The sequence below is a fragment of the Anabrus simplex genome, chromosome 10 (genome assembly GCF_040414725.1).
Source record: "Anabrus simplex isolate iqAnaSimp1 chromosome 10, ASM4041472v1, whole genome shotgun sequence".
In the NCBI taxonomy this organism is placed as follows: Eukaryota; Metazoa; Arthropoda; class Insecta; order Orthoptera; family Tettigoniidae; genus Anabrus; species Anabrus simplex.
Window position 1 is genome coordinate 80,726,691 of NC_090274.1, and position 144,179 is coordinate 80,870,869.

Genomic DNA, 144,179 nt, shown 5'->3' on the forward strand with positions numbered 1-144,179 from the left:
TTCCGGCTCGTCATCTGCTTCCTCTCGTTCATCCTCTGCTCCTAGTCACATCATTTTGTTTCCTTGTCCCGAATCGAACGTCGGTGCATTCGGGTTCAAGGCGCTGCCCCCTTTTCTTGCTCTTTGGAATTCCAAGCTCTCCGCTCCCGTCGCTTCCTCATCACGGCCTCGATCATGAATCGCCTCCTTCCATTTTCTCTTGTTCAGCTCTTCTATGTACCGCCTAGACTCTTGATATCTGTCATCCTTCTCCTGACGAGATCCTCCCTGGTAATATCTCGGGTTCCCTTGATTTCTAGATGGATACGGCCTATAATTATTTCTCTGGAATCCACGGTATCCCCTGTCAGCTCGAAAGTTCCCTTGGTTGGTTTGCCGGTTGCCTTCCGCAAAATTCCTTGGTCTCGTCCATTGTCGCGGCTTCCACTCCGTATTATATGCTTGACGAGGTTCCGGATCAGTACTAGTTCCCTGGTTCTTCGTACTAGTGGTCTTCGGTTCGATTGTCCGTTCGACATTGTTCACCTGTTGGTCCCTGCTCCTAATTTGTCTCGGGTTCGAATGATGCGTTGTGAGGTCTAATTGACGTAATAAAGCCTCCGCTTCGACAGCCGTCTGGACATTTGACGCTATCATCATTCGTTGGACCTCGAATGGCAATTGATTTCCAATGGCGCTAATCAATAGTGTTTCGCTCATTGGATTATCAAGCTCCCGTAGCTTGTGAAATTGTGCCACAAAGTAATCTGAGAATTTCGTGGGTGAAGATGTTGAATATCGTCTGGAGTATACTTCCAGCCTTAACTCCTGCTGTTCCTGAATACTCCAGAACTTTTGGAGAAAAGCCCGCCGAAATCCTTCAAAATCTTCAAAGGTATACAAGAAAGCCCTGAACCATACAGCTGGTGCTCCGTCTAGGAATTTCTCGACCGTTCGCAGTTGTCGCTCTACTGGTATTTTATTCTCATTTATATAACCGGCGATTTCCCGGATGAAACCTTTCGGGGTGATATGCCCACGGGCATCGAACCTTGGTGGCTTGTCATCAGACATCTTAATGACGTGTACCACCGATGTCGGGATAGCATTCGATGACGTAGACGACCCATCTCTGTTCTCAAACTTGAAACCGTTTGTGTCAGCTTGGGATAGGCCCCCTTTCTTATGAATCCCCTGGTTATCATGGGGTTCGTATTCGCGATACTGGAGGTTAAAATCTTGGCTAGACGCTGATGGTTCCAACCTACCCTTCAACATCTCTAAGTCTTTTCGGATGTCATTCATTCCGTCGGGATTACAACTTGACATTTCTTTTGTGCCGGAATTTTGCCCATTATACGCCTTGCATTGTTCTAACAAGCGAACTTCCGTGTCGGCGAATGATTGGCCCTGTTCGATTAGATCTTCCGTCCGCTGGAATAACGCTAAGTTTGCGTCTTCGCACTTAGTTATTCTCTGGCTACGGTCTTCTAAATTTATAGTTAGTTCTTCGACTTTGTTTTTCAGTCCTGCTACGATCACAAGTGTACGTGCGGCTTCCCCACGTAACTCGTTCATGCCCTTGTCATGCTTGTCCAAGGTGCCAGCTATCTGCGCGCATTTTTCTTCGACTTGTCCCCGGACGATGTCATTCTCCTTCCGACATTCATCCCGAATTTCCTCTATGTGTGATTCTATGTCTTTTCTGTCAGTTAATCGTAGAGCGGCGAGTTCCTTGACACTAGCGTTCAATTTTTCCTTAATTTCTGCGCGTTCCATTTGAGCCTCATCTCTAACGCGGTCAACCTTTTCATTAACGATGGTAATGTACGCATCCATGTGCACTTTTAATTCATCTTTCGCGAAGTGACATGCTTCCTGGACTTGAGTTAATTTGTCCCTAAGTTCCTGTCCCATCGCTACGCTCGCGGCCTGAACTGCATCTATTTGTGCCTTGAGTTCTGTTTTATTAACTTCACACGCAGCCTGTACTCGGTCTATCTTGTCAACAAGTTCGTGTTTATTTGTATCAATTTTATGTTCTATTGAAACACTATTAGCCTTCATTTGCTCAATAATTTCTTGTTTATCTGAAATCCTATCAGCCCGCATTTGTTCTGCGAGTTCTTGTTTAATCGAACCATTATTAACTTTCAAAGCTCGCATTAATACCTCTAATGTGATCGCTTTCACTTCTCCCTGTCCTTCTACCACTATGTCCTGGGATTGCTCCCCACCGTCGTCAGACATTATAACTTTTCTTGAGAAAGCAAAAGGGCCGATCGGCCTCTCACCTTGCTGCACACGAAGGAATACGCTATTGGGTCTAGGCCCTATCCTATGATATTATACCCCTACACTAACTTTCATTTAACAGAAAAAAAATTTGACTATAAAACTTGTTTACATTTGCAGGTCATTCAACTTGAATGCTGGCTTGCGCCTAAGATTTCAGAATAAACTGCTCCAATATAACAACAACAACAATATTTAAAAACAACCATGAAGTTGGAAATCTCCTGCCCTGAAATACGTTAATTTTAATTTATACCATCTCAACCTCTTTTTAAATAATAACTTGAACTGGTGCTCAGTAATATTTTTACCATTTCAAGCCTTCCTAAACAACTGTTTATACTATTCATCTCATGTCCAATGACAATTAAATGGAGTCCTGAATTACCAAAATAATATTAAATTTCCTATGTGAAAAAAGAGAAACATCAAATCTTCGAGCTTATTGAATTTTGAATCATTGTCAAACTTGAAGAGATTAGCAATGGATTATATTAATAACTAGTCAAATCTAGCTCCGTTCGAAACTAACCTTACTCTAGCATGATATTACGTTACAAGTGAACACACACTTGACCGTGATGCGGTCATCAATTAATAACAATCAAAAATTTAGAAATATACAATTTGAAAAAAAAAGTATAAAAATTTTACAATTGATTAGCAATAATATTGGCCTCTCTGCCGTTCTTAAAGCAACACGTTGGGCAAGCAATTTTGCTTCTGGCCCAACTGTAACATGTCCTACAATTGGTCATCATTTTACTGATGTCAACCAACATGACTCGTAGTTCTTCCCTTGTTTTGTTAGGCCCTCTCTGCCGTTCATAAAGCCCCACGTTGGGCGCCATTTTGCACCCGTCCACCTCCCGAGTCCCAGACTAGCATTTATCTCAGGGGTGTCGGTTCATTATTTAAGTCATCAAATATAAATATAACGGCATAATAGAACACGGGAATGAACGGAGCAATTAAAATTAAAATGGGGAAGGCTCGATTGTAAACTTGAATTTAAGGACTCCATGATAGGACTAGGAAGTGACTGTTAACTTTAAAAAGGGCATCATCTAACTACAATAAAAAGATTATGAGAGTGGTTTCATTTGAAATAATTTGCCAGAAGGGGCGGTTTATTACGCCATCTGACGTATGAAACTTTGATACATTTGGCAACGACATTTAAATTTCCACACATGTTACATACACAAATCACTTGCCATACCGCAAGTGGTATCAATATCTTGCTGGGTTGCTTCTGAAATAAAATGACATTTTGGAGGTATAATTTACGGATCGATTCCATTTGAATCGAACCGTTGTTCAAAGATATAGCTTCCTTCTATCGGGAGCCCGAGCATAACCCATGTTACGGTCGGCTTCCCGATTTAACTAAGATGACGTACTCCGGCTATATACATTTTTCCGAGACCGGTGCTCGGACTGGGTAATGTTTCTCGTGAAATGCGAAAACTGGATTCCACGGACAGTTCCTATCTTACGATATCCAGCTGATGCCATACCACTGAATCAGCATTTATATTTTATTTACATGTGATTTGAAATGTGCAAAGTAGCCTCAGCAGACTACTGCCACAGATGAGATAACGAGAAGCGGTTGGGAAATACCGTGGCAATGGCCCCCCTCGCATCGCGAGCGAAGTAAACAAACACGCCAAGTATGACTGTAACATCGTCCCATACGGAAACCGTACAATAACGAGGTAAACAAAATGATTCTAATATTATCATTCTCATTATTCCACATACGAATAGAGGGATGTTGTCACCAAACAATTTACTCCACCATCGTCACAATATTCATGAAATTATCATCCTTGAAATTATTATTATTATTATTATTATTATTATCAACGGTTCCTGGCACTGTGACGTTTGATTAATATCGTCATTATTATGCGGGATGCAAACACAAATGGTTATTACTGTTATTATTAGTATATCCCTCTCGTGGTTATTATTATTATTAATGAATAGGTGACTCAAGATTTTATTATTATTATTCACGTCACTTAAGAGGTTATTATTATTAATGGACCGGTCACTTCCGCCAAAATATATACAGATATCGGTCGCAATTACAAATATTTCACTGATCAACCAACGGCATCATACTGTTACTATTATGACAGTTATTATTAATCTGACCGCGATGATTTAACATCGTCCTTACATTATTATTATTATTATCGGTTGCATATTATCATTTAGATTCCCGTTTAACATCTTTATCAACGCTCATTTAATTAAGGCGGTCCAATCCTTTATCTGCAATATTTATTATTATTATTATCACGACATCATGATTGTCCTCGCTCGTCATTACAATGAATACAATATACGACCATTTATGTGGGATCTGAACTCTCATTATCCTTAGATCCGTTGTATCTCAACGAATAGCTGTGCAGTCTATTTATTTCGTACATGCTGTCACGGGTTCGAATGCTACCCGCTGCGTAACTCAGTATTTCTCTGTGACACTGCCCGTACATTTTACACTCTTATCAATATCCTAAGTGTCTCTCGTACGGAATTTATTTTCCTTCCTATCTCAATATTCCTTGATTCGTTTATTTCTCACAGAATTATCAACTGACTTATTTATTCATTTCTGACATCGTACGACTTTTTATTATCTGACTGCAGATTCTCTCACATTTTCTATCTCATTTTGATCTACGCCTTAGTTCATTCTCCACAAATAATCGTAACATCTTCAAATTATATTTACCAAAATTTGACAATCATGGTTTCGTAATATTAGTCCTACGTGTTCCGGCTAATGAATCGCAACTTTAAGACACGACATTTATACGTAAAACAAATATTGGACCGTAATTTAAACCACACGTTCATTAACATGTACGGATTATTAGCACCGATCTACATTTCAATATTATTAATTTATCAAGTTAAATTACCACGCACTTTAATTCCAAATTAAAAACGACATCCCGTCATTAAATGATTCCCAATAAACTCAACACCTGATCACATAAATTTATTATTACGCACTGCTCACTAAATATTCCAATATCACATGAATTATTATTATATCCAAATTATATAAAAAAATATCTTCTTCAAAAAAAGTAGTTATATTATTTATTTATTATTATTATTAATTAAAAAAATAATAATTTTCGCCTGTTACACGGTAGTCCACTCTTAATATGTTTAACGCATAACCCCTTTCACAAACTCGATTTATTCTGGCACTAAACACTCCAGATATGATTTACTTTGAAGATTATATTAATCGCATCTCACAAATTTAACAACTTCACTATGAAATATGACCATATTAATTACAACAAAACACAACTGGTATGGCGAAGCTGGATTTTCCTTCCATGTCATTACATAGCTCGTTAAAATGATAAAACAGAAAACACATATCGGGTCTTATTTAACTACCATAACCAAAATCAAACGTAAAGAAAATTATTGACTACAAAGAAATATGAATGCATGCATGACTTAACGTACTACACTATATATACAAATTTACATCTCCAACAAACTGAATACATAAAAGACCCGATTATTTACATTATTATTATTTACTACTGTCCGTGCTACAAATTTAGGATGGGGTCGTTAAGCGACCCATCTTGTTACAGAAGGTAACCAAGTATAATCAAATTATTCCCATTTTTCCCATCACGATAACATTTCCCAAATATTATTTACAATTTAGTACTCATCTTAGTTATCGGTATTCCATTACAGCTTTGCAGATGAGAGGCTCCTCCGGCCCCTCTCTGCGTTTTACTCCTCCATTCTTGATGGCGTAGTTCCACAAAAGATTTCCTGGCACATTACCATTTTACACTCGTATCTTAATTTCCACAAACCTTCACCATTTACAACGTTAACACTGAATACTTTAACTTTGATACAACAAATTACTGTCCTAGACCCAAGAATTTAATATTTACACTCTTTAATCTTCGTCCAACTACCGCACAATGGACCTGGACACGTACGACGAGGTGTCAACTTTTACGCCCGTCGCGATACGCCTGATTCGTACGGCACTCTTGACGTGTTCATGACACCGGTTCGATATAGCAAAGTACAGGCTACCACGTCCTTAAAGTACTGTTCGTCACACAGTCTATTATGTACGTACTTATTTGATATAATTTATACTACTCCCTTGCAGTGCAATTACTTTACATCACTGATATTTATAAATGACAAACACTGTCCTACGTTAACTATTTCTAGTTCATGTTGCTTGAGCGCGATCACATTTTACGAACACTGGCGGATGCTCGCGCCACTAAATGACTGTACGTCCGTAGAATTCTAAGTTATCGGCGACCAACAGTTCAGCTCCCGATATTCAATTCAAGTGTACCGCGACCGTCAATTCAGCTCCCGAGATTCACTTCAAGTGTGTTGGCGAGGATCCCTTGCCCCGTATATATGGATGAAGCCTTTTTCCCGCGGATTCGTTGACGTCATACCCCTGAGGGAGGGGGTGGATTTTTAATATAGGTACTTGCACTCCGAATTGGAAGTTAAAATTTACATCAAATTAATCCACTCCGCTAGCATATCTGCTGGATTAAATATGAACTCCTGGTGATCACAGATTTAGGAGATACGGGTGGATTTAGCTCCTCACATTTCGCGCCTTCGTAAGCGTCCCTTACAACGTGGTCTTCTTTCAGCCAATGACATTCAAGCTGTCTGGTTTCCACGAAATCCAGCCTTCAATTTATTTAATTTGCCAATAATTATTGATTATTTTTCCATGCGTGACATCTAATAAATTCATTACATCCATCCGTGTACTCACAATAATTTATTACTGAATACTTTTGTAGTTACGAAAATATCTCATCCATCATTCCTTAAGATGGTATCCCTGAGCCTTCCATTAAATTTTTACGATTGGCCGGCAAGCGGTCACGTGATTTAACTCTCCACCTGCTCGAACTTAGGCCAGCGAACGTACACGCAGCCGCTGTAATTTTCCACGAGCTCCCGGAATTTCCGTCCTGCCAAAAATATCCCAAGGTATTACTCATGTGGTGAGTTTCCTTTGTATGACTCTCCCCCTTCCTCTTTCTGACCAAGACTTATTTGTGGACTCTGTATTTCCTTGTTCACCAACTAATGATATTCCCTGCTGTGAAGTAGCTAAAAGTTGTCGTGTCGAGCTAATCCGTCAGGCTCCAGTCTGTCGTCCTTCCTTCGCTCTGATTTCGACATTACATAAACGAAATATTTTCAACTACACTTCTGTATTTCAATAAATGTACCATATATTATATTATCAATCAAATCATGACTGACTATGGGCCTAAGTCACTCGGGTTCATCATGTGTCATTAAAAATTCTTCAAATTTATGATTGTTTCTTACATTATCCAAAGAAAGGGAATGTTCTTCTGACAAGCTCAGACGTTTTGGTTCCATCATTGTTTACCTAATTTCTCTATTTTTAATAAAAAACATTAATAACAGTTATGGACATCCGCATGAATCCACCATTGCGGAAGGAATGTACAACGCTACTAGAACAAGGAATTAGTTTAAAATCACACTCGTTCTCAAGACATCATAACAAATGCTAATAATATACCTTACTGTACATATCAATAAACACTACTGCATTTGACATAATTTCTTTATGTTGAATATTTTGTTAAGAATGAAGCCATGTTTTCCAGTGTTGACTTAGTTAAATGTAACAAAGGCTTTTCAGTCTGTCAAACACACAGCAAATACAATGTAAATTATAACAGTATAAACATACCTATAAAATACACACTAACATACAAAGAATGACTTGTTTCGTTCTACAAGAAAATCCTCAGATTTTATCAAATCACTTAAAAACAAGCTTATATATGTACAGCATTGTTTACGTAGCGTAGACTTGTCAATGATAGAGAGTTTAGTGATAACATGAAACAGTAATGACAAAAATAAAATACATACAATTATTAATATAATGAAAACTTACGTATTTATCTAGACTGCCGATGTCACCAAATACTATTTCAGGACTGTGGTCATGGAAAGTTTTTGGTGAGGCACGCTGCGCGTGGCGAGGGGAGGGCAAGAAAGGGATGGGCCTTGTAGAGCGATATTTCTAATTGACCCCGCAAACATACGCGTCTTGTAACTAGTTTATGGTAATGTCCAAGCCATACAACATTTTTCTACTCTTACAGTTACTTTGCTTAAACAATTGTTTTGTATACAGTTCTGTAGACTGTCAACTGTTTCTTCCATTCTAGCGTAATGTAAATTGTCTCCTCATATAAGTCACCTCTTTAGTATGGGACTAGCCCTTGCATTAACGGCCTAGTGCCAAGTAGGTTTTAAACAAAATGTATTAGGAGTGCTGCTTCGCCTCCTCTCAAATTGATATTGTCGAGGCCATGTAATGGATGATTAAATCGAGTACACTATACAGTGGAGAGGGGAGGGAGAAGTAGGGTGGAGCGGCTGGAGCGCTGTGGAACCTTCCATCAACATTGGAGTGGGGAGAGCTTTTATTGACCTATTTCATGTTAAATGTACCTTTATGTAATATGTATGAATGCAAATTTTTTAAAGTAAGGAACGGTATTATTATTATTATTATTATTATTATTATTATTATTATTATTATTGTTGTACCGGCTGGTACACCTCCACGCCGTTAATTCAAACTTTGCGCCAGTTGGAACTCCTCTACTGGAGGAAACCTGAACTTTGACTACTGTGTTAATTTTCAAATTTCTCAGAAGATGCCCCTACTCGTAAATTTTGAAGTTTCTGAACTATGTCGTTTTCGATGTATTTTTGTTTTGCCTGTAGTAAAAAGTGTGAACATTCTCTTCTAGAGGACACTACTGAAGAATTACAATGGTGCACCCTAGTGCGAAGTGAAAGAACTGTTTTTTGGAGAAATTTTGAGTTCAAAAGTTTGTTCCTTGTTAAATTTCTTTCTTTCATTGTTTAAGTTGGCAATATTAACCCTTTCTTTCCCCTTGTTTTGAATTTACCAATCCCGAATTTCTCTAATTAATTTTCCACCAATAATGTGTTTCTTCTTCATCTAGTGTAGGGGTTTTCGTTATTAACCAACAAAATGATTGTGGGCGGGTGTTCTCATTCCTGAAACGCCTCGAACTTTCCACGAGGGTATATAAACTGCTGATTTTCGGGTCTCCGCGCCACTTCAGTAACAGCTATCAGTGTGTAAAGTACGTAGCAGGGGGCGGGAAGCGCCTCTTTCTTCGGGCAGCAGTTCAACCACCAGGTAATGGACTTTTACAGTAATAACTTCTTTTCTTGCTAGCTCAGCAGTTTAACTCTCGGGGCAGGTCCGAAGCCTTTTACCATGTAACTTTCCCTTAAAATGTAAAGACACTCGGTATCAATTCTATCTGTTTAAACTACAAATTGGGATAGAGAGTGCTTAACCCTCTCGAGCTCCCACTCATATTGCTTTGAGGTGAACTTATTTTCTCAACCGTTTCTTCCATTCTAGCGTAATGTAAATCGTCTCCTCATATAAGTCACCTCTTTAGTATGGGATTAGCCCTTGCATTAACGGCCTAGTGCCAAGTAGGTTTTAAACAAAATGTATTAGGAGTGCTGCTTCGCCTCCTCTCAAATTGGTATTGTCGAGGCCATGTAATATTTCTGTTTCTTCACTTAATAGGCCTCAGTAGGTTGGGTATCTTTATACCCCTGTGTCTATGTCCTTGGAGGACAGCTTGAAAGTCGAGTTTGGTGTGGCCTTTGATAGGCTTAAACTTTGAGAGCGGATTGCTCTTTTGAAATTGATTTTGGGTGCCTCGAGGAGGCTTTATTTTGTAATTGGGAGCAAGTGCTCCTGAACATGATTGGAGTCTTCTGCCCCTTTGTCGAATCTTGTTTTTGGGTAAAGTTGGGCTAATTGCTCAAGAATTGTGAGTCCGGGGCTCGAAGCCCAAATCCTGTGAATACTGTAATTGTACATTTGTTGCCTTGCTACTCTGTACCTGCCATTCTTGTTATTTCTTGATTTTGCTAAGAAAATATAACCTTGTTAAATTTTATCTTAACTTTAATTTCGTATTTTGAGACCTGTTCACCCCCGCACCTTCTTTCACCTCTGCAAATCCACAAAACACGGTAACAATTATTATTATTATAAAAGCAATTTAATGATTAGGTGTTGTCAGATATTATGTAAGTAGAGCGAATAGGGGTGAATTATTTAAATGCGTATGCTCATTCAGGTTATTTGCATTAGAATGTTTTGCGACGTAAATTTCTATTGCTTCTTTTATATTCAAAAATTTACTTTTATTTTCCAAGTGTAAAATTTTTAGATCAGTGTTGATGTCTGCGAAATGGTGTGAACAGTCGTATATGTGCTCCCCGAAGGCTGAATGCCGATTGTATCTGATCGCGTTTTTTGTGTTCTTTGTATCGTGTATGGAAATTACGTTTTGTTTGACCTGTATGTGTGGCGTTGCAGTTAGGTTCTTGGCACTTAAATTCATATACTCCTGACTTTGAGAAAGGGTCCTTTTTGTTTAGGTTGCACCTGCTGATGTGTCTCTGTAGTGTGTTATTCGTTCGAAAGGCTACTTTTAAACATTGTTTCATTAAATTGCTTTTATCATAATAATAATAATAATAATAATACCGTTCCTTACTTCAAAAAATTATTAATTTGCACTCATCCATATTACATAAAGGTACATTTAGCATGAAATTGGTCAATAAAATCTCTCCCCTCTCCAATGTTGATGGAAGGTTCCACAGCGCTCCAGCAGCTCCACTCTACTTCTCCCTCCCCTCTCCACTGTATAGTGTACTCGATTTAATCATCCAATAGGAAGGATCCACATCGCTCTACAAGGCCCCTCCCTTTCTTGCCCTCCCCTCTCCACGCGCAGCGTGCCTCACCAAAAACTTTCCATGACCACAGTCCTGAAATAGTGTTTGGTGACAACGGACTTAACATCGGCAGTCTAGATAAGTATGTAATTTTTCATTATGTTAATAATTGTATATATTTTATTTTTGTCATTACTGTTTCATGTTATCACTAAACTCTCTATCATTGACAAGTTTACGTCACGTTAACAATACTGTACGTATATAAGCTTGTTTCTAAGTGATTTGTTAGAATCTGAGGATGTTCTTTTACAACGAAACATGTACTCTTTGTATGTTAGTGTGTATTTTACAGGTATGTTTATAGTGTTATAATTTACATTGTATTTGCTATGTGTTTGACAGGCTGAGAAGCCTTTGTTAGATTTACTTTGAATAGACAATAATAACAGTTTCTGTACGCAGTATGTACATCCGTATTTTATTTCAATAATTGTTTTTGAATCCACCAATACGGGAATGTATAACGTCAAATGAACAATGAATTAGTTCGAAATCACACTCATCTTGATGACTGCATAACAAATGCTGTTGATATATCTTACTGTACATTTGATTCAAACCTTACAGTTTTGTAGTTATAACCAGAAATGATTAAAAAATGAGCATTTCACCCAACCCTGGAGTCTGTTATATCACACGTAATACACACTCATGAACATTTTCCCTATGCTCTTGATAGTATTCTTTCGAATAATCTGATGTGTGTACAGTAAACGTTAAGGGTGTAATACTGTTTAACCAACAGTATTCTTCTTCTTCTTCTGCTTTAAAACCCTCAAGACATGAAGAAACTATAACTAACTGTTCGATTCCTTCTCTCTCTCTCTCTTATACTTATATGTTATATTTCATATTTTAGGCCCATATATAAACAAAAACAGTTTAGACATAAACACAGCTAAAACTATGGTAGATAAAAAATAGGTAGGGGAGGTTCTAGCGCCTTCTCCTCCTCAGCAGGCTACCCTTCCCTATACATGCATGAACAATGCTAAAATATTAAAACAGATTTTTCAAACTTTCTATTTAATAAAATGTACCTCGTTACGTGAATTGATTTTGCATTTAAATATGAGCTTCAATCCCCTTTGATTTAATTCCTCTACGTCGACTACGTCTTGGTACTGAGCTGGTAAAAATACTGATGTTGCCACCTCTTAATCACCAGATTTTTCTAGAATGTCAGCAAAATTACGCCTCCCATACCGAGATTTAACAGCTCGGTACGAGAGTACATTGTAAACTTCATTGACCGTTAATTGATCTAGCAGTTTATACTCTCTTCCTCTTCATTTGGGTAAAGTAGAAAGTTTCTTCAACAAGTCCATTACTTGAAAACAAACAGTTAAATCACACTCTGAAACCAAAAAGAAATCCTAATATTATCCTCTCTATTCAATCAAGTTGTAACTTATCACATTGCTTTACAAAGAAACATACAGAAGAAAAAATCTTACCAAAAGTCAGGTGTGAATCAAATCTCTTGTCAATCTCGAACAGTGAGAGCAGCAATCAATGAAATATGTAATAGGTCACTGATGTACACAACCAACGTCGCAGAACAAGCGAATACGTTTCCACAAACGAATGCTATATACTAAACTCATCGCAGCGGGAGAGCGCACGTGCAAACCAACTCAGCGGGAGAGCGCACCTGCATGCACGTTTAAAAGTAAGAGATAAACGATGCTGACTTAGCCGTAGAGCGCACCTGCCACACAAAATACAAAGGAGGGGAAGGGGGAAACGAGGCTCACTCAGCGGGAGGGGAGCCCACCTGCGAAGGGAGGAACGATGCTGACTCAGCGAGAGGGGAGCGCACCTGCACGCCTTGCTGACTCAGCGAGAGGCCGCACCTGCCACACACACTGCTGCACAAAGGGAAACGTGGATGACTCAGCAGGAGAGAGCACCTGCATGCACCCGCGAAGGTGGTGGAGGCCACACCCCCACCACCCTGCACGCGCGCGCGCACGTTCACCTCCCCTCCTCCCCCCAGATCACAGACCACACACCCACCCTCCCCCAGCACCTCCCGCCCTACCAATCAGAGCAAAGACCCGCCCCCGCCCATCCACCAATCGGAGCACAAACCACGCCCCCACCCCATCCACCAATCAGGGCACAGACTACTCACCCGCCCACCCCCACCCCACCCTTACTCCAAAAGTGGATTTGAACCGGCGCCCTACCACTACTTCTATCTATTATATGAAAACGTACGGCTGACTGACTGACCGACATTAGGCTGACCACTTCCAGGTGAGGTTGAAAGTTTGTAATTTAGCCAAGTGTTAGCCCTGAGCCCACAAAAAAATTCCTAATAATTAAAATGTTTACCCCCCTCCCAAAAACAAAATGGTAGACGCAACATTTCTGTGCGTTAGCAAATTAAAATTAGGGACAGTTATAGCTCACAGACAGTAACCGACAGAGACATTCAAAAATTGCCAAATATTGCGCATTTTACTCCCGAAAAATGTAGAAATTCTGAGGAAAATTTAACAATGGTGCAGACCTCAGTTTCGAATTATTTGTGCCCAAACAGTACATCCTATCGAAATCAGACAGCAGTTTCGGTCCCTTGAATGAAGTGATGTACAACTTTTGTCATATGACATTTTGTCCTACCTCGTCTCCTTCTACTTTAGATTGAGCTTCAGTTTCCGATTTGGGTTTAATTTTGTTCATTTTCCATAGATTATTACAGTGCTTGAATCACTTATAAGATAGAATCACGAAATTCAGCATGTCGCTTGCCACGTCCATTGGTCATACGTACATCAACTATCATTGTTCTGGCTGCCTTGAATGTATGTGAAAGTGGAAGAAATATGTGGAAATACTACTCAACTTCCAGCCTAATCAATGTTTCTAAAACAACCTAGGGTGTAGCCAATCGTCAAAGAACCAAAATCTCAGATCATTTCGTGGTCGATACGCCTGCCGAGATTCAAGACTGTAACTTTCTCCTATGTTGGCTAAATAAATACTCAACTAGTGAAGAACGTACGAAATTCGACCTAATTCGAAAATGTTACGTTTATGTATGGTGCAAATCTCAAATATACGAGAAAATGTTTTAGGACCCAACACGTAGACCACAATCCCTTTGTGGATACGACGCTCCGTTTCACCAAGTAATTTTCCTAATGACCCCCTAATGATGAAGTGCAAATGGGGTTTTGGGGGCGGAGCAAATGCGAGTCTATATATTCAGATGGATGTGTTTGTGTTTAAATGGCACATATCCTCCTAAACCACTGAAGATATTTCAACCAAACTTGGTACACTCATGACTGACTATCTGCAGACGTGCACTGTGTGGGTAAGCTGTATCTGGCACCATGAGGGGTGGGGTTTTAGTGGGAGTTGTTAAAAGAACTATCGGAAATCCATAGCTCTCTGGGTCGCTGAGATTAATAGAAACATTCCGGATTTCTTTAAATCCATGTTAAGCCCCTTTTGGTACAGGGGGTGGGGAAGGGTGAAGAAATAAACTGACGAGAATGTTTTTCAGCATAGCCATCAACTTAATGTGGTACAAATATTTCTTACTATCCGTTGGGGCAGGACACCCTTAGAACGCCCAGGGGAGTTGGAGAAATATAAATAAAACGACCGACATTGACGACTTACTGCCGGGGTGGGGGGTCAAAGTGTGACATATAAAAATAATAGAAATGGTTTCGAATCCACAGTTTTCGGTTTAGCTGACATGAAAAGTGCCAATTCTAAATGTTTTAAATTCTAAGTTCAGCCTCCTTCTGACTTGTGGCGTGGGGAGCGTTAAGGGTTACCAAAATGACTCAGAATATGAACGTATGTGTTTATTTTCCACATTAGTTGTCAACTAAACTTGGTAAAAATATTACTTACTATCTGTGAAAAATGCTGCGGTGGAAAGATACACCTAAAACTTCTAGGGGAAGGGGCTGAAATATAACTAAAAACAATCAATAATAGCGTCGAATCCACAGTAGTAGTATAATTGGAGAGTTCGGCGGCCTCTTCCCGCGGGAAATTTGAATTCTGGCGGGAAATTTGAATTTTGGCGGGAGATTTGAATTTTGGCGCGAGATTTGAATTTGTAAACAAAGCCACGTACTTTTTGACAGCTGTCATCGACAACAACGCATCGCTAACCTCACTGCTGCCATCTTGACGGGCCTAAACCTCAGTAGTGCCAACTTAACCTAACTAGCGCGAGGTAAACAAAGGCACGTGTTTTTTGACAGCCACGTGCTTTTTGACAGACAACAACGCATCGCTAACCTCAGTACTGCCATCTTGACGGGCCTAAACCTCAGTAGTGCCAACTTAACCTAACTAGCGCGAGGTAAACAAAGCCACGTGTTTTTTGACAGCCACGTGCTTTTTGACAGACAACAACGCATCGCTAACCTCAGTACTGCTATCTTGACGGGCCTAAACCTCAGTAGTACCAACTTTACCTAACTAGCGTGTGGTAAACGAAGCCACGTGCTTTTTGACAGCCACGGGCTTTTTTGACAGCTGTCATCCGCCATCTTTAAACCCAAGAGCACTGTGCTGCCCTCTTTATCGTAGTAGATGTAAATTCATTACTTATCATCCGCAGTGCTGCCATCTTGACGGGTCTCAACCTTAGTGCTACCAACTTAACCTAACTAGCGCGAGGTAAACAAAGCCACGTGCAGCTGTCATCCGCCATCTTTAATCTATAGAGCACAGTGCTGCCCTCTTTGTGGTGGCGGATAATTTGAAAAATGCTTTTTGATAGCAGCCATCTTTGAGCACCGTGCTGCCCTCTTTAGCTACTTACCTTTGAAATGTGGTGGCGGTAAATTCCACGTGCTTTACAAACCTATATGCTTTTCTGACAGCTGTCATCCGGCATCTTTAATCCAGAGAGAACAGTGCTGCAATCTTTTGTTGAAATGTGCTGGCGGCAAATTCCACGCGCTCTTGTTTGGAAACAAATCAACATGCTTTTTGATAGCAGCCATCTTTAATCACCGTGCTACCCTCTTAAGCTACTTACCTTTGAAATGTGGTGGCGGTAAATTCCACGTGCTTTACAAACCTATATGCTTTTCTGACAGCTGTCATCCGCCATCTTTAATCCATAGAGAACATTGCTGCAATCTTTAGTTGAAATGCGGTGGCGGCAAATTCTACGTGCTCTTCTTTGGAAACAAATCAACATGCTTTTTGATAGCAGCCATCTTTAATCACCGTGCTGCCCTCTTTAGCTACTTACCTTTGAAATGTGGTGGCGGTAAATTCCACGTGCTTTACAAACCTATATGCTTTTCTGACAGCTTTCATCCGCCATATTTAATCCAGAGAGAACAGTGCTGCAATCTTTAGTTGAAATGCGGTGGCGGCAAATTCCACGTGCTCTTGTTTGGAAACAAATCAACATGCTTTTTCGACAGCTGTCATACGCCATATTTAATCACCGTGCCGCACTCTTGCGTCAGCTGTCATCCGCCCAGCAATTCTCTTTCTATATAATAATTTCGTGTGGCTATTTCTAGCCAAGTGCAGTCTAAAAAAACCCTAGTCTTGTTGTATCAGGAAGGGTAACTGGCTAAATCCCGGTTTTTCAGCGTCAGGAAGGGCAACCAGCCATACCGTGAAACAATAGTGTATGATGTAAGAGGCTAGATACTGCTTTGAGCATCTAGCTGTAAAACCCCGATTCTCGTGTTTAAAAGAGCATCTAGTTGTAAAACAGATTCTTAATCCCAGTTCTTTGACGTCAGGAAGGGCAACCGGTCGAAAACAATACTGTATGATGTAAGAGGCTAGATACTGCCAGTTTTGTGTCAGGAAGGGCAACTAGTCTTAAAACAAATTCTTGCGATTTAAAATCTTAGCTTTGCGTCAGGAAGGGCATCCAGCTGTAAAACAATAGTTCATGATTCAGCGATTTAAAATCTAAGAAGTGTATCTAGCTGTAAAACCCCGATTCTCGTGTTAAAAAGAGCATCTAGTTGTAAAACAGATTCTTAATACGAGTTCTTTGACGTCAGGAAGGGCAACCGGTCGAAAACAATAGTGTATGATGTAAGAGGTTAGATACTGTCAGTTTTGCGTCAGGAAGGGCAACTAGTCTTAAAACAAATTCTTGCGATTTAAAATCTTAGTTTGCGTCAGGAAGGGCATCCGGCAGTAAAACAATAGTTCGTGATACAGCGATTTAAAATCTAAGAAGAGCATCTAGCTGTAAAACCCCGATTCTCGTGTTAAAAAGAGTATCTAGTTGTAAAACAGATTCTTAATCCCAGTTCTTTGACGTCAGGAAGCGCAACTGGTCGAAAACAATAGTGTATGATGTAAGAGGCTAGATACTGCTATTTAAAATCCTAGGAGGGTATCCAGTTGTAAGACGGATTCTTGTGATTTAAAATCTCGCGTCAGGAAGGGCAATCGGTGGAAAACAATAGTGTATGATGTAAGAGGCTAGATACTGCTTTTTAAAATCCTAGAAGGGCATCCTGTTGTAAAACGGATACTTGTGATTTAAAATCTCGCGTCAGGAAGGGCTACCGGTCGTAAAACAAATTCTTGCGTTTTAAACTCCTGCGTCAGGAGGAGGCACTCGGCTTTAAAACATATTTTTAATCCCGGCCCTGCTACGTTAGGAACCACATCTAGCTGTAAAAACAGGAGCTTCAAACATTTACAGTTTTAAGCTTTAGGAACGGGTTATGGGTTACATTTTCTGTTCTACTACATAGAACACTATCTTTGAAGTTGTATCGGCGCAGTCATTCAGAGCGACGTGCGGAATGTATGTGTTGGCTGAAATTTTACACTCGGCTTCCGGCTGCAGTAACCTTGAACGAAGACACGGTGTGCTGATAAGCAACTTGTAACTCATAGAACGTCTTATTGCTAGATTATAAGCGTATTAAGGTTGTAAAATATTCTGTTCTGTAAAACTGAAATAGTCCTCCTCTTTGGTGTAGTAGTTAGTGTGATTAGCTGCTACCCCCGGAGGCCCGAGTTCGATTCCCGGCTCTGCCACGGAATGTGTAGCATTTAGCCCATGTAAGTTCCTAACATAAAATATCATGATTGTACGGAGTGGTTAAAACACAGTGCCGGCATATAGCCTACTCCTATCGAAAGAGCCTGCACGGCGCCGGCATGTAGGCTTCTCCTGTTGAAGGAGCCTGTACAAGGTTTAACACCTGTCATCAACAGCCCTTACTTAATACTGGCTTTTTTTGGCACGCCCTCGAAACTACCTAAAAATGTAATATACTGCCGTAGGGAGAGGGTAAAACCCAGTGCTGGTACATAGCCTACTCCTACCGAAGAAGCCTGCACACAACTTAACGCCTTCATCCGACAAATGAATCACCCTCAACACTCTTGTACTCACAATCATTTTCGAAGGAGTCTGCATAAGGTTTAACGTCCCATCAACAACCCTTACTTAATGCTAGCTTTTTTGCACACCTCGCCTCTTAAATCATACACCATAGTTTTACGACCGGTTGCCATTCCTGACTAGGATTTTAAATCGCAGTATACACGATAAATTTGTTGTAGCGGGTTTTATAACTAGATATCCCGGTACCGGCATATAGCCTACTCCTACCGAAGAAGCCTGCACACAGCTTAACGCCTCCATCCGACAGATGTAGGCTACTCCTGTTGAAGGAGCCTGTACAAGTTTTAACACCCGCCATCTACAGCCCTTACTTAATACTGGCTTTTTGGACACCCTCGAAACTGCCTATGAATGTAATATACTACCGTAGGGAGAGGGTAAAACCCAGTGCTGGTACATAGCCTACTCCTACCGAAGAAGCCTGCACACAGCTTAACGCCTCCATCCGACAAATGAATCACCCTCAACACTCTTGTACTCACAATCATTTTCGAAGGAGTCTGCCTAAGGTTTAACGCCCCCATCAACAACCCTTACGTAATGCAGGCTTTTTTGCACACCCCGCCTCTTAGATCATACACCATAGTTTTACGACCGGTTACCCTTCCTGACTAGGATTTTAAATCGCAGTATACGCGATAAATTTATTGTAGCGGGTTTTATAACTAGATGTCCCGGTACCGGCACATAGCCTACTCCTACCGAAGAAGCCTGCACACAGCTTAACGCCTCCATCCGACAAATGAATCACCCTCAACACTCTTCAATCATTCTCGCTACTTCGGAAGATAGCGGGTTCGAACTCCTACTGTTGGAAGCCGTAAAAAATAGCAAATGCTAGGCGAGGGGCCTGCGCGATCGTCATAACGTGTAATTACAAGATCTAGCTAAATGTAGTTTTAGCTCAATACCTTTAAGTGCCTACAGATAAGGAATACCGCGGATGTAGCTTAGTACCCTCCCGTTTAAGTCCAGAAGTCGAGGATCGCGCGCTAACTTTCCAAGGCTCGATCCGCTGCAGAACTCTTAAATTCTGACACCTCGGCATCAACAGGAGGTTCGATTCCGGCTTAAATACGTCAGCCTGCAGAACTCAGTGTAAGACCCTCAGGAGAGCTCTTGTTGCATAAACACTTCGTTCCGACTGTACTGCAGTTGTCAGCGATTTTCACATCCGCTTGGTAACAAGCAGCATATTTACTCGCTGCAGTCTGCGTGAAGCGCTCACAGTTTTCTGTATGCGTTTATTACGTACACATTTCCCGTCTAAGTACTGTCTGCTGTGAATATTATTCTTCAGCCTTTATCTTAAGGTAAGCTAGAACTGTTAGTTACTGTTTGCAAAGCAACTTCTACGCTAGGTAATAGACATCTACATTCATATATGTTTGTTCTTTTCTTTGTTAGGTACCCTTTGAGTTACAGGCTTGAAAGTACGCATTTTATTCATCCGAGTAACAGTCTGCAGCACATGCATTTTTAAGGTATGTTTTCGAACTTTGAGTTGTAAAGATAGCTAGGTTAACTGATGTACCCTACACTACATTCATATATGTTTGTTCTTTTCCTTTTAGATTCGACCAGAATATTATCATTCGAGTTTCAGGCTTGAACGTACGCATTTTATTTATCCGAGTAATAGTCTGCAGCACGCGCATTTTTAAGGTATGTTTTCGAACTTTGAGTTGTAAAGATAGCTAGGCTAACTGATGAACCCTACACTACATTCATATATGTTTGTTCTTTTCTTTTAGGTACGACCAGAATATTATTATTCGAGTTACAGGCTTGAAAGTACGCATTTTATTCATCCGAGTAACAGTCTGCAGTGCGAAGATTTTAAGGTATGTCTGACCTCTATTCGTTGAAACTTGGTTTCTTCCGAACATCGTAACTTTAAGCTAATCATAAATAGTTGTTCTCTTCAATCCTCATGCTATAGACGAGGTTAATCTTATAATTTCAAACAAGCACACATAGCTATGTCTGTCCTCAACAGGCTGAAACTTGGTTTCTTCTAAAACATCGTAACTTTAAGCTAATCATAAATAGTTGTCCTCTTCAATCCTCATGCTATGGACGAGGTTAATCTTATAATTTCAAACACGCACACATAGCTATGTCTGTCCTCAACAGGCTGAAACTTGGTTTCTTCTAAAACATCGTAACTTTAGTCTATTGATAAATAGTCGTTCTCTTCAATCCTCATGCTATAGACGAGGTTAATCTTATAATTTCAAACACGCACACATAGCTATGTCTGTCCTCAACAGGCTGAAACTTGGTTTCTTCTAAAACATCGTAACTTTAGTCTATTGATAAATAGTCGTTCTCTTCAATCCTCATGCTATAGACGAGGTTAATTTTATAATTTCAAACACACACACACATAGCTATGTCTGGCCTCAACAGGCTGAAACTTGGTTTCTTCTAGAACGTAACTTTAGACTATTGATAAATAGTCGTTCTCTTCAATCCTCATACTATAGACGAGGTTAATTTTATAATTTCAAACACACACACATAGCTATGTCTGTCCTCAACAGGCCGAAACTTGGTTTCTTCCGAACATCGTAACTTTAAGCTAATCATAAATAGATGGGTTTCTTCTAAAACATCGTAACTTTAAGCTAATCATAAATAGTTGTTCTCTTCAATCCTCATGCTATAGACGAGGTTAATCTTATAATTTCAAACACGCACACATAGCTATGTCTGTCCTCAACAGGCTGAAACTTGGTTTCTTCTAAAACATCGTAACTTTAGACTATTGATAAATAGTCGTTCTCTTCAATCCTCATACTATAGACGACGTTAATTTTATAATTTCAAACACACACATAGCTATGTCTGTCCTCAACAGGCCGAAACTTGGTTTCTTCCGAACATCGTAACTTTAAGGTAATCATAAATAGTTGTTCTCTTCAATCCTCATGCTATAGACGAGGTTAATTTTATAATTTCAAACACACACATAGCTATGTCTGACCTCAACAGGCTGAAACTTGGTTTCTTCCGAACATCGTAACTTTAGTCTATTGATAAATAGTTATTTTCTTTAATCTGCATGTCATAGAAGAGATTAATCTTATAATTTCAAACTCACAGCAATGTCCGACCTCTATACGTTGAAACTTGGTTTCTCCGAACATCTTAACTTTAAGCTAATCATAAATAGTTGTTCTCTTCAATCCTCATGCTATAGACGAGGTTAATCTTATAATTTCAAACTCACAGCAATGTCCGATCTCTATACATTGAAACTTGGTTTCTTCCGAACATCGTAACTTTAGTCTATTGATAAATAGTCGTTCTCTTCAATCCTCATGCTATAGAAGAGGTTAATCTTATAATTTCAAACTCACAGCCATGTCCGACCTCTATACGTTGAAACTTGGTTTCTTCCGAACATCGTAACTTTCGCCTAATCTCTATCGGTCGTTCTCTTTTCAGATGTTCCCCTGCTGCGAGGAATGTAATGTAACGTTTACAAGGCGAGATAACTTCATGCGCCATATGAAATCAAAACACCCTAGCATAACATCTGCTTTATGTAAAGTTTGTAGTGTGTATTTCGCTAACGTAGAGCGATACGAGGCTCACTTAGTAGAGGTACATCAAATATCTACTTGCCCTCAGGTAGTAGTAGGGAAAAAGCGTGCAGCTACTGATGTAGCTGTAGAAAATACTAGTAGTAAAAAACCTAGAAAAAATCATGAACTTCAAACTATTCACTGCGAGCACTGTAACACTGATGTACCATCTCCGCATTTTCAGGGACACTTACGGAGTAATGCACATAAAAATAATGCATGTAGACGTGGTAGTAACGCAAACATCGAGGAAATTAATACAGCATTTAAAAGTAGGATTGCTAGTTACAGAATTCGCACTAGTCAAAAGTTTCAGAGCACTTCAAACTTTTTAAATTGCGTTCAACTGGATGTACAACAGCTTCTTGCTAAATCTTTGTCCAATCATAATTTATTTAAAGTTAATTTTGAACTTTTCGCCTCGTACATTAAAAGCACGGATGAATCCGAAATAACGGACATTAAATCATTTAATACGAAGAATTTTGTCATAAGTCAGTCGACTAATTTTGGTGATGTACTTAGGGATGTCTCTAACATTATTTCAACTAAGAGCGAGGAATTTCAGTAAAAGGAATCAGGGTGGGCTTTAGTTGAAATAATGTATCTAGAAGTTAACATCAATAAGTACAATCCTATGCGAGGATCTTCACACATCGAGCTGCCGACATGGATTCAGCGAAAAGAAGCTGTTGTAAACATCCAAAACAATGACGAAGCATGTTTTGCATGGGCGGTGATGTCGGCTTTAAATCCTGCGAAATCAGACGTAGCTAAGAGAACATCATCGTATCCACACTATTCAACGCAGCTAAATTTCGATAGTATAGAATTTCCTGTGCAGATAAAGGATATTAAGCTCTTTGAGGAACTAAATAACATTAGTATTAATGTGTATGGTGTAGAGAAAAAGTCTGTAGTAGGTCCTCTGTATTATACATGTCATAAGAAGAGTACTCATGTTAACTTACTCTATATTGAAAACAGTGAAAATAGCCACTTTTGCTGGATTAAAAATCTGAGTAGACTTGTTAGTAGTCAGTTGTCAAAACGTAATGGTAAAATGTGGCTATGTGATGAATGCTTGCAGTATTTTAGAACTGAAGATCAGTTAACGAAGCATTCCAAGAATGACTGCAATCATGTACGTACAGAGATACCTACTACAGGCAATAATGTTTTAAAATTTACAAATTTTCACAAGCAGATGTGGGTACCGTTCGTGATTCATGCAGACTTTGAAGCCATCCTCACGCCATGCAACACATGCTTACCTAATCCTGACAACTCTTTCACTAATACTACGCACATGCATGTCCCGTATAGCTTCGCGTATTACATCAAGTGTAGTTACGATAGTACGCTTAACAAGTTAGAGCTGTATCGAGGACATGATGCTGCTAAAGTATTTTTAGAAAGACTTGAAAGTGATGCAGTTCGTCTTGGTCGTATTCTAAATAGTAATATTCCTATGAAGCCACTCACCGAAATTCAGTTAAATGATCATGAACGTGCTACAAAGTGTAGCATTTGTGATGGGGAATTTTCCGAAAATGACCCTAAAGTTTTTGATCATGATCACTTAACTGTTTTCTACAGATGTGCCGCTCATTATAGCTGTAATCTTAAGTATAGAGTTCCAAAATTTATCCCTGTAATTTTTCATAACTTATCTGGTTACGACTCTCATTTCATCATTTCATAATTTGGAGCTTCAGATGAAAAAGTAGATATAATCCCTCAGAATAAAGAGCGGTACATTGCGTTTGCAAAGTCTGTAAAAGTAGATGCTGAGCATTCTATAAAACTGAGATTCCTTGACTCGTTTCGCTTTATGGCGAGTAGCCTCTATAAACTTTCTAGTCATTTACAGCCTGAACAATTTACGGAAATTCGACGCGTTTTTCCCGAAGAAGCGCAGTTTAATTTACTTCGGCGTAAGGGTGTTTTTTGTTATGAATATCTTGACTGCTTAGAACGCCTCGAAGAACGTGCCTTACCATCGAAACAATCCTTTTACAGCTCGCTGAATTCAGCAGACATTAGTGATGATGACTATTTACATGCACAACATATCTGGGAGCAGTTCCACATTCAAACGCTGGGTGAATACTCCGATTTATATTTAAAGACGTATGCACGTTTGTTAGCTGATGTTTTTGAAAATTTTCGCTGTGTTTGCAAGAAAACCTACAGCCTTGACCCATGTCAGTATTTTACTGTGCCTGGGTTAAGTTGGGACGCGATGTTAAAGTACACGCAGGTGAATTTGGAACTGCTAACTGATATTGATATGGTGCACTTTATAAAATCATATATTCGAGGCGGTCTAAGTCAGTGCATCGGGCGGTATTCCAAGGCAAATAATAAGTACATGCCGAGTTTCGATTCTAGTCAGGAATCTCAGTATATCGTTTATCTCGATGCTAATAATCAGTATGGGTGGGCGATGAGTCAGCATCTACCGGTGAGTGGTTTCCGCTGGCTAACGCAGTGCGAAATTGATGCTTTACAGCTGCACGCCCTAGGCGATTAAGCTGATAAAGGCTATTTCCTCGAAGTTGACTTACAGTATCCTAAAGAGTTACGCACTTCTCATAATGACCTACCGTTCTGCCCTGAAAATATGAAGCCCCCATACATCGCATCAACGACGAAAATGCTCATTGCTAATTTGTGCGATAAATCTAAGTATATCATTCATTACCGAAATTTAAAACAGTGTTTGCAGCATGGTTTGAAGTTATCCAAAATTCATCGCGTACTAGAATTTAATCAGTCACCGTGGCTAAAGCCATATATCGATCTGAACAATAATTTAAGAAGGAATGCGGTTAACGAGTTTGAAAATGATTTCTACAAGCTCATGAATAACAGTGTGTTTGGTAAGACTATGGAAAATGTTGACAAACGCGTTGATGTAAAATTGATTACAAACTGGGGGAATATTAAGAAAAGGTATGGTGCTAACTATTTAATAAGTAAACCAAATTTCCACAGCTGCACCATCATACATCAGAATTTAGTTGTTATACAGATGAATCGTGTTAAGGTTAAGTATGACAAACCTACCTACGTCGGCTTTGCAGTACTTGAATTGGCTAAAACACTCATGTATGAATTCCATTACGATTATATGATGAAGAAGTACGCGCATAATGCGCAATTGCTCTACACAGATACCGACTCGTTTATTTATCAAATCAAAACTGATGACTATTACAATGATATAAAGCCAGACTTGGGTAGGTTTGATACTAGTAACTATCCTGCAAATAATCAATATCATCTACCGCTAGTGAACAAAAAGGTTCTAGGTAAAATGAAAGATGAATGTGCTGGGAATATTATCGATTCATTTGTAGGTACTAAATCCAAGTCATATTGCATAAAACTCTTAAATGAATTACAAATAAAGAGATTGAAGGGGGTTAAAAAGAATGTCGTTCAGAATCAGCTAAGTTTTGAAAACTATAACAATTGCATTAAAAGTAATCCACCTGTTTTGCATAAGCAAATGTCTGTCATTAGAAGCAAGAAGCACCAGTTGTAGACTCATTTAATTAGTAAGGTAGCCCTTAATAGCGATGATTGCAAACGGTTTGTCATTCCAAATTCTACCAACACTCTAGCCTGGGGGCATAGTAGTATTGATAGGTACTACTTTACATAAAGCAGATGTGTGTGTAAACATTATGCTAGAGGTGTGTACTTACGTTACGCTGTCTTACATCACAATTCACTGTACATATTGTAGGGAGAGGTACGCTGAGAGCGTAGTACGGCAAGTTTAAACTTGTACATACAAGAATTGCATCGAGAAGTACGCAAACATCACTAGGGTAAAATGATTCGAGATAAAACTTGTACATACAAGATGTAAATAAATAATGTAGAATTGGCATATTCTTTTATTTTAGGTTACGTATTACCTTCCTCCCGCTCCTTATTTTCAAGATAGAGTTTTTGTTTATTACTCAAAGAAGAAAAGCAAGAAAGAAGGTGTTGAGCAGATTCGTAAGTATGTTATTGTCTAGCTCATGTTGAGAAGAGATTTTTTCCTAAACAGTATTTGATTGCAATGCAGTGTTCAACAACATCGAACTATAAACTGTAGTATGTGTTCAAGTCTAAACTTGCTTTTGCAATGCACGTTCGATAGAGATGTAGCTTGATAGAGGAATAAGAGCCGTTAGTGAGTATGTTGAAAAGATATTTTGTGTTTCTTTCTAAACAGTGCTCGATTCTAGTTATACAATGCAGTGTTCATCAACATCGAACACTAGTATGCAGTTCAAGGTGTAATAAGTTTTGAACAGTAGTATGTGTGTGTTCAAGTCTAAACATGCATCACTGCGGGTATGCGAGCGGATGACGAAATTGCCCCGCATGAGGGCAGCACGGTGCTCTGTTCATTAAAGATGGCGGATGACAGCTAACGAAATTGCCGGTTTGTTTCCAAACAAGAGCGCGTACAATTTACCACCACCACATTTCAAAGGTAAGTAGCTAAAGAGGGCAGCACGGTGATTAAAGATGGCGGTTGACAGCTGTCAAAAAAGCATGTTGATTTGTTTCCAAACAAGAGCACGTGGAATTTGCCGCCACCACATAGAGGGCAGCACTGTTCTCTCTGGATTAAAGATGGCGGATGACAGCTGTCAGAAAAGCATATAGGTTTGTAAAGCACGTGGAATTTACCGCCACCACATTTCAAAGGTAAGTAGCTAAAGAGGGCAGCACGGTGCTCAAAGATGGCTGCTATCAAAAAAGCATTTTTCAAATTATCCGCCACCACAAAGAGGGCAGCACTGTGCTCTATGGATTAAAGATGGCGGATGACAGCTGCACGTGGATTTGTTTATCTCACGCTAGTGAGGTTAAGTTGGTAGCACTAAGGTTTAGGCCCGCCAAGATGGCAGCACTGCCGATGACAGGTGACGAATTTTACATCTACTACGATAAAGAGGGCAGCACAGTGCTCTGTGGTTTAAAGATGGCGGATGACAGCTGTCAAAAAGCACGTGGCTTTGTTTACCACACGCTAGTTAGGTTAAGTTGGTACCACTAAGGTTTAGGCCCGTCAAGATGGCAGTACTGAGGTTAGCGATGCGTTGTTGTCTGTCCAAAAGCACGTGGCTGTCAAAAAACACGTGCCTTTGTTTACCTCGCGCTAGTTAGGTTAAGTTGGCACTACTGAGGTTTAGGCCAGTCAAGATGGCAGCAGTGAGTTTAGCGATGCGTTGTTGTCGATGACAGCTGTCAAAAAGCACGTGGCTTTGTTTACAAATTCAAATCTCGCGCCAAAATTCAAATCTCCCGCCAAAATTCAAATTTCCCGCCAGAATTCAATTTCCCGCGGGAGGAGGCCGCCGAACTCTCCAATTATACTACTTACAGTATTCGGGACAACTGGAACGACATTATCCAAACTTGGTACCCTTATGACTTACTAGCAGGTGACTGACTGCGTGGGGGTGAGAAACACGTAGCACTCTTAGGGGCGATCGTAAGGGGGTGTGGAATATAAAAGTAGTGTCGAATACACAGCTTGCGGTGTCGCTGAAGTGAGTAGCGACACGCCGGAGGTCGTTTAAGTCCAAGCTGAGCCCCAATAGGCAGTGGGGGATGGGAGGATTGAAGAAAGGAAAATGTATAAAGTGACCGAGATTATGGAGGTTTGTGTACATGTTCCAACGTAACTGTCAACTGTATCACCTACTGTCCGGAAAAATGCTGTGGACGACAAGGCACCCAAGGAAGCCCTACGGTACGGGGCGAAATATAATGTGTATAAATAAAATCGTAACGACCGTGTGTCTGTGCATTGAATATTTAGGTGAAATTTTCGTACAACTATATTTTAAAGGGGCAATAATGAACATCTATTTATTTTTTTAGTTTCCTGAAAGTCTAACTTTTAACCCTCCCCAAAAATCAAGATTGCGGCGCAATCTGCCAGACAAGCTAGAAATTTGAAATTTGTCAAATTTATGTGTTTTTGAATGAAACCGACGATAAACTTCCATGATAATTATTACATTTTGTCCCCGAAGAATACTGAAATATATAGGCTATTTTAAGTGCGGTGTAAAATATTCCTTTCGCGGTATTTCGTGGCTAAACTGTAAGTCTTATCAAAAAACGGATCGCACAATCTCGGTTCGATTCAGAGTGATCTGCAACTTTGGTGCTATTACTTTTGGCCGTATCTTTATCCCTTATACGGCACATTTGTTTCTACAATATTTCCCGACTGTAAGTGAATTTTACACCTTTCCCACGCATAATTCATTCTTTGAATCACTTATCGGTATTAAAGGGAGGTAGAACATTTTATGTTTGGGGACCTTGTTGTTTTTAAAGGAAGGCAGAACATTATATGTGTGAGGACATTGTTGTTTTAAGGAAATGCAGAACATTATATGTGTGAGGACCTTGTTAGTTTTAAGGCAAGGTAGAACATTATATGTGTGAGGACCTTGTTGTTTTTAAAGGAAGGCAGAACATTATATGTGTGAGGACCTTGTTGTTTTTAAAGGAAGGCAGAACATTATTTGTGTGGGGACCTTGTTGTTTTTAAAGGAAGGCAGAACAATATATGTGTGAGGACCTTGTTGGTTTTAAGGGAAAGTAGAATATTATATGTGTGAGGACCTTGTTAGTTTTAAAGGAAGGTAGACATTAGATGTCTGATGACTTTGTTGTTTTTGAGGGAAAGTGGAACATTATATGTGTGAGGACATTGTTGTTTTTAAGGGAAGGTAGAACATTATATTTGTGAGGACCTTGTTGTTTTTAAGGGAAGGTAGATCATTATATGTGTGAGCACATTGTTGTTTTTAAAGGAAAGCAGAACATTATATGTGTGTGGACCTTGTTGTTTTTAAAGGAAGGTAGACATTAGATGTCTGATGACTTTGTTGTTTTTGGGTGAAGGTGGAACATTATATTTGTGAGGCCCTTGTTGTTTTTAAGGGAAGGTAGAACATTACATGTCTGGTGACCTTGTTATTTTGTAAAGATTCCCTGTAGTTAGTTTTGAAACAGGAGAAAGAACGTCACGACTTATTTACAAGTATCTTTATTAAATGTCAACACTGTACATGAGATCTGTTCACAGCGGGATCTCGCAGATGAAGGGCCGGAGAGCTGCACAATCAAAGCTCCACAGCAGACCTGTGTTTTCAGGAACAGCGCACTTTCCATCAGCAATGTAATCCAGTGCAGCAGGCTCCCACCAACTGCTGAGAGCTGGCTCACCTGGAAACACAGGACATAAGTGTCGTACAGTAGATCCATAACACTTTATCTTTCTCCAGATTATCCTAGTTATTTCCGAGGTCACTGCAGCCACCAACTGCTGAGAACGGGCTCACCTGGAAACACAAGACGTAAGTGTCGTACAGCAGATCCATAACACTTTATCTTTCTCCAGATTATCCCAGTTATTTCCGAGGTCACTGCAGCCACCAACTGCTGAGAGAAGGCTCACCTGGAAACACAGGACATAAGTGTCGTACAGTAGATCCATAACACTTTATCTTTCTCCAGATTATCCTAGTTATTTCCGAGGTCACTGCAGCCACCAACTGCTGAGAACGGGCTCACCTGGAAACACAAGACGTAAGTGTCGTACAGCAGATCCATAACACTTTATCTTTCTCCAGATTATCCCAGTTATTTCCGAGGTCACTGCAGCCACCAACTGCTGAGAGAAGGCTCACCTGGAAACAAAGGACATAAGTGTCGTACAGGAGATCCATAACACTTTATCCTTCTTCAGATTATCCCAGTTATTTCCGAGGTCACTGCAGCCACCAACTGCTGAGAACGGGCTCACCTGGAAACACAGGACATAAGTGTCGTACAATAGATCCATAACAGTTCATCTTTCTTCAAATTATCCCAGGCATTTCTGAGGTCACTGGAACACCCTGGCTTATTTTGGTTTTCGTCTCAGATTTACGGCTAGATGGACTTCCTGACATCACGCGCATTTCTGGATGAAAATATCATCCCAGTATAGATCGGGATTCGAACCTCAGCCTTCAGGAGACCCAGTGGATTTGGGAGTTAGAAGAGCATCCACGGTATCCCCTGTTTGTCGTAAGAGGAGACTAAAATGTCAACCACTGGCTCTCACCTGAGACGGTGGGTTGACGACCGAGGGTCATCTAGCTGAGCCTGGCCTTTTTCTCACTAAATTTTTGTCAGGCTCCTCTCTCTTATCTTTCTTGTGCAACCTCTCTTCGTCAAAACTTGTTCTAGTCCGACCCCGACGGCCTTGAGAGGCTTTCGTAAACATGGCCGTCGTGGGACTTCTCTATCTTTCCGGTTCCTTCAATTTTTAGAAGTGCCGGGACACTTCCGATTGGTGTTATCCGATAACTTTGATGTTATGAAGCTGGTACTTCTGCTAGCAGAAAGGCATTGAGTGTTCCCGCGGCTGCCCTCTCTGGTGCTCCAATTATCAATCCGAAAACTTTGATGTTACGAAGCTGGTACTTCTGGTAGCAGAAAGGCATTGAGGGTTCCCCCGGCTGCCCTGTCTGGTGCTCCAGTTATCAATCCGATAACTCTGATGTTACGAAGCTGTTACTTCTGGTAGCAGAAAGGCATTGAGGGTTGTCCCGGCTGCCCTGTCTGGTGCTCAAATCGCACAGTGAGAGCGGTAATGAGTCATGTTGATACGCCGTAGGCTGCCAGTCAACTTCTTCCTGCACCTGCAATCTATTAGATGCATTTCCACTTTCTGTTCCGCTCTTCTATATTGAATTGTATTCCCAATCATTACGCACCGCGGTATTTCTATTCTGATTTGTTATACTTATTCCTACAAGTCTATTCCTTTTATTATAGTAATATTCATAAATAGTTTGTCCCTTATATGACACAGTCATCGCCTTCGGTATATTTTCAAGTTTCGTAATTCTTATCCGTATATTTTGAGTTTGCGACAACGGTTTTGTTTTATTTTCCCGATAAGTACGACACCGTGGGTAGGGACCATACAATACATCCATGGTATTCCCTGTCAATCGTAAGAGGATAACAAAGTGCGTCCCAGGAGCTCTTAATTTTGGAGCGTGAGTTAATGACCATGGGGAAGTTAGCTGAGTCCTGGCATTACTTCCACATGCTGTTTGCAGGCTCCTCACTTTTATCTATCCTTTGTTAACTCTCGTTCATTTCCGACCACGGCGATGTTATATATTCGATACCTGAGGAGACTTGTATTCCCTGTCTTCCCTTTGTTTAGCCGATACCTTCAACTCTCGAAGTGTCGGCCCTTTTCATTTTTGCTCCATTAGTGGACGGCTACCCAATTACAGTTGTTCATAAAATACAAATACCACCATACCACCCCCCAATAATCGAAAATAGTAATAAGTAACAAATGCCGACATGAAATATTGACCCAGCTACCACAGAGGCGATGAAGTCTTGTTACTATAACATTCCACAGTGGTTCGAGTGACTGAATAGGCCAGAGTAGAAGTTAGAGTTCATCCTGATGCTCCTCAAACCAAGATCAAAACCACTATATCTGGAGCACTTCCATTTGGAGAACTTGTGGCCGTATCTTGTTATACGTCTGTTCACGCAAAATGTCCACTTAGTAAGAAGCGTGCCCTTCTGTCAGAAACTTACAACATTATAAACGACTAATACTGTATGACAAGTAATTGGAAATAAGAACCGAACATGTTTATGCATTTATGAGCACAAGACAGGTAGTCGTAACCACTAAGAAGTATTTTGAAAATTGAAATGGACTGTTAATAGTCTTAAGAATATAAGTTACACTTTCAATGTTAAATATGCCCCATTGAATGGAATCAGAACAAGTATTATAAACCATATCGTGTGTAGATATGATCTCTTGAGAAAGCTACATACATGACTAAACACCGGAGTGGAGGGATTTATCTCTGTATGAACGATACTTTCGCCTAGCTTAAATGCAGTCAATCTTGTTCCGTTGCACAAACCAGTTTTATTAACTAAAATGCCATCATCATTCTCTAAGTAACCAATCCTAATGCACATTATTCGACCATCTATCAAACTATTCAGATATTAACTTGTTCGCTTCGTGAGCACAAGATCGCTACTTGTGAAATCTGACTGACATGAAAAGAAGAACTAAATGAATCCCGTACAATATTTGAAAGCCTGGGCCCTTTCCCACTCCTACGCTTTCCTACCGCATCGCCACCATAAGACCTATCTGTATCGGTTTGACGTAACGCAAATTGTATATTTAATACATACTATGGAAATAACATGGTTGCATACATCAGAATAGTGCAAATGATCCATTCACTGAGAGTTAGTATTTAACACTTAACAGTTCGAGTTCTTGTAATATGTAACTAGTGCCACTGTTTGCCCTTTGTGTCAGCGCGAGCTTCCACTCGTGTCGTACGAAGTGCGAACTTTGATGGGTTTGTGCATGACTGCGGGATTTCTCTGATCCCACAACCGAATTCATTTGACCTGTGCGCGCAACTTCTGGTATAAATGGGACCTCGTTTGTGGCCTTAGAGTCATATTGTATGAATTTGAGTTCGTCATTTAACTGACGCTACTGCTTGCATTGCTTGCCGATCCCGGCTGTGTCTGAATGAGTGCTCCCCAGGGTCTCTGAACTATGGAGCGTCCACGCGGCCCTTAGCTGAATCTTGGCAGTGCTTCCACTTACTTGTGCCAGGCTCCTCACTTTCATCTATGCTATCCGACCTCTCATGGTCAATTCTTGTTCTTTTCCGACCCCGACGGTAATACATATGGAGGGCTAGGGAGTCTTTCATTTTCACGCCCATCGTGGCCCTTATCTTCCTTTGGCCGATACCTTCATTTTCCGAAGTGTCCGACCTCTTCCATTTTTCTCTCTGATTAGTGTTATATAGAGGATGGTTGCCCAGTTGTACTTCATCTTAAAACAATAATCACCACCATCACCACCTCTGAGTGTGTGCACAAGTGTTAGTATAAGAGGGGTATAACAAAGGCGTATCAATCAGTTGAATTTGTATTTTGATCTTGTTTCTGTATTTTATTCATGCATTTTCGTATGGTGCTATTTCTTTTGCCTTCACACCTGTCTTGGCCTCCATGTTTTACGTTTCGTTCATTTAGTCTATGCGCATGCGTGGGATTTTCCCCTTTTGTTATATATTATCTCCTTGGTTCAGAGTCATTTCTCTGTAATCCCATACTGAAATCCTACGTATTTTATTTCTTTCAACTCGGAGTTTTCTCCTTGATGCGTGAAGGTTGAAAAATCTGAACGTTGTTGAGTGGAAATGATATGAAATATACTCGAGGAAAGAACGATCTCTTTTTATCTGTTACACCAATATTAATACTGGCACATTTTGAATGGTATTTTACTTAACTGAGTGAGCTCGCCGAATGTTTTAATATTTTTGTGTGACTTCATGTTCACAGAGTAATGTCGTGCCTAGAACTCGGCCTGGACTGCTTATGTATGTAGCAGATCATTATCCTTTTTATTTTGATTAATTCCTATCTGTCTACCTTCATTTCATGATTTGAATAAACCCTTATTTTATGTATTCTGAATTTTATTACATATAGATTTAGTCTCTTACTATTATTTGTCAAGAGGCTCGTTTCCAGTTCAAGGCCTTTCCTAGTCGCGATCTACGCCTCAACCTTCGTTTTGTATTTATTGGTACTGGGATTGTTTCCGCGATGCAAGGGCGTGTGGCTCAATCCTTCTAGCTAATTCACGGCGATATATATCCTGAAACATAGACAGAATTTACGTACGGTCGACATCATTCAAAACCGTTCGTTATATACAAAAATATTATTTTCGAGACCATCTGAGCGAATACCGAAAAGCACATTTAAGTCGTGCAAATTGAAATATGGATATTCTAAGCATGATTCTGGGCCCTGCCTCTCCAATTACTTCAAGTGATTCGCAGACAATAAGGAAATGTTTAGTAATAAATCGGTAAAACTCGACGTCAGCTATAAACAGAGACCAGAGTAGTTGACACCTGCTGATGATTGGTAGTGTGTGTGTGAAAAGAATGGTTATAAAGAGAATAATAAAATATTACGTCAGGCAGTACATTTCAACAGGAAGCGACACATTTCCATTCACTCGGGCTGTTTGTCTACAAGCTTTACCTGTAATACTTATTGTCGCTCATGTGGGTCCTCTTCTCGCCATGAGTGTGTTGGTGATCAAGAAACACCCTGCACGCTGCTAGTTGGTAGTAACATTTCTCACAACGAGAACTCCATGACGAGGATTTTTTTTATTAAATAGGATGTGCATCATTAAATGCAATTCCCTTATTCACTTCCCCTACGCGATGCAGAAGCATTCACACCCGTTTCCCAGGTGATCGACCGTCTCTTGGTGATAAATATTTCTAAAGCGCTTTTGACGGCTGCTTCGTTGTTGAACCTCTTTCGTGTCCAACCATAACCCCAGCGTACTGTTGTCATGTGAGTGACTGCAGTCACGTCCTAGTACTTGAACTATGGGGAACGACTGAGGGGACGAGTAAGTGGTACTGAGAGTCGGGTGTAGTATTGGGCATCTCGGACATATTCTGAATCATGGCCCTCCTTGAGTCGGGGGTAGTATTGGGCACCTCGGACATATTCTGAGTCATGGTCCTCCTTGAGTCGTGAGTAGTATTAGACACCTCGGATATATTCTGAGTCATGGCCCTCCTTGAGTCGGGAGTAGTATTGGGCACCTCGGACATATTCTGAGTCATGGCCCTCCTTGAGTCGGGAGTAGTATTGAGCATCTCGGACATATTCTGAGTCATGGTCCTCCTTGAGTCGGGAGTAGTATTGGGCACCTCGGACATATTCTGAGTCATGGTCCTCCTTGAGTCGGGAGTAGTATTGGGCACCTCGGACATATTCTGAGTCATGGTCCTCCTTGAGTCGGAAGTATATTGAGCATCTCGGATATATTCTGAGTCATGGCCCTCCTTGAGTCGGGAGTAGTATTGAGCATCTCGGACATATTCTGAGTCATAGCCCTCCTTGAGTCGGGAGTAGTATTGGCACCTCGGACATATTCTGAGTCATGGCCCTCCTTGAGTCGGGAGTAGTATTGGGCACCTCGGACATATTCTGAGTCATGGCCCTCCTTGAGTTGTAAGTAGTATTGGGCACCTCGGAAATATTCTGAGTCTTGGCCCTCCTTGTGCTCAGGAGACCAGCACTATACAATCAGCCGTAGGTCGCTAACATGTCAGAGAAGAGACTCTCACTTGGACTATGTGTAAGAAGGGTAGCAGCCTGTTTCACGTAGCCTATGGGAGTAATTGATTTCCACTTCGAATTTGACAGTGCAGGACTCGTTTGAAACAAAGAGGTGAACGAAATGGTATTCGATATACATCTATCGATCCATAGTAATGGGGAAAATACAACAAATAAAGTAGAAATGGGCGAGTTAGGAAAAGTTAGGGAATAATGATATTTAGGTAAGCGGTGATAATGAGAAAGGGATAGGTGAAAATAAAATACTTTTAACAAGTGTTAAAAAGGGATGGGCAGTGTGTGGGGTACGGTGGGAAAACGGAAATAAATAATTTTGGGGTTAATCTCGTGAACTCATAGTACTTCCGAGCAAATCATCGTACACGTAGAAGGAATGTTAGAGGAAATATTTACCTTGACGTCGCGAACAACCAAGCTCGCAGAGTAATAAGATGAGCCTGGAAAGATTGTAAAGATCCTTCTGATTTGACGAAAGCAGTAACTACGCCTACCTGTAAGCTAGGAAAGGACTGCTAGAACCATAAAAGTACTTCCACAACACTGATGACGGTGATTTTTTGTGCACCGGGCAAGGTATTCACTAGTATTTTTGGAGGGAGAAACCAATAAATGTTTTATTCTAAGTTGAATGAGACCAGGGTGGTTCAGACCTCAGAGGGGTTTTCATGCTCAGACCTTCAGTATTCGTCAGATAATTAAAAAGTGCTATGATATTAATAGCAATTTGTGTTTATGTTTCGTAGATCTAGAGAAGGCATATGACAGAGTACTTCAGGGAAGGATGTTAGCCACACTGGGAGAATATCGGATTAAGCGGAGATTATTAGAGGCAATTAAACTCATTTATGTTGACAGTGAAAGATGATGTTAGAATGAGTTCTTGGTTCAAGGTAGTTACAGGGGAGCAATCTTCAATGTTGTTGTTCATAGTTTACAAGGATCATCTACTGGAAGGTATAAAGCGCCAGGGATGGGAAAATGTCGTAAGCATTTTGGTCTGCGCCGAATACTTGGTGTTAACGGCAGTCAGAGCTGAAAGCCTGCAGTCTAATTTCCTGGAAGTTAAAATAGATGCAGTGAGTACGACATTAATATTGGCATTACCAAGAATGAAGTCATGTCAGAAGGGAAGAAAGTTCCTAGAAATGAATATCAGGTGGGAGATACAAAAGTGGAACAGGTAGATCACTTCTCCCAGGAAGCAAGGTGCAGCAAAGCTAAGTGAATTCTGGGATGAAACGGTCTGTTTTCAGGACAACTTCACTGTGTGGGAGTGCAAACTGGGTGGACTCTGTATATCTCGTCCATACGTTAGTTGTAATATACATTGAAATAACGAGAATGATGTCTGAAAATATCAGGTGGGAACAATGACAGCAAGGTATTCAGAATTGAGAAGATAAATGCTAAGTTAGGCATATGCTCCATGGACGAAGCGCTACTCCGGTGTTGGGGTCGCGTGAGGTGAATGGAGGATGACGGTTACCTGCGAGAATAATGGAGTCGGTCGTCGAGGGTAAGAGCGGTAGAGTGATACCAGGACTCAGTTTCTAATGATTTAAAGACAAGAGGTGTGGAAACAAACGAGGGTACAACAGTCTATAGTGATGATGTCCCTACCACGACCCCAGTGTGTCCTACTCTCTAGTTGACGCCCGTGAGAAACCTGCACATCTTGGTGCGGCACATAACCTACTTCTGTGAAACAACACCAAGAGGTCTGCTCAAGGATTAATGTCTCCATCCGACACATGAATGTCCTCAGACCGTCACTTTACTGCTCTTTCCCTTCATTTAGACATAATTAATATTATTCATTTTATGTTCCACTAAATACATTCGTATGGTTTGGGGAGACGCCGACGTGCGGGAATTTTATCCACCAGGATATATTTTATGTGCCAGTAAATCTACCGACACGAGACTGACATACCACCGGACTGAGCGAGAATCGAACCTGCAACTTGGGCTCTGAACGCCAGCGCTCTACCGCCTGAGCTACTAAGGGTAAACAATATATAAAAAGAAAGGGAATAGAAATTTACCTAATAACTACCGAGGTATAACTCTTTTAGATACATTGAGCAAAATTTACACAGGAGTCTTAGCTAATAGATTAAGGGACTGGGCCGAAAATAACGGTATAATCTCAAAATACCAGGGAGGATTTAGAAGGGGAAGACAAACAATAGATAATATCATGATTGTGAAAATGTTAACCGAGAAATACACGGTGCGGGGAAGTAGCAGCATATTTTTGGCAGCAGTCGATTTTGAGAAAGCGTTTGATACAGTAAGCAGAAAGGCGTTAATAGAAAAATTAGGGAAGCTGGGTGTTTCCAGGAAAATGATACGTGCGATAGAGGCGCTATACCATAGAGTATATAATAGCGTTAAACTAGAAGACAATGTAATAAGTAATCCGATAGAGTGTAAGCTGGGGCTCAAACAAGGATGCAAACTATCACCCATATTATTCATTTTGTTTATTAATGACATACTAGACGAACACGGTGAGGCAAAGTGGGCTGTACCAACGGTAGGTAATATGGAGATCCCAGGCCTGATTTTCGCGGACGATATCTTGCTAATGACGCTGACTAGGGGAGGATTGAAGAAAAGCCTGGATAAACTAGCAGATTATGCAAATAAATGGTCACTGAAAATTAACTATACTAAAACGAAGGTGATGATTGTAAGTAAGAGAAGGAGGGCAAGAAAAGGAAAGGAATGGTTGGTACAGGGAGCAAGAATAGAGGAAGTAGACAGATTAGAATATCTAGGGATGATACTGAATAAGAAAGGAGGGTGGGAAGACCACATCAAGAGATGCAAACTTAGAGGGATAGCAGCCCTAGCAGCAATAAAAATTCTAGTAGCTAAGTATCCAGGAGTAAGCTATAAAATACTTAGGCTAATACTGAAATCTCTAGTCCTGAGCAGAGCTTTATATGGGGTCGAACTGTGGGGATTAGAAAAGAAAAGGGTAAGCCTGAATCAAATAACATATAATTTCAGTAAGGCTGTTATGAGGCTACCGCAATGCACAGCTAATGTGTGGGCATTAATCTTATGCGGAGAGTTTATCGAGTTAAACTGCGTCAAAAGAGTATTAAATTATTGGTCCAGACTAAGACGGGGAGGTGGCGGTTTTCTGATGCAGGGAATATATAGATATGAACTGGAAGGAATGTATGATGAGAGTTGGTTAGCAAAAATCAAAAGTTATGTTGAGGGATTGGGTATGGGATATATCTGGCGAGAGGGATGGAAGGGGAATAATAGCAGAATGCAGAGGGCCCTGACATTGAGAATTAAAGACATTCAGATGCAGAAATGCTTGGAAGAATGTAGAGAAAGGCCGTCGCTCAGCTTATTCTATAAGGTCTACCAGATCTCCAACTTAAGCATAAGATTTGGAGATGGAAGAGTTAAGAGTGGGTTATTATGGTGGTTGTTGGGGCTGCATAGAAACAAAGGATGGATCAGAAGTAAAGAGAGCTCTCAGTGTATACTATGTAAAGCTAAGAATGAAGATTTACATTTACTTTGTGGCTGTATAGGAACAGAGGAACTAAGAGAAAAACTCCTAAATACCAAGCAACTGGAAATGTGTAGACAAAAAGATGAACAGAAAATTATTATATGGGTAGCGAATCAGTGGAGAAACGGCAACGGCCTGAATAAGTTCTTATGTGCAGTGAAAAAGCAATGTATGAAAGAAATACGAGGTTGTATATGATGCAAGATCTTGGAATGTAAATAGTGAGGTAGATAGCATAAATAGGTCAGTAGGAGATTGGCACTTAGCATTTTAAATGTTAGAAACGTCAGCTTGTAGTAATGATTTCATTAGACATGCTGACAGGGTAGGATGCAGATGTAGGTGTACATTTAGGCAAGTGCGTTTCTCTCACTATTCACGCATAGCAGGGAATGGTAAGGAATGAGGAGCAAGAGGGACCAGGATACAACCGTAAAGGGGATGGTAAGGAATGAGGGGCAAGGGAGAACAGGATATAACCGTAAAAGAATGGGTGGGACGGGCCCACCCGAAAAATGTAAAAGGGAGAAATTTGAGAAGTGGGATGTGTTTATAGATCTGTGTATAATTGTTCAGTTTCGTTTGCTTCAATGATTATTCTGTTTTGCAGGGTTGGCCCTTACATGTGGACTGGTCATCCGCCCATGTAGGGGACCGTTCAGTAGATTAGTGGTAGGGAAGAGAGCGGCTCCAGCTTTATGTGGCCGGCCGCAATGGAATGGTGAGAGAAACACACGATCATCTGGTAAGTTGTGGGGGTCCTTCTTAGGGCTCCACGGATAGGGCCGGTCGTGTCATCATCGGGAGGGCGGCTTCTTCTCACCAGGGGTGATGACACGGCCGAGCAGCAGCGGTAGATGTTCTTAAGTTTAGTTCTTGTCTTTACTTTAGGATTAGATTATAGTGTTACAGGGTTGGTCCTTACATGTGGACTGGTCATCCGCCCATGTAAGAGACCGCTTAGTTGATTTATTTGGAGTGTTTATAGATCTGTTTATAATTGTTTAGTTTCGTTTGTTTTAATGGTTCATTCTGTCTCATGTAGTGGCAACTTAATAGAATTATTATAGGGTTGCAGGGTTGGCCCTTACATGTGGACTGGACATCCGCCCATGTAAGAGACCGCTTAGTTGATTTATTTGGAGTGTTTATGGATCTGTCTATAATTGTTTAGTTTAGTTTATTCTAATGGTTCTTTTTTTCTGTTTCTTGTAATCTGGCAATGTGAACATGTATCTTGGGCGAACAGCCTGTAATGTTCAATAAATTACTACTACTACTACTACTACTACTAAGGGTAAGACTTCTTCGTTCCAGTGACATCGCTAACTACAGCTAAATGTCTTCCGCCCAATATGCGGTATTGAGCTAGAGAGAAGAACTCACCTTTTACAGACACCCAACGATCTTCACCTTCGGGCTTGTAAATTCCCAACCAAGGGGCTAGTCCGTAGTACACACTCCGGTACATTGTAGGGAACACTTCGTCCTCTCTCGTCGACTCTCCGCCACCATGAGATCCCCTCCGTCTCTCTTGCACTGCTCCCTGGCGTCACTCCAGCCCTTTAATTCAACGTATGCCTTATAACAGTTGAAACCTCGAAACAGCTGGTAACCTGTGGGCAGTTAGAGCATCACATTTAACAATTAGTTCACACGTTTATATTTTAGACTATCCTACGAGTGAAAATGAGGATCCTTCATTATTTTCGTACTCTCTGATGCATGACATGGTCAGGAGACACCGTAGCGTACAGAAGAGGAGTTAATGAGCTGAAGTGAAGGACGTGAGGTACGATAGCGGAGAAGGAGAGGGTGAAACGCGGTGCCGACATGCAGCCTACTTCGGTCATAAAGCAGCAAGCGATTTGCTCATGGCTTAACTTCGCCATCCGTCATAAATGCGGCATATGCCCTCTCCCTAAATGAGCAATGTGGTGAGGTTTGGAATGAATCCAGGGTTTTGTACGCAATCTAGTGATTACCAGCACCCATCCCACCCAGCTGGCCAACATTGTGATGGTGAAAATTGTTTCGACCAACGGGACGCCTTAACCATCTTGCCTAGCAGGCGGACTGTACTACCAGTGCTTCTATCTACGTGATAAACTGATGTGTGGAGCTCATTTCAGGAGCTGGTACGTTTGGAGTATTTTCGATATGATATAACTCTCTTGGAAATAGCCAGCTTTCTTCGTATTTGGAGATGTGTAAAATGAATAATCAACAAGATCAACATCGTATTTCCTGTACTTGGTCATGGACACTTAAATATGTGTGGCGCATCTGAAAATGCCCAGTTTTCTGCTGAGTAGCTTGGATTGGAAATTGGACATAATAGATTCTTTATGTTGCCGAATGTTCCTAAGGACTTCCATAACTTTTTATTCTACTGGCTACCATGTGACTGAATCCATTGATTCCTACACCCGCCTGCTCTAATTGTATGATATTATGAATTAGAATATTTGCAATTATATCACCAGGGTAACGTTCAGTCTAGCATGCATTGCTTTGGGCTGGATCCAGCTGTACAGACAAGGAACAAACGTGGAACTTAATAAAACCTTCACTTGTAATGATTGAGAGGTAAACATACTTCCTTCTGTAAACTTTAGCTCGTGTAATATCATCGTTCATGCTCCTTCTTCCACTAAAAAATTGCACTGTGTTAGCAGTAGGACGATCATTTACGCATTACCATCATTTAAGGCCCTTCACAAGTTTTCTCAAATGAGCTTCGGAAGGCAAAGTGGCGGTTAGTCGTGACGATTAAGCGGTGCCGAAAACCATTGGGAGATTTTGTTTTAAAAGGAAAGAATCCAAGACGATGCATTCCTTTCTTTACTTTCAGTTGATATTTCTTTAACTTTGTATAGAATATAATTTTCTATTCTTGTTGATTTATGTTCAGATTCGGGATTTTTATAGACACACCTGTCCGCGTTGATTGTCCCTTCTCTGGATAGTTACGTTTCCTAACTGTCCTCGGGAGAAATTTCATCGATCTCCGTAAATTGCTTTACTTTTATTAAGAAGTATGCTGAAAATCAATATAACACATGAAAACAAATTATGAGTCGGATTTGTGTCCTTCCCTTTCCTTGGACAGCCTCCTCCCACGGCTCCCTGAAGATGAACGGTGATGTATACGAAACACGTGGACATGTTGCGGCACTGTCTTCATGCGCAGTAAGACATAACACAAGTCGCACTATGTATTAATGACTTCTTCTTGGATTTAGTTGCATTTCTCCTGTTTTGTTGCCATCTCCATCTCACTATTAATAACTCTGGAGCCACCTAAATCTACATTAATCATTAATTAGAGGGGTATTTTCTCCAATGAACAATGTTTAGTCAAAGCTAGATCATCCTACGACTGTAACTGCAAAGTTTCTACTATATATTTCCAATAGTTGCAAGCAATAGAACCACTAGAATGTGATCCACATTGGATTTCTTAAGAGTGAACCACATATTACTTACTTCATCATTTGTACAACTTTTGATTAAAGTACGCGAGACATTATTTTGCAATATTTTAAAAGTTAACTCTCATCTGTTGGCAACACTGCAATTATGAAGATTTCTACGTCATTTCTCCTTGGTTGGTCACAAAATGCAGCTTTTTAGTGTTGGCCTGCGAGGCCCATGTTATACATTAGTGTGGAATAAACGAGCACTTACACAAAACAGGAGCACACATGACAGCCAGTAAAACTGAGAACATCAGCACTGATCAATGGCATTCACGCTCGGAAAGAACCGCCGTTCTCAGGCCGAATTATGTGAATGTGTACTGTGAAAGAAAAGGAAGGCCAAGTCATATCATCTTAGAATGCCCTGAACCCACACATTTCCCACTCATCGGAATGGCATCCTCAGTTGTACCAAGTAATAACTGTTCTGCTTGACCACTGTCTACCTCAAGGTCTATAAAGGGCTTCCACATGTTCTTAACATGCCCAAGGAACCGCGAGGGAAGAATGGAATGACTGACAGAGAGATGACCTGTAATTCAATCCTCAGCAAGTTCACAAGATTCACGTGTCTCTTGATTTATTATTTCAGAAAAATATCTTGATATCTTTTCATGCCTAATATTGATCATCTTTATGTTTGTGTCCTTCAAATTGGAACATGACGGGACATACGTCACTGGTGTGTAATCATTCAGGGTTCTGTGATAGGGTGCATGTGACTTTAGGGTCTTCACAAAGAATAATTCTCTTTAGGGAGATATAAACAGTTATCCGCGTTAACGTTATGTTCACTGAAAAATGTGATGTAAGAGAAGTTGTAGCAATTACAAGTTTCGATCGATTCGTTCACACAAGTCTTAAGTCAGAAAATGAAGTTCTGAGAAAAACACGATCAATGGTTTAGAACCTCTGCCAAACGAACATGCATATATATCGGCTATTATTTTGAAGTTATATTGAACCCTTGAACTTACCATTCCATCGTTGGTCGGCCACGGCTGCTACAGTAGAACAATTTAGAACTCTTAAATCCTGGGTCGTTGCGGGAATAAATTCGGTCACGATCTTAACCAAACGATGGGGTTCAGAAGAGAGCCTAACTACTTGAAATGAGGAGCAAAAATGTGCTTACTAACTTTTATTAAATTGAAAGAGCACGATAACATCATTAATTTAATATGCATTCTTGAAAAATTAAATTTTTTTTAATGAATTATTGATTTTTGAATGTTCCAAACACAGTCACATTACATAACGTCAATTTGTTTCTTACAAAGTCGAAGAGTTGCTTCAGAGAAGCTAATATGTTAGTGGACAGCGAAACTGAAAAACTGAAAAAGGGAAGACCTGAAAACCGGGCACCTATTATTCCAAACGAGAACTGAGAGTTAATCCACACGATCCGTGGAAAATCTGACTTTCAACAAGTAGAACGCCTGATTTTCTCTCAATTAAGGTTATCCACCAGTCGAATACCCTTCACGGATACGGAACACCCGCCGAATGGACCCTTAATCGAACCAAACTGACTATCAGTTGCTTTGGATAGGTTGCGAAATATTATGGGAAAGCATGGTGTTCACTACAAGTTAACAGCATCATTCACAATTGAAATAAAATCCCACCATGTATTTGTCATTCATGACACCCTTAAGTGATAAGGTAATCCCGATGCTAAATGTGCATCACCCAAAACAGCTGTTCGGAAGGAACCAACAACAACAGGATCCGAGAGGATCTTACGTTATGTCGTTCTAAAGGAACAAACTGCGAAATGCAGGAAACAATTACTAATCATGCATTTAGAAGAAATGCCAAACACTGAAGATAATTAAAAAGTGGAAAGTCACTTGAAAAATATTATTATCGAACCGATTTTCAGGTTAGAAATGGGTTTGTTATGCTTAATAAAATTACCAGTCCACGCTAAAATTTACTACAACTTTAAGGAATTCTTTCCCTTGAAAAACAATGCTACCAGTACAGATCTCTCTATTTACTGTCTGTCCCAACACACTACTTGTAAAGTGATTACTTACTTACTTTAACTATGAATAAAATGAAAGTACGACAAGACTGAAAATAAAATAAAATACTGGCTGACGAATCGAAACCGCATTCGCAACTCAAGTCTCACACTAATACACTGATGTCAATGTGCACACTATCAAACGAGAACGGACGTCAAAACGAGAAAACAATAAAGTCCGTAAGAATAAATTAACATCTCGAAGTCATTAAAGCTTAACACGCACGGAGAATCAAGTAAAAATATTAAATCTATATCGAGCCGATATCCAACACTTGGACAACCCTCACTCGTCACCAGCTGTCCCGTTATCTCAATGGAGAGCTACGCATTGACCCTCTTCATAAAATCAAATCGTACTGTAACTGCTACCTTCATCCAGGCCACTTCAACAAAAAAAAAACGAAACATCTAAACTGAGACTTGAGTGTGTACAGCTACCATCCCAGACCTATCGTCGGGCTCACTTGAAATCTGTACATCCTAACACTAATCATTATGTACATGATGCCTTCCAAATTCTATCGTCGGGCGTGACCTAGGACGTCTCATCATCAGTGACTCCAAGAATAACATGTGACGTCCTAAATCTATCGTCGGGCGTCAAAATGGGTCGTACTACGCCTCCCTTAACAAATCAGGCGAACTAGCAATTTCAAACACCTCCGACATTTAATACTAAATCTGGTCAGACAAAATACGCACGACGGAACCACGTCTCTTACTATCAAATGAATGCAAATCGAAAAAATACAGTAAGTCTCTACCATTACAATACGTGAACTCAAAATTAAATATACGTGACGAACGATTCTCCACCTCGAACACAATCTCAGCCTGTGCACTGAAGTGTTAGGGAAGCAAATGAAAATTCCCAACACACGTTTACCATGTAGTGGATGCCTTCAAAATAATAATCATCACTACCGCATTCGAAATTCTCAAATCGCCTATCATCAATTCCAACTATTTTTATCAATGACCTATCCAGTGAACAAATTCAATACAACCCAACTATGGGTCCAAAGTGCTCTTTGATCCTTGAGGTCGCTCATTATCTTATTATCCATACGGGCTTTACGTAACAAAAATTACTGGATGTTTACTACCAAGACTTTAACATTTTACTAGAGTCGTTTTCACTTGAAATCTTTCTATAAATTTACGATGCTTCACACCATAGTCGTCTCAAATTCGGATTGATTGCGGAAAACAATACAGCCTGCCTCAACACAGCCTGTTTCCTAAATACTTCCTCTTTAAATTTATAGCTTGTCTCAAACTCCTTCTCCTCGCTTTATTCCAGCGGTATCACTTCATCTCCACATACATATAAATTCGTCGCTCTCAATCCCTTTTCCTTCAAGACCCTTTTTCATACTTCGATCCCCTGGTGAAAACGACAACCATTATTACACATCTCTTACTTTACAATTATTACGACTTTCGAACCTCGAGAGTCCAAGAGCACCCAGCGACTTTTCGTATCATTGATATACACGGTGTCTCGAAAATTTCCTTCCCATTAATGACTGTGACTCTAACAAATTTCACCGAAATCATCTAAATATGCCTGCGATCCTTGTAAAAATATACTGGTTAAATGCACTTTAACATAGAAAAATTGCCTTATCCCGCGGTAGACATTATTATTATTATTATTATTATTATTATTATTATTATTATTATTATTATTATTATTATTATTATTATTATTATTATCGACCAACATTTCTGAATTCAACTGACATCTGAGATTAAGATATCCGCCACGACTAATTTACACTTATAACGTTCCAAAAATCCACGCTTTGGATGATATCTCATCGAACATTCAACACAAAATTTTAAGCGTCGCATTTTACCGTTCTTGACATGAAAGTTACACACTGAAATTTTCACACGCTGACCAAAAATTACAACACCTTTCGCCTGATAATTACGAATAGCAACCCGACAATCATCTTGAAAAATTTGTTGGGACAGAACAATAACTAACTAACTACAACATAATATAAAATAGACAGACCTGCACAATGGTGACATTCCCAGCATTCTGGTTACATCTTCACCAGCTGACCTCGGGCTTAGCCGCTCATTTTCACAGATAACATTTTCATTTCCAAAATCTCACTCATACAAACACTACCCTTCACACACACGATATTAAAATTCTCACATGAATCAGGCACTTTCTCTGTAATTTGCACCACGAACTTCCCTCGTTCTGCAGTCGACTACAACTGTCTGATTCGTTCCCAGAGTGGTTTCTCTCCGTTACTTCAATAACGCAGGTGTTCAGCAGATAAAGGGAGCAGAACTACTCTGAATAGCTTCCCCCAGACCCTCTTCACTTTCAAGTGGACATGAGATGATATAAATAAAACCTGCTGTGTATATTTCAACCAGCCTACACCTTCCTAGTTCGTCGGCAAACGTTCAGAACTTTTCCAATCACTTTCTCTTCTTAACCAAGTATATGGACCTTAGCCACGGACATGTATTTAATTATTTGTCGGTCAATCTGGCACGAATTTCCAATGACGACGGGCACAAGCTCCCGCGGCTTCAAGTTCCAGATCGACACTGAAAAATCTACGGTGGGGGGTTTCTTTTATAATCTCAGGAGGGACGCTATCCCCTCTATGAGGCTTGATTGTGTAATCTGCCAATTTTGCGTCTAATAGACCGATTTTGATGAGGCTTGTCCCAGAACTCCGGACAGACTTGCACTTATGTTAGATGTTAATTTTATAATTTTTCTACACTCACAACAGGGGAAATAAATTATTTCTGCCCGTGCGTTTCGCGCGTTTTCTTCCTCCCCTGACCTTGGCACGTGTAGCTGGTTCGCTGATCTCACGCTAACATGTACTTAGGCTTAACTGCATTTAAGTTTTTCCCTGGTGTCTCTATCTTCACGTAGGGTGTACGAATAATTTTGCTTATTTATTTCTTTATTTACTATATTGCCAAAATCCCTCGTCGTATAGAATTCCATGAATTTAAAGAATTGTCGGGCACTCGAGTTCCACCGAGGTGTCCCGGCAATTCACGAGCTTGCCGTGAGTGAGAACCTTCCCACGCGACGTCGGGGCTCTTAGGAGCGCAACATGGCTGCCTTCAAACATAAAAGTACTTTCTTAATACCAAATAAATATTGGAAGAAAAAAATATTTTTCTCACCGTAGAATTATGGGTTCATAATCCACCTACAACGACGAAATGTTTACCCAGAAAGGGGAAATATTTAAACAGATATATTCCTTCAAAATTCTGAATTTGTACATGGGAATTTTGATACAAATGAACCATGATTCTACGTAAAATTTCCCAGTCCTTGTCACTCTTGACTTAGGGCTCTGTTACTTTCACGTATTTCCCTGTTCTCTTCTTCCAACAATAGAATTGCGTTACAGATGTCATCAATAAAGTCTTCTCTTAAGAATGAACATTGTAAACATTCAGCGTCTTCCTCTTCTTTACTCCCGCTGCTTGCCTGTCCTTGGAGTGGTGCCTCGACATGTCTTCCTCTCGACGTGACGATCATATTTACGGGTTGCACTTCTTCTTCTTCTTCTCCTTCGGTTACCATTTCCCCAACTGGTAAGGCTGCGTCATCCTGTACTGGGATTCTTTCTTCTGCTCTATGATAAACCTTTAAATTGGCTGCATTGAATATAGCTTCGCTGCTGCCATCCAGACTCTGAATTCTATAGGAATTATTCCTGAAACTTTTGACCACCTTGAAAGGCCCAACATATAAGGGAACAAATTTAGCATATATGTTTTCCTGCGGTTTTGACATCATGGGTCTCCTAACAAGCACCAATTCGCCTTCCTCTAAGGGACGGTGGAATCTCCGGTTCCTCACCCTGCGTAACCGGCGGTCTGCCTGCCGACGTAGATGTTCTGCCGTACTTTGAATACATAATTCCTGTGACGGGCGGGGATCGATGGGACACTGGATGACACCATGCCAGGATCTCACAGGATACCTATTGAAGTGCACGATAGAGGGAATCCTCCCAATAGATTCGTGTATGGTGTTATTTACACAAGTTACTATTAGGGGTAACACATCAACCCACTTGAAATGCTCTCGGGCGCAATAAATTCTACAGAATTTTGCAATTACTTGCATTACCCTTTCGCTAGGATTTCCCTCAGGATGTCTCACGCTGCTCAGGATGTGATGAATTTCCATATTCTGAAGGGCAGTTTTGAACTGTGCAGAGGTGAACTGGGGACCATGATCTGTCAGAAGGAATTTCGGCGTGCCCATTTCCGGAATGATATTTCGAGAAATACACCTCAAGACTAGCTTAGTGTTAGCTTTTTGCATGGGAAACAGAGTCGTATAATTGGAGAAAACATCAATGGTTACCAGCACGAACTTGTTCCCACGCTTTCCTTTCACGAGCGGCCCATAGATACCCATCGCGAACAGCTCTTTAGGTTGCGAAGGTAAGAGAGGAATAGGCGCCTGCCTGATCAGATAAGGGTTTGCCTTAACCCGTTGGCATGTATCACATGTGATGATGATGTCTCTGACATTTTCCCTCAAATTCTCCCAGGTAAACGTTTCTTGGATGGTTGACACAACCTTATCAATCCCTCCATGACCAATAACCCTGTGTACGTGCCATATTAATCCCTTCCGAAGCTGCGGCGGTACCAAAATTCGGGATTTCACGTGATCGCTGTCCACGAATTTTACCAACATGTTATTCACGTACAAGTAGTTGTTTGACAGTTTTTGGATGGCAAAGTACCGTGGATCGTCAGCCGGAAGTGTCCCTCGGAGGAAAGAAATCATTTTTCCGCAGAAAGGATCTCTCAATTGCAAGTCTCCCAGTTGTCTCAACTCTGATAGGAAATCGTGGTCTTCCTGGACTAAGTCCAAATGATTAACGGCGTGTTCTTCCTCATTAGGATTTCGGCTTAACAGGTCTGCCAAGATGTTCGATTTTCCGGAACAGTGCTCAATTTCGAAGCCAAATTGTTGTATGAACAGGGCCCACCTAGCCACTCGTTCACTAGTGACAGCTGTTTTCATTATAAAGGTCAGTGCCTTGTGGTCGGTTTTAATGATTATGTGAAAACCATAAATCATTTTCCTCCAATGTTGCAATGCCTGAACAATAGCCAACATTTCCAATTCGGTCACGCTGTATTTGACTTCGTGTGATCTCAACTTTCGGCTGTAGAAAGATAAATAATTCCTATTATGAGGCTGGTCCGAACATTCCTGGTATAGGAGTGCCCCGATTCCTACGGTCGATGCATCAGTCTGTACGATAAAGGGTTTCTCGAAATCCGGATACCCTAGCTTAACGCTGTTTAGCAAGAGCTCTTTGGTCTTTCTGAATGCCTCCTCGTGCTCGGGACTCCATTTCCATCTGTTGTTCTTGTGAAGCAAGCTCTGAAGTGGGGCTACAACCTCCGTGTAATTCATGCAATGGTCCGAAAAAAGTTGCACATTCCAAGGAATTGCCTGACGTTCTTAATTTTGAGCGGTCTTGGGAACTTGTCTATGGCTTGGAGCTTCACCGGGTTCGGGCGAACTCCTTCACCATCAATGACATGGCCGAGAAATAGGACCTCTTTTTGACAAAAATGCGATTTCTTCAAGTTGATTTTGAAACCTGATGCCCTTAAATTCTCCAGTAGTTTCCTGAAATCCCTGATATTTTCCTCAAAACTTGATGAAGCTAGCAAGATGTCATCGACGTACCGAGTTGTAGCGGCTTTTAACTTCATCAGTTAGACATCGATCTAGGGCGCGTATGAGAGCTGCACCGGCGTTTTTCAACCCGAATGGGAGTCGGTTGAAAACATACGTCTGTTGGTCAAAAATGAAGCCAGTAAATAATTTAGACTTGAGTTCCAAACCGATGTGATGATACGAGGATGTCAAATCTACGCTAATAAAACGTGATTTTCCTCTAAAACGTTTGATAACCTCTTTAATGGGAGGGGCATGGTCATGTTCGGGGACTGAGCGCTCGTTGAGAGCACGTGAGTCCAAACACACGCGCAGAGACCCGTCCGGTTTTTGAACCCCGACCAACGGATTCAAATATGGAGTGGGCTGCTTGGAAATTAGCCCGTTCTCCTCCATTTCCTTAATAATCTTTGCAGCTTGAGCATAATACTTGTCCGGTATAGGGTACGGTCTCCTCTTAAACGGTGTCCAATCCGTAACAGCTAGCGCATATGTGAAATTAGGGATTAGACCCGGTTTGGAATCGAACACAGATATAAATTCCATTAAGAGAGCTCTAAGTTTTTCCTTCTCTTCTGCAGTACCAGGGCATTCCGCGACCTTTAACCCAATTAAGGCCTCGTAATCGGTGTCAACCTCAGCCTCCAAGACGTCATGTAACTCCTCATGATGAATCCCTTCGTCATCTACACTGTCAATTTCACCAGCGACTCCCTCTAATAAATTTACGAAGTCTACACATTGGGCCTCCTCTTCGCCATATTCTAATGTTCTATCTTCTCCCAATTCCTCGTTTAGTGTAACGACTTCTGCTCCCTCTTCTTTCCTGAACTTTATCTGGTTCCTGCTCAAATCAATGACTGCGTTGGTCTCACGGATAAAATCAGCCCCTAAAATTACATTGTAGTGCATTTTGGACATGACTACGAATACATGAGCGAAAGTGGAATTTCCAATTTGTACGTCCAAATAAGTTTGTACCTTACAAACAGCAATTTTGTCAGGAATGACCCCTCGAATTTTTACATTTGACACCGGAATAATTGGCAATTTATTTCGTTGTCTCAAATCGTCAGAAAGAGCTTGGGAGATGATGCTGATACTGGCCCCGGTATCTACCAAACTTTTGACATGAAAATTACAGATGCGGACATTTATTAAAGGCAGTTTCTTTACTTGAGTGCTCTCCTGTTTTAAGTGGTCTTCCACCAAGTCATCAGAGGTAATGATCCACGAATCTATCTGTGCGACCACCCACTCATCTGACGTCTCTTCTTCAGAATCTGGGATGAAAGACTCTGAAATTTTTCCTACTGCGAATTTGAAGTTTATTTTCTATCAAGAGTCGACATTGACTCTTGCTCAAAATTCGGCGCAAACGGGTTCAGACCGGAGTTTCGCTGGTCTTGCCTATGTGCCTTCTGGAATTCCGGACTTTCAGCCCCGAAACAATCGGTGTTGACTTCCTGGCGCTGTATAGCCCCTTCCATTTTTCCCTTTCATGGTCCTTCCTTAACCCGTCGGCGTACTGAACACGTTCGCGGTACCTTTCATCATCATCACGGCGGAAGCTCTGGGTTCGATTATTTCCCCAGTCCCTGCGGTTATTATATCCATTTCGGAAATTCCTCTGGGTTTCTCCGCCCCCATCGTATCGCCTCCAGTAAGGGTTCCTCCTTTGCGGATAATTCCAATTACCCCTACGCCTTTTCCAATCCTCATTTCGTGGATGCGAGGGTTCCCAGTTATTGCGAAACTCACGCCTCCGCTCAGTCGGCTGTGGTTTCCCCTGCTCAGGTGCCTCTTGACTTCCCTCTGGAACCTGGCTAACAGTGTTTACATGTTGCTCGTGCGATCGTCCCCCTCTGGGTGCTACTTGATTATGGGTATGATCCAGTTGCCTAAGGATCATTTCTGCTTGCATGGGGGTCTCTACCTTTGATGCAATGAGCATCCTTTGTACTTCGGGAGGTAGCTGCTTTTGGATGGCCTGGACCAATTCCTGCTCCGAGGGCGGCGCCTCAAGTTCTCTGAACTTTACCATTTGTGCAATAAAGTACTCGCTGAATTTAGTAGGGCCTATTGCAGTATAACGACGTGAGTATAGTTCTAATCTGAGACTCTGCTGAATTTCCGTACTCCAAAATTTATTTAGAAACGCCCTCTGGAATTCATCAAAGGTGTCAAAGTGGTATCGGAAGCCTTTGAAACATAAAAGTGGTGCCCCCTCTAAATATCTTTCAGCTACCCTTAACTGACGTTCCTCAGGAATCTTGGCGTCCCGGATGTACTCCCTGAGATCCTTAAGAAATCCCTTCGGCGTGGTATGTGGACCTCCATTAAATTTCTTAGGCTGGTCCTCATGTAACTTAATCATGTTAATAACGTTGGTGACCCCTGAGCCTTGAGATCGACTGGTATCTACATTCGAGCTCTGACCGTTATTATTCACATGACTGATATTTGGCACTTGACCACTGAGGTCGGAGTTAACAGCTGTCGAGGTTTGACTCAATACTTTGTCCACCTTGGACTGCATATCTACCACGCTGCTAATCCAACTGCTCACCTCGCTCTTAATGAACCCAACTTTCTTGTCCGTTTCTTCCTGGGCTGACGTGATTTCCCTTAAGTCCTGTTCTATACTGTTTTGTCTGTCGTTGAATTCCCGGGTATGTTCATTTTTCATTTCAACTAACTCCTCTTGAATTTCTTTAATTAAAATTTTGGAGTCCTCATTAGCCACTTGGAGTTTACTAATTGCTTCCTCATTAATTTGCAACAGTTTCTTCTCCATGGTTTCGGTTTTTGACAATACTTGACTATCCAATTCCACACTAATTTTATCTACCTTGTTGTTCAGTGACTTAATGTCCGCAGATAATAATTGACGTTGTTCTTCTATTATGGTTAGCGTTTTCCCCTTTTCCTTATCAATGGAATTCCGCATCTCTACGACCTGTTGTGTAATGTCGTCCTTAAATTCGACCTGACTGTCGATCAGCTGTTTGTGCGCTGCCTGGCTTTCCAGTAAATGCTTGTCAAGTTCCTTCCTCATCTCCTCCTGACTATCGCATAACCTACTGTACATGTCGTGGCTTTCGTCAAAACGCTTGTCCATATCGGTTTTTAAACTGTCATGGATTTTGGAAAAATGTTCATCAAAATCGTTCTTTAAATTGACCTGCACTTCCGCAAATTGTTTATCAATTTCATTCCTAATCTCCACTTGGCTATTATCAAAACGCTGGTTGAGTTTACCTATCTCGCCCCTAACTTCCTCTTTAAGTTCGGTGCACATAGTATGTGTCTCATGAACTACGTTCTTCAATCCAGCCTTCAACTCATCACTAGACTCTTTACACCTAGCCTGGGTATCCTCAATACTACTCTTTAACTCGTCACTAGTGTCTTTCAAACTAGACTGTAACTCCTCAATCTTACCATCCAAACTTTCATTATGAGCCTTCATGTCCTCTCTCAAATTCTCACTCTGGACTTTCGTGTCCTCCCTCAAACTGTTCAAACTATCACTCTGACCTCTCACATCCTCCCTCAAATTCTCATTCTGGTTTTTCGCGTCTTCCATTTTACTATCAAAACTGTCTATCTTACTATCCAACCTCTCATCACGAACTTTCTAGTCCTCCCTTAAATTCTCATTCTGGACTTCCATGTCCTCTATCATCTGCATTAACTTCTCCAAGGTCGCCTGACCTTCCATCTCACAATACCACAAAGAATACAATAATGAGTACGCTGGCTGTTGATGCAACCAGAATACTCCAAACTACCAAGGAAAGAATTCACTATCTACTGCGTTTTCACATACAAACGCTATTATAATTTAATACCGAAACTGACAACATTCCAACAGTTGTCTTATAAAATTTTGTTTGTATGGCTGGTATCACAAAATTATTTAATAAAAAGAAAATTCTGAAGTTAATAAGTTACTCTGGATAAATATCCCAAATAGTTTCGCTTCCGTAAATTAATTAAACAAAGAACATGTTAACGCATAAACTTTGAATGTAATTCAGCGTTACCACTTCCAAAATTTATATTGGCAACATGACATAAGCTTCAATAACGCTTTAAGTACTGGTTTCCTAAAATGCATTGTGACTGTTATTATTATTATTATCTGCCAAGTAGTTACGCTCCTCATATCTAGCACTCTCATTGGGCATAATTCGTTTAACTGTGGCTCAGCCATAGTTCTTACCCGCTTGTATTATTCATAATGTGGCTTAGGCCTCAACATTATTTTATATTTTCCTAATATTTATTTTCAATATATAATTTCATTATCGTTATCGTGGCATCGTATCGTTATCGTGACTTTGGGCTCCTCATCGTTATCGTGACATAAGCCCTAACGTTGATGGCGCCACTTCTTACTGAGGCCCAACGTGTACTATTATTCTACAATTGGTCATCATTTTACTGATGTCAACCAACATGACTCGTAGTTCTTCCTTTAATGCACTCAAGCGCTCTCTGTTAAGTGACTTAAGCCACCACGTCGGTGTTATTTCTTACTGTCCTCCAACGTGGAATATTATCATCCTCCTTATCGTGACTTAAGCCCCACAGTTGGTGCGACACTTATTACTGAACCCTTGAACTTACCATTCCATCGTTGGTCGGCCACGGCTGCTACAGTAGAACAATTTAGAACTCTTAAATCCTGGGTCGTTGCGGGAATAAATTCGGTCACGATCTTAACCAAACGATGGGGTTCAGAAGAGAGCCTAACTACTTGAAATGAGGAGCAAAAATGTGCTTACTAACTTTTATTAAATTGAAAGAGCACAATAACATCATTAATTTAATATGCATTCTTGAAAAATTAAATTTTTTTATGAATTATTGATTTTTGAATGTTCCAAACACAGTCACATTACATAACGTCAATTTGTTTCTTACAAAGTCGAAGAGTTGCTTCAGAGAAGCTAATATGTTAGTGGACAGCGAAACTGAAAAACTGAAAAGGGAAGACCTGAAAACCGGGCACCTATTATTCCAAACGAGAACTGAGAGTTAATCCACACGATCCGTGGAAAATCTGACTTTCAACAAGTAGAACGCCTGATTTTCTCTCAATTAAGGTTATCCACCAGTCGAATACCCTTCACGGATACGGAACACCCGCCGAATGGACCCTTAATCGAACCAAACTGACTATCAGTTGCTTTGGATAGGTTGCGAAATATTATGGGAAAGCATGGTGTTCACTACAAGTTAACAGCATCATTCACAATTGAAATAAAATCCCACCATGTATTTGTCATTCATGACACCCTTAAGTGATAAGGTAATCCCGATGCTAAATGTGCATCACCCAAAACAGCTGTTCGGAAGGAACCAACAACAACAGGATCCGAGAGGATCTTACGTTATGTCGTTCTAAAGGAACAAACTGCGAAATGCAGGAAACAATTACTAATCATGCATTTAGAAGAAATGCCAAACACTGAAGATAATTAAAAAGTGGAAAGTCACTTGAAAAATATTATTATCGAACCGATTTTCAGGTTAGAAATGGGTTTGTTATGCTTAATAAAATTACCAGTCCACGCTAAAATTTACTACAACTTTAAGGAATTCTTTCCCTTGAAAAACAATGCTACCAGTACAGATCTCTCTATTTACTGTCTGTCCCAACACACTACTTGTAAAGTGATTACTTACTTACTTTAACTATGAATAAAATGAAAGTACGACAAGACTGAAAATAAAATAAAATACTGGCTGACGAATCGAAACCGCATTCGCAACTCAAGTCTCACACTAATACACTGATGTCAATGTGCACACTATCAAACGAGAACGGACGTCAAAACGAGAAAACAATAAAGTCCGTAAGAATAAATTAACATCTCGAAGTCATTAAAGCTTAACACGCACGGAGAATCAAGTAAAAATATTAAATCTATATCGAGCCGATATCCAACACTTGGACAACCCTCACTCGTCACCAGCTGTCCCGTTATCTCAATGGAGAGCTACGCATTGACCCTCTTCATAAAATCAAATCGTACTGTAACTGCTACCTTCATCCAGGCCACTTCAACAAAAAAAAAACGAAACATCTAAACTGAGACTTGAGTGTGTACAGCTACCATCCCAGACCTATCGTCGGGCTCACTTGAAATCTATACATCCTAACACTAATCATTATGTACATGATGCCTTCCAAATTCTATCGTCGGGCGTGACCTAGGACGTCTCATCATCAGTGACTCCAAGAATAACATGTGACGTCCTAAATCTATCGTCGGGCGTCAAAATGGGTCGTACTACGCCTCCCTTAACAAATCAGGCGAACTAGCAAATTCAAACACCTCCGACATTTAATACTAAATCTGGTCAGACAAAATACGCACGACGGAACCACGTCTCTTACTATCAAATGAATGCAAATCGAAAAAAATACAGTAAGTCTCTACCATTACAATACGTGAACTCAAAATTAAATATACGTGACGAACGATTCTCCACCTCGAACACAATCTCAGCCTGTGCACTGAAGTGTTAGGGAAGCAAATGAAAATTCCCAACACACGTTTACCATGTAGTGGATGCCTTCAAAATAATAATCATCACTACCGCATTCGAAATTCTCAAATCGCCTATCATCAATTCCAACTATTTTTATCAATGACCTATCCAGTGAACAAATTCAATACAACCCAACCATGGGTCAAAAGTGCTCTTTGATCCTTGAGGTCGCTCATTATCTTATTATCCATACGGGCTTTACGTAACAAAAATTACTGGATGTTTACTACCAAGACTTTAACATTTTACTAGAGTCGTTTTCACTTGAAATCTTTCTATAAATTTACGATGCTTCACACCATAGTCGTCTCAAATTCGGATTGATTGCGGAAAACAATACAGCCTGCCTCAACACAGCCTGTTTCCTAAATACTTCCTCTTTAAAAATATAGCTTGTCTCAAACTCCTTCTCCTCGCTTTATTCCAGCGGTATCACTTCATCTCCACATACATATAAATTCGTCGCTCTCAATCCCTTTTCCTTCAAGACCCTTTTTCATACTTCGATCCCCTGGTGAAAACGACAACCATTATTACACAGCTCTTACTTTACAATTATTACGACTTTCGAACCTCGAGAGTCCAAGAGCACCCAGCAACTTTTCGTATCATTGATATACACGGTGTCTCGAAAATTTCCTTCCCATTAATGACTGTGACTCTAACAAATTTCACCGAAATCATCTAAATATGCCTGCGATCCTTGTAAAAATATACTGGTTAAATGCACTTTAACATAGAAAAATTTCCTTATCCCGCGGTAGACATTATTATTATTATTATTATTATTATTATTATTATTATCGACCAACATTTCTGAATTCAACTGACATCTGAGATTAAGATATTCGCCACGACTAATTTACACTTATAACGTTCCAAAAATCCACGCTTTGGATGATATCTCATCGAACATTCAACACAAAATTTTAAGCGTCGCATTTTACCGTTCTTGACATGAAAGTTACACACTGAAATTTTCACACGCTGACCAAAAATTACAACACCTTTCGCCTGATAATTACGAATAGCAACCCGACAATCATCTTGAAAAATTTGTTGGGACAGAACAATAACTAACAAACTACAACCTAATATAAAATAGACAGACCTGCACAATGGTGACATTCCCAGCATTCTGGTTACATCCTCACCAGCTGACCTCGGGCTTAGCCGCTCATTTTCACAGATAACATTTTCATTTCCAAAATCTCACTCATACAAACACTACCCTTCACACACACGATATTAAAATTCCCACATGAATCAGGCACTTTCTCTGTAATTTGCACCACGAACTTCCCTCGTTCTGCAGTCGACTACAACTGTCTGATTCGTTCCCAGAGTGGTTTCTCTCCGTTACTTCAATAACACAGGTGTTCAGCAGATAAAGGGAGCAGAACTACTCTGAATAGCTTCCCCCAGACCCTCTTCACTTTCAAGTGGACATGAGATGATATAAATAAAACCTGCTGTGTATATTTCAACCAGCCTACACCTTCCTAGTTCGTCGGCAAACGTTCAGAACTTTTCCAATCACTTTCTCTTCTTAACCAAGTATATGGACCTTAGCCATGGACATGTATTTAATTATTTGTCGGTCAATCTGGCACGAATTTCCAATGACGACGGGCACAAGCTCCCGCGGCTTCAAGTTCCAGATCGACACTGAAAAATCTACGGTGGGGGGTTTCTTTTATAATCTCAGGAGGGACGCTATCCCCTCTATGAGGCTTGATTGTGTAATCTGCCAATTTTGCGTCTAATAGACCGATTTTGATGAGGCTTGTCCCAGAACTCCGGACAGACTTGCACTTATGTTAGATGTTAATTTTATAATTTTTCTACACTCACAACAGGGGAAATAAATTATTTCTGCCCGTGCGTTTCGCGCGTTTTCTTCCTCCCCTGACCTTGGCACGTGTAGCTGGTTCGCTGATCTCACGCTAACATGTACTTAGGCTTAACTGCATTTAAGTTTTTCCCTGGTGTCTCTATCTTCACGTAGGGTGTACGAATAATTTTGCTTATTTATTTCTTTATTTACTATATTGCCAAAATCCCTCGTCGTATAGAATTCCATGAATTTAAAGAATTGTCGGGCACTCGAGTTCCACCGAGGTGTCCCGGCAATTCACGAGCTTGCCGTGAGTGAGAACCTTCCCACGCGACATCGGGGCTCTTAGGAGCGCAACATGGCTGCCTTCAAACATAAAAGTACTTTCTTAATACCAAATAAATATTGGAAGAAAAAAATATTTTTCTCACCGTAGAATTATGGGTTCAATATTACTAGTATAATTCTTTCCTAGGGTTAGTACGTATTTATTTTAACTCGAAATACTGTTTATTTAGTACATATGATCAATCACAAAAGACACGCTTTAAGTCGTTAGTCCATGAACGTATTTTAAACCTATGTTCCAAGTTAATGAGGGTTTGCTGTAATTCTTAACTGCATATTTTATCTAAAAGGAGTTTAAATCATAACAAAATACACTTCTGCAGTAGGACGTTCACGAAAAATCTACATTTACTTCCATTTTAGTGCATGAAGAAACGAATCAGTAAAATTAATTTTAAAATATTATACAGAAAATGGTTGGTAAATAATAGATCATACAGATTCAGTGTTCACTACAAATTTGACTCATTTTCTCCACTGTCACTTACATATTCCTCTAAGTCATTAAAGTCATCGGAAGGCACACCATCTACAACTTTCCTCAACCACTCTAATTTTTCTGGAGTCATAAACTTGAGCGGGGACAAAATGTCATTTTTTACCAACTTCAGTCCAGGAGGCAGAAGTTTAAATTCCCTTACGTTCAATAAGATTTCTTTTCTTTGAGAAAACGTTAGACGGCTGTGATTATAAGCCACTGTAAGTTTCACATGATTAACAGCTGAATGTCACCTGCAAAGAACATCATGGTTGGCCATGACAAAGGGCTTTGATACCACACGCCATGTTCTCTAGAGTAACAACTTAAACACCATATTGAAATACTTGCCTCTAATTCCATCTAGGATCGTCTGAGGTAATCTACATTTATGGATATTAAAGCAGACGTCGGAGATTCAGAATTCATAATGGGTGCACTAACAAATTAAGCCGGCTTAAGTCGTTAGTCCACCCATGTCCTCAATTCATCTTACAACGGATAATAGCGGAGGTGATTGTTAGTTGCAGTCCTGTGAGATGCTGTGTCCATATCACATTGCGAAGACGTTACAGAAGGAACAAAACAGTCATTTTACTTTTTTGACAGCGCAAGAAAGAGGGAGAGATAAATAACAAGGGTTTCGTGATTTTTCACTCACACTGTGTTACTGTACCGTAGTTTACATTCTCTCAGGGTTAAGCTCCGTACCGTAGCGGTTAACGCAGTTACTTGCAATTCAGGTGTGCCCATGATTTGAGAAATTTAATGTTGGCAGGACTGTCGATATCTAGTTAAATATGCTCACCTCCATTGGGAGTACTGCTGGAACGAACTGCAAGGACACGAGTTCCCATTACTTACCATAAGCATAAGCATTCTGTCGCATTCTTCCGGAGAAATTATCATTTCAACACCGTAATAATTATGTGAACTGAGCCCTAAATTCTTGCAGAAGAATTTTATTCCATTGCTGTTCGAAGAACGGATACAGTGCTAGTAAATAAATACGTGGAGTTAGCAGCTCCCTTACATCATCTAGGAGCTACGGAGAAAGACGAGTCTACATCCAGAGTTCAGCACATCACGAGGGCTGTTTTTTAGGTTGTGGTTGTATTGCATTTCACTTGGAAACTGAAAGTAAGGAAGTATGGATGCCTGTTGGTTCCAATGGAGTAGTTTCTTGATTGCTTTCCTCCCATACAACATGGCACAAACTCAGATAACGTCACCGTAGGAAAGTGCCATAAACGTGTAAAAGGTACTAAATGTACACACCCAGATATTTGTCTCGCGCAAAACCGAGGAGCTACGGAATTACCGCGAGGGATGTCGAACTCACGATCTCTCTAAAAGACTACAGTTGTTTCCAAGTGATAGTATCGCCGGTTCGCGTGTGGGGTTACGATACGTCGCTCAGCTATGGAACACTCGCCTTTACTCTCGTTTCTCTTCCTACAACAAGTTTATCATATTCTCTTTACTCGTGCACTCGCTCTGCAGACTGCTGCACCAAACAAACACCTACAGTAACTACAAGGACAGCGTTGCTCCCTCTTACACCATTCACGGATAATCTGCTCAACTCACCTGGATGAAGGCATGTTGTACTTGTAGTGGGTGTAGTAGTAGCTGGTGTAGTATTCGTAGAGGTACCTGGAACAAAAAACGCACGAAATAATAAATTTCTAGTAGACAATAATCCTGAAAATCTATCAGAGTCTGTATAAATAAAATCCGTGCAGAATTATTTCACGGTTACAGCAATGTCTGCTTCAAAATACAGTTATGTATAAAAACAGGTCTGTACCGAGTTTTGGTAAGAGTATGTGCTTCACTCGTGGTGTAAAGGTTTGTTGTTATCGCGTGGAACATTACTCATTATGATAATGCTGCTCCAGATGGGTGTAATTGGTTTGTTTTATCATTCTTGAAGGTGAAAGAAGGTTACATTTTAACTTAGATCCTTCTACACAAAATGAGAAGCATATAACCTATAAGGTTTATTTTGATGTCAATTCAAAGTCATTTCAGTTGATACCTATACATATTACTGTATTTTCAAGGCTGGGCTATACAGCAACGGGCATATTGTATCTTAGTTCTCTTTCACTGAGGGCAGTTCCAGATGTCAGTTTTACCGTGAGTAACCTTGGTTTTACAGCAAGATCTAAATCGTCTCACTAAATAAGTTATAAGTATAACATCGAAAACTTTCTATTCGGTCTGACCTGAAAGAAAATGGGAACTTAAATTTCCGAGTTCTGAGCTGAGGAAATGTCTGTAACTAATAGGACATGGTTCTCTGGTGGTGACGTGTATTTGAAGTCTTCAGAGTCACGTGTGAACCATTCTGTTTGGAACACAGCTAACAGATCCTCCTGTCCTGTAGTAGTGAACCGAACACCGTATGAAGTGTCACTTGGCGAGGGAACTCTGACAAATAGGTACCATCCCAGAATTCACTGAGCAGTGAGATGTAAGTCTCACCCACAACTTAGTGTTGATTACGGATACTCAGAATGCTAAAAACAAGAAACATTCTTAGATTTTCTTCCTTCAAAGGAATTTAAAATTTTCGATACAGCCCGAGTACCATATTAAAACCTTCCTCGTTGTTTGAAAGTCAGGGACAGATTAAAGTTAAAGAAATCATAAATCTTACTCAACACGTTTAATTCCGGTAGAGTGGTCTTACAGGAGAGGAGAAGAAGGTCTCTGCTCATTTCGAACTTCTGGGTAGAGAAGTTCAGGGACGAAGGGATAAAACTATGCCAGGAAGATTCCTCGCTCATCTTTATCCACAAAAGGAAAAAAATCGAAACTGTCGCCAAAAGAAAGGCAAGAGCCACAACCGACAGGAAACTGAAGGACCCGCTAGACCAAGAGACCAATTGAGGTCCACCTCTCTCTGTCAATTACTATTAATCTACATACTAACATTTTCGCTACAGTCACATTATTCTCTCTGTCTTTACCCACATCGCTGATTATCTGATCAAATATTCCCTCGTCTGCATCAAACTATCCATGTGAGTACACCCCGAAAATATCACTTCTTGAACACGTTTTTCAACTTTAACTTTTTGATAGATAACAAATTCTTCTTTCATCCGTATAAATACTCCCCATCATATCCATTGAAACTATCTGTACAATAAACACTCCAGTTCCGGAAGAAAATTCCGCATCATTACGTCACTTCTTAGACATGATCCAACTCCATATTTAACATCTGCTAATAAATATCCACTGAAATACTTAGTTATATCATTTTCCTTACAACTGCCATGTCCCTGTACACTCACCTCCGCTGCCTAGTCCTGCCAATACTCATACAACCGCTGCCTAGTCCTCACTACATCTCTTCTAAACAAACCCCTAACTTACACACACACGAACTACAAATCTCATTCCCAGTCTCGCACACACCTACTCCTTAGTTTCATCTAAAGTACCCCTTCACTCAATATCCCTCCTAGAAAGTATCCCACTAATAATCATAATGCTATCTCCCTTCAGCTTCATAACAAGATCCCACTCTATGTCGGTAGTTATTCCTGCTTGTCGTACGTTTTTCGTACCAATATTGAAACTACCACACAATCCTTACCCTCCTCTTTCGTCAACCTCTGACTTGACTAATTCCCCTACCTTGGTTCCCTTTCCTCCATGCACTTCCCCCAAGCCTCACTATAGAGTCCTCAATGACCAAAGCCTCGAACCCGTCCACCTCATTAGATCCCCTCCCATACTAGTCTCCCTAATATTCTTCGATGTTCGCAGGTCCTACTTCATCCTCTATTTTCTCCTTCTCGTGATCCTGTTTCACGCCCCCTACCCTACGCTCCCCTTTTCTCTGATCTCCCAACTTCCTGTGACACTTTTAATTCTCCCTCTTTTCCTCTGTGTTTTACCAGCGGTGCCTCACGGATACCCTAGTGAAAATTCCCCTTGACTTGATCCCTTTTCCCTTAGTTTCCTTCCACTGAAAAAGTTAGCGTACCTGTCTTTCGGAACTTCCCCTCCCACCGCACCCTGTACATTGTTCCTGTTCTCCGTCAAATCCCTAAGCTTATCCCATATTGCCTTCCAGTCGCCTGCTCTTCGTTTATGCTATGATCGTCCAATCTCACCTTAAGCTCCATAGTGTAACTGTTAACACAATTACATGCAATTGAAGTGTTACCATGCTTTTTACCCACTGCTTTGAGAAACTTAATGTTGGCAGGACAACAGGTACGTAGTTAAATACGCTCACCTCCATTGGGAGGGCGGCTGGTAAGAACTGCACAACCTCGAGGCAAGAACACGAGTTTCCATTACTTACCTTAAGCATTCTTCTGTAACCCCACATTTCAAGGGCCTCTACTCTATTTCTCTGCTTAGCATGTTTCTATCCCATGCAGTCTCTCGTTTCAGACAAATACTTCCACAAAAATTGCCTGAATTGTATATTCATGATGAGTAGAACATTTCGTTTGCAAGAAGGCTTCTCTTAGCTAATAGTATCCTTCGATATATGTCCTGCTAGTTTCTCCTGTCATTAGGTATGCTACTTCCTAGTTCCCCAAATTCCTCCACGTCCCCAATCAGTACAATTCCTAGTCCAATATCAACTGCTTCCCTTGACTTCATCTACTACATTCCACTGCCCTTGTTTAGTATTTCTTTGATTTCCTCCAGAACAATGACTACTTTTCCATATCCCATATTGCCTGCTCTATACACATTAAACTGTAGGATAGGCAGACTACACACCTGCCCCGCTCGCTGGCGGATTGTTGCTTCCATTATTCTGACCACTACAGTTTCTATTATTCTTCGTTCCCTGTACTTAATTACAATCCTCTCCGGAATGTCAGAACGGGTAGTCCAATCTACAATATCAAACAGGTAGGAGACTAACACAAGCACGCCCCCTAGCTGATAGCCAGTGGACACAGCGGAGTTACCGCCCACAAACACTGGGGTCCTACTTCTTTGAGTTAAGGGATACCGAGTGTGTATGAGAGTTTCATTACCGTGTACTGGTGGATATACAGAAGTCACCGAAACAAGCTGCTCAATTTCACTGCAATCACATGATCTTCTTTCTTGGTGGACATTCACGGCTAATTCCCATTGGTTCTCCGTCGATGTCAATCGCCGCGCATCAACCTGTAACGAAGATCGCAAACCTTAGACATAGAAAATTATAGCCTACGTTTAGTTGACAATCCACTGTAATTCCGAAGGAGCACTGACATGAACAATCCTGCCTCATCACACTCGTGTTTTTCTCGCACGTCACAAGAGATGCCATAATGGCCATCTACCACTTCACACAACGAAAATTGGTGTTTTATTCGACGTTTCGCCGTAGCATAAAGTTGTAATTCGAGCCGCAACTTACGGATATCCAATAAAGTACTCCACAGTCCAGCTTAAGCCACGGGCGAGTGCGGACGTATTGAGTGGAGGGTCCCGGGAGTGGGAGTAGGGAGTGGAAGTGCTGAGTGCAGGAAGGTAGCGAGGAGCTTACAGGCCATGATTGGAGTAGAGCAGTACAGAGCGACCATAGGAAAATGGCAGGGAAGAAAGAAGAAAGAAGAAGTGAAGCTGGGAGGGCGCATAATAGAAATAGAAAAGAAAGGTGAATTAATTCTATCAGCGGCGGTGATTATAATATTATTATGGATTGCGGGGGTCAAACTGAACCCGGGTCCGACCCACAGTGGAAATGAGAGCAGGGAAGACTTCGAAGAATTCAGAAGAGTGGTAAAAGAGGTGATTGTAGAAGTCTGTCCCTTTGAGCAAATCAAAAATATGATACAAGAGCAAACAAGGGAGTTTGAGAAAATGTAGATATTGTTCCGAGAAAGGGCAGAGGATACAACATCGCAAGTGAGGAAAAATGCCGAAGAAGTGGTAGCATTAAGGGAGAAAATAGGACGATTAGAAGAGGAGACGCTGAAACTGAAAGCAGAAGTGGAAGCCAACACTCTAAATCGTAGGAAGAAATGTTTATTTATATATGGTGTGCCTGAGGAGAAAAACGAGGACAAAGTGCTTACAATTTATAAGGTGGTGGACCTAATACAGGGGAAAATGAAAATTAATTTTAGTCAAGTGGATATAGACGACGTACAGAGAGTGGGAAGAAGGAGAGGTAACAGGCCGATTAAAGTACGACTCTTTTCTACGTTGATGGCAATGCGGGTAATATGCAGGAAAAAAAAATTGGATCAAGAGGGACGTGGGAATGGAAGCGATCAGGAACAAGCGAATTCTTAGAAAACACATGATACGAGCGAAACTGCAAGGGCTGAGAGCGATTATCAGAGGACAAGAGCTGGTGGTGTCAAGCAACAGCTGGAGGAGGATCTGGTCTGTGAAACAATTGATGGACCTAGAAATGAAGATAAAACAAGACGAAGAAGCAGAGAGAAATGCAGCGATCAGTGGGAAAGATAGGCAAGTGAAAGGCAGTGATATGGGGGAAGAGGGGGTAAGCAGTAATGTGAATACCAAAAGTATCAGTGTACGGTGTGAAGAGAGGCAGGAAGAGGTGCCAAGTGAAAATGTGACCATAAGCAGTGAAGAGGACAGGCAAGGAAGGGAAAGCAGTGAAGTAAGGGAAACGCAAAGGCTGGGAAGTGAAAACAGTGGAGTAAGGCAAGATCAGGGTAAACAAGTAAGGTCAGAGGTAACCCGGGAGAGTTTTGGGCCGAATTACAATCAGAGTAGGAGTAGATGGAGAAATAGAGACTTTATGGCCATGTTGGGAGGTACGAAAAGCAATGAGGGTATTGTAACAAGAAGCAAAAACAATAATAAAATGAGTAAGTAAGTAATTAAGGACATGATTGTCGAAGAAGTAAGAATAGAGGTAGTGTTTGTGGAGTTGGAAGTTATGATGGTATTTATTTGTAAAGACTGAAATGTGGTGATGGAGAAGTGGTATGTGAGTTATGATGTGTTATAGGGCTGAAATGTGGTGTTGGAGAAATGATGGTATAAGATGGTGGATGGCAGAAGGTGACTGTAAGGGTCGAAGAAGTAGAGGTAGTATATGAGGTGGAGTTGGTGTTATATCGCTGTAATGTGGTGTTGGAAGTTATTGAGGGCTTGGTATTTATGTGTTATGATTAAGTTAGGAGGTGTTATAATGTTGAAATGTGGTGTTGGAGGAGTGGTGATATAAGATGGTGGATGGGAGAAGGTGAGTGGTTTTATCGAAGAAGTAGAGGTGGTATATGTTGAAATGTGATGTTGGAGAAGTATGGAGAAGTGGTGGTGTATTCACGAGTAAGTTGTAAGTGAAGAAGGTTTGGTATTTATTTATTCCTGAATTTTTTATGGAGAGGTGGTATATGAGGTGGGCTGGTGCTATATTGCTGAAATGTGGTCATGGAAAGGGCGGAGATGGATAAGTTATTGAGGGCTATTGCGGAAATGTGGTATTGGAGAAGTTGTGGTATAAGATGGTTGAAATGTGGAGATGGAGAACTGATATGTAGAGTTATGGAAGGTTTGGTATTTATGATTGTGTGTTATGATTAAGTTATGATGTGTCATATTGATGAAATGAGGTGTTGGAGAAGTGGTGGTATAAAATGGTTGAAGTTACTGAGGACCAAGTGGTGTTATTTTGTAAATTTTAGATTTTGTAAATTTTGATTTGGTGGTGTATTGCGGAAGGTACATGAGGTGGCTCTGAAATGGAAATTGTCGGTAAGAGGTGGTATCTGAATCCGGGAGTTGGTATGTAGATGGTTTATTTATTGCTGAATTATTTTAGAGTTGGGAAGTGGTATTATTGTATTTGTGTTTGGTATTAGTAAGTTGATGTAATCGGATCATTGATTAATGAATTAGGGAGATTGAGAGGTGGTATGTGAGGTAATGTGTTGGTATTAAATGGTAGTTGTATTGATGAATGTTTGGAGTTGTAGAGGTGATTTTATTGAAAAGTGGTGTGGGAGAAGTGTTGGTATATGAGTGTTTGGTTTTTGTAGGCGAAGATGGTTTGGTATTGAGATGGTTTTATTTATTGCTGAAATTTTTGGAGTTGGGAGGTGGTATTATTGCCTTTGTGTTTGGTATGAGTGCTGACATTTTTGGAGTTGGAGAGGTGATTGTATTAAGTGGTGTCATTTTGTAAATTTTTTCGTTTGGTGGCTTGTGTTGTATTATTTTTCTATACCTTTTCGGTACAGTAAGAGTATATGCGGGTTGGTAAATGTAGTGTATGGAGGATTGGAATGCAATTGCGCAATGTTGGTTGTTATGGTTTGGACAGAGAGTAAGCTAGAGAACAATGAAGATGACGTATGTGCTGAATGCACAAGGACACGTAATGAGTGATGGTTGCGACAGCAAATTTAATGCTGAGCGTGACTTGGGTTTTAAATGAGATCAAGCAGGAGTAAATAAGGATAAGTTGCAATACAAGCGGTATTAATGTGTTGAAAGAAAAGTGGTATTTAAGGTAAGTGTGGAGGGGGACCAGTGTTGAAATGTGATTGTATGATTTTTCTTTTCCCTTTCTATGTAGGGTAGTATGGGACCAGCAATGAGGAATCGGGTCAAGAAAAGTGGTATTTTATATTTTTATGTGATAAGGCTAACGTTTCCTCAAGGGAATCAGCCGTAGGCCAGTTAGTTTTTAAGTTATTATTATTTTCTTTTGTGTTACGATTATTTTATTTATTGTTGTAAACGTGGTGGCTTAGGTTGGATTATTTTATTGTGAACATGTATTTGGGGCTGAACGCCTGTTATGTTCATGAATAAATACTAAATAAATATTCGTTCATCAGAAAATAATGTACTCCCAGATATGCTGTTTGTTCCTTATTCTTAGATATCACTCTGAAAATCCCAGTTCCATTTTATTCAGTATATTGTTCGTGTGTTTAAAACTGATTTTATAAAAAAACTAATTTTCTATTTTTCTGGACATCATTCTCCTGCTGTAAAGTTGGACAACATGTCCAACAAGCCGTTTGTTTTGTAAACGACGCTTCTGACGTCTCGTGTCCAGCTTCAATGACCAATGTTGCGGGGTAACTCGTAACTATCTCGAGAATTAACTTTTAAATATTAAAGAGCATTTCGTGTTGCACTGCGTAGCTGTGAAAAATTTAAGCTCACCAAGAAGATTGACGACGTACTCCAAGTCCTCGATATCTCCTTAACACAGGAAATACCAATGTAAGAAGTTTGGAGTGGAGGAAATCAACAGCCAATCATAGATAACAGGGACTACTAGGTATGATTCCAGGCAGTTTGGTAGTAGATTCAGCCTGGCTGGACTATTTCTTACGGCTCAAGGCAGTGTAGCAGTAGATATGACGTGGCTGGACTACCTCACATGGTTCCAGGCAGTGTAGCAGTAGATATGATCAGGCTGACTACTTCCTACTGCTCCAAGCAGCACAGCAGTAGATATGACCCGGCTGGACTACTTCTTACGGTTGCAGGCAGTGTAGCAGTAGACAAGACCTGGCTGGACTACTTCTTATGGCTCCAGGCAGTGTAGCAGTAGATAAGACCTGGCTGGACTACTTCTTACGTCTCCAGGCAGTATAGCAGTAGATATGACCTGGCTGGACTACTTCTCATGGCTCCAAGCAGTATAGCAGTAGATATGACCTGGATGGACAACTTCACATGGCTCCAGGTAGTTTAGAAGTAGATATGACCTGGCTCGACTACTTCTTATGACTTCAGGCAGTGTAGCAGTAGATATGACCTGGCTGGTCTACTTCTTAAGGCTGCAGGCGGTGTAGCAGTAGATATTACCTGGCTGGAGTTCATCGTAAGGCTTCAGGCAGTGTAGCAGTAGATATGACCTGGCTCGACTACTTCTTATGACTCCGGGCAGTGTAGCAGTAGATATGACCTGGCTGGTCTACTTCTTAAGGCTGCAGGCAGTGTAGCAGTAGATATTACCTGGCTGGAGTTCATCGTAAGGCTTCAGGCAGTGTAGCAGTAGATATGGCCTGGCAGGGGTATTTCTTAAGGCTCCAGGTAATGTAGCAGCAGATATGACCTGGATGGACTACTTCTAATGGCTCCAGGCAATGTAGCAGTAGATATGACTTGGCTCAACTACTTCTTACGGCTCCAGGCAGTGTAGCAGTAGATATGACCTGGCTCGACTATGTCTTACGACTCCAGGTAGTGTATCAGTAGATATGACCTGGTTGGACTACTTCTTAAGCTGCAGGCGGAGTAGCAGTAGATATCGCTTGGCTGGACTACTTCAAATTGCTCCAGGCAATGTAGGAGTGGATATGACCTGGCTCAACTACTTTTTACGGCTCCAGCCTTCTTACCAGTAGATATGGTACTACTTCGTATGGCAGCAGGCGGTGTGGCACTTGATGTGACTTGGCTGGACTTCTTCTTAAGGCTTCAGACGATATAGCCGTAGATGCAACCTGCCTCGACTACCTCTTAAGGCTCCAGGCAGTGCAGCAGTAGATATGACCTGGCTGGAATACTTCTTAAATCTGCAGGCAATGTAGCAGTAGACATGACCTGGTTGGGATATTTCGTAAGACCCCAGGTTATGTAGCAGTAGATTTGACCTGGCTGGACTTCTCCTTACGGCTCCAGGAAGAGTAGCAGTAGATATGTCTTGGCTGGAGTACTTCTTAAGGCTCCAGGCAATGCAGCTGTTTATATGACCTCGCTTGACTACTTCAAATGGCCCCAGGGAATGTAGCAGTAGATATGACCTGGCTGGACTTCTCCTTATAGCTCCAGGCAGAGTTGCAGTAGATATGACTGGCTGGAGTACTTCCTAAGCCTCCAGGCAATGTAGCAATAGATATGACTTGGTTGGACTACTTCAGATGGCTCCAGGCAATGTAGCAGTATATATGACCAGGCTCGACTACTTCTTACGACACCAGGCAGTTTAGCAGTAGATATGACTGGCTGGACTACTTCGTAACCCTGCAGGCGGTGTAGCAGTAGATATGACTTGGCTGGACTACTTCTAATTGCTCCAGGCAATGTAGCAGTAGATATGGGACTACTTCTTCAGGCTGTAGGCGGTGTAGCAGTAGATATGACCTGGCTGGAGTATTTTTAAGGCTGAAGGCAATGTAGCAGTAAATATTACCTGGCTGGACTCCTTCTTATGGCTGTAGGCGGTGTAGCATTTGATATGACTTGGATGGACTTCTTCTTAAGGCTCCAGGCGGTGTAGCAGTAGATATGACCTGGCTGGAGTACTTCTTAAGGCTCCAGGCAATGTAGCACTAGATATTATGTTTCTGGACTCCACGGATTCAGGCATTGCAGCAGTAGATATTGCCTGGCTGAACTACTTCTTACAGCTCCAGGCAGTGTAGCAGTAGATATCACCTGGCTGGACTACTTCTTAAGGCTCCAAGCAGTGAAGCAGTAGATAACGTCTGGATGGACGACTTGTTACCGGTACGGCTCCAAGCTCTGTAGCACTAGATATGACTTGGCTGGACTATTTCTTATGGATCCAGTCAGTTTTATTGGATATATATAGTTATATTTATGTAAAGAATGAAGAACAAATAAAACCTTTTGGCAGATGTGTAAGATAAGTCCGGACTAAATCATGCGTTCGTTCATGATAACGCCGAGGTTCTTCACTTGTGGTACAGAAGGTATAGCAACTTTCTGAAGGATTACTCTCGGCAATGGACGTTTATTAATACTTTCCATTTGATTCTGATGGCCTAGTAGGATTACTTGTGACTTTGTAGGGTTCAATTGCAGGCCGTGGGCAGCAGACCATTCACTAATAGTCTGCAAGTCAATGTTTAGTAAGTCTATATTTTCCTCAAGGTCTTGTGCTGTAGAATCTATGTAGAGTTGAAGGTAGTCAGCGAACATGCAGTATTTGCAATGTCTTAAATTCAATGATACGACATTCACAAAAAGTGCGATAAAACGAGGTCCAAGTGCATAGCATTGAGGGACTCCTCCATTCACGTGGCGCCACGAGGAAACGATTCCATTATTACCTTTCACACATTGTTGACGTCCGTGAAGATAGGAATGCATCCAAGCAATCGTACTCTGAGAAAAATGTAGCGCCTTCAGTTTTACAAGTAATATGTAAATATCTCCGCTATCAAATCCTTTACTGTAACCTAGTAGTATCAGAACTGTGATTCGTCCTCTGTCTATTTCTTGTCGAACGTCCTCAGTCACTTTGAGTGAGGCTGTAGTTGTACTATTAAGGAGATTTAGCGTTTGAATGCACTCTGACATTTGTGTACGGACTATATATTCTAAGAGTTTTAGATAAAGCCGATAAAATACAGATTTGACGATAGTCTCCCTCGATTGAAGGCGTTTGAGTTTTCGGAAGGGGTAGCACTATAGCATTCTTTCAGAGAGTTGGATATGTGGAGTATAGAAGGGAGAAACTGATTATATGGATTAAGGTTGGTAATATAAAATAAGGAATTAGTTTGATCATGTTAGTCCCAATGTCATCAATTCCTTTCGCATTCGTGCGTTTCCTAAGATCTGCTTTTCTGACTTGGAGGGGTGTCACGTCACTGAAATAGAATTTATCTCTGCCAGAGGTGGGGTGTTTATCGTAATTGTTCATAAGTTTCTGTTTGTCGACAGGTCGTACTGCGGAGGAACTAGCTGTCGTGTCCGCGCCAGTATTGAGCTCAGGACTATCACTCTTCCGAGGATCGAACCTGTGATCGGGAACGTAGGAAGAATGATGTCAGTGAGACATGTGTTGATATTGTAGGGGAAAACATGAGTAAATATTCATATCTATGTGATGGCAGTGAGGCCAAGGTAATATGAATAATATCAGGAATTAATTTAAGGTAAAAATCAAGAACCATATAGGTCTTTAAATATGAAGGCATACAAAATGTAGAAAAGTAACAAGTTGTGCAATTAAAAGAAATGGCTTGGTCGAGTTGGGTGAGTCATGAAGCAGGAAACAGCACCCTGCTAAGTGCGTAGTATGTCTTCTAGAAAAGGTGGATAATTGTTGAACGAAAAGGGGCGTTTTCGTTCTGACGGGCTGTAGTCAGCGTCCATAGGAAAAAGAACTTCGATACGATTCCAAAGGTGGGCGTATCGAGGAGAGTGTATAAAACAAAGGTACACACCCTGGAAGAGGCCTTTTGGAACGATTCTATCGGGAGGCGAGCGGAAGCTCTGTCAGTCAGGTCTTCTATAATAATAATAATAACGTCCGAGTCTGGACTTAGAATACTCACTACTGAGAGTCGACCACGCCAAGTCTTCGAAGTCATTACTATTCGAGATTGAGGAGAAGCTTGTATATACTGTATATATTTTATATATTCGTCGGTCTGCATTTATAAAGGAGGTATTTGGGAAGCTGTGGACTTCGTCTCTTTCCTACGTAGCGAATCCCCCAGGCCCTAGTATTAAACCTCCCAAACCGCTCGGGGAGCAATCTGACTTAACATCACTTCACGTCGTGAAATACCAGTGTCACGACATAGCAATAAAGTAGTCGTTTTAAGCCTCTAGAGGTACTGTAATTTCTTCTTTGTATTTTTCTTCGTAAGTCCAAGGTTATTAATAGATTTCCATAATGTCGTCGCCGTTCTACCGTTAGGCTTAATTATACTCTAAGCGTGCAGCAGTTTAGCATTCCGTATGCGTTGTGTTGACTTGTTTAGTAACTTCCTACATTCATCTAATGTTATACAGTAGGATCATTTTTGTATTGTCTGTAGCTGATGATGATGCACACCAGCATTGAGACCGGTCCTAAGATTAATAAAATGTTATAAATTATTTTATAACATTGTATGGTACTGAATAGGTGGATCTGTCTTTTTCCTATTAGATTGTCTGTGGGCGCAGACTGTTTGTTTCGTTAGTCGTCTAATGTCTCATTTAACCACCGGGAGGGTCCTTAGGATATTCTCGCTAGCCGCTTTGGGGCATGATTGTCAAATAGTTCTCTTACTTTGCTGATAGAGAAGGTGACTTTATCGTCTACTTTGTTATAGGTCGTTATGTTATGCCAGGGTATGTTGATTGCGTCCTCGAAGAGTCTATTTATATGTTTCAATGGTTGACAGGTAATAAATATCTGGGAGGGTTTCGGTGACCGGAGGTTATACGAGATGTACAGTATATTGCGTCACCATTGAATTTATTCCCTTTGTCTTCTCCTTAATGATCTGAATAGCTTCCTCAGTGAACATCTATACATATATAAAATAGGAGTTTCGTCTGTACATTGCTCAGCATTTGAAAAGAATGGCATTTCTATATCAGTCATGTCCACAGTAACAAGGAAATGTACTGTTTACTTTTTAGTAATTTATGTCTGTCTGTCTGTCTGTCTGTCTGTCTGTCTGTCTGTCTGTCTGTCTGTCTGTCTGTCTGTCTGTCTGTCTGTCTGTCTGTCTGTCTGTCTGTCTGTACGTATGCATGTATGTATGTATGTATGTATGTATGTATGTATGTATGTATGTATGTATGTATGTATGTATGTATGTATGTACACGCATCACGACAAAACGGCTAAAGAGATTTTAATGAAAAATGATATGTAAAGTCCGTGGATAAGCCACTACAATCTAGGCTATAAATAAATTTTTTTACGTTGATTGAAATGATAGTTTAGGGGTTGGCCTAAAATTCGATTCTCAAATATTTGTATTATTATTGGTCCTATTGATAAATAATACATAAGTAAAGTTTTATAGAATTAAATTTCCTATCATTTATGTCTTATACTTTTTTACCGTACCGGCTATGATAACAGAAATATTCATGAATTTGTATTTTTGTTACTGAGTCCATATCAACGCCAAGCCACGAGAAATTGGGTTAACATAATTTAATGTAAATCGGTATATAGAGTTGGGGAATAAGAAACTACAGTCTAAGATGGATGAAATTGTATTTTAGGGGAAGGTGCCTAAAATTTAATTTTTAAATACCTATGTTATTGGTCCTATCGAAAAGTACTACGTAGGATATGTTATAGAGAATACAATTACCGATCATTTTATGTTTCATTCTCTTTTACCGTACCGACTGTGATAAGAGTGGTATTTCAGAGTCGAAAGAAAACTAAATGTGGAGGCCTAAAATGTCGAAAGCGCATAACATTGATTAGCAATATCATTACATAGACCATCGTTTGTTGTGATGTTCTTTGTCTCTTATGCTGCCACTCAACTCCAATAGATGGGATTACTACTGCGTACCGAGTATAACAGACTGACTGAATATTGGCGGGAAATAGCTGGAGAGTTAGAATTTTTTCTTCTTTAGCATTCCATTCCTCTGGTTCATACATTTTCTGATACTGCTGGTACGTAACACAATGGTTCATCATAGTATTCCAGCTGTTCGATCCCTACTATGACGCGCGGTTTTGAATGAGCAGTTGCACACTTAGGCCTAAGGCGGAGGCTCACTTAGTAGTACTGTGTGGAGATGAGAAGAATGCAAGAATGAGGAATGTGGCCGGCAAGCACGAACTTCCTGTTCTGCCCAGACAGATCGGCTCTTATCTGTTCTTAACTGCTACACGAAAACATTGACTCACACTTTGCAGTTTTCTCGATTACAACTGACAAGAGCGAAGAGCTGTCAGTAGAAGATAATATAAAGTCGCCTGGGTAGTAGCGAAGTTGCTATGGTAACCATTGCGTCACTGACCCTGCTTGTGAAAACCCCTCCGCCCCGTGCCTGACCGGCCACGTGCATTCTTCTGATCTCCCAACAATAGTATGGCCTAGATTAGAATTACAATTTAGGCCTATTCCAAATTATAGAACCACAGTTTACTAAATAACCCAAACTTCAACCCTGAAAAGAGCCGTTTCTTAAGGAAAGCTTCTCCCTCTTCAATTTTATTAGATTCAACATTCATTTTATTCCAAATTACCAGTGAAAATTATTTCTCCTCCGGCTTGGAGGAGAAATTTTCCTCCAAGTCAGATAGATTTTTCCACCGCCAGTGTGGTGAATTAAGATTTTCCTACTCATGGAGTACTCCTAGGAAACAGATTAGCAAAATAGAATAACTTTTGCCCTGGGACTCTCCCACCATTTGAACTCCCCTCCCCGCCCCCGCCGAGAAAACGAACAGTGTTCATGGACCACGGCTGTCTGCGGCTTGGCCAATCCAGCCCTGGAACTTTGGACTGTTAGATCAGTAGCGTAGTACTTTTCGTTAAAAGTGAGAAAATGTGTGGTTTCTCATTTGATCGAGTATTTCATATAATAGCATTGCTTTTAATCTCGCCGTTCGTACCGACATCATTGTAATGACCTATGTTCATTTCAGTTGGGAAAAACCACTAAGACAATCTTTCTGAGGATGCAAAAAGGCAGGTGGAGTGTGAGTGTCTGCCATTATAATGAAAGCTTCCCAACCTGATTGTGACTGATGGTAGGTAAGGGGGCCTAACATTACAATGAAAATTCCCTAACCCAGTCTTCACACGAGAAGACGTTAGGTTACTCCCAGGTCGAGTTTCTAGGGTAACATTAAGAGCTATGCAATTTAATACAACGTTGCTTACAACGTGTACACTACTTAACCTAGAATAATGTATACAATGTAGAATTCCGTAGCGAAGCACGGGTACATCAGCTAGTATTATATAAATACGTTGATAGGGGACAACCTTGTCTAAATCCTTTTCTAATACTGGCCTTTTCTTCTACCTGCTTGATGATTATGTTTGTGCTTTGGTTCAGATACATTTGATTAAACATTCTTATATCCTTTCAGTCCAGTCCTATTTTCCTCACAGTTCTAAACAGTAGTTCCCAGCTCACATTGTCAAAGGCATTTTCTAGGTGAATTAAGGTAAGATAAGTTGTTCTAGTAGGCTTAGGGACGCTTGCGCAAGATGGCGGCTACAATTAGACGGCTTAGGCGCGCTTGCGGATGATGGCGGCTATACACAAGCTCTTTTAGAGAAAGCTAGCTGGAGGGCCTACTGCGCAAGATGGCGGCTATACATCGAGACGGCCTAGGGGAGATTGCGCAAGATGGCGGCTATACACTTGCTCTTATGGAGAAAGATGACGGTCATGATCGATTGCACAAGATGGCGGCTATACACTGGCTTTTATCGAGAAAGATGACGGCTATGGGCGATTGCACAAGATGGCGGCTATACACGGGCTTTTATGGAGAAAGATACCGACTACGGCCGATTGCACAAGCTGGCGGCTTTACATGGCCTCTTATGGAGAAAGATGATGGCTATGAGCGATTGCGCAAGATGGCGGTTATACATAGGCCCGGCTATACATGGGCTCTGATAAGAACGTCTAGTGCCATAAGAAATAAATTGGTTACATTTAAGTCTCTAGCAGTCGAACAAATTATCGGATAAACATGTAACTTGAAATTTCGGTTCGAAAATATACTATCTGATAAGCATGTAGCTCATGCGGAAAGTGAAATTAAACAGAACGCCTAGTGCCATTGCAGCGGTGTAATTTGAGGACTATGTGAAATCACCGCTACACCAGAAATTTTTTCGTGTGGAATTTAAAAGAAAAGGTGATGGAAACTATTGTTTAATCTTGCCCAATGGAACGGAACTCTGCGATAACTGATTGTTGTACAGTTAAAGTTCTTATTGGTGCAAACTGTAATATAACTGTGGGCAATTCCTTAGCCATTGGACTTTTATTGTACGTTGTTTTCTAGGAACTTGTTATTGGGTAGCTCCGCTGCTTGATCGTCAACTGTTCTGCACGGCGCTCCCTAGCGGCCGTTATTCCAAACCTGGACTTCTGTTCCAGAGTTCGACTTGTGCAGGCGTCATGTCGCTTGTGTTGTTGCCATTCGCTATGGTAGGCCAGAATGGTTTGAAGCCACCGTAAGGTGATTGTGAAATGAAGCCGTAGGCCTGTGTAAATGCTTTTATATTTACATTTCGTTATTTGGTAGTGTTGTAATTTAAACTTGTGTGTAAATTTGGAATGCAACATTATGCGTGACTCCGAGTGCCTGCAGCTGACTATGTTATCCTTGGGAATATTTTGAACTAAATTTTATAAGTGAGTACTACAAAATTGTTATCAACAGTCTGGTAAGTGATCGTCTGGCATGATATTAACTCCAACAGACTTTCCATGTAAACTGCGGTGCATTATTCTGCAGTGAGTAAAATGCCAACATGTCTAACTCCGTCGATGTTTGAATTAATATTTTTGGGAGACGTCTTGTGAACAACAACCTCAATTTACTACTTAGAGGAGAGCAATATTTATTCGCCAAATTATGTTCTGAAAAGATTATCGTGTGAACCACTTTGAAAGACTGGTATTTAAATTTGTCACTAAGAAGAAGAAGAAGAAGAAGAAAGATGTTTTCTGTCGAGAACTCGTAAAATCTAGTTGTTAGTAATGTGCTGGTTCCGTAAACATTTTTATCGGTTTCTAACTCCCAAATCTGCTAGGGTTAATATTAATATCGTTCTGCATCTTGGTGATGTGATAAAGATGGTTTTCCAGGCATTAATAAAATGGAATATTTTTGAAGCTACTAGATAAATATATTAGCTGTTGGAACTCTCTCATATTTATATTAGGGTGAAATTTTAGGTACCGTAAAATGGGTTTACTTTGAACACATTCAAACTTTATTGTGTAAACCCTCAAATATTCTTAATTATTTTAAATGGATCAGTGCAGCTAGCTAGGGGGACTAGGGACCTCAAATGATTGTGCATATCAAAATTTATCATAACTGTATTTATTATACATAATAAAAATAAAAATCAGTGTTCAAAGTTACCCTGCAATTGGGGTAACTTTGAACAAACATAATTTTTTTAATTGCAGTTCAAAGTTAAACTCCATGAGGGTAACTTTGATCAACAAGATTGCTTTTAAATGGAATTGGTGATTGAATAATACTGCATTAAGATGAAATACCATGCAAATATGGGTATATTAAGCTGAAATGTTAAAATAAAGGTAGTAAAATATTTTACAAGCATTTTCATAAATCAAAAGAACGGAGCACTGTTGAATGAAATCTTTGGGGTCACTACTGTCTATAGAAGGGTTTTCCGGTACACTGCCAGTTCCTGCTAGCTGAAAAGTAAAAACCCAACATTGTTAGTGTGTTTGTTTCTCACTTTGTTGCTAAGCGTTCGTACGGGGCCGAGCTGAGTGGCTCAGACGGTTAAGGCGCTGGCCTTCTGACCCCAACTTGGCAGGTTCGATCCTAGCTCAGTCCGGTGGTATTTGAAGGTGCTCAAATACGTCAGCCTCATGTCGGTAGATTTACTGGCACGTAAAGGAACTCTTGCGGGACTAAATTCCGGCACCTTGGCGTCTCCAAAAACCGTAATAAAGTAGTTAGATTGACGTAAAACAAATTATATTATTAATATTAGTTCCTACGGGAATGGAAAAATGCGTGCTAGCCATTCTCATTGTCGTTCTGCCATTTGTGAGAGCATTCACAGCTTCCTCCAAGTTCTGCAAAGAGTAACTCTTGTATGGACGAGAATCAGCTTTACGGACGTATCTCCTTGGCATTTTAGAACTGAAAAATATAACGAATCTACTTTGCAACACCTACAATCACACCTTGTAGTAGAGATCAACAATAGGCTTCAGATAAAAAGAAAGGCATTATCAGTAGAAAATAATTTTTGTGTTTGGGGTAACTTTGAAAAGTGTTCAATGTAACCCAAATTTAGGTCAGAAAATGTCCGAATAAATATTTTCTGATATAACCGAGAGATACGTACATCCACTGCAAAAAATCATATATATTATATTTCAAAGACGTATTGAAAACTGTGATACAAATGTTTTCTGAAGATCAAAGTCGATACACACCTTCAAGCGCATAAAAGTAGTCACATGTGAAAAAATTAAAATCAAATTTACCCGCCATTTTAAACGCCCACCAAAGAACACACAACTGCCAACAGCTGCAGGCAGTGGTACCAATGTGCTCAAAAAACATATCCTTAATATCCCAAACAGAAATTTACCTTAATATATTTCTTCAATAGTATGTATAACAGTAAATACAATTTCCAGGAAAAGTGTTCAATGTTACACCATTGTTCAAAGTAACCCCATCTTACGGTAGATTAATTATATTTTCTTCCTTCTGAAGTACACTGAAGTTGGTAATTTTCTTAATATTATTTGCCTTGTATGCATTGTTATATCGATCCTGTGACCGTTAGATTGAATTATCTTAATCTTATCTATGATATTCCGTCGCATCTTTCATTATTGAATTCCGCCAATCTAAATATGCCCTAACAAATATGTTATACTTAAACAAGTGAATACTTTCTATTGATGGACATACTTATGTGCCACGAGAACCGTGTGGTTTCAAATGACCTGCTCTTTTATCAGGAGCTGCGAAGAGTGAAAGTGTGTGTAGTCTCTTGTATCATTAGCCTCATAAAGGCGACTGAATATTTAAAATTATTTTAAACCCTAATGAATACTGAAGCGTGCTTTGGGTCGAATTGAAACGAATTCCATTTTCTTTTTAAATCAATTTTCTTCATTATTATTATTATTATTATTATTATTATTATTATTATTATTATTATTATTATTATTATTATATTTATATTTTCCTTTCTTTAAATTTTGATTTATGTTACTGATCTAAAGCTACACTCTATTTATTTGCATTGTTGGAGGTGTTCTTCCATCTTTTGTTTGTTGATAACAGTTTGATTAGTTTGCATTATCACGGCGTAGTGAGTGTTGTAACAATACTCGTGATGTGCTGACGTTCGTTGTTGTATGGCGTACCTATGCTGTTGATGTGATGGACTGGGTCACGAGATGAGTTTTAATTGCTTCTATATTATTGTGCTACCTTATTATTATTGATTTCCATCCATCATTCAATTTTTTCTTTTGATGTGGGCTCTTTCTTAATTTTATATTTTTGCCTTCCTTAATGATTCTTGGGGACATTGTAGGTCTGTTAGGGGACGCAATTTAAAGGTTTTAATATGAAACGCTTCCGTGTTCACAGAGGAATTTCAAACATGTAATAATTTATTTGTTTAATACATGTTGTTTTTAATTGTTCAAAAACATTTGGTAAATTGTTTGGGTAAAATTAACTGGGACGCGAGTACCCGTAAATAGCGGTGCACCTTATTAATGGTTTGGAAAATTATCATTATTATAATTTCTTTTAAAGAAAGATGGTTTCGAGCTCGAACAAGCAATTTGTAATGAACAGTAAATTGTAATGAGCCTCTAAGTCAAACTGAAGTGAATTCCATCCAGAAAATATTATTGATTTTTTTAAATTTGGTTGTAATTGTTGGTATGGTGACTACGATTGGTAGTAACTCTGTAAATGAGCCTTGTCATTAGTTTTCCCTTTTTTTAAACCTAATTGTTTTCAATTTTCTTATATATTTAAATTGCACCACCCACCCTACTTATTTTCTCTTTTATTATATTAAATTTTGGTCTTTTGTGTGTGACGGAGGGTGTCATTATAGTGAATTGCTCTACCTCATACTCCTTCCACCCTCCTATTGGCCTCGCCCAGATTCCCATCGCTTCCCTATTCTGTGTTTGTGTTTTATCGAGGCCCATCAGACCGTAGTTGGCGTGATTCACGCTGGGAGGCCCCTCTTATCTCTTTGGTGGCCGCGCTGACAGTCGAGGACTTGGGCTGCGGTATTGTGGTTTCACTTATTTGATTGCCCACTTCTTCGATTGTCAGTATGCCACAACATAAGAAATAAATTGGTTACATTTAAGCCCCTGCAGTCGAACAAATTATCGAATATACATGTAACTTGAAATTTCGGTTCGGAATTATACTACTTCAATATGCTGGCTTGGATAATGAGCATGTAGCTCATGCGGAAAGTGAAATTAAACAGAACGCCTAGTGCTATAAGAAATACATTGGTTACATTTAAGCCCCGAGCACCCGAACAAATTATCAGAAAAACATGTAACTTGAAATTTTGGATCAGAAATATACTATTTGAATCTATTGGCCTGGGTTATAAGAATTTAGCTCATGCGCAAAATGAAGTAAACAGTTCGCGTAGCGCTATAAGGAATACATTGTTTACATGTAAGCCCCTAGCAGTGGAACAAATTATCGCATAAATATGCAATTGAAATATCGGTTCGGAAACATATAAATTCACTCTGTTGTCATAGGTGAAATAGTGAAATTTAACCGGACGCCTAGTGCCTTAATAAATACATTGGTTACATTTAAGCCCCTAACAGTCGAACAAATTATCGGATAAACATGTGACTTGAAATATCGGTTCGGAAATATACCATTTGAATCTGTTGGCATGGGTTATAAGCATGTAGCTCATGTGGAAAGTAAAATTAAACAGAACGCCCAGCGCTATAAGAAACACATAGGTTACATTTAAGCCCCCCTAGCAGTCGAACAAATTATCGGATAAACATGTAACGTGAAATTTCGGTTCGGAAATATACTACTTGAATACGTTGGCATGGGTTATAAGCATGTAGCCCATGCAGAAAGTAAAATAAGAAATACATTGCTTACATTTAAGCCAATGGCAGTCAAACGAACAGTCGTAGAAACATGTAACATTAAATATCGGTTCGGAAACATATTACTTCAATGTGTTGGTATAGTTTATATGCTTGTATCTCACGCAGGAGCGAAAACAAACAGAACACCTAGTTCCAAAAGAAATACATTGCTTACATTTAAGACCCTAGCAGTCGAACAAATTATCGGATAAACATGTAACTTGAAATTTCGGTTCGGAAATAAACTATTCGAATCTGCTGGCATGCGTTATAAGCATGCAGGTCATGCGGAAAGTGAAATAAAAATATATAACTTACATTTAAGGCCCTAGCATTCGAAAAAATTATCGCATAAATATGTAATATGAAATGACGAATTTTTCAAATTGCTCGTGGCTTTGTTTACAAACAAGAGCACGTAAAATTTCAAATTTCACGCACCCACGTGCCTAAGATAGCAAACAAAAGCACGTGGAATTTCAAATTTCGCGCACTCACGTGACTAAGGTAGCACCCATGAGGATTTAGTCAAGATGCTCTCTTGTTTAAAGATGGCAACTGTCAATAAAGCCGCTGAATGTCAAGTTGCCCGCCACTACGTGCCTAAGGTATTAGCTATGCTCTCTTGTTTAAAGATGGCCGCTGACAGCTGACAAAAGAGCACGTGGAATTTCACATTGCCCGCCACCACGTTCCTAAGGTGGTAGCTATGAGGTTTAGTGCCGTAAAGGTGACAGCACTGAGGTTAGCGAAGCGTACTTGTTTAAAGATGGCAGCCGTCAGCTTGACAGCTGTCAAAAAAGCACATGGCTTTGTTTACAAACAAGAGCACGGCTTTGCTTACAAACAAGAGTACGTGGTCGTAACGTCACGTTCACGTGGTCATAACGTCATGGGGTCATTGACGTTTGGCTAGGATGAATGATCTCGGGTGCTGACGCAGCAGAAAATGTGCTGACGCCAAGTGTTTGGAAAACCCACTGCTCCAATACTCCAAGGGGAACGGAAATAAATTCTTTCTGGTGTGTGTAGATGGCTTCACAGGATTTTCATGGTTGTTTCCGAATAAGCTGGCCACCGCTCAGTCTTCTATTTCGTGTCTTAATACTATCTTTGCTTCTTTTGGTCCTTGTCAATATGTAGGTTCCGATAATGCTTAGGCTTTCACATCCAATCTATTCCGAAAAGTCTGTTTTGACCTGTCTATTTCACATGTAACAACTTCTGCTTACCATCTCTAGCTGTGCGGGTTAATCGTAATCTTCGATCGGCATTGATTGCTTTTCATCACGAAGATGTCCTCGGACACTCCCGGCACTGAACGCCATACGCCATTTCATCACGAAGATAATTCCAGGCGGAATACTTCGTTGCATTGGTTACCTTTTGCTTTAAATTCAGCTGTTCATGAGTCACACAAGTTCACCCCTGCCTCGTCCCGCTCCATGACTAAATGGTTAGCGTGCTAGCCTTTGGTCACAGGGAACCAGGCTTCGATTCCCGGCAGGGTCGGGAATTTTATCCATAATTGGTTAATTTCTCTGGCACAGGGGCTGGGTTAATGTGTCGTCTTCATCATCATTTCATCCTCATCTCGACGCGCAGGTCGCCTACGGGTGTCACATCAAAAGCCCTGCACCTGACAGAGCGATCATGTCCTCGGACACTCTCGGCACTACGTCGTTTCATTTTACCCCTGCCTCTCTCAACACGCCTCTCTCTAATCTTTGGTCACTAAAGGAAATATTGCCAGGGACAATAGATCCAGATATTATTAGAGATCTACGAAAAAAGGCTAAAAGTAACCTTAAAGCTTCTCATGAAAAGGTTAGGGAAAGGTAAGATCCTGGAGGGAGGCCCACCAATTTAAAAGTCGGAGATCAGGTTATGGTAAAAAAATTGTAGTTGCGGGCAAGCTTGCCCCCAGATTTCACTGGCCATGTATTATTTTAGACTTCCTAACCCCTGTCACTTTATTGGTCAGCAACCCAGCAACTGAGAGGATATTTAAGGTTGACCTTTCTCAAGTGCAACCAGTATAAATTCCACACCGGCCACTAAATCTTGGCAATAAGAGAAGGTTAGTTTTCTTTCATCACTGTTTAGAATTTTAAAATTTATTAGGTAACTTAATATTGTAATATGAAGGACTTCTGCCCCGACCATGAGGGAATTACCTTGTAATCCTTCCCCTCTATTAAATATGTACCTGTTTGCCATGTCCTGGTGGCCATTGCCTAGCCCTCGTTACCAAATTTCTGCCTACTGACACATTCATCCTCATTTATCTATTTTATTTAATAGATGAAATTTTGATATTGTTTCATTTTTATTTTTGGTCTTATGAAAGGTGAATGTGGTATGAATATTATGACTGAGTTTATTGGTTTAGCACCACAAATCTATGCATTTGAGACAGAAAATTCTCAATCTCTAACAAAAGCAAAAGGTGTACGTTCAATCCCAGGTAGCCATTTACAATATCAACACTATCGTAAGGTACTAGCATCTAAAAATGCAGTTTTCTGTAGACAGATGAGAATACCATCACACAGCCATCATGTTTTTACTATTGAACAGAACAAATGTTCATTAATTCCATTTGAAGATAAATGTCAGTGGAATAGTGATTCTCTTACGAGTGTACCATGGGGGTACGAAAACGTATAGCTGTTTGTTATGCCTTGATATTTTTATGTATATAATATTCATGAATCTTTCATTCTTGTAAATATAATAATTATGTGCAAAAGGGCGAAAATTATCTTAAAAATATATTACATCTTCATTCATTTTAAAATTCTATTTTTAATTTCTATAATAACGATGTAAAATTCTGAAAAATATATTTTCCAGACTTTTTTTACATTTCTCCTTATCCGACCTGTCCTTATTCATCCACCACTTTCTCCTCTTTTTATATAACAAATAACGTGCGTAAATAATTGTAGAACTTATGCGTCACATGTTTTCAGGATGTGTAGAGGACAACTCTATACCAGACTGATATTATAACAATAACCTATAGCAAAAACGGGGTGAAAAGTGTCACTAATGTATTGTTATCATGTAATCTAATCCTCTCATCCGTTATTCATTCCAAACTGGACCGGGGATCATTATTAGATAGCTCTTAATTTGTATTAATAACAACATTAGGATTTCGTTTGCCGGGAAGGGCATCTGGATTTAAACTATGCGCTGTGAGGATAGGTCTCGTCAAAATAGAGTCGGAAACGTATTCAAAATTTCGCGCCTCATACTTGACAAAAAAGCACATGTCTAAGAACCGTCAATATGATAGCAGTGGGTTTAGGGTTCGTTCTCTTTTTTCAAAATTCCGCGCCCACGTGGTCAAAATGTCAGGTTAGAGCCTGTCATGATGATGGCTGTGAGGGTAGCCACGCGGACTTATTCAAATTCCGCACCCACGTGGCCACAAAGTAAGGTTAGGACTGTCAAGAGGGGAGCAGTGAGGTTAGCCGCGCCCACGTTCTCAGAAAGTGAGGTTAGAACCCGTTAAGCTGACAGCCATCAAGTTGAAAGCTCTCACGAGCACGTGGTCTTGTTTGTAAGCAATAGCACGTGGCCGTGACGTCATGGGGCCAATGACCTTGCTAGGGGCCAATGACCTCTTGTGATAATGCTGACGCAGCACCCATTGTTTTATAACTCGTCTCGCCCTATTTGTATTACTATTATTATTATTGTTGTTGTTATTATAATCATTGTACTTTTATTTTCTCCATATTTGTATAAATGCATAATAATTATTTGTTAGGTACACTGAAGAGTAAAACTCTCAAACTTCGACCGCGTAAATCACACTTGAAACCTACTTAGATAAAATTACATAGACCTGACTTACGAGTTGTGATGCAATTGCAGTTGGTTATAATCTCGCCTGTTACATTAATTCAACATTTGTGAATTTTTCATAATTAAAAAGTACAGACATATTATGTCCTTGCATTGCACGGGTTAGACGGAGGTAACAGTTCACCTGTTTGCGTGACGTCATCGGAGCTACAGAACGGCCTGTATATCACGACAGCAGTGGTTTCATGCAATATCATATCAAGTACCTATTAGATTAATTCCACAAACTGTATTACTGTGGTTTGAAAGTTGGGTTAAATTCGAAGGGCGCATGCAAACATTTTGAATACAAAGCACTAAGAAACGTGTATTTATAACATAAAATATTATCCATCCAACACAGAAGCACAACTCTGCAATTGAGAATATACGGTACCGTTATCATCCAATGTCCACTGGCGTTCTTGCGGCCATGCACAGACACGTCCAACTTAGAGCCCACAGACGATGCACAGTGATCTCCACTCGCCTGTGGAACTGTTAGCATCAGGGGCAAGAGGATCTGGAACAGGTACAGAGTTCAACATATAACTATGACTGAAGTGACATTCAAAACGAGGTAGTGACCGAAAATTTGGTACGTCAATGCAGAACACTGATTTCAGTTTCAACTATCCATCCTCTGTCAAACAAACCTTAGATCTTCAGACCAGTTTGAAAACTTTGATGGTCAGTTAACAAAATAGCGAGCAATATTTACCTGTGTAAAGTAATCGTCTGTTTCCCTGTGCAGTTTTATGTATTCTGACAAGGTTAATGAACTTATTCGTAACTATTTGTTAATTATCATCATGAGAGGTTCATGAACTTTGTTCTAGGTATATATTAAATTATCTGACCATTTCACGTCCTTTGCTACATTTCCTCCCTGTCGTGGCCTATATTTTCTATAACGGAGCAAGACTACAGCCCCATCTAGTCCAAGTAACAATTGTGCGGGGAACTCGTCCTGTGGTAATTTCTCACTGAACTCTGATTGCAGTTACTTGCACGGGGCAGAGAGCGTGAGGTGCACAGATAATATTTGCCAATACAGTATATTCGGAATTGCATTTTATTTCCTTTCTAAGTCTTTGAACGCGAACCAACAAATGGAATTTCAACGCTCGAAAAATGTAGAATGAGGAGCTCCCAAAGCTCTGGTACTTTACAACATATCTGTGGGAGAGAACTCACGTCTGTCACAGTCTGATGACCCGTGGGTCTCGGGATATTATTAGGTTAATCTTAACAAATGGAAAACTCATACTTCACGTAAACATTGTTGCCAACTTATATTTTCAAGATCCGCTAAATACTACCAAAAAACGGTAAAACTCCGCCAAGAAATCCGATCTCAAATAATGAAGAGTACAATGAGCAATAATAATAAGATAAATGTCTGCACTCACCTGATCTGCGAGTTTCACTGGAAAAACCCCCTGCCAGGGACCCGGAGAGCTAAAACTAGTACGTGAATCCCCTACCTCAAGGGCCACATCGGAACAGGCCAGTTCACTAAACGGTCTTCCTTCATAGCATAAATATAAATGCTACTCTCTCACAGTTTCATAATCTGTCGTCATTCGCTAACTAAGAGAAAAGAACCCATTCCCTACGCATTACAAACTTATGATAACATGGTCTCATAACATCGAATCCAAATAACATGTTTTCCTCATGTGACTGCTAACTCCTGACAAGAAATACAAAATAACTCGGAGACAGACTGGAGTGCAAATTAAAAAAAAAACATAAAAAGGGTAGAACACTAAATTCAAGTATAATAATCCTAGAATTCTGCCAAAAAAATTCCGCTGTCCGCTAAATGATATATTTCTCCGCCGACGGTCTTCTAATCTCGCCAAATTTAGCGGAAAAACCGCTAAGTTGGCAACACTGCACGTAAAGAAGTCGTACCTTCCAGAGCACATTACATAAGTCGGGGCTCGAACGCTGGTATCCAGTTCATAAATGGTTTTGCAAAACATCACAGAATCGAAAGAAGCCGTAGTTTCTAGTTTTACATTAGACTGGGCTCGAACCCTCGATTCTAGTTCACAATGATTTTACAATACGCCCGTTTCCGGGGCAGTATACTACATTATTCGCAATTGTCTGACATCAAAGGCCCTTAACGCAGAAGGCGTATAATACCCACGGGGCTAGTATTACCTGGTTACCCTCTCTATATTCAGGAAACCAAATACCAGAGAATAAGCCCTACAGAAATTTTATAGAAATGCGGACACCCTAACAGTCGCATGCTTACTATAAACATCGAAAACTTCGCGAGATTCACATAGTTAACGTTCTGCCATACCTTGTTAATTAGCTCATGTTCAGGCTGCTGCCTCGCCTCCTCTCCCTTAAACCGCCATCAAATGATACACACACAAGCCAGTCAGTACAAGAAACCTTAGCAGAAGAATTCGCTTTTTAAATAGAGTGAAAGCCGCTGATTCTGAAAGGATTTATTTTATACACTTCGATTGGATAATCTACTTGATATCATATCTTGATAGGCTGATTAAATTGTTGACAGATTTGATAACTTCTGTATGATTGAAAGAAAAACTGACTGGCGATAGCTTATCCAAGTTCCAAATACCAATTTCCTTTCAGGTTGATAATTTATCTCGGCGCACTTCCCCAGTTACTTGGCTGTTTACATGAAGTGGCTATACCAAATTAATTCAGAGCCTCTATAGTATCCCCAGCTTGACATGTGGTGCACGGACGCTGAAGAAATTATTCTTTATGGTTATATTGGACACATCTTCAAAATTTCAAACTCTTCCGAGAGAAGAAAATTTGTTTTCAGGAAAATTCCTTTCCGTGAGGATCAACTAGCCGGGCTCAAGCAAGATGTATCAGATATTTTATATTCACGAGACCAAATGGACTGCATCTTATTGACCTATACAAGGCGTATTAACAGGGCGGTACAAGTAAGAGAGGGCTATTGGATTAGAATAGGTGCTTACATTTCAAGAAACGAAACCACTACATTGAAGCAGGTGGAGCATTGTCTGGTCATATTATGATTAAGAGCGAATCCTGCAAGGCAATTTTACTGGACGCCGGTGTTTTCTTGTATAGTAATTACTGTGTCGATGCTGTGAAACTAGTACATGTGGTTCACTGCAAGTACCTAGGTGAGCTTTACAGATCTCTTCATATGGTTATGGGTGTATTTAGGGGTCGCAGTAAGGATGTAAACCAGAGGCGTATAAGTTATTGGTACGACCCGTTCAGCGTGTGAGAGACTTACCAGGATTACTGGACTCAAGAACAACATGAAAAGATCCACAGGAGAGCAGCGCGATTTCCTGTGGGTGGCTTCTCACAAGGGATAGTGTAGTGAAAATATTGGAAACTTCGGACTGGGAAGACTTGGGAGTAAGGAGACGAACAGCTGAGCTGTAATACGTCACCTCACGGACGCTCATATTACACACACATAACTCTATACATATACATTGTCAGGGGTAGACTTTCAAGTTTTATGCCTGCATGACCTAAGCGCCATCACAGTCCTGGTTCTGTGACCTCTTAGCACACTTTACACGCATATTCTTTGAGGAAGGAATGCTGTAGAAATAGACTGACGACATGCAGCAGATCTTGTCGAGAGTGGTGTGAGGAAAGCCATCGTCAGAAGATTAGGAGCATTTGAAATGCGGGTCTACTCTATTGACCAGGATGAATAGAAATGTGCAGCTCACCTACTCCGGTCATATCAGTAGGCGCCCTCCTCTAAACATTTATACAAGGGAAGATCGAGACGTGAGGGGTCCTGGGAGACCCCGCATGTGTTGGCTAAGGGGAACCTTCGACTGTAGTTCAGCCAAGAGCAAAACTAAGATCCAAAGTCCAATGACGGATACGGCACTAGCACTCTATCCAGTGTGATGCTAATTATTCCGGCAGACAGAGCGTCCAAAGAGACGGGAGGATAAACGTGCAACTGATCATTATTACATGCATAGAATAATGTATTATTAATCAAGTATTGTCCCTCTATAGCTCGTGTGGAGAGACCGCAATTAACTGTACAGCTTGGTGCCTGCTGCAAATGAGCTCCTGAGAGCCTCTCTTTGCTCTCCACTATTGCTCGTGTGGAGAGACCGCACATAACTGTATAGCTTGGTGCCTGCAGCAAATGAGCTCCTGAAAGCCTCTCTATGCTCTCCTCTATTGCTCGTGTGGAGAGACCGCACTTAACTGTATAGCTTTGTGTCTGCTACAAATGGGCTGCTGAAAGCCTCTCTTTGCTCTCCTCTATTGCTCGTGTGGAGAGACCGCACTTAACCGTATAGCTTTGTGTCTGCTACAAATGGGCTGCTGAAAGCCTCTCTTTGCTCTCCTCTATTGCTCGTGTGGAGAGACCGCACTTAACTGTATAGCTTGGTGCCTGATGCAAGTCAGCTCCTGAAAGCCACTCTTGGCTCTCCTCTATTGCTCGTGTGGAGAGACCGCACTTAACTGTATAGCTTGGTGCCTGCTACAAATGAGCTCCTGAAAGCCTCTCTATGATCTCCACTATTGCTCGTGTGGAGAGACCGCACTTAACTGTATAGCTTGGTGCCTGCTACAAATGAGCTCCTGAAAGCCTCTCTTTGCTCTCCTATATTGCTCGTGTGGAGAGACCGCACTTCACTGTATAGCTTGGTGCCTGCTGCAAATGAGCTCCTGAAAGCCACTCTTTGCTCTCCACTATTGCTCGTGTGGTGAGACCGCACTTAAGTCTATAGTTTGGTGCCTGCTGCAAATGAGCTCCTGAAAGCCTCTCTATGCTCTCCTCTATTGCTCGTGTGGAGAGACCGCACTTAACTGTATAGCTTGGTGCCTGCTGAAAATGAGCTCCTGAAAGCCACTCCTTGCTCTTCTCTATTGCTCGTGTGGAGAGACCGCACTTAACTGTATAGCTTAGTGCCTGCTGCAAATGAGCTCCTGAAAGCCTCTCTATAGCTCGTGTGGAGAGACCACACTTAACTGTATAGCGTGGTGCCTGCTATAAATGAGCTCATGTAAGCCTCTCTTGGCTCTCCTCTATAGCTCGTGTGGAGAGACCGCACTTAACTGTATAGCGTAGTGCCTGCTGTAAATGAGCTCATGCTCTCCTTCGACTTGTATCCACCACTGACAGCACACCCTTGTGTTACATCACGTTCCCTTGTTTGAACATTCATCAATCACAAATATTCCACTCAAATTCTGTGAAAATTCCACTACTCTATAGAGATATTTCATCCTTATTTTGCCCAGCTCCATGGCGAAATGTTTTGTTACAGTAGGTACCGGGTTCGATTAGCTGCCGTGTCGGGATTTTAACCTTCATTGGTTAATTGGGGGCTGTGTGTTTGTGATGTCCTCTTGAGTAGGAGCCGCATCCCCAGATACATGCAAGTCACCTATAAGACCTGCACCAGATCTGCTCGGAGGATATTCGCCATTATTATTATTATTATTATTATTATTATTATTATTATTATTATTATTATTATTATTATTTGTCCAACCCTTGTACCGTTTTCTCTACGGGGTCGTGTATGAGGTGAGATGAATCTGTCGCGGCGGTTTTTATGACCGAATGCCCTTCTTTATCAGAAAAGTTAAAGAGATGAAATATTATAGTAAGAGATGAGAGGGTGAGACCCAGTGCCGGCACATTGCCTACGCCTACTCCTGTAAAATAGCAGCAAGGAGGCTGCTCATGGCTTAACGTCTCCATTGGACGGTCGAATCACCGGCAACAGCGTCGTATGCCCTCACTCCGTATGAGCACTGCGGAGACGTTTAGAATTTAATCAAGGCTTATCTAGTGATAAAGATAGGATACCAGTAATTCCCCTACCCTGCCGGCCAACATTCTGATAATGAACGTTTCTTCAACAAGAGGACTCGAACCGGGTAACCACCTTGTCAGGGCGATTTGACTTCAACTCCTTAACGATCATGGCCACGAGGCCTTCTATTATTATTATTATTATTATTATTATTATTATTATTATTATTATTATTATTATTATTATTATCATTATTAAATTTCCACTCCAAGCCTGACATCAACTCTCCCTTGACCCCTTGTTATCAGCTACAGAGAAATAAACAAACACTCACCAAGAGAAGCGACATCCTTACGAGTTCTGACAGTGATATCATTCGCTCCGGCTTGCTATTTATTTCATTGACTTGAGTGTTAAGAAAGTCCCGCATGCTGAAAGCTGCCAGTTCGCTGGCCGACTTAGTGACCTCTCAGAACCTTCGACGTCATATTTCGATAAGCGATAGGAGATTTACCACGCAAAAATACTATCTGTGCGAGCCTGTAAGATAAAACTATGAATAAAGACCAGATTTTAACAAATCTCTTGTATTTTGTGACCAAAAATGTTACATTTATTCAATAATAAGGTAACAATTAATTTAAATTTATGTTTGGTTCGAAAACTGTCCGGGCCTCCAGTGAGCTGAAGAGGAGATAGAAAATTATTCAATGCCGACATTCTTTCCCAAATTTACAGTTTTGTGGCCTTGTTAATGATTTTAGAGTGCGGCTCAAAACAATATTTGTACCCTAAACCAACAGGGTCTTTGTCTGTGAAATAAGTTTCAGGTACGAGAGCGACCAAGTGCCAAGGTCTTCGATGTTCCACGAGAAGTTGGAGACTTGATTTCCTGTTTAGGGAACATTCACTGGAAGAGGTACAAGCGGAATTTAGTAGCGAATATTACACGTAAAACGGAAGGGCATGTGATTACAATGGTCAGTCGCATAAAACGGGAAGGCCTACGGTTGTAATCATGATATCAGTTGCTCCGACAGATGTGAATACTTTCTTAAGCTTTCTGTACGTGTGTAAATCTTGACAGCATTTTCATATATTTCAGTCAGATCGTTGTATACGTGTTGCGGTTTAAATTAATTTTGTTCACATAAAAATTCACCCATGTGCCCGACGATGTCATTTCCAAGATTCTCGGCGAGGTTTTTGAGGTACGACTGCCACGTTTAAATGACAACAACCACAGCAACAGAGGAGGGTTCTGTTTATTATTATTATTATTATTATTATTATTATTATTATTATTATTATTATTATTATTATTATTATTATTATTATGGATACGGGGATGCCCTTGGAGCAGAAAGAGGTTAAGGAATGTGCTGGGATGAATGGGTCTAACTACAATGTCAAGAATTGAATTTAGAACTTAAACTGAAGGTTATATTTTCACAACTCAAAATTTAAGAAATTTTACACGTACAAGTAGCAAACATAAAAGAATATTGTGAAAAAATCCAAGATTCAGAACCTTGACACCTTGGGCTTTAAGCCCCTAGCTTTACATTTCCTGTGCTCAAATTTACAAAGAGCACAAATTTACTCAAGGGCAGAAATCCCCCAAATTCATGGAGAAATTGCTCCCAAAATACAATGTCTAGCCTCCCAGAGGCACTCGTTACAATCACAAAATTGAACAAGAGCTAACAGGCTCTCGGTTTCTTCTAGCCTATTCAAGGCAATATCCGAAAATTACAATCACTCGCCATCAAGGTACAACTTACAAATTTGAAACAGGGTTATATTGTACCCAACCTATTGGGCCTTTGCGGAAAAGAACAGGTTAAGCAAATGGCCTGAAAAACAAATTGAATGGAGGCGTGTGCTTGCACTCCTAGATATGAACTCTTAAAACCTAAAGGGCACTAGGCCGATGAAACAGGGGCTACTCCCAAACTACTGAGGTGTCTCGTATAAGGATAAATTAATGTCTTACGTAAAGGAAGAAAAACAGTTACAAAACGTAGTCACCTCAAACCAAGATGAAGGGGAGATCGAGAGGGTACATCACTCTCTATCCCCGATTTACAGTCGAAGATTTTATTATGTTTTTACATTACCCGGTAGAAAGTTACATTTCAGAAAAGAAGATTACATAGTTAATGATTCGTACCTTTCCCTCAGGTTAAACTGCGGAGCTAGCAAGAAAGAAAGATGTTATGTGGCCATTACCTAGTAGATGTACTGCTGCCTGATGAAAGAGGCCTCCCGCCTCCTGCTTTGACACACACTCTTAGTAAGATGACAATCAATTGGCCAAGAGACGTGCAAAGCTGCAGTTTATAAACCCTCAGGGAAGGTTCGAGATCTTTCAGGAATGAACCCTGCCACACCCTCTCAATTTATTGGTCAATTTAAAAGTTACACTCAAAATCGAAGCAGAAGAAGAAGAAGACTGTGATTGGTAGAAAATTAATTACAGAAATTATGGATTGGTAGGACTAAAAACTGGCGGAAAGAAAGGGTAAATATTGCCAACCCAAAACTAAATGAACATCAATCATTAAAAATACTTATGAATACAAAACTTCTTTCAATCAAAAGTTCTTTCACTTCGCACCAGGGTGCATGATCATAGTTTTTGGGTAGTGTCCTCTATGGGAGAATGTCCAAACTTCTTGATGAATGGTAAACAAAACAAGTAGAAATTCACACAGGTTAGGATACTGAACAATAACAAAATTACATCATATTTTAGTGCTGACATCTTCTGAGTAAAGTTCTAAGTTGGTGTAGTTTCAGTTTCACTGTTTTCCAATAGAGGAGTTCATTTAGGCGCTAGTTTTGAATACGCGCCGTTGAGGTGTACCTACCGGTACAGACCTCCTCCCCCCCCAAGTGTCCTTCCTTGGGGTGACCCAGAGGAATTTTGAAAAATTTATTTCCAGTTGAAGAACATTTCTAAGTGTTTTTGTTTTTGAAGTAGATAGTTGGAAACTTGTTTAACTTCAGTTTTAGAGTGTCCTTGTTGTTGTAGAATATTAACAACATGTTGACAGTTTTGAGGCTAGACCTTCCGCCGCTGCCGATACCCAGTTGAGGTCGCCCGGACCCCTCAAGTACCCTCAGATACACCTCTCCCGCTACAATGAGAGGGGTAGTCGTGGTGATGTTCGCCGCAGATTAGAAGTATACTTGCAGTCCCCAGATGAGTTGGCGGTAGGGTCACCGCACTTCAGCCTTTGCCGGGAGATGGACTCTGGCACGCCGTTCATAAGGAGCCTTCACGGGAGTGGAGAGGGCCCGTACCCCACTTCAGTTGCAGTACGGCGGCGAACGGCTGAGGGGGCACTGAAACAGTAAGATCTCGGCGACAGAACGGTGGTGTAGTAGTATTTATTCACTCATTATGTTGTTTACATATTTACAGAACTCTGTTTCTTATACACATAAATCTTCTAATAACATTGTTACTTGAGAAAAATTAATCTTGTAACTAAACCACATATATTACAGAAATAGTAGTATTATTATTAACATATTAATACTTAAAATAAATTAAACTATTAACTATCTGTTGCACACATTATTATTATTATTATTATTATTATTATTATTATTATTATTATTATTATTATTATTATTATTGTTCCGAGGTATCTGTGGAACAGCAGAGGTGAAAGAAGGTGCGGGGGTGAACGGGCCTCCAAATACGAAATTAAAGTTAAGATAAAATTTAACAAGGTTATATTTTCTTTTCAAAATCAAGAAATAACAAGCATGGCAGGTACAGAGTAGCAAGGCAACAAAAGTACAATTACAGTATTTACAGGATTTGGGCTTCGAGCCCCGAACTCACAATTCTTGAGCAATTAGCCCAGCTTTACCCCAAAACAAGTTTCAACAGAGGGGCAGAAAACCCCATTCATGCCCAGGAGCACTTGCTCCAAATTACACAGTAAAGCCTCCTTGAGGCGCGCAGAAAACAAAATTTTCAAGAAAGAGCAACTCGCTCTCAAAATTTAAGCCTGTCAAAGGCCACACCAAATTCCACCTTCAAGCTGTCCTCTAAGGACATAAACACAGGGGTAAAATACCCAACCTACTGAGGCCTATTAAGTGAGAAAAGGTTAATTACATGGCCTCTAAAATACCAATTTGAGAGGAGGCGATCTACACTCCTATACATTTTGTTTAAAACCTAATCTGGCTCTAGGCCGCTAATGCAAGGGCTAATCCCATACTAAAGAGGTGACTTTAGAAAGAAACAATTTACATTACGCTAAGGAAGAATAGGTTGTGAAAAATAAGTTCACCTCAAAACAATATGAGTGGGAGCTCGAGAGGGTTAAGCACTCTCTATCCCAATATGTAGCTTAAAAGAGAATAGATACTAAGAGTCTTTACATTTTAGGGAAAAGTTACATGGTGGAAAAGCTTCGGACCCGCCCCGAGAGTTAAACTGCTGAGCTAGCAAGAAAAGAAGTTATTAAACGGCCATTACCTTATGGATGAACTGCTGCCCGAAGAAAGAGGCGCTTCCCGTCCCCTGCTACGTACTTTACACACAGAAAGATGTTACTGAAGTGGTCCGGAGACCCGAAAATCAGCAGTTTATATACTCTCGCGGAAAGTTCGAGGCGTTTCAGGAATGAGAACACCCGCCCACAAAAACTTTATTGGCTAGGGTTAGCAAGATATTCAAGTTGGAGAAGATACCCCTGATTGGTCATAAATTAATTAAAGAAATTCGGGATTGGCTAAATTCAAAACCAGGGGAAAGAAAGGGTTATACAGCCAACTTAAACAATAACAGAAAGAAATTTAACAAGGAACAAACTTTTGAAATAAAAATTTCTCCAAAAAAACAGTTCTTTCACTTCGCACTAGGGTGCACCATTGTAGTTCTTCAGTAGTGTCCTCTAGAAGAGAAAGTTCACACTTCTTACTACAGGTAAAACAAAAATACATCGAAAACGACCCAGTTCAGAAACTTCAAAATTTCCAAGTAGTGACATCTTCTGAGAAACTTGAAAATTAACACATTAGATAAAGTTCAGACTTCCTCCAGTAGGGGAGTTTCAACTGGCGCAAAGTTTGAATTAGCGACGTGGAGGTGTACCGCCCGGTACAGACCTCCCACCCCAGAAGAACATAAACTTTTATTTCAACATAAGGTCCAAGCTATGATGTTGATATGGAAGTTAATTGCAGAAGTATTTACCAAAAAAGTTCCTTAAAATGATTGGATCCAGTTTCAAAATTCTTGTAGTAACTTTCGAAGTAATGTCTTTATGTTTGTAGAAGTTGAATTTAGAAGGACACTTTTAGTTTTTAAAGTTGAGGAAAAATTTTCTAAGTCCACCCGATATTGCAGTAAAATCCAAAACAAAGGTAGTACTGTTGAACTGGAATGTCCATATAGCTGGATATGTACTTTAAACGTTGATAAGATTGACGGCCAGACCAGCCGCCGCTGCTTGAGTTCAGAGGAGGCCGCTCGGACCCCTCAAGTACCCTGAGATACCGCCCGCCCGCACTATGAGAGGAGTAGAGGAGTTGAAGCACGCCGCGCCCGCGGCGAACATGCAGGTCGCGGGCCAGTTACAGGTTGTGCGCCGCACATCAGCCTTGGCCGGGAGGAGGACTCCGGCTCGCCGTACACAGGTTGGCCTCGCTGGGGAAGGGCGGGCCCGTACGCTGCCTCAGGAGCGGTACGGCGCCGCGCTGCTGCGGGGGCACTGGAACATTAAAGCTCGGCGGCAGAATTTTGTTGGACCATCATCATTTTTGAGGGCACAGGCTTTGTGGAGAGGTTGAGGGGCCAGCGGCGTGCAGATATTCATGGCATTTATAAGCCACTGTGTGTTGTGGAGCAGGAGACGGGAGCGTGGTAATGGCCGTGGCAAGGACAGGATGGCAGTTTAACTGTGCGGGGAAAGTTTACAATAAATAATTACACACAAAGGAAACAGATTCCAAGAGCAGAAGGCCTTAAAGGTGAAACCCCCCCCCAAAAATATAACCTACCTATTTCTTTCAAAATTATATGATGCAAGTTAACATAGAAATTACACCGGTTTCACCTGTGACAGGTGAACCCTAAATATCCTCTCGGTGGCTGGATTGCTTAACAATAAGGTAACGGGAGTAAGGAAATCTAGAATAGTACACGGCCCATGAAATCTGGGGGCAAGCTTGCCCGCGGGAACAAAATTCTTGACCATCACCTGGTCACCTACCTTCAAATGGGTGGGTCTCCGTCCACGATCATATCTTTCCCTAACCTCTTCATGAGACACCTTAAGGTTGGCTTTAGCCTTCTTCCAAAGATCTTTAATGTTATCTGGGTTTATTGTCTCAGGTAGAATGTCACTCAGAGACCAGAGGTTAGAAAGCGGCGTGTTGGGAACAAACTTGAACATCAAAGAAGCTGGAGTAAACTTATGAGATTCATGAACCGCCGAATTCAAAGCAAAAGCTAACCAATGCAGGGACGTGTCCCACCTAGAGTGATCTTCATGATGATAGGCAATAAGCGCGGACCTGAGGTTACGATTAACCCGTTCAGCCAGAGATGGTTGAGGGTAATAAGCAGAAGTGGTCACATGAGAGATGGACAGGTCAAAGCAGAATTTACGAAATAAATTAGATGCGAAAGCCTTAGCATTATCAGACACAATATATTGACACGGACCAAAAGAAGCAAAGATAGAATTTAGACAAGTAATGGTGGACTGAGCGGTAGCCAGCTTAGTCGGAAATAACCAGGAATATCTTGTAAAACCATCTACACATACAAGGATGAACTTGTTGGCATTTCCCTTCGACTGGGGGAAGGGTCCTACATAATCAATATACTGCCCCCATTTTTCCCGAGCTAAGCCCAGCCATCGAGCGATGAGTCCCAAGGTGGACCGTTCGATCGTTGGCTATCACTTTCTAGAGGCATTTAAGGGTTGTAAGGATTGATGACCAAGCAGGATAAAAAGAAATATTAAAACAACACTCTGACATTTATTCACATAAGCAATTAAACAACAAAATATTCTTGCTAATATTTCCTTTTTACATAACAGAGCTTTCATAATATCGGATTTCTTCCTCGATTTAGAGTGACTTGTGTTCATATCTCCAGCTCTACTGTGCTGTAAATGAAACCAAAGAAGTAATTAGGCCATCTGCCTTTTTAAACCAAACATTTAACTGAAAGAACTAAATAAACATGTGTTCAAAGTTTCACCAATTTAAAGTTGCCTCAACACGTGGTATTTACGATGTACACAACTGAATTAGTCATTTACAATATTTAATAATGGTTAATGACACTAACATGAACTTCAGTAGCAAAGAAAAACTGTTTCCAAAATTCTCAAAATTAATTAATTATTATCTCGATTATTATTATTATTTTTCAATTAACCTGTTTCATTGTAACACGATCGTGTTCTTACTAATTCTCCACCGCATCATTTATCTAATGTTCATCATTAGTATTTCAGAGTAATGATTTTTGATTAGTTATTAATGACTTATTTTTACAATGTTTCAAAGCAATCATGCGGCTGACAAAATTTCTACCTTTAATCTTTGCATTTCATCTCTATTCAAATTAATCTTAAAGTATTTCAGATTTTAGAAATTTACATTACCAACGTGTGAGCTAGTTAAATAAATTTTGTTACAAATCGAGTGCCTTTACAAAGTAACGAGATGATCTTTCCTTTTAAATCTCGCAAAAAAAAAATTAAATTCCTTCCTAGTCTTCCTTGACTTAATTTAATTAAACTTTCCCTTAAGGGCATGAAATTATTTCTTAAGGCAACACACAACGATGAATGTGATCCGCGTCACGGCGAGTGCGCGACCAGATCAGAATTAAATGAAATAAACATGGCACAAGAGAAATATACACATTTACACACACATTCACACTAGGGAAACACGTTTTATGTACACTATTTACAACGAATCCTGACTTGGCAATTTTAGTTATGATTTTTATCGATGGTCGGGACGCGTAATGTCTCGCAGAAATAATTCGTGCACAGAAATTCTCTTACATTAATGGTGGCTAGTGATCGAAGTCATGGGTATCACTTGGTAGAAATACATTTCACATATCAGCGCAAGTTCATCTAATTCATGAGATTATAATGGAAGATTCTAGTAAAATCCATAAGCACTACCATCATGTGGGCTACAGGTTGAATTTACTGCAAGCGTGAGCCTTACTCGCATTATTTTTACTTCCTACCTGTGAAATACACTCACAAACACGTGCTCCACTAATTATAATCTATCTTGCGCTCCAAATACACAAGTATAAATCAATATCACCACTAATTCATCATTTACTCAATTATGCAACAAATATCCCTCAGGATAGGCCATATTCCAGACCCTTCATGAACAGAGCACATTCTATCTCACATTTAGGAATTCTACAGTAGTTTTATGGCTCACGAGCGTTTACTTCTGTTTTACCCGATCTTTAATCAATATTATTATTATTTAAGTGATTATTACATCTACTGATTCTCCTGGAATGTCGTAAAATTAGATGACTTCATCATAAAAACAACAAGTGATTTTAAAAGAGACTAGGTTCGACCCTATTCGCTCAACATGTACACGCAAATTTTCCGTCCGGTAACTTTCAATATTACAAAGAAAGTAGATTTATCGTGTGGTCAGTGATTATTAAACTTAAGCTCCTTAAGCATGGGAAGTCAGTCAAAGACAACCTACATGTCTACTCTAATAGATTCCAAAATTTCATTCACACGTACCTAGTCTACCATGACACCTTAAAAAGTAGGAAAATGAAATATTTCTAACTACAGCAAACTGATAGATCTACGACTTAAGAAGAAAGATCTCTAGTTGTACAAAAGATAGGACAGATAAATTAAATTAAAAAGGTACTCAAGTTTTTGTAGAGTTCGATTCCCGTCGACAGTCAGTTATTTCAGCATACTCCGGCCAGTCTTCTTCCCATTACCAGAGACGCCTTACATTTTTACAGCTCCATGGAGGCTCTGCGATGGATGTCCCTCGATGAAATGATGTTGGTAGTTGCGGAATTCTTCATCTTGAGATCTTCAATTCCAAGACGTCTTCGTTGATTGCTGGTCACAAGCTGTAACTGAGATGACAAAATTAAGTATTTTGCACAAGCACACGCAGAATATAAACAGCTCGTCTACACTGTCACACTTAACTTGGCTCCTAGACGTTTTTATTCCACAGAATTCACTAATTATCAGACTAAATTCTGGTAGAACGGGCGTCGACTTGTCTTGAAATTTCTCCTTCCACGTGGTCCGGTGATGTCTCACGCAGCGAACAAGCATTAAGAAAAGCGTAAAGAGAAGAGCATAAAGCATTAAGAGAGCGATTCACTCGAAGCAAGGCCTTATATCTAATTAGCCCAGGGAGGCGTGTTCTTCAGCGAGTACGGTAATTGGCTGATGATCACCTTTAATTTGCGCAGACTATTCCAGAAACAGGCTGGGTCGCGCGTGCGAAGGTAGTCACGTGGTTAGCTATAACCTTGACACAGTCTTGCTGATGACGTATCGCACCCCTCTGAACGACAAAAAAAACTCGTTCTCACCTCGCCACAAGTTCCCAAGTGATGTGTTGCGGCTTCAAGCAGACAATAAAATTTTTGCTTTCCACTTGTTAAAATATTTATAAGATCGCCAATTTTCACGGGGACATCTCTCCCTTGGTTGGAATATAATTTCATTTGTAGATGAAATTATTACATAACAGTGTCCATTACTATTGTTCCGGAAAATTGGTTGTTGAATCACCTGGTAATAACTTAGTTGAGCTCGCGATAGGTGTGAGACTCGGAGTTCTTCGTTCCGCTCCTGGCATCCAGTAGCCTAGTCTCTCCATACAGGGTGTTTCTCAAGTTTTATTTCCATCTTCAGTAACTTATTTTCCCTTTTTAACAGATGGTGACACGGTGTCAGCTAGTGGTGTAGGTGTTCGGTAGTCCATGCGTCGACCTGTATCGCACTTCCTTCTTGAAGTTTGCTGATTTTGCCTTCAGGATTCGTTCTATCTCTTCTCATTGGAGATGAGGTCTTTTCTTAATGGCACCTTGGCTGTGCTCCTGACTCGAGTTGTTATGTTGGCTTCCCCGAGCCTTGGCCTCTTGGTATTGAAGGCTTTCCGCCCCCACGATATCAGGGTTGGTATCCTGGGTTTGGATTGCTCTTCGCCATCGTTCGTTTTCCTGCGTCGAGTTTTGAAGGTCCTTTAGATATTTTTCCTTTTCTTCTTCTCTCCAGTCTCTCCTTCCTCTTGAGTGGCGGAAGTCCTGGTTTCGGTTCCAGCTCCTTCGGTAATCTGAGTATGGACGCTTCCTCTCGTTACGTCTGGAATATTCCCAGTTTCTAATGGGTCTATTTCTGCGTACGGGCGATCGATCACGAGGTGAATCTTGCCCTCCAGGGTTACGTTTCCACGTTCTCCCTTGGTTGACTGATTTCGATTCTTCCTCCTTATTCGTTGTTACCTGATGGATCTGAGGTTCCGAGTTTCGTCCCTGACGAACTGGTTCCTTGGACGTCATGTCTAATTGTCTTAATAACGCCTCAGCCTGAATTGCAGATTGCGTATTTGAGGCTATCATGATCCTCTGCACATCTGGTGGTAACTGTCGGGTGATCAACTTAACCAACTCAGGTTCTGATGGCGGTGAGTCTAGTTCCCTTAATTTTCTTAATTGGCTGGACAGGAAGTCCGCATATCTCGTGGGCGTAGATGATGCATATTTCCTGGCGTATAACTCCGTCCTAAGGTTGTATTGGACGTCGCTATTCCAGTACTTCTCCAGGAATGCTTTCTTGAAACTTTCGAAATCGTCAAACGAAAATCGAAATGCGACAAACCAGGTATGAACTGAGTCTTCCAGGAATTTTTCGGTGACTCTTAGCTGCCTTTCTGGTGGAATTTTCGCATCGCGAAAGTAATCCTGCAGTTCCCGAATAAAGCCTTTCGGAGTCACGTTTCCTCTAACGTTATTGAATTTCTTGGGTTGGTCTTCGTGAAGACGAATTATATTTACTATTTGCGTCTGGCCGGTTGTATTCATTTGAGACGCATTTACTGTCGGCTCTGAAGAAATGTCAATTGTATTCGCAGCGCCTGTCCCTGCAGTTGCAAGTGGAGTTGACGTCAGACCCGTGCCGGTTACACGTTGCTCCAGTAACGCCTGCTTCTCTAGCAATGAGTTGGTGACCTTGCTAGTGTTTTCGTTCTGGATTTTCAGGAGATGCATTTCATGTACAAGCTCCTTAATTCCATCCGTGTACTCCTTTCGAATCCCTTCGGTTTCAGTTTTTGACTCAGTCGTGACCTTATGTATGGCATTCATCAGGGTGGTTTTGATGGTTTTTATTTCGCCCCAACTATCCTCAAGCGACTCGTGGATATAATCCATCCGTTCCGAGGTATCGACTTGGGATGTCTCGATTTTGTCGAGAATGCCCTTTTCGACTTGTTGTAGTTTCTCGTTTAATCCAATGAATTTCTTCGCCCAAGCCGTTTTCGTAACCTTAAGGTCCTCTGAATTTGTGTCAATCTTTTCCTCAATATTCAGGAATGATTGTTCAACTTCGCCCTTGTATTTGTCGATTCCAGTTAATATGTCCTGCTGAACGTTTGCCAGTCGTTCACTGAATTCATTGGACATGCCCGCCATAGACTTGGCAATGTTTTCGTTTACCTCCCTTTTCATAGTAGCGAAATCATTTTTGACTATTACGAGCTCGCTCTGCATTGAGGCTAGCTTGCCGTTAAAAAGTTTAATGTCCGAACATATTTTTCCTAAACCTTCCTCAGTTTGGTTTTTAATGTCCGTCAACTTTTCTTCAATAGCTTCCCCGAGAGATTTTTCGAGGTTTATTTGTGCGTCACTGAGATCACTAAGTCCTTTTTCTAAGTGTACCTGACTATTGTGGAGTTCAGAGAGTCCTTTCTCTAAGTTTTTCTCTAAGTTAATTTGACTATTATTGAGTTCAAAGAGTCCTTTCTCTAAGTTTTTCTCTAGGCTGGCCTGATTTTCATTAAGTTTTTGTTCTAAGTTAGCATTGATCCTCTCCTCCATTGCCAACAACATCTGTCTTAAGTCCTCCATAGTTACAATTATTCATTAAATGGCTATTCTGGTATTGGAAGGATTCTAACCGGACTACTGAAATATTGGGAATCGAACTCCATCAAATTTGTGAAGGCACCGATTTGTCGATATCATGAAAGTTCCAAATTTTCACCAATATCGGTCGCAATTATGAGTCTAACTTTAATTAATTATCATCGCAGCAAATTCAAATTTCTAATTACCAGCAAGAATTTGTTTTTAACAATATTCATACAAGTTACATTTAACATGTGCTTATGTTAGCCACAAGAATTTGGGCGAATAAATATGTCAGAGTCAGCCTAATTTAATTGGTCATCTGATCTTGTCAATGTCATAAACACTGGACAGCACAAGATCATTTTCGAGCTTGGATAAGCCAATCTCGAGCCCCACGCTTGGATTAAGCCATCTTAAATGCCCCCATTTTTCCCGAGCTAAGCCCAGCCATCGAGCGATGAGTCCCAAGGTGGACCGTTCGATCGTTGGCTATCACTTTCTAGAGGCATTTAAGGGTTGTAAGGATTGATGACCAAGCAGGATAAAAAGAAATATTAAAACAACACTCTGACATTTATTCACATAAGCAATTAAACAACAAAATATTCTTGCTAATATTTCCTTTTTACATAACAGAGCTTTCATAATATCGGATTTCTTCCTCGATTTAGAGTGACTTGTGTTCATATCTCCAGCTCTACTGTGCTGTAAATGAAACCAAAGAAGTAATTAGGCCATCTGCCTTTTTAAACCAAACATTTAACTGAAAGAACTAAATAAACATGTGTTCAAAGTTTCACCAATTTAAAGTTGCCTCAACACGTGGTATTTACGATGTACACAACTGAATTAGTCATTTACAATATTTAATAATGGTTAATGACACTAACATGAACTTCAGTAGCAAAGAAAAACTGTTTCCAAAATTCTCAAAATTAATTAATTATTATCTCGATTATTATTATTATTTTTCAATTAACCTGTTTCATTGTAACACGATCGTGTTCTTACTAATTCTCCACCGCATCATTTATCTAATGTTCATCATTAGTATTTCAGAGTAATGATTTTTGATTAGTTATTAATGACTTATTTTTACAATGTTTCAAAGCAATCATGCGGCTGACAAAATTTCTACCTTTAATCTTTGCATTTCATCTCTATTCAAATTAATCTTAAAGTATTTCAGATTTTAGAAATTTACATTACCAACGTGTGAGCTAGTTAAATAAATTTTGTTACAAATCGAGTGCCTTTACAAAGTAACGAGATGATCTTTCCTTTTAAATCTCGCAAAAAAAAAATTAAATTCCTTCCTAGTCTTCCTTGACTTAATTTAATTAAACTTTCCCTTAAGGGCATGAAATTATTTCTTAAGGCAACACACAACGATGAATGTGATCCGCGTCACGGCGAGTGCGCGACCAGATCAGAATTAAATGAAATAAACATGGCACAAGAGAAATATACACATTTACACACACATTCACACTAGGGAAACACGTTTTATGTACACTATTTACAACGAATCCTGACTTGGCAATTTTAGTTATGATTTTTATCGATGGTCGGGACGCGTAATGTCTCGCAGAAATAATTCGTGCACAGAAATTCTCTTACATTAATGGTGGCTAGTGATCGAAGTCATGGGTATCACTTGGTAGAAATACATTTCACATATCAGCGCAAGTTCATCTAATTCATGAGATTATAATGGAAGATTCTAGTAAAATCCATAAGCACTACCATCATGTGGGCTACAGGTTGAATTTACTGCAAGCGTGAGCCTTACTCGCATTATTTTTACTTCCTACCTGTGAAATACACTCACAAACACGTGCTCCACTAATTATAATCTATCTTGCGCTCCAAATACACAAGTATAAATCAATATCACCACTAATTCATCATTTACTCAATTATGCAACAAATATCCCTCAGGATAGGCCATATTCCAGACCCTTCATGAACAGAGCACATTCTATCTCACATTTAGGAATTCTACAGTAGTTTTATGGCTCACGAGCGTTTACTTCTGTTTTACCCGATCTTTAATCAATATTATTATTATTTAAGTGATTATTACATCTACTGATTCTCCTGGAATGTCGTAAAATTAGATGACTTCATCATAAAAACAACAAGTGATTTTAAAAGAGACTAGGTTCGACCCTATTCGCTCAACATGTACACGCAAATTTTCCGTCCGGTAACTTTCAATATTACAAAGAAAGTAGATTTATCGTGTGGTCAGTGATTATTAAACTTAAGCTCCTTAAGCATGGGAAGTCAGTCAAAGACAACCTACATGTCTACTCTAATAGATTCCAAAATTTCATTCACACGTACCTAGTCTACCATGACACCTTAAAAAGTAGGAAAATGAAATATTTCTAACTACAGCAAACTGATAGATCTACGACTTAAGAAGAAAGATCTCTAGTTGTACAAAAGATAGGACAGATAAATTAAATTAAAAAGGTACTCAAGTTTTTGTAGAGTTCGATTCCCGTCGACAGTCAGTTATTTCAGCATACTCCGGCCAGTCTTCTTCCCATTACCAGAGACGCCTTACATTTTTACAGCTCCATGGAGGCTCTGCGATGGATGTCCCTCGATGAAATGATGTTGGTAGTTGCGGAATTCTTCATCTTGAGATCTTCAATTCCAAGACGTCTTCGTTGATTGCTGGTCACAAGCTGTAACTGAGATGACAAAATTAAGTATTTTGCACAAGCACACGCAGAATAGAAACAGCTCGTCTACACTGTCACACTTAACTTGGCTCCTAGACGTTTTTATTCCACAGAATTCACTAATTATCAGACTAAATTCTGGTAGAACGGGCGTCGACTTGTCTTGAAATTTCTCCTTCCACGTGGTCCGGTGATGTCTCACGCAGCGAACAAGCATTAAGAAAAGCGTAAAGAGAAGAGTATAAAGCATTAAGAGAGCGATTCACTCGAAGCAAGGCCTTATATCTAATTAGCCCAGGGAGGCGTGTTCTTCAGCGAGTACGGTAATTGGCTGATGATCACCTTTAATTTGCGCAGACTATTCCAGAAACAGGCTGGGTCGCGCGTGCGAAGGTAGTCACGTGGTTAGCTATAACCTTGACACAGTCTTGCTGATGACGTATCGCACCCCTCTGAACGACAAAAAAACTCGTTCTCACCTCGCCACAAGTTCCCAAGTGATGTGTTGCGGCTTCAAGCAGACAATAAAATTTTTGCTTTCCACTTGTTAAAATATTTATAAGATCGCCAATTTTCACGGGGACAATACAGACGTTCCATAGGGCGCGACGTTTGATGAGAAGACAACAGGCCTACCTTGGTGGACATGGTGGGTTTACTGAGCAAGCAGGATTTACAAGACTTTACTAGTTCACGGATTTCACCGTCCATACCTTTCCAGATGAACCTTTCACGAATCTTCTCACGAGTTTTAAAGATGCCTAGATGCCCCCCCTAATGGGGTCTCATGATAGTACTTAAAGATCATAGGTACAAGAACAGCTGGAACGACAACTTTCATCATCTTATCATGCCTCGAAGGGCAACATAAAACACCATTCCTTAGTACATAAGGGACGACATGTTCCCCAGAAGAAAGGGTTTCTATTATCGGAGCCAGCGTCGGATCTTCCCGTTGGTATTTCTCGATATCCCTAAAGAGCATGGGAGCATCTGTTAAGATGGCATTAACATCAAATAGTATGGACTCGGGAGGTGATGAACTGTCGACCGGTTCATGGGTCTCAACGTCGTTGGAAAACATACGGCTGAGTCCATCAGCAACAACATTTTCGGTACCTCTGATATGCCTGACAGCGAATTGGAAGGCAGAAATACGAATGGCCCAACGGGCTATACGACCAGTACGACGCGGCCTACCTAAGACCCAGCTTAAGGCTTGATTATCTGTCTCCAGGTCGAATTTGACATGTTCCAGATAGAGACGGAACTTTTCTAAGGCAAATAAGACTGCCAAACCTTCGAGCTCATAGATGGAATACTTGGCTTCTTGAGTCGATAGAGTCCTAGATGCATAGGCGATGGGTCGCCTCCCTAGTTCAGTCTCTTGAAGAAGGACTGCAGCTACCGCCGACGACGATGCGTCAGTTTGGACGATGAATTTCTTCGAGAAATCGTGCATAGCAAGGACAGGGGCATTACAGAGAGCTAATTTAAGATCATCAAAAGCGGCTTGTTGAGAAGGTCCCCGCTCGAATTTGATGCCTTTCCTACGAAGAAGGTTTAAGGGCGCCGCTCTATTAGCGAAGTAAGGAATAAACTTCCTGAAGAAATTCACCATACCAATGAACCTGGCGATACCTTTGATGTCCTTGGGAGGTTTAAAATCACGGATGGCCTGTGTTCTAGAATGATCGACTGCGACACCATCAGGTGACACAATATGCCCTAGGAATGACATGGAGGGCTTAGCAAAGGCAACATTGGACAACTTCACAGTTAACCCAGCCTTATGAAGGCGATTGAGAACTTCTCGCAGATGATCTAGATGTTCTTCAAAGGTCTCCGAAAATACGACGACATCATCCAGGTAGTGATACAAGTACTCAAATTTGATGTCGGAGAAGACCCTATCTAGCAGTCTAGTGAGTACAGCTGCTCCCGTGGGGAGCCCGAAAGGCACGCGGTTGTATTCATACAAATTCCAATCCGTGGCGAACGCTGTAAGATGTTTAGACTCTTCGGCAAGGGGAATTTGATTGTAGGCCTGATTCAAATCCAAGATGGTGAAGAACTTGGCCTTACGGAACCATGAAAAACAAGAATGAAGGTCGGGAAGGGGCACAGATTGTAACACCACCTTCCGATTGAGGGCCCTATAATCAATGACAGGCCTGAAGCCCCCTTGGGGTTTCGGGACTAGAAAAAAATGCGAAGAATACGCCGACTTAGAGGGCCTAATAATACCATCCTTCAACATCTGATCGATGATTTCTTTCAGAGCCTTCATTTTAGGTGGAGATAGCCTATAAGGTGGAAAACGGACCGGAATCGAATCCGTGACCTCAATTTTGTATTCAATAAGGTCAGTAACACCAAGAGTATCAGAGAACACCTCTGGAAACGACTGACACAATTTACGAATACTATCAGCCTGCTCCTCAGGTAGATGTCTAAGGTCTAATAACATCTCATCCTTGGTAGGCGAAATAGATGAACATGATGCAGAATTACATTTCAATAATGGGATTTTACAATTGGAAGCAAATTTGAATGTGCACGACTTACTCTGAAGATCGAGCACAAGACCAGTGTGAGAAATGAAGTCAGCTCCCAATATAATGGGGCAAGACAAGTGCTTGGCCACAAACAATTTAATTTTCCAAGTAAATTTAAAAATACGAATTTTGGCATTTACAGAACCTAGAATTTCTAATGGAGATGAATTAGCCGAAACATATTGGACCGAAGACGAACAATAGTCAGGAAGCTTACAAACAGATTTCAATTTTGTATACCATTCAGCCGAAATAATAGAACAAACACTGCCTGAATCTAATAGAGCTGTTATAGACTCATTATTTAACTCAATTTTGAGAAAAGGTACGGGTGCGGGGGTATCCGCCGCAATCCTAAGACATTCTCTGGGGCATTCAACAGATGAATTTGAGGACTGAATTTTCCCTGAATTTTCGACCTGTTTACCAGGGGCTGAGCCTTGGGAAGCAGAATTAGTCGACTCAGCCGAAGCCGCTAGTCATTTATTATTAGTGACATTGGTGGAAGTTGCACCAGACGTTGAGCAGGAGGGGGTGCTATTTGAATTTGGGCAATTCTTGGCGATATGTGAGAATGCCCCACATTTAAAACAGCCTTGTGATGAACCAGCTCCATTATTTGCCCTACTAGATTTGATCAATGGACACTTATTGCGAAGCTGGTCAGGCGACCCGCAAGCATAGCATTTACGAGGTGTGATAGGTCGGCGAGGTGGAGGCCGAGGATTACCAAAAGAAGGAGGAGGTTCTTTCGCGACACGCAAGGAATCGGCGTATCTAACTCCTTCCGCTGAGACAGCCAATGCTTCAAGTTCAGAGAAAGTTTGCGGGCACGCCGCGAAACACAAATATGACCTATAGGATGGTGAGATACCTTCCACAATAGCTTGTACAATCTGATCCTCAGGAAAGTGAAGAGCAAACACCCTAGTATAGAACTTAATATCTTGGATGAAGTCTGCCAAGTTTTCATCCAAGCGCTGTACACGATAATAGTACTTCTGAATAAGGGAGGACCTTGCCCTAGCCGGGATGAAGTTAGCTAGCAAGTGGGCGTGGAAGTCCTCAATAGATGATTGCTCGGCAATGGCTCTTACTATTTTGTCTGAGAGAATACCAATTGCGTAGGGATAGATGATTTGCAAAATCTGACATGGAGAGAAAGAGAAAAAACAAGAGCATGGTCCTGGAACTCAACTAAAAACCTTAAGAAAGAAATAACTTCACTGGTAGTGTTAACAGAAAACTTAGAGATACCTCTGAGCAACATTGCTAATGGATGAGGCAAGCTGCTGAATCCCGGTGACATAGTAGGTAAAGGTTTAAGTGGCAAGGATGTTAATTCAGAACGTACATTATTCAACGAGGTACGGCGTTCAGACTCGTTGTCCAATAGGGCAGAGGTTGTCTGAGCTCCAACGGTTTTCCTATTGACGTCTCCCTTAGGAGGCTCTTCCTCGCTACCTACATTCACCGTGACGGGTTGATCAGTTTTGGGAGGAACTTCCCCAGTTAACAATTGGGTAACCTTACTGGACAATTCAGAGAAATTTTCAAGAACCATACTAGCTTCCTTCCTCTGAACGTCATTCAACTTCAGAGACAACAGATCGTTAACTCTATTTGAAAAATGAAATAGCCTGGCTTGACACGCTTAATTTGATTAGGAGAAGGATCATTTTCTTCAAAAAAACTAACTACAGGTGCTAGCTCAGTAGTATTGTCGGTGATCGTGGAAAGAGAGTCGTCAATTTCTTTCTCTCCCAAAGTGGGGAAGGAAATGGGCAAATCAAGGGACTCTCTAAGCTTATTTGTGTCTACCGCAACCGTGCCTCCAGATTGCACATTTCTAATAGTCAATTCATAGATCAACTCCTCCTTGCGCAAATAGTTAAGATGGAGAACATCGCGAGGGCCGGGCATGATGACAGAACAATTTTGAAAAAGGAAAAATCAAAAAATTCCAGCAACTGAGAAAATTGTTAGAGTTCGGATCAAAGCAATGTTTAGCCGTCAAAAGGGGCTAAATTGAGACCCATTCAACCACGCTCTGCTACCACTTGTTCCGAGGTATCTGTGGAACAGCAGAGGTGAAAGAAGGTGCGGGGGTGAACGGGCCTCAAAATACGAAATTAAAGTTAAGATAAAATTTAACAAGGTTATATTTTCTTTTCAAAATCAAGAAATAACAAGCATGGCAGGTACAGAGTAGCAAGGCAACAAAAGTACAATTACAGTATTTACAGGATTTGGGCTTCGAGCCCCGAACTCACAATTCTTGAGCAATTAGCCCAGCTTTACCCCAAAACAAGTTTCAACAGAGGGGCAGAAAACCCCATTCATGCCCAGGAGCACTTGCTCCAAATTACACAGTAAAGCCTCCTTGAGGAGCGCAGAAAACAAAATTTTCAAGAAAGAGCAACTCGCTCTCAAAATTTAAGCCTGTCAAAGGCCACACCAAATTCCACCTTCAAGCTGTCCTCTAAGGACATAAACACAGGGGTAAAATACCCAACCTACTGAGGTCTATTAAGTGAGAAAAGGTTAATTACATGGCCTCTAAAATACCAATTTGAGAGGAGGCGATCTACACTCCTAATACATTTTGTTTAAAACCTAATCTGGCTCTAGGCCGCTAATGCAAGGGCTAATCCCATACTAAAGAGGTGACTTTAGAAAGAAACAATTTACATTACGCTAAGGAAGAATAGGTTGTGAAAAATAAGTTCACCTCAAAACAATATGAGTGGGAGCTCGAGAGGGTTAAGCACTCTCTATCCCAATATGTAGCTTAAAAGAGAATAGATACTAAGAGTCTTTACATTTTAGGGAAAAGTTACATGGTGGAAAAGCTTCGGACCCGCCCCGAGAGTTAAACTGCTGAGCTAGCAAGAAAAGAAGTTATTAAACGGCCATTACCTTATGGATGAACTGCTGCCCGAAGAAAGAGGCGCTTCCCGCCCCCTGCTACGTACTTTACACACAGAAAGATGTTACTGAAGTGGCCCGGAGACCCGAAAATCAGCAGTTTATATACTCTCGCGGAAAGTTCGAGGCGTTTCAGGAATGAGAACACCCGCCCACAAAAACTTTATTGGCTAGGGTTAAGCAAGATATTCAAGTTGGAGAAGATGCCCCTGATTGGTCATAAATTAATTAAAGAAATTCGGGATTGGCTAAATTCAAAACCAGGGGAAAGAAAGGGTTATACAGCCAACTTAAACAATAACAGAAAGAAATTCAACAAGGAACAAACTTTTGAAATAAAAATTTCTCCAAAAAAAACAGTTCTTTCACTTCGCACTAGGGTGCACCATTGTAGTTCTTCAGTAGTGTCCTCTAGAAGAGAAAGTTCACACTTCTTACTACAGGTAAAACAAAAATACATCGAAAACGACCCAGTTCAGAAACTTCAAAATTTCCAAGTGGTGACATCTTCTGAGAAACTTGAAAATTAACGCATTAGATAAAGTTCAGACTTCCTCCAGTAGGGGAGTTTCAACTGGCGCAAAGTTTGAATTAGCGACGTGGAGGTGTACCGCCCGGTACAATTATTATTATTATTATTATTATTATTATTATTATTATTATTATTATTATTATTATTATTATTATTATTATTATTATTATTATTATTATTATTATTATTATTATTATTATTATTATTATTATAATAACAAAATCACACCAACCTCAACAGGGTCGAGTAGATGTCAGTAAAATACCACGTAAGGTGAAACCTTGTGTGCGGTAATTTAGATTAATTACATAGAGAGAAATATATTTTTAAATGATGCCTGAAGTACGACTATGTGTATGAGTAAATGATGGATATGATCAACAGCTCATGGTGGAGCATCGAATAGAAAGTGAATTTGGTGACGTGATATTCTCATTTATTTATTTCTTCAATAACAGTTTTATTATCCCTGACAAAGGATTTAAGACACTTCAGACCTATTTTCTGACTTAATGAAGTAGTTTGTAAAGAACCGAAAAGGACATTAAAGAATTTTGGAACAACCTGTATTTTATAGATTACATTTTTGTAGGCTCCTCCCCATGCTAATATTCCGTAGCTAAGAACAGACTGAACTAATGCGTAATAAAGCTCTCTAAACAATTTCATACTGGATATGTATTTAAATTGTGAAATATATAAACAGTTCTTCTGATTTTCTTTCTTAAATCGGTGATGTGACTTTTCCATTTCATGTTCGAATCAATTAATAATCCCGAATTCTTAACATTACTTACTTTATAAATTTTGTAGCAGTTACAATTAAATTTACAGTTGATGTTGTGTACAGTTAATTCATTAAAATCGTTCCGTGTATCTATTACTGAAAAATTCATAATTTTTCTTTTTTATGTTTAAAAATAATTCATTATTATCCAACCATGCTTTAACTTTAAGCAGTGCTCGAGTTGCTCTCTGTCTGACGAGATTCCAGCTATCACCCTCTACATAAATGACTGTATCATCTGCATATGTTACGATATGCGTATGTTCGGCATTTTCTATTGTTTTCTCTAGATCATTAATAAATAGAATGAACAATAGTGGACCTAATACTGTGCCTTGTGGGACACCCTTTTATTATCTTCATCGGTGTGCTTAGATGTTGATTAATTTTGACATACTGTACTCGATCTATCAAGTAACTCTCCAGCAAATCCAACACATTACACTTAACGCAGTATTTTTCCAATTTCTGGAGGAGCAAGCGGTGTGACACACTATCGAATGCCTCTTCAAGGTCGAGAAATATTCCTGTGGAGAGCAGAGAAAAATTAAGATTTCCATATATTCTTTTTGTTAAGGCGGATATAGCATTAGTCACTCCGATATTTTTAATGAATCCAAATCGTCTGGGCGAAAGTATTTGGTGTTTTTCTAAAATTTGGTAAATATTGTTCTTTAAGCATTTCTCGAATATTTTTTGTGTTGTTGTAGTTATCGAAATAGGTCTGTAAATTCTAATGTCATAAATATTTCCAGACTTGTGAAGAGGTTTTACTATTGTTGTTTTAAGCAGCTTTGGAAAGTAACCTAAGGTGAAGAGATCATTGATAATATTCAGCAACGGTTCCTTTAATGACTCTATATTTTCTTTAATAATTCGAGCCGAAATATTGTCTATTCCTACAACTTTGTTTCCATGTACTTCACTCAAACATCTCTTCAGAAACTATTATGTTACCGGTGCAAGGAAGCAAGTATGAGGGCTGCGAGCGATATTTAATGTGGAGTCGGAAATCTGTCTGTGATGTTTTGCTTTCTCAGTGGTTTCGTTAATGAAATAATTGTTAAATTTATTAAAAATATTTATGTCATCTTTACAGATTTCTCCTTTATATCTGATTTCCTTGATCTCTTCTTTTCTAACTTACCTTTGTGTTATTTAATTGACTATGACCCAGACCTTACCCCGGTTATATGAATTGTGATTGATCAATTCCTGTAGTACTCAGTTTTCGTTTTCATAATTAGATCATTTAGTTTGTTCCTATATTTCCTGTACTGTTCTTTAATTTCAAAGTTATCCTTATTTTTTTAAATATTGTTGATAAAGTCGGTCTCTTGTGTGAATAGATTTCACCAAACCGTAAGAAATCCATTCTGTTCTTTTAACTTCCTTTAATTTCAATTTAACAGTGGACAGACTCATGCAGTTTTTAATCGTATTCACGAATTTATCAAGTTTGATATCTAAATCACTGCTGTTTAAGATATCTCCCCAATTTATTTTATTTAAATGATTTTTAAGCTCAAAATGATCTATTTTAAAACAGTTAACTTACGTCGAAAATTTGGTATATTATTAGGGACCGAGGCATTTTGAATGTTGAGACTTACTATTAAAGGATAATGATCTGAAATTTTACTTTGAGAGATGATAGACAGAATGTCGTCATTCCTCAACCTACTTTTAATCAAAGCATGATCAATACAGGATGTACTTATACAAGACACTTTCTTGTAACATGTTGAGATATTCCTCACAGCCGTGTTCATTTAAAATGTCTATATTTGTGTCCCCTATTATCAGTTCGGTTTCAACATCACATCTATCTTAGATATAATGATCTAACGCACTGAGAAACCGCTGTTTGTGATATTCATGTGAACGATATACTCCTGTAATAGCTACTTTCTTGTTGTCGTAGTTAATTACTACTCTGAGAAATTTAAAGTCATCATACTCAATAATTTCCATTTCGTGCTCCAAACCATTTTTTACCTTTAATACTACACCATCACATTTGTTAACTGAACCCCCACTGTAATAAGATTTATACAAGGTATGGTTACTTATATTTACATTACTCAGTGACCAACTTTCTGTTAAAATTATGACGTCAAACATGTGATCATATGCTTTCAAAACAACGTCTAAAATGTTCTTATTTTTCCTTATGCTTCTAATATTAGTATAAAAAATGTCTAATATACTTTCCCCTTCCGCATGCTTCTGCAATCTACTCGTGCAATCTTTTATGCCCTTTCTCGTCTCTGAAAGAGGTTGATATGTTACATAATCATCTTCTAAACTTATTCTGACTATTTACAGGAAAAGTGATAGTCAGCTGTTAGTTATTACTAAGAAGGAAGTTACTGCAAGTACGGAGTTTGTACAGAGGACTGGGACAAGGTCAGTGTCCGGAAGGGTACCGTAATTAACGAGCTAGTGGAGGTCAAGCAGGTACACGACAGCCGTTCAGCCAAGCAGGGTGGAATGAAATAGCAGTGAAGGGAAGAGTGAGTGAGGGAGAGAGAGAGAGAGAGAGAGAGAGAGCGGGAGGGAGATGTGTCCTAGAAGAGGACACAAAACTCAATACAATGGGTTACTAACTTATGGGTTAGCAAGTAAACACAGGTTAGATATGAGTAAGCTTATGGAATATCACTCATCTGCGTAGCGCGGTGCATGCTGCCGTCAGGGGTCTTAAACAGGATAACTCCATCACTGGTCCAGACATTTCTGACGCCGAACTTGGAGAGAGCCGCCTTCAGAACTGTCAGTCTGGCTGATGTAAGGTCCTCTCGGATCGTGATACGAGATACTTTCAAATGCCTTTTCTTTGCGAATATCTCCTTCCTGGTGCGATAACTTGTCGTCTTCACGATAATAGGCCGGGGTTTATTACCATTTTTAAGCCCGACTCTGTGGCTCCTGTCAATATCAATCAATTTTATGTCGGCACCAATGTCACGTGCAACATTTAATACTAAATTGTCCGTGTCCTCATTTGACTCCTCAGGAATGCCAAATACACTGATATTGTTCCAAATTATCATAATTTGATTTCACTTCCGCTTTTAGTTCTGCGAGTTCTTTGTCTCTCTTGGCAATCTGATTCTTTAGGTCTTCACACGCATTTATATTGAACTGCACAGATTCCTCTAGTCTCTTTAACACACACTCCGTAATTTTGTCCACTATGGTACTCACAATTAATTCCACGAATACCTTAGACTGAAGTGCCTCTTCTATTATTTTCCTACCGGGCGAGTTGGCCGTGCGCGTAGAGGCGCGCTGCTGTGAGCTTGCATCCGGGAGATAGTAGGTTCGAATCCCACTATCGGCAGCCCTGAAGATGGTTTTCCGTGGTTTCCCATTTTCACGCCAGGCAAATGCTGGGGCTGTACCTTAATTAAGGCCACGGCCGCTTCCTTCCAACTCCTAGGCCTTTCCTATCCCATCGTCGCCATAAGACCTATCTGTGTCGGTGCGACGTAAAGCCCCTAGCAAAAAAAAAAAAATATTTTCCTCACGGTGTCTTCTGTTGGGTTGGCACTCCTGCACTCGGCCTGCTGTTGATTCTTCTTCGTTCCTGGCGCCATTTCACTATTACTCTAATTGCACGGCACTCGAACAAAGAACGAAATAATTGTTGATAGTAGTTGATTCCACGATACAAATACATGCACTGTGGCAAATTACAGCACTTAAATTCCACGAGCTTACACTCACGCGTGTTACTCGTATGGCATCTTTCGCCTGACTTGCAAAATAAAAGCATGAAAATGAGACATATAATGCTTACTTACCATTCTACAAACATATTTGTATAGTATGGGAAAGCAATAACGTAGGTGCATAAATAAAATACACTCACTGTCCGAAACATGGGGTACCATACAATGGAACTTGACAAGAAGAGCAGATGACCTTCTTGCGCTTTTCAAGCAACTTATGCTGCAGTGTTTTGAGCTGATTTCCTGTGGCATAGTTTTCCCTACATACCGCAATCGAACATCATCTGGAACTCCCACTAGTCCACATTTATTTCTTTGGATCTGCTGAGGCCCTCTACGTTTACGGGTTGAGTCCCCATCAATCAACTGTCGAGCTATGCGAATGCGAAAACCAAGTTGATCAGCTTGCTTGTCATTTAGTTTCGAGAGTGTTGGCTAAATCAAATAGGAAGTAAACCAACCTGTGCCTCGCCTTCCGACTTGATAACTTTCCTTCGGTTGATCGAATCGGTCACCAAAATTCATATCCATCCATTCATTCTTCGTCCTCAAGTTTTGAATTGTGATCAGTGAATGTTTTTGGGCTTTTTATTTGTAATTTAATTTCGTCTCATTCCGTACCATTGGGGGCCGATGACCTAGATATTAGGCTCCTTTAAACGACAAGCATCATCATCAGAATGCTAGATTCCCGGCCACTGATTCAACCAGAGAAACGGCATCTTACATAGGAAGATTTAGTTGCTCGAGATATGAGGAATCAAAATTTATCTCTTCATCTGAAAGTTCAAAGGAAGAGACAGGTGCTGTGGCACTGGACGTAGCAGATATATCAGGCACTTCTAGCTCTTCTGCTGCACCCACATTAGCCTCGGCTTCCGAATCCCCTTCATCCTCAGACAGTCCATGTAATATTTCATTTATGTCATTCTCAATCAAAAACTGTAGAATAAAAGGTATGTATTAGAGGTATGAAAAATTTGCGGGTACATATAACATTACACATACGATTACAATATATTTTTATTTGCTAGTTGCTTTACGTCGCACCGACACAGATACGTCTTATGGCGACGATGGGACAGGAAAGGGCTAGGAGTGGGAAGGAAGCGGCCGTGGCCTTAATTAAGGTACAGCCCGAGCATTTGCCTGGTGTGAAAACGGGAAACCACGGAAAACCATTTTCAGGGCTGCCGACAGTGGGGTTCGAACCTACTACATCCCGATTACTGGATACTGGCCGCACTTAAGCGACTGCAGCTATCGAGCTCGATTACAATATTTTAGGGAGCACAGTTCACCTACGTTGTTTTCCACAAACAGTCGTAATGGTGTGTACTTATGTATGATATGTGAAAATGCAGATTAATTAATTTGTAAATATCTGTTATAAATATTATGAATGATTCTCACACGTGAACAATACTGAAATAGTATTAGCTTCACAAAATCTGTTAATAAGTACGACAAAGTAACAGGTTATGAGGGTACTGTATTTTTATAAGTACATTTAGACATTTTCCAACATAAATATTCATTCAGAAATAAGACACTATAGTAATAAAAAACACCCAAGAAATGTGCACGATGTGGTCTGGTAAACACCGACCTCATAACACCCACAGTTCATTGGGTAAAATACATCCCACTAAGTGAAACGCATATTACAGTTTACATTTCGTGGTAAAATCCGTAAATTACACACCACAATATCCAGAATTAATCACACCTTCATAATATACACAATAGGCCTACCTTCGGCATCTTGCCGCACCATATGAATAAATTCAGACATTGGACCAAAACACGTCAAGCTGTCTGCCATTACCGTGCAGACTACACTTCAACTGTTGTCACAGGTCCATAGATGTGTACAGTGTTAGACTGATCATTCTTCGTGCAGTTCTTAATAATTCCGCCAGAGTGCAGCACTATCCTTAGGTGGGTCAGATAAATCCCAATGGATTTATAAGCATTTAAATTTAGTGGGACCTATGCATCCCACCAAGCCAACGGGTTAAAACACTGGATGATATAGGGGTTTTCTTTCAAACTCTTCAGAATTGAATGAGGAATAATATTTTGTATGAATCTAAAAAATACTTATTTTAGTAGTGGTGTCAATTTCTTTTTTAATGAAGCATGCATGGTATCTGGATAACATTACCGTCGGTTGGTCGCCAAGGAGGTCATGATTTAAATTCCAAGCAATGCATGTTCATTTTTGTAATGAAAAGTGGTTTTCTCAAGAAAGAAGATTTTTCACAGCTTACGGAACAAGATGTTTTATGCTGTCTGCAATTAACTTGTAAAGTCTTGGTTGTTCCGTGACATGAGATTATGCAAGTTTGTGCTAATCTTGGGTAATTTTGTATTTTAGTGATATGTCATCAGTAGAATTTTTCTTCCGTTTCTTTTATATGTCTCAAATTAGTGGTAATAAAGATTAATTGAAGGAGTGTTATTTTCTAAATGACAAACTGTATGAGGCATTCTCCTTTCTCAGTCCTAGCCGAACCCTCTTTGCTTTTCAGATCAACATCTGTGATTTTCCATACTTCTGCACTGATATCGCTGATGATCAACACGATCATGTTCCTTGAGAGGAATGTGTCCCTTGCGGTGTGTTGTGTTGAAATGGTTTTAATATTGCTAATATGTTCTGGGGATGCCACAAATGTCTACCTACTCATGAAACAGCTGTTACTCTCAAGCATGAACTAAATCTCTTGATATTCAAGATGCTGAATCCAGTCAGCAATGGCACATGTGAGGTCTGTACCTCCACATCTAGACCTTGGGAAACTCCAAGTGAAACCTTTAGGAAATGCAAACTTTCGACAACTCACCTGCCCTTCTGGCCCTATTCATCCACGACCAATAGCTTTCTAATCTGCACAGCGAAGTGTCCCGTTAGAAGCCAATAAAAGTGAAGATTGTCAAACGGTGAACGCAGGTCAGTGCTCACCCAGCTCTCGTGAGAGACGTTTCCGGTAAGCCAGCATTGAATAGCTCTAGTTCCATGCATTGTCACTGCTCACTACTGAAGGGGAAACAAGAGGGCATCTCTCAAGAATCGCAAGAACTTTTCAATGGTTTTCTCACAAAAGCATGCCTCATTAGACTCTCGAACATAAGCACGCTTTTTACATCAGTTACGTGGGCACACTGAGAACAACAGGCTTTGACATCGTGCCCAAAGGGACAATAGGTTGTGTCATGAACAGAAGTTTGGCATTCTATTCACTGGAAATGATAGACGAACAAGCTATAAGTAAGTTTGCGACATCACACTCAACCCACGAGCAAAATCATTTGCTTTATTTCAGCCTAATAATTTGACTGGCGTGAATGCGATACAGTGCTCAGAGTGCATAACATAATGTAAAATAGTGTTTCACTATTTCACAGCCCAGGAACCCATTAGGAGGGTAAGGAATGAACTGCTTGATTTTTGTGTTCATTCTTTAAGACCATCTAAACTAAGTTCTCTATGTAATTCCTTTCTGTAAATAAGCAGCTGTGTTCATATGAACTTAAATAAAAGGTCAAAAGAAATATTCGAAGTGTTCCAAGCCAGATAAACTAAAAATGCAGTCATTTAAAATAACCCTAGTACTGCATTTTGAACAAGAAATTCTAACGCCAGCATTTTGTTGTAATTCGCAAAGGCGCTCAGAGAATGTGGCACTATTCACTTTCTCTTGAGATGCTTTGAGATTCTTCAGATTTTGGCCATTTCTCTCGAGCAAGAGAAATTCCCATCCCTACTGTGCACAGCTTGGCAATACTGACGTGTGAGCTGGCAGGAATGGTGCTTAATTAGCTGTGCTGTCGGCTTTTGTACACCGAGTGTTGAACTGTCTTGTGTAAGAATTCTGTTGATGCCGTTGATTGAATATATTGTATTCTATTGGAAGTGTATTGTCTCCATATGGTATCAAGGGTTATGAATTTCATGTTGTTGGTCCGTATTGAACTGAGAATAACATATGAATAATAACAGAAAAGAGGTTTCCACCTTTTCAATACTAAGATGTATTTACAATATTTTGAGTTACATGGGACTAGTTTCAACCCCCCTCGGGGTCATCATCAGCCATATTAAAGCATAAACAATTTTTGGCGAAATCCTAAAACATGTTATTTTAACGGTAAGAATCTTATGGATTTATAATTTACAATGTGAAGTGTGGTAGATGAAATGAGAGATGTTAGTGTGGTACAGGTGAGTAATAGTTACTAACTATACAAGGAATATACATACTAAGAAGTTTGGAACAAAGTACAAATGGGGTGCTTTGTGTTGTAAAAATTATACACTCATGGAAATCAGTAGGTCCCCGTAATAAAGAATACAATGTAAAGTGACAGATATAAAAAAATATACAAGTATGTACAAAGTCTGAAGAGAAAAAAGTGTTACTCTTTTTATGCCGAAATATACCTGGACATCCTCGGATACACCAAAATTGACAATGAATTTGGAAACATTCTCTTTTGGGCCAGATATGTTGACGATGTCTTCGTAATCATGAATGAGAAATCAATTAACGCTTCCACCACCCTCTTAAGACTCAACAATATTGATCCTTATATCAAATTCACACTAGAATCCGAATCAAATAAAAAATACAACTTTCTAGATTTAACTATCACTAGAAACTCAGATCCTTCAGTTATAATATATTCAGAAAACCTACTCAAACAGCCTCCACCATTCTCCAAGATTCAGTGCACCCCCAGTCCCACAAACGAGCCACATACAATAACCTAGTCCACCGAGCCTTCAGCATACCTATGTCCAAGAAAGATCTAAATAATGAACTTCACACATTCCGCGGAATGGCAAAATTCAACGGCTTCAGCAATCATTTCTAGAAAGGATAATCAATAAACACAAGCATCGCCCTAAAACTACCCTCAAAAAAGAAATAACTAAACCTCTAACATTTTCCACCTTCACGTTCAACAATGATATCTACAAGTTAACCAATATCTTCAAGAAACAAGGCGTTAAAATAGCTTTCAAAACCAACAATAAGAACATGAACGTTTAACACATTACTTCACACATCAACAAGACCAGCAGATTTTTAAAATCAGGAGTTTATAGGATCAAATGCAACACCTGTGAAAAATCCTACAATCCGGAAGAAACTTCAATATTAGATACCATGAGCACAATAACGCAATAAAATACAACAGGTTCTCAGCCATCGGCCAATACATGCAAGATTATAACCATAATTTTACCAATATCGAACAGGACATGGACATCCTCGAATTAGCAAACAAGGGCCCTTTACTCAACATAATGGAAAATTACTACATCCACCTAGACCAATACTTTAACGCCAATCACAATCTCAATGAAATCTCAGAGAACCCAACATACTCTTCGATCTATTTATCACTTTCCTTAGAAACAATAATGCAGCCTACAAAAACCCAATCCTAAGTTTAATCAAAGGTACTTTTCCGAGACAATTGCCCTTTCTCCCGCACCCTTCATCCCCGCCTTAAGCCTTCCTCCCCCTTCCCAACCCCCCCCCCCTCATCACCTCCCAAGCCACCACCACTCTTCCTAAGCGCAGCGCTTACCGCAGCGCGAGGGAAGCGTCCTTTCACTTTATGGCAATCGTTTCCTCTCTCCGTGTACTTTGCCTTTTACCGGCTTTTATCCATTTTAATAGGTCCAATTTGGTTTCCGCTAAGAACTGAGAATTAATATCTCCACGCGCAGTGTCCACTTTCTTCTTAACCAGAAATTCAAAAATAACTTCACATCCAACAATCAACAATGCTGCCCTTCAACACGGCTTTAATACACCAACTGCCAAATTTTCTCTGCTTAAGCCGACTCGGCATATAAAGAGTATCACTTTTTACTCTTCAGACTTTGTACATACTTGTATATATTTTTATATGTGTCATTTTACATTGTATTCTTTATTACGAGGACCTACTGATTTCCATGAGTGTATCATTTTTACAACACAATGCACCCCATTTGTACTTTGTTCCAAACTTCTTAGTATTTATATTTCTTGTATAGTTATTAAATATTACTCACCTGTACCACACTAACATCTCTCATTTCATCTACCACACTTCACATTGTAAATTATAAATCCATAAGATTCTTACCGTTGAAATAACATGTTTTAGGATTTCGCCAAAAATTGTTTATGCTTTAATATGGCTGATGATGACCCCTAGGTGGGTCGAAACTAGTCCCATGTAACTCAAAATATTGTAAATACATCTTAGTATTGAATAGGTGGAAACCTCTACTGTGTTATTATTCATATGACCCTATGGTAGGTAATGGCAAATGCTAAAACAAAGTTGTTCATAGGGAATGTAATTCCTTTTTGTGATTCAGAAAAGGGTGCAATTTCCTTTAGCTTGCCTTTCTTTCAAGCAAGTAAATGAGCTTCTGTGGTAAGGAAAAATCAGACATTTATTTAGAAAATCAGAAGGGACGTGATGATGGGATGAAGTTATCCACCATGAGTAAAAACTGAGTAGTAAATAAGGAAATTGTACTACATGATACAGGTAAGTGCATCGTCAGATGGAACAAGGCGATCTGCAGTTTATAAATCTTATATTCCCTGTTATGTATTGCCACCAATACCCATTGATATTGAATAAGGTGGATCCAGAATCATTTCCTTTCAAGGTTGCTGTATTACAAATATCTTAGGTAAGTATTGCATTCAATAGACATTAAATATTAAGAAGATGAAAGAAACTATGTTGTGCTTGAGAGATTGGTGTACCTGAGAGCAGAGATTGACTAGAACTGTCCTGTTTTTTTTTTCCTATGAAACTTGAATCTCCCCATCATATACTTTAATGAAGTTTTGGGAGGACGATGCACTAGGTTTTCTGTCTTTGGACAGCGCAGGTCAGAGAGAGATCATATGCAGGTAGTGAAAAAATGTTTGGACTGTGAATGTTGAAATTAAAAACTTGACTTAAAAGCAGCTTGTACCAAACATGTCAGATGTGTCATAGTGATGGACAATGTGTTGTACTACACCCATGAGATTAATCAAGTACCTTCAACATCTGGCAGGAAATACAAATTAAAAGAACTGGCTAATGACAGAATGGAGTACTGTGAAACACCTAATTGCTCACAAAAATATGTACCAGTTACTAGAGGATAAAGAGTGCATCACCGCAAACTCTTGCCACCGTTACAAGTGAGGAATTGAATGAGTATGAACTATACAAGTTGAGACTTGAGTACTGGAAGAGGAAAGGATAGCTTGAAGAACTCTTCATACCTGTTGGTAGTGAGAGTTGTAGCGATTCAAACTCTGAACGTGACAGTTATAGAGTACTACTATTGAGATCACATCTGAACATGATATTCATTGCTTCATGTGGAAGTTAGAATCTCTGCTTTTTTCTAAGTGTATTTGCACAGTAAATTGTCCTAGTGTTAACAGCCGGCTATGGCTGTTGCACTTCACTATATCGGTAGCGGCATTCCCTTTCATACTCGCCCTGCTGTCACACCAACTGATGGAACTGGCATATAAATCGATCTCTTGGCTTCAAGGATATACCGGGCGAGTTGGCCGTGCGGTTAGGAGCGCGCATTCGGGAGATGGTGGATTCGAACCCCTCTGTCGGCAGTCCTGAAAATGGTTTTCCATGGTTCCCCATTTTCACACCAGGCAAATGATGAGGCTGCACCTTAATTAAGGCCACGGCCGATTCCTTCCCATTCTTACGCTTTTCCTGTCCCATCGTCGCTATAAGACCTATCTGTGTCGGTGCGACGCAAAGAAACTAGCTTCAAGGTTATTCCTTCAACTAACCAACACTCGGCGTAGAGTTGCTGGCAGTATGGTCTATTCCATTACCATAGGGAGATACCCATCTCATCCTGTGCGTATGAAATGGTTAAGTAATTTTAAATATTCTTCTACCGCTTTTTCCCCACACCTCTTGGGTCACATATGTGAATCTGGCCCTGTTTACGGCTGGATGCCCTTCCTGACGCCAACCCTATATGGAGGGATGTAATCACTACTGCGTATTTTCTGTGGTGGGTGGTAGTGTAGTATGTTATGTGAAAATGAAAGTGTTGGGACAAATATCCACTCTCCGAGGCAGAAGAAATCAGACGCGATTAAAATCCCCGTTTCGGCCGGGAATCGAACCTGGGACACTCTGAACCGAAGGCCTTAACGCTGACTATTCGGCCAAGGAGTCGGGTTTAGAAATGTTAAATATTATGACATAGAAATGAATTAAATGTATGATTAGGCTTCAAAAGAAGATTAATATTTTAAAAAAGTAGGTTGATAACTAAAATACATGTATACAAGACAAAGACATTGTTGCAGGAATAGTTGTAGCATTAAAATACATACGGCTATAATAACAAAAATTATAGTTACAATCTTTATTGTTGTAAGATGATCACCGGGCTATGAGGGTGCATTCGGGAGATAGTGGATTCGAATACCACTGTCGGCAGCCGTGAAGATGGTTTTCCGTAGTTTCCCATTGTCACACCAGGCAAATGCTGGGGCTGTTAAGGTCACGGCCGCTTCCTTCCAACTCCTAGGCCTTTCCTATCCCATTTTCGCCATAAAACCTATCTGCGTCGGTGCGAAAAGAGCCGCTAGCCGATAATATGATGTCTGCAAGTGGACTTAGGACCTCAGGTAAAGAAGTAAATGTCTGATGTAGAACAAGCACTGACTTGCTGGAGGAAGCAGGCAATGTAAACAAAGGAGTCCTTGTAAGGTGGTTATCACATAATCTGTTTAATTTTATTTGGCTGAATATGGCCGTCCGCCTCTGTGGTGTAGTGGTTAGTGTGGTTAGCTGCCACCCCGGAGAGCCTGGTTCGATTCCCGGCTCTGCCACGAAATTTGAAATGTGGAACGGTGTCCACTCAGCCTCGGGAGGTCAACTGAGTAGAGGCGGGTTCGATTCCCACCTCACTGAAGGCCACGGCCGCTTCCTTCCCTCTTCCTGGTCTATCCCTTCCAATCTTCCCATCCCCCCGCAAGGACCCTGTTCAGCATAGCAGGTGAGGGTGCCTTGGCGATGTATTGGTCATCGTCCCCAGTTGTATCCCCAGGTCCGGAGTCTGAAGCTCCAGAACACTGCCCTTGAGGCGGTAGAGGTGGGATCCTTCGCTGAGTCCGAGGGGAAAACCTACCCTGGAGGGTGAACAGATAAAGAAGAAGAATATGGCTACTAAGTAGCTGAAACTAGTCTCAAGACTGATGTAATGTTATTTACTTGATATATTGAAAAGGTGAACCCTCTTGTCAATTTATTTTTTGTAATTGCACTTCAATACGCAAAAGAAAAAAATGAAATTTATAGCTTATAAGAAGATTAATGTATATATGTGGTACAGTGCGGTCTGTATGGAAAACAATCGGAATCTGGTCAGTACTGGATGGGTGGCCTATGAGCTGTTGGCTACAGGAGCAGAAAGCAACTGGCGACCCCACCGCAAGTAAACTCCAACTCAGAATGCCTCTGGCCTAAGTGTGGGTTATTGGCTGCAATGCTTAAGGCACTTGTACTGCCAGAAAGGGTTGTAGCGGTAAGACACACACTAGGTTCAGTTCACCTGAGATACAAATTTAACATTGTTGTTAGTTTCACAAATCGCTCACCTGCTTAATAGTGTTACAAATAAAACCCCATCTGTTTTATTACTCTAATTTATTTCAGGATAATCCAATAAATGCACACGCACATATATACATAATTATATTCAACCATGAATGGTCACACTCACTAATTGCTGTCTATTTACAAGTATCTCACAGTGGGACTCCGGCTGGACAGTCTTTAACTGAAAGCTCTCTACTCCTTATTGACAGGCCTTTCACTTGCGCTAGCAAGTCGGTCATGTCACACAGCAGTTGTATGCCGATGGCTGGGTTTCAACGCAGGGCTAAGCTCTACACAACACATGATGATCGGTCCTTGGTTCATCTCCAGAGAAATTCCACAATCGCATACAATGAACAACTACACAGCAACTATTCAACAGTGTTGAACAGCAGGACAATACAGTCATTAACACTGCCCCTATTACTCACAGTAGCTGCTCCAGCCACTGACTCTAGAACAGTTCTCAGTCCACAGAAGTATACACAAATAGTACTCCATCCCGTACCCAACAATAGCCTGACTCAAGTGGAACGACAGGGAGAATCGCCGCAGGCTTACTTCATCACACTGCACTCTCTACTGGCCGTGAAGGTAAATAGTGTCGATAGTTAATAAAAATTGAAAGTTATTCTTCATTATGTACCTACTATTGTCTCACAGACCTACTGAATTCTACCCATCAGCAAGTTTTGACTGTTTCCCAGAATTCCTCAGCTTTGCACTTAAAGAAATCTTAAGTTCAATCATCTTTTTCGTGCTTACAGTTTTCTTAAGACCGATATACCGTACTCATCTATTTCTGTCTTTTTGATAGCCGACATAAAACCTAAGGTACTTATTCAAATCTCTCCCAAACTTTGAACGGAAATATTCATATTTGGGCGTGTGGCATCAAATCACCAGTACCTCTAACCAGAATTAAATTCCTTGGCAGAGCCGCGAATCGAACCCGGACCACGGGGTGATAGATAACAATGTTAACCAATACATCACAAGGCTTACATAATAACAGCAACCTTTTCATCGGATGTATTTTTAGAGATGCTGGGTTCCTGAATTTTACGCACTATTATGTGCCAGTGAATCTCCCCACCCCACATACGGGTGTCTGATATTTATACACCATTACATGCCAAGAACTATTCTAGGACTTGATGCTCAACTATGGGTAAGACCTATCAGACGTATTGTATTTGCCACCTCATTTATTTTTTACAAGCATCAATAGGTACTAATCCTCGGTATGTTGATGGAATTCAATTTCATACTGTCATTGAGCTAAGGGAGAGTACCGTAACATTAACTTTTCTGCGAGCGGCTTGGATGTGAATCCTTTCTCTTTTACACAGGTAGCGATACTTCAAATTTAACGCAGTAGAAAACAAAATAATGTCATTCTCTCTGTCATTGCAAGGAACATATTATCTCCAAAGCTGGATCTTACGTCTATAAAGGCCGGAGCACCGTGAACTTCTTGCATATTTTTGAGGCAGAGGTGGCAAGTTTCTCCACTTGGCTGCAATGTTTCTTTTTATTCCCCCAGTACCCTTTTATAATAAACAAACAAGTACTTAGAGTCACCAAGTAAAGGTCTGTCCTTTCTTACCAACTTCGATGGCCGTTTACATATCCCGTCACGCACCTTTCTTATTACACTGTTTGAAATAATTTCTCGATTGATCTTACAACACGGTTGAACTTACCTTTGCTCGAATATCTCAATTTCTGGCCATGTTGTATTAACTCACACTTACGAAATGTATATTTTCCTATAACTCGCTACTCTTTACCTCCCTTGACGGTACATGTTAACTGCACTGATCACTTCTACGGAAACTCAGGAAGTGCTGGAGCAGTCGACTCGGGTCACCCGTCAATCATCGCTCAACCAACATTTCAAGGGAGGTAGTGTAAGAGGACTTACCATCTAGAAAGATAATTCTTTTTGGGGTGAAAAATGACACTCTGCCCCATGAGATCATTTTTGGTGGGGGAGGGGGGCAGAAAACACCTTGTCCCTACCAAAGTCGGTGCCACTGAAGATTACACATGATACCTCTCACCAGGATTTACAGGTATAAGTGTTTAAACCGAATATGGCAACAGTAATTTGAAGAATAAACAAGTGATCCATAAAATGGGCTAAACTGAAAGAAGTCTGGCTTTAAAACAATCCCATGTATCAGTAGAAAATTACCGGTAACACTCAAAATTAACTATTTTAAAGTCCTCAAAGTATAAAAGCAGTGATTTCCTTTTAATCACACTGGCAGCAATTCTTAACATTCAACATTGTCACTATCTGCTTATTTAAATTACTCTTAGTATCTGTGAAGGCAAATAAGATAATATGATGCATGAACTGTTTTATTCTTTGCAATTACCGAGAGCTAGTTTTGGGTAGGAACCATCCACATATCCAAACACATTCCTTGTTTTACAGTAATAAGTACATCTTATTTCAGACCTGTCCGACTCCATGGCTAAATGGTTAATAATGCTATTTTGCTTTACGTCCCACTAACTACTCTTTTACGGTTTTCGGAGACGCCGAGGTGCCGGAATTTAGTCCCGCAGGAGTTCTTTTACGTGCCAGTAAATCTACCGACACGAGACTGACGTATTTGAGCACATTCAGATACCACCGGACAGAGCCAGGATCGAACCTGCCAAGTTGGGGTCAGAAGGCCAGCGCCCCAACCGTCTGAGCCACTCAGCCCGGCGGCAAAATGGTTAGCGTGCTGGCCTTTGTTCATAGGGGTCCCGGGTTCGATTACCGGCACAGTCCGGAATTTTAACCATTCCCCAGGCACGGGGCCATCTTTATCATCATTTTATCTTCATCATGAAGTGCAGGTCGCCTACGGCAGTCAAATCAAAAGACCTGTACTAGGCCTCTCCGGAGGCCACACAACATACTATTATTGAAATCCTTTCAGGATAAAATGGGAAATGAATTCAATCAAACAAGGCAGCTGGTAACATCGAAAGACAAGGTCTTTCTTTTTAGCTGGTTCCGCAGCACCACTCAGAGCACGGCTGGCACAAAGACACTCGGTCGCTAGCCGGTATAATGCGCGCTTTTCCTTCCCACTACTCACGGCAATTCACACTTATATACATCCATTTCTAGTGAGACTATTAGCCTAAAACCTACCTGGCATTACACTGCATGTTCAGAATGTTGCCCCTCAGCTGTAAAACACGCCTGACACTTCGTAAATAGGTTTGCAGACACTCGGCGAATCTCAGCCAGTGTGATGTTCGAAATAACTTGTGTAATGTTCTCTTGTAGATCCTCTCTTGTGTGAGAATTTTTTTTCTTTGCTATTTGCTTTACGTCGCACCGACATAGATAGGTCTTACGGCGACGATGGGATAGGAAAAGCCTAGGAGTGGGAAGGAAGCGGCCATGGCCTCGAATAAGGTACAGCCTCAGCATTTGGCTGGTGTGAAAATGGGAAACCACGGAAAACCACCTTCAGGGCTGCCGAGAGTGGGGTTCGAACCCACTATCTCCCGGATGAAAGCTCACAGTTGCGCGCCCCTAACCGCACGGCCAACTCGCCCGGTGTGTGAGAGTTGTTCACATACACTTTTCCCTTCAGCATCCCCCACAGGTAATAATAAAATCAGGGATTTAAACATGAGATCTAGGGGGATAATTAACCACACGATCTTTCAAAACTTCCCGCATTACCTCCATAGACCGATTAACAGCGTGTGCCGTCGCATTATTTTGCATTAAGTAACCATTACACCTGTCTTCTCCCGTCAGCTCTTGAAAGAGTGGTCTGAGAATGAGGTCTATATATCGATCAGCATTTACTGTTTCGCGGAAAAAATACAGGCCCTATAATTCTGCGAGCACTTACTGCGCAACAAACTCCTATTTTTACATCATGAAGTGGACGGACATGCAGCTGGTAGGGATTTTCTGCACACCAGTAGCGATTGTTTTGACTATTTACATAGCCACTTAAATGTAGCCATGCTTCATCACTATAAAATAAAAGTTCCAGGTCAACATACCCATCGTGAACCGACTGAAGCAACCAGTTGCAATACCGAACCCTAGCGGAACTGTCAGGTCCTCTTAAATCAGTGGCGGTGGGCTCTCAGGAGCACAGGAGCACGTGAACACCCAGTTTTAATACATATTTACGCATTCATGGATAATTTAAAACTTTCCTTTCTTTCGACCTGATTTCGACAATCGATCGAAAACACTCGACTTATATCGAAGCTCCGTTACACCGACAATTGTTCGTTTTGACTGACAGTGCAGCGAGCACACTGGATACTGCGCTATTGTGCTGAAGACTATACGCATGCGCAAAGCAGATGACGTCATGGTTTTCTGTAAGGCTCTATAAGATGGGTATGCTTAGCCGCCATTTTGGTTCATGGGCCATGTGATCAAACTCTAGTTTCTCCTACGAGAGCTCACTTCGTCACATTGAACGTATTGCTTTAATCACCGCGTGCATGGACAGAATAATACTATGTGTGGATATTACACAATGGTGGGTTGTTCTGCACCCAGTTTTGGTAATATATCTACTGCGGTATACAGGTTGCTTAGATTAATCTGCATTATGCCTCCACTGCCTCTGCTACACCTACTTCAACTGCTGACTGAAACCTGCATCCAGCTCCCACTGACATTACTACACCCCTTAATTCAGTCACATTGATAATTAAATATTCAGTTTTTCCCCCAATGTCCGGTAACAGGAGTTCAACATCCAAATACCACAGTTACAATATTTGTCAAAGCTACGGTAACTTCATATGACAGAAATAATTTGTTTAATGTTGGTGGTAGTACAACAAATGCATTATTGAAAACCAAGATCTGTGGTAGGCCTATATGCAGACAGGTTTTAAACTATAAGCTTTCTGACTCAAGCTCTGAAACACTCGTTCTGTTTTTTCAAAAAAATGGGTGGCCTAAAGAAACCAAATTGTGAAGTTATGAAATTAATTTGTAAATGTGAGGTCTTCTATAGGGACTATCAGCATTACATAATGAAAAATGGTGCAAATCTTGTAACGGAGAAAATTTTGAATGATAAATGTACCAGTAGCCTACATGTTATCCAACGTCTTGTAATTTAAAATAAAAAAATTGTTAGACACTTCTTCAAAATTCGAACTTATTGTGTTGTGGACTTTAACAACAATGTACGGAAACAAGGTAAAATGTATGGGACTGCTTCGGAAAAAAGAAAAATGTAAACAAGGAATGGAATGTTATTGTTTTGTAAATGCTGTAATAAAAGGAGACAGTACATTTGTAAAATATTACTTAAATATAATTTTTTTAGTGTGATGTCTTAGCATGTTAACCAATATTGCAACCCTTTAAAGTTTAATAAGGCGAGTCGTGTTGAGTAATCATACTACTTCTCCTCAAACCATAGGAATCTCTGTAAAAAAAAAGTAGTGTTAACTTTACCAAAGTAAATTTTTTTCAATATTCTCCAATATTCGTGGGTCACTCACCTTACAAGTCATTGGTAACTGATTATCAGTGCAATACTTCACATTGGGAGAGAAGATTCAGATACCGGTATATAAGTAGTTACTATATTCCTATTTTCTTCCTGAATGTAATTTTTAGTAACATAACATTTGTTTCATTAATATTCGGTTGAATAAACTAAAATCCTCTGTTCATTAAAACTTCATAAGCTGATGAGAATCGTAACACTCACAAAAAATTGTTTTATTTTGCACATAGAATGTACTCTTTTAAATACAAGTAAATAAGAAAAGAGACAAAATTTTAGAAGAAAGAAATAAACTTAAAGAATCCCAGTTATTTGGGTGTGTTCGTCTTCGTACATCACATTTCAGCGTTATTTTTGTTCGAAGAATACTTTTTCTTATTTTTCGACAACATTGCAAATAGCGCTGAATCATTTTCACGCAAGTATGAGATACCGACTGAGTTCATATGGTATCAAAATCTTCTATCACAATTTATATATCTTCGTCACTGACCGATTACTACGTCAAATTCCACGATTTAAGAATTATTGTATCCTATATCAATACCACGGTATCCCTCATTTCATTTGACGGTACCGTGGCGCATAACTTACGAACAACTTATTGTACTTATCTATAATATAATAATTCACCGATTTATTAGTAAGCTATTTTTTCTAATATTTCTACAGTGAGAGTACATGCCTAGTTTGTTTGTTTGTTTGTTAAGAGACAAATTATCAACGACCTTGCTTTTGTATTCACTGTCTCGAGTGAAACTTACACAATGTTGTACGAAATATACTAATATCTTTGTTGACTAATCGTTCGAGTAATGCTGAGAATGAGTATCTTTACAGTATGTTAGTACAGCATTATTTTCTAGCGTGGAGAACGTTTAAAAAGAGGGATATACAAGGCTGGGGCGGTGAGCTGCCTTACCAACGTAGTGCAGGAATGAACCATAATGGCGGGCGAGCATACCTAGTCTTTAGAGAGCCCTAGTTTTCTGCACTGATATTCCCATTAGCGAAGAGCACGGCAAGGTACGTGCCTTCTCGTCTAGAGCCACCCTCAATCCAGTGGCAGTATGACAGTTGACCACAAGGGTCCGCCACCTCCCCTATTACGGTTAGCCACAGCCTCCCAGGAACTACTATTGCATTACCGGCAGATTTCGCTAGTACCCTAATTCTGAATAGGCATTTTCTAGCTCGTTATGAACAGGTGTTTGTAATCGCGGGAAGAAGTTTGCTTTACCTTGTGACTGGAAAATCTTTTCAAGTGAAATTAATTTAAGTGTTCTGTTCTACTTCTGTGTTTGTATGGTTTGTGACCATGGTATTCTTTGTGTAAGAGGAAATGAATTCGGTTCAGGTAATTTTAACCAGTGAAATATTAACCTATCAGGATAAGTTAGCATTTAAAAGACTTTGACCGAACAGACCAGATTTGATTATCGAAAAATTTACAAAAACTGACAAACGCGGGTATAGGCGTAAGTTTGAGAGAGAAGTGTACGAAACACGCAAGTGGCTCTGTGGATGTAGATCTAGGAACGCGCTTTTTTGTTTGCCCTGTTTATTGTTCAACAAGCTGCCTCTGTGGATCAGCGGTAGAGTGTCGGCCTCCGGATCCCAAGATAGCGGGTTCAAACCCGGCAGAGGTAGTCGGATTTTTGAAGGGCGGAAAAAAGTCCATTCGACACTCCATGTCGTACGATGTCGGCATGTAAAAGATCTCTGGTGACACATTTGGTGTTTACCCGACAAAATTCATTAAATCTCAGCCATAGACGCCCAAGAGAGTTTCGGTTTACTTGGTCTGCCATCTAGTGGGGGCCTAGAGTAAAACGGAACGTCGAAATTGACGAGCAGACAGCCAGATGGCGTCAAATTGAAATGTCTGCACACGGTAGCTGAGGCCATACGATTATTATTATTATTTTATTGTTCAACAAAGAAAGAAGTGAATGGAATTCAGCTGGGTGCACAGACCTTGCTCATTTGAGTGCAAAAATAAATAAATAAACATGAAAATTCTCATGCACACAAAAACGCCAGTATTGAATTCCCTACGGTAGTATTGTCTATAATTTCCAAGACGAGAATAATTAACATATGACACAGTAGAACTCTGCCGGCCCTGTGGTGTAGGGGTAGCGTGCCTGCCTCTTACCCGGAGGCCCCGGGTTCGATTCCCGGCCAGGTCAGGGATTTTAACCTGGATCTGAGTGCTGGTTCGAGGTCCGCTACAATTGAGGAGCTATCCGACGATGAGATGGCGGTCAAAAAAGCTGGTAGACCATGGGGTTTTGTTTGTTTCTACACTAACACCCAGGTGAAGTTCGTGCTATTTAAAAACCAAGAATAGTGCTCGCATCCTTCAATATTCGCAGTGTAATAAAGTTATTGTGCATTTTACTTTAGTTCTACACTAACAAATTAGTCTCGTATAAAATTTATCCACGGTTACAGGGGTTCTACCAAATTATTTGTGAAGAAGGAACCGTACAAGGAACTGTTAGTGAAATAATTTTTGTACCTATGTTAATTTTTTGCTGATTTGAGACATGAACAAAAATGTTGTTGTGAACACCCTAAAAATTTTGTCACGAGCCGCCATTGTCTTAAATATTGGGCAGGGGTGGTTTGTACGGTTTTGATTTTAACAGTTTTGTTGCTTTGTGGGACAGCGATTCTGTTGGAGTTCTTTCCAAGGCAGCTCCTATTTCACGTCAAGATTTTTCTCTGTTACAACGGTTCGTCTCCTGCGTAATTTCTTGTTACGAATGGACCCGATGGTGAGGAATTCTCTACCGATTTACGTACCGTACTCCTATGAGGAGGGAGGATGCCAGGAAATTTGTGAATGAATCGAAAGCGGCATTCTCTATAAGAAGAATGCTTCGCATAGCACAACACAATGAATACACGCTGTTCTACTGTATACCGTACATCCCTCGTTAAACACACGAGTAGTATACCTACAGAAACTACGCTATCTTAAAGCGAACACAATGAACACGCTACCAGTACCGCGGATGTTAAACTGAAATATTGCTGTGTGTGAAGCAATGGTTATCGCTATCGGTACCGTACTGCATTAGATCATCTTAGCCGGTCACGAAGCAATATATCTTTCGGAAAATAAGTTGCCCAGCCGCGCTATTGCCTTCCGTGACGGTTCCCCTGATACACGGAACAAGCCATTAAAAAGATCCTGTATTATTCCCCTTTTGAATTAATAAAATACATTATCAAAATGAAAGGTGTAACAATCCCATACACATATACAGAACTAGACCTAAAGAAACAGAAATAATATTCTATTTGGTATCAACTGAAGGGCCATAAATCTCTCTCACAAAACAAGAAGGCATAATCTTGTTAAGATGACTGTTGTTCAGTGAAATGCAGGAGAGACTTGGATTATAGATTACCATATTGATCTGAAGCGTTTATGGTAGTTATTGATGAATATACATACCTTCATCATCATACATACATCTCCATTATGGACTGTTATGCCATTCAGTGTTCAGTCTGTAAGCCTCTGTGAATTTACTAAATGCCTCCACAGTCCTATATTTGTACCAAGTTCTGTTCTTTACCTCCATATCATGTACATTTAAAGCATTAGAAAATTAGTCTAACCATCATCATATTGGTCTCCCTCTACCTCTCCTACCCTCCATGATTAAGTCCATTAGCCTCCTAGTTAATCTATCCTCCTCCATTCGCCTCACATGACCCCACCACCGAAGCCAGTTTATGTGTTCAACTTCATAAATCGAATCCTTTCATAACTTAACTTTTATCTCATCATTCTGAGTACCCCCCGCCATTGTTACCACATGTTTGTACCAGCGATCATTCTCACTATTTTCATGTCTGTTACTTCTTATTTATGAATAAGATAGCCTGAGTCAACCCAGTTTTCACTCATGTACAGCTAAGTTGGCCTGAAAACAGAACAATGTGAAGATAGATTCTTCTTTCTTACAGAATACTGTTGATCGCAACTGCAAGCTCACTGCAATAGCTTTACGGCACCTTCATTAAATCTTACCATACTGCACAACCTAAATACTTCAAATGAACTACCTCTTCCAGTTTTGTATTTCCAATGTGGCATTCACTTCTCTCAGGTTTCTTCCCTACTAACATCACTTCAGTCTAGAAAAGGATAATTTTTATATCTTACTTGCTGCACCGATTTTCTAATTCCAAGATATTCGATTGCAGGCTTTCAGCACAGACTACCATAAGACCAAGTCATCAGCACATGCCAGATCACATTTCCACCTAACTGAATCCCTACTTGTCACTTCATAGCTTTCTGTAGATGATCTATGTACGGCAACCTACGAACAACAAAGGTGAAAACTCACAGCCTTTTCTAATGCCTGTAAGTACCTTGAGCGAATTCACCCTGTTGTCAGTTCTCACTGTAACCCAAATGTCAATAAAAAAATCTTTTTTATTACTTTTAATAATCTACCCTTAACCCCTCAGCGTCGCAGCCATTTAAATAGCTTCCTTCCCCGCGGCCGGATGAGATTTCAACTACGCGCGACTGAAATACATCGACTCACTTAAAGCGTTACTACAAGTATAAGAGTAGCCCGATTTTCACGAAATTTGGAATTCCTTATGACAGAACTATGTACATGCAGATAATTACATAATTGTTTCACATTTCCTTAGTAATTTAGTTCCGTGTGATAGAGTTCGAAGCACTCTTTGAGACAGGGACACAAGTCACACTCCTGGCAGGAGTACACTGACGTCTTCTTTCCGCCGTGTTTTGGAAACAGGATACAATGTCTCTGAGGTTTGGATTTCCAACTCTTGGGTGCTAATTTCCTGATAAAATGTCTTTCCTGCAACCTTGGAACTGTATTATCTGACGCGCGCCGGCCTTGAATATTTCGTTCCCCTCCCTCCCGAGCGTATTTTGTAAACAAACCTTTCACCAGCTGAACCCGATAAGGTAATTGCTCAATATTTGTCTCTGTGACCTGTGTGAGTATTATTAGAGAATTTAGCAATCAGAATTCACCGTTGACAACTTCTCTTTGAACTGTATAATTATCTATAGTCTCTTACACGAAATTTCCAAGTACTGTTTCCTCCTCATCGTCACTCTCATCATTTACCACTGCCACATCATCTATTTCATTATCAGTGCTGCTCATACTTTCACTACTACTTCCGACTAAACTTTCATCTGAATTATACAATATTTCAAGCACGTTACTGTCAGTCATACCACAGCTGAGCGCGGCGCGTCACACGGACTGGTGAAGCTGCAGCAAGACCGAAAGCAACAGGACGAAACTGAATGAGGGGAATAACATTCACGACGAAACAAACCAACTCGATACATATTTCAGATAAAAGGTCGAGACATCGTCTTTCAAGCGAGATATATAACATGACCAACTGGTTCTCGTATCGTATGACAGAAAGCAGCACTAACTGATGCCTACAGAGAGCGCTCGTCTAGAGCTACGAAAATATTACAAGCTGAGAAATAAAGACAAATATAATAAATAAACCGCACTCCCAATGTACAAATAGAGCAAAGAACATCACACGTAAAGACAAACTTCTCAGATCATCATTTCTTTATTTCCTTCTGTGGGAAAGAATGAAGCAAACAGACTTTAAAAAAGCAAGAGATTAGTGCTCAGACTTATTTGACAAATAATTATCCTTGCAAAAACAACTACATTGTAACGACTTATCAATTCTTATTTACAACACTGATAAACCCGAAATTGTCTTCTTGGAAACAAAACAATTTGAATATCAGTAACTCCAAAACTCATCGCGCTATAGCCGTAAATGTGAAACCATGTATGGGTCTATACGACGTATAGAGGTCGGCGGCTACGGAAGAAAAGAGGGTCTATACCACGTATAGAAGTCGGCGCTGAGGGGTTAATCCCATAATCTCTCAGTACGGCGAACATATTTTTCTTCATACGCCTTTCTGAACAGCACCTTCGAGGTCTGAAAACACACAGAATTTCAACCACTGATCGCACCCTCCTTTCCAAAAATCTAGTAAACACCCAGCCTGGTATACTGTACTTCTTCATATATCACTTTCCTCACACCTGTGGGGGTGCAAACTGTCTTGCTCATGGGTATTTGGCCCTCTTTTACTGCCGGAAGCCCTTCCTGACGCCAACTCTATATGGAGGGATTTAATCACTTTTGTGTGTTTCTGTGCTAGTTGGTAGTGTGGTGTGTTTCTGTATGTGGAGAGGGGAGTGCTGGGACAAACACAGACACCCAGTCTCCGAGCCAGTATAATTAATCAGACTCGATTAAAATCCTTGACTTGGCCAGGAATTCAACCTGGGACCCTCTGAACTGAAGGCGTCAATGTTGACCTTTCAGCCAAGGAGTCGGACTAGCCTGGTATACAGATCAATGAAATACAGTTGTTTCAATCCTTCCTGTTGCCCCGCTTATAGAGAGGTACAGTTACTGTTTTCATCCAATCAGAAGGTACCTTAACAACATTTAAATCTAATGCTATTACTCATGCTTAGGGCCCCGATGTTGATGACCTAAAAATTATTGAAGAATGAGCTATAGAATGCTCCTAAAATTCTCTTAAACTGACCTCAGGTTTTAAAAAATTACCTAATGAAAGTGCTCAATTTGTCAATAATCGTCTTAGACAACTAATGCATACATGATTAGAATATCTGTATTGTAAAATCTGTAATATTTGAGCACTGAAATAAAGACTAAAGACTTCAAGAACTGTACCCTGCTGTATATAGCATTATATTTTATTGAAGTATGTGGCATTCATGTTTAGTCTAAGTAATGTTTTACATTGTACAATCATTATTGAGTAAGCAGGTTCATCAGCAGCTGACGATGACCTAATTAACAGATCGAAACCGGTGTGGTGTTTTAAGGTGATTGAAATATTTTAGACACTTTATATAATAAAGTACTGATTAGGTGGATAACTCTCATTCTTCATACTTGTGTGAACCTCCCATATATAACATATTGCACCCATAAGCGAATTTACGAAATTAATTTATGAATTAAAAACTGAATATTTCGCATATTGGGATACTACAGTAGGCTGTGAATCTAGCAGTCACAAAGGAACATTCTGGCGCCAGTCAGTGGGCAAGGAAATCCTAGAAACTTTTCTTAGAGCACGAGCAACTTGTAAACCGACTTGAGTACTGCATCCAATAAATTTTATGGTACCGCCTAGGAGTGGCAACTTTCTACTTGGTTCTCACGAGAAAATCACGCGTTGAGGCTTGACCTACTTAGCAGGACAAGGGAGACAACGATAGCACCCACCAACCCTTGGGAGAAAATGGAAGCATCCACGCTGCGAAGAGCGCGAAAGTCTCAGCCAATCACAAAATTCCAAATTTGAATGTCCTGTCATAGCGGGAATTTGCAGTCAGTATTTCGCTATTTGGAGCCCGGAAGAGTCGTGTGAAACAAGGGTCCTGACTTCCTAATAATATTTGAAAATTTATCGGTGCGAAGGTGTGGTTAATTATTGGCTAATTAATAAAAATTTAACTTCACACGGAAGAGTAGTATCGCCCAGGAATTGAACTGTCATGGCGGGAAGGAACCATTCGCTGAAAGAAAATAACGCCGGTGACGCGCGCCGTCGTGTGGATTATCCTGTGATCGTTTCCCACGGCGCAATATAACAAGTAAGTCAGACCGAAATTAGGAAGATTTTGTACATAGTTTTTGAAGCTTTAACCTACGGATGTATGATAAAGCGCTCCCAAGTGCTAGATAACTACGCCACATCCCTTCCACAGAACTATTTTCAAGGTGGGGGAGAACTCATTACAAAACCAGCGAGCAGAGTGATGAATCTTCAGTGACTGTGTGTTCAGTGTGTGTTCACTGTGTGTTAGTGTGTTCACTGTGTTTAGAGTGTGTCAGCTAATTCAGTTAGTCAGCTTTCAAATTCAGTCTGGTGTGAACTTTACCTTTATTTTATGAATCCTAAGTCTGGTAGGTACGCGATCAGAGACACTTCTTGGCATCCGAGTGAGCCATGTATTTTACTTGGGAGAGTAACATTACAGAAATGAACACTTTAACAAATTTTTACTTTATTTTGAGTTTATGCAGAGATAACAGGCAACAGCTATATTTTTCAACACTTGCCTTAAATGAACTCACATTACTAATCGAGAGGGACAAGTCCATGTTTCAGCGTAGCTGCATAAAACCTTTCTAATCCACGTGTAGTTTGACATTTGTTGGAAAGCTATTTTATTCTTCATTTTGGAGGACGATCAGCATAAATTTCTCCACATCATTGGAAACTGTACTTTAGCTTGCTTTTACCACTTACAATAAACCGTTATGGCAAGCGAGATGTTTGCGGGGAGAAACTAGTTAAAGCAGACAGGGAGGAGAATGACTTTTCTTTAATGGAAGGCTGCAATGTTAAAGACCTTGAGCAAACTGTTATGTTCCGAAGGGGTGAACAACCGGTAAGCTGTAAGTAAACAACTGAGAGAGGGGTGTGGAGACCAGCAGGTGTCTTCAGGCAGGTAGCGAAGAGGAAACTTTCGACTTCACGTCAGGAGTCTATGCAGTGCTATGGTATCATCTTTACTGAAGTGCTAAAAAATGCGTGTGTTATGTTAATATGAACGTGTGTAACGCCATGATAAAAATGTATCAAGTCTGCGTGTGCGAAAATTCGGAATACCACATCAGCTTCAAGATGGAATTCTAATTCACCATGACGGAGCCCGGAGGGTGATCCAACATGCCTCCAGCACCCAGGTATGAGCATCTACAAAATAATGTAAATAAATATGTAAGACTGTGAGCTAATCGATGATCAAATGTAGCTTAGACTGTTAGGTAAGATTGTAAATAATTCACATTTTAATCATTATAATAATCATAATAATATAATAATAATAATAATTTTTGCACTTTGAGCTAGGGTTATTTGCGCACTTCCATTACGTAGATGTGTTTGCGTATTATGATGGATCATTTGTAGTATGTCACTTTGACAGTTTAGGATGCTATATTATTTGATCTCAATGAGTGTAATGCCGATTTATAATAATAATAATCATCATCATCATGTTATTATAACTTTAGTTTTGAGCGATATTTCTGTTGGAGTTGTGATTTTGTAGACGCCGCCTTGTTGATTTTAATGCTTATTTTGCTATTATGCGCATTCACCTTGTTTTATGTTGTGGAATCATCATTCAGATGACCTTTTTCCGGTAGTCCTTATACCGTGTATTTTTGCGACGATTGTAGTGGACGCGAGTATTTATTTCTGTGTAGTTGCGGTTACACATTTTGCAATAGCTGTGTTTTGAGAGGCAATCTCGTCATTTTTAGTAAAGTTAGTGACAGGAGGCTATTGATGAGTCAGCTCTGATATTTTGTAACAAGTGAAGCAGAGAATGATCTAGAGATCGAGCTAAATGAATAATATCCCTGATGATCTACGTTGATAATGGAAATGTGATATTTGGACCATGTCATGAACTGTCGTAAGAAATAGAGATGTGCACGACAGATGTTTCGCCCGCCGGATACGAGCGAGGCCATATTATGAAGTACTACGTCGAGAATAATGACGAGTAAATAGAATTGAAAGATGAATAATTTAACCAAGAGTGTTAAATACGTTACGACATGGGTTATGATTGTAGGCAGAAGCCTGTACTTTGTTTCAAATAGTTCCAGGGAAAGTAGATGCTCGGCAAATATGCTAGCCGTAGTACATGTGAGCGGAGCGACGAATCAATGTGCATTTTGATAGTCATGTAGAGTCATGGATGACATGAAATAGCAGTAATTATTGATCATAAAGGTTAAATAGTGTCATGGCCAGACATTTGCCGTCTGAGGTTAGAGATTGCCGTCAAGTTCACAATATTTTTGCTACTCGTAGCGAGGTAAAAATTTTCTGTAGACTCCGATATTTTGCGCATTTCATCCTTATTAATTTTCAGTAGGCAGTGGTGTTGGGATCTAGTTTTGTTTATTTATTTATTCATTTTTTGCGTACCTTTTATTACCGTTTATTTGTGGGATGTGATCGTATGTGAATTATTTGTATTTGATTTGATGTAAATAGATAGGTGTAGTTAGGCTAGTTTTGATTTCTGTATTTCTTTTGTTGGAGCAGTGTTTCTCAATTAACAAGTTTAATTATGTAAATAAGATTTCATGTGTTAGGATAAGAGATCATCGATTAGTTCATAGTAGTAGTGGTATGCTCATACCAGACATTCAGTAATTACCAAACCTTTAAAATCCACTACATTTTTTAAATTAGGAAATGAAGCGATCTTTAATGAACCAGTTGTATAATAACTGCCGCAATGAATGAGGTAAATGAGATGGGGTCTGCCTCCATGTAGTGGTGGTACCGCAAATTATGAGTTCGTAATGAAATACAGTCAGCGGCAAATTAAGTTAAATATTAATGTACAAGGATCGCTTTCATTTGAAATGTAAACATGAGGCACTTGGCCTAATCATTATTTATATTTTAAAGAGGTCCAGGCTATCACAGTCATGCAAGTGAAGTTTAAATAATTAGAAGAGTGATTGTAACACTCAGGTTCATGTGTCAAGAATTTCCTTTTCAACCACGAGTAGTTTGAATGTGATAGTGGTTACGTGGTAAATGAAGTACGATGTCCATGGCTGTTTTCTTTGAATTATTCCTTATTTGTTACACATGGTTAGTGCAGTCCACGATTATTTTAAAGTTGGGTGTTTCACAACTAAGCCACATGTTTTAAAGATTTGATAAACACCTCTGAGTCAGTGTTGATGTGATGACGTAACTAATAAATTAATTATTCAACTACATTAATTTATTTTGAGAGACATTTTCTACGTAATACAATTCATATTTCAAGTGAGGTGGTATTTTCTGACCAGAGTTTTGTATTTATTCACATCATTGTCTTGAAGACAGTGTCAACATAACCTGGAATATTTTAATTAATTTGATTGACTTTCAGTCAGTTTATTAGGCAGAATTGAGTTATTGTAAGGCAGATCTTCAATCTTTAATTTTCTTAGTCTCATTTCATTTCACTTTGTTTATATTTCACCAGTTTACTTTCATTTTTGGCACTTTGCATTTTATTCAATAAATCAGTTTGTTATTTAAATTTTAATTCAGTCTTTGGGTACCGTCATTTATAGTTAGTTTACCCCAACTTTTCATTTCTTCACTCCCTGATCGACGGGTGGCCTATCTCCGGGGATATTCGAACGCACCGCGACTGAGGAAGAAGAGTCTACATGCAGCGGTGAGTATCATTTAAATGTCATTTATTACAGGAGCAGCCGGCGCAGAAGAAGGAAGAAGTCACAGAATTTATTGCCTTGAAAAGGGCACAGGGGCCGGAGTGAGGACTGAAAAGCGTGGCGCGCACCTTTGGGGCCAGATTTGCTTATCGCCGGGACTTTGCACTTTATATTTAATTTATTTTTGTACCCAGCCATGATCATAGGTTTACTAAGTATTGATAAATATAAATGCTGTGATAGTACTGTTTGACAGGTAGTGGTATTAATTATAACTAACATGTTTTGTATAATTTTATCCAAATTTAGGATAAAATTGTTTTTATTGGTGGTTACTATGTCTTGCATGTGTTGGAAGTATTGTTGGGGAACCTGAAGGTCTCAGTCGTTTCTCTCAGTATACGAAATGTCGATTAGTCAGGAGCAGTGGGACATGTTAATAAAAACAATTAACGATTTAAGCGTAACAACTAGTGAGTTGAAATCTAGTCAGGCCGAACTATCAAACAAAATAGAAACTAGCCATACCGAATTAGCCGACGAAATAAAATCCAGTCAGGCTGAACTTGCAAACAAGGTAGAAAGCGAATTAAAATCCAG

General features: G+C 40.2%; 1 protein-coding gene across 3 annotated transcripts; it reads right to left on the minus strand.

The window, feature by feature from the left end:
- Positions 1-29,271: 29,271 nt before the first annotated feature.
- LOC136882110 (hemolymph lipopolysaccharide-binding protein-like) lies at positions 29,272-92,026 on the minus strand. Of its 3 annotated transcripts, none has more exons than XM_067154634.2 (6): positions 92,009-92,026; positions 86,280-86,405; positions 64,519-64,654; positions 61,085-61,150; positions 40,409-40,638; positions 29,272-29,448 (listed from the first exon to the last, which is right to left on the minus strand). In XM_067154634.2, the coding sequence occupies exons 1-5, from the start codon at positions 92,021-92,023 to the stop codon at positions 40,466-40,468; spliced, it is 516 nt and encodes a 171-aa protein (XP_067010735.2). In that variant the 5' UTR covers positions 92,024-92,026; the 3' UTR covers positions 29,272-29,448; positions 40,409-40,465. The 3 variants fall into 3 exon arrangements, with proteins under 3 accessions (XP_067010735.2, XP_067010736.2, XP_068085494.1); XM_067154635.2 differs by lacking the exon at positions 92,009-92,026 and adding an exon at positions 88,206-88,339; XM_068229393.1 differs by lacking the exon at positions 29,272-29,448 and adding an exon at positions 29,467-29,912.
- Positions 92,027-144,179: the final 52,153 nt, after the last annotated feature.

What these genes read in the sequence shown, in the direction of transcription:
- LOC136882110 (XM_067154634.2), bottom strand. An exon ending in TGTATATCCACCAGTACACG is followed by an intron (nt 61,151 to 64,518) that starts GTAATGAAACTC and finishes TTTTTGTTCCAG; the next exon opens with GTACCTCTACGAATACTACA. An exon ending in TACAACATGCCTTCATCCAG is followed by an intron (nt 40,639 to 61,084) that starts GTGAGTTGAGCA and finishes AACTGCCCACAG; the next exon opens with GTTACCAGCTGTTTCGAGGT.